Below are 143,281 nucleotides of genomic sequence, written 5' to 3' on the forward strand. Positions count from 1 at the left end.
TCACTATATACTGTTTTTATCATTGTTGTAAGCCACCCCGAGTCTACGGAGAGGGGCGGCATACAAATCTAATTAATAATAATAATAATAATAATAATAATAATAATAATAATAATAATAATAATGGTATTTATTTATTAAGCATACTTATTAACAGAGGTGGGCTGCTAAGGTGGAATGGTGACGTGTGCTCGCCCCCGTGGCTCTGAGTGCTAGCGGAGTCCAGCACAATTAAGCTATTGCACCTGGGCAGGTAGCGAAATCGTGCATGGGCACGCAGGGGCACCACGATTTCGCCCTGCATGCCCGCATGTGATTTGTCTGGAGGCTACCAGACACTTAGTTTTGGAGATGTTTCAATTGCACTGAATGCTGTGCTCCGTTTGCTAGTGTTTATGCCCATTTCCCTTCTCCGTTCTCTTCAACCCAACCATTCAAACACTTCTCCATCCACAGGTTTGTCAGTTGTACATCATGCAAATGGACCTCAGCTGTGGGTGTAGGTTGCTTCCAAATGATTACAAAGGAACTGTGTTCTCTTCCAGGAAGTAAGGATTAGCTCGGGCCTAACGTAAATATTCTCCCTTAAAAAATTTCCCAGGATACGACCCAGAAACCAGCTTATCCTACTTTAGAGGCAGGATGCCAAGACCCAGCTCTCTGGAGAAGGCCCAAAAGCTGGGATGGATGGAACGAAAGGGAGGACCACAGACAATCGCAGCAGAATGGTAGAGGGGCTAAGTCAAGAGTGGCAATGAGATAGACCAGGATTAGGCCAAGGTGGCTCTTCTATGACATGTGGACTTCAACTCCCTGAATTCCTGAGCTAGCATGATTGGCTCAGGGATTCTGGGAGTTGTAGTCCACATGTCATAGAAGAGCCACCTTGGCCTAACCCTGGGATAGACAATTGTAGAGAAAATGCAAGAAGCTGTGGTGGGGGGGCGCAGTGGTTAGAAGGCAGTATTGCAGGCAAACTCTGACCGCTAGCAGTTCGAATCTCAGCAGGCTCAAGGCTGACTCAGCCTTCCATCCTTCCGAGGTGGGTCAAATGAAGACCCACTGATTCTGTAAACTGCTTAGAGAGGGCTGCAAAGCATATGAAGTGGTATATAAGTCTAAGGGCTAAAGGCTATTGCTATCTATGCAGTTGCTAAGGAGTCTTTGATTAGAATAGAATAGGATGAATGAGCTGGAAGGGACCTTGGAGGTCTTCTAGTCTAGCCCACTGCTCAAGCAGGAGATCCTGTACCCATGATGGCAAACCTATAGCACACATGTTACAGATTGCATCTGCTTTTTGCACTCCGGAGGGTTCAGGGAAGCTTCCTAAAGCCCGGGAGTGCAAAAAAACAGCACAATGGGCAAACCGGAAGTCCATTTTCCCACCTTCTGGTTTGCTGTTGTGAGCAAAACGATCTTTCTCAAGGCCAAAAATCAGCTTGCGCTGGAGCTGAAACATGGCAAAGTCTCACATGCACTCTGATATGGCTCAAGTTCAGGCAGGTCCACCAAACGTGGTGGTATGTTCCCAATCCTTTTTCACACTTCCAACACCTTGGTGAGAGTTTCAGAAACATTTTTTGCCAATTGCACCAGGGCGAGATGCCATCGATTAATAATAATAATAATAATAATAATAATAATAATAATAATAATAATAATAATAATACAGTAGTACCTCTAGATACGAGCTGCTCCACATGCGAGTATTCCAAGTTACGAGCTGAGACGCGAGCAAAATTTCTGTTCGACACCCGAGCTCAAATTCGGGATACGAGCCGAGCTTCCACTAGGTGGCGCAAGAATTCCATTTTTTCCAGTTATCTCGGCGCAAAAAGCCAAATCTAAATGCATTCGTTCGAGATACGAATTGATCAACATACGAGCTCGGCTCTGGCACGAATTAAACTCGTATGTCGAGGTACCACTGTAATAATAATTTATTAGATTTGTATGCTGCCCCTCTGAAGACAGTTTATATATGTTTTCTTTATATGAATGTTAATTTACAATTTATGTTCTTTTTCTTTGAGTCCTTGTTTTGGCTTCAGATGATCCTGTTCATCTAGGTTGCTAAGTTACCATCCTGTTTACATCTATCAAGGTCGGGTATATGACTGCTTCTGTTGCTGAGATCCATTTTGGAAACCCACAATAGTGTTTAATAGTTTAATCTCTTCTACATTCCTTTTCTATCCATGCATAAAATTTCACCCCTATTTTGGAGTTCTGCTTTCATTCGGTGCGTTCCTCAGAACGCTGACACCAACAGTCAGGAGTCCAGTTCTCCATAGAAGGGACGACACCGGCGTTTCTAGTTTTTAAAAAAGTGCTTTATTCCAATTTTTTTTTCACAGTATGAAGATAGCGACTGCAGTAACAACCGTGGACTACATGAAAGGATCTGGTAAGAGAAGTCGGACCAGGCACAACGATCCTCCAAGATCTCCGCCAGCCCAAGAAAGGGAGGAATTGGGACCATGGAGGTAAAGGATCCCAGGTGACTTCATTCTGTGTTAATCAATGACCGAAGGGAAAGAATCCTCCCCGCCCCTCACCTAACTAGAGCAGTGCAAGGTGGGATATATTGTCCCAAAGATGACAGTTGCTGCAGGGTGCAACAATCCAAGTAGGTCAGCACTGATTGGGCCAGATATATTTTTCACATTGAAAGGTGACCTCATTGTCCACTGCCTGGCCAAAAGGAGACAAGATGAGCAATGAAGGGAGAGAATAAGGCACTAGAATTCCACAGGGTGTGTCTTTTAGAGTTGTTAACCACCAGGGTGTGCAACCTTTTTAGACTTGTGGACCTCAATTCCCAGAATCCCCGGGAATTCTGGGAGTCGAAGTCCACAAGTCTCAAAGTTGAGACTTTGAGCAAGAGGCTTTGCTCCTCACCCACTTTTCCCCTTCTGCTCCACTGCAAAGAACCACCAGAACCCTATTCCAGCACAGCAAACTCCAAAGTCGGGATGAAAGACCGAGCCGTCCTAAATGAAAAGGCAGCACCGCATTTGGAAATCGCGAGGAGAGGGAGATGCTGTGTCTTGGGTCCTCGGTCCTACCAAAGTGCTCCAGCCTTCAGGTACGGCAGCTGACGCCGGAACACGCTTGGAATTTTATCAGCTTCTGGTTCATCTGCACCAAAAGCGAAGGGTCCACGCTCTTGGCTACGTTGGAAAGCTGGTGGGGGTCTGCAGTCAGGTTGTAGACTTCCACAAAATTCTGCAAGAGAAAAGTGGTGTGTCAGGGTTTCCAAACGGCATCCGAAATTAAATCGGAGTCCCAGGCAATATTGTTCCTCTAAGTTCCAATCAGCTGACACGGGGCAAAGTCTCACGGGCCCTCCGATATGGCCCTGCGTCCGTGCCATAGGTTCGCCATCACGGCCTTAGAGCAAGGGGGGTCAAATTCAAAGTCCAGGGGCCGAATTCATTCATTCATTCATTCATTCATTCATTCATTCTATTATTTATTTATTTACTTACTTACTTACTTACTTACTTACTTACTTACTTACTTACTTAACTTAACTTAACTTAACTTTACTTTACTTTACTTTACTTTACTTACTTACTTACGTATTTATTGGGTTTATATGCCGCCCCTCTCCGAAGACTCGGGGCGGCTAACAGCAATCAAAAAACAGTGTACAATAGTAATCCAATACTAAAAACGAATTAAAAACCCCTTAATATAAAAAACCAAACATACATACAAACATACCATGCATAGAATTGTAAAGGCCTAGGGGGAAAAGGAATCTTAATTCCCCCATGCCTGGCGGCAGAGGTGGGTTTTAAGCAGCTTACGAAAGGCAAGGAGGGTGGGGGCAATTCTAATCTCTGGGGGGAGTTGGTTCCAGAGGGCCGGGGCCGCCATAGAGAAGGCTCTTCCCCTGGGTCCCGCCAAGCGGCATTGTTTAATTGACGGGACCCGGAGAAGGCCCACTCTGTGGGACCTGACTGGTTACTGGGATTCATGCAGCAGAAGGCGGTCCCTGAGATAATCTGGTCCGGTGCCATGGAGGGCTTTATAGGTCATAACCAACACTTTGAATTGTGACCGGAAACCAATCGGCAAGCAATGCAGACTGCGGAGTGTTGGTTCGTTCATTCATTCATTCATTCATTCAATTTTTATGCCGCCCTTCTCCTTAGACTCAGGGCGGCTTACAACATGTTAGTAATAGCACTTTTTAACAGAGCCAGCCTCTTGCCCCCACAATCCGGGTTCTCATTTGACCCACCTGGGAAGGATGGAAGGCTGAGTCAACCTTGAGCCGGTGATGAGATTTGAACCGCTGACCTACAGATCTACAGTCAGCTTCAGTGGCCTGCAATACAGCACTCTACTTGCTGCGCCATCCCGGCTCTTCCGGGGTGGCTCACGGGGTACTTAGATCTGGCCTGCAGGGCTGTCTTGGAAACAGTGAAGGACCGCCTAGTGGAGCCAGCGAAAAGCAGCTTCATGGCCGCTGAAAATGGCGCCAAACTCCATTTCCAGCTGCCACAAAGCTTGTTTTCACTGGCAGAGGTTCGCAGGAGGCCCTGGGCAGCTTCCCTCTTCTGTGGAAGGTTTTCGCTGGCAGAGCACTCGGGCAGCCACCGGCGCCCCCGACATCAGTGACATTGAGTTGGCCATGCCCAATACAGCCCCCCGAAGTTCAAACACGACCCTGATGCCGCCCCCCGTGAAATCGTGTTGATACCCCTGCCTTGGGCCTCCTCGAAGTCTGAGCCCTCCCATAAAAACTTCCTGAGAGCGGGAGACAGGAAAACCACGGCCGCTTACCTCTTTATCGGCAAATTCACAATATTGCAGGTTAGCAGCACTCAGAGTGCGAACACAGGCGTAGGTGTTGTTGTAGGCATCTTCACACACACAGTCGGGGAAACATTGCTGTGGAAAACAGGAGGGGAGCCGTTCATGAACTGAAAACCCATCAAGCAACTTGCGTTCTTAGAAACATAGAAACACAGAAGATTGACGGCAGAAAAAGACCTCATGGTCCATCTAGTCTTCCCTTATACTATTTCCTGTATTTTATCTTAGGATGGATCTATGTTTATCCCAGGCATGATTAAATTCAGTTACTGTGGATTTACCAACCACGTCTGCTGGAAGTTTGTTCCAAGGATCTACTACTCTTCCAGTGAAATAATATTTTCTCACGTTGCTTTTGATCTTTCCCCCAACTAAGTTCAGATTGTGTCCCCTTGTTCTTGTGTTCACTTTCCTATTAAAAACGCTTCCCTCCTGGACCTTATTTAATCCTTTAACATATTTAAATGTTTCGATCATGTCCCCCCTTTTCCTTCTGTCCTCCAGACTATACAGATGGAGTCCATGAAGTCTTTCCTGATACGTTTTATGCTTAAGACCTTCCACCATTCTTGTAGCCCGTCTTTGGACCCGTTCAATTTTGTCAATATCTTTTTGTAGGTGAGGTCTCCAGAACTCTTCTTCTGCTAAGTACAAACACAGCTAGTGAAGGCCGAATAATTTGCACCCAATTCAATTCAATTCAATTTATTAGATTTGTATGCCACCCCTCTCCGAAGACTCGGGACGGCTCACAACAATAATAAAAACAATATAACATCAGGGCGGCTCACAACAATAATAAAAACAATATACAGTGGTACCTCAAGATACGAACCCCTTGTCTTACGAACAACTCGTGATACGAACCCGGGGTTCAGAAAAATTTTGCCTCTTCTTACGAACTTTTTTTGAGTTACGAACCGGCGTTCGGAGACTGCTGGGAAGCCGTGCGGCTGTTTTAAAAGGTGACAGCCGGGCGGCGGGGCTTCCCAGAAGCCTCCCGAACGCCGATTCGTAACTCGAACAAAGTTCGTAAGAAGAGGCAAAATTTTTCTGAACCCCTGGTTCGGTTCGGGAGGTTGCTGGGAAGCCCCCCAGGCCGGCTGCGACCTTTTAAAACAGCCGCGCCGCTTCCCAGCTGTCTCCCAAAGCCGAACGCGGAAGTTCCGCTTTGGCGTTCGGCTTCAGGAGACAGCTGGGAAGCGGCGCGGCTGTTTTAAAAGGTCGCAGCCGGCCTGGGGGGCTTCCCAGCACCCCAGGCCGGCTGTCACCTTTTAAAACAGCCGCGCGGCTTCCCAGCAGTCGCCGAAAGCCGTTTTTTTGCGGGGGTTTTTTGGTTGCACGGATTAATTGACTTTACATTGTTTCCTATGGGAAACAATGTTTCGTCTTACAAACCTTTCGTCTTACGAACCTCCTCCTTGCACCAATTAAGTTTGTATCATAAGGTATTACTGTAACAGTAAACAAATCTAATATTAAAAGAAAAGATATATAAAACCCCAACAATTAAAACCATACAGCACATACATACCAAACATAAAATATAAAAGCCTGGGGGAGGTGTCTCAGTTCCCCCATGCCTGGCGATATAGGTGGGTCTCGAGTAATTTGCGAAAGACAAGGAGGGTGGGGGCTGTTCTAATCTCCGGGGGCAGAGCAGGGCTGAAATCCAGAAGGTTCTGAGAGATTCTGGAGAACTGGTAGCTGAAATTTTGAATAGTTTGGAGACCTGCAAATACCACCCCTGACTGGCCCGCGAGTGGGGAGGAAATGGGGATTTTGCAGTATCCTTCCCCTGCGATGTCCACCAAGCTACGCTCACCAAGCTGTGCCCAAAAACAATTTGGATTTCACCACTGAACTAGCGCCACCAGAATCTAGGGCAGTGACGGCTAACCATTTCTGGACCAAATGCCCAAAGTGCACATGTGTGTGAGAATGAATGCACACGTGTGTGCCTGAACCCCCCAAAATGCAATGCATGTGTGCATTTTATAGGACAGTGATGGCAAACCTTTTTTTCCTTGGGTGCCAAAAGAGCGTCGATGCAGGCTATTGCGGATGTGCGAGCACCCACATCCATAATCCAATGCCTGGAGAGTGCGAAAACAGCTTCCCCAGCCCAGTGGAGGCCTTTGGAGGCCGGAAACAACCTGTTTCCCAACTTCTGGTAGGGCCAGTAGGCTCGTGTTTCACCCTCCCAAAGGCTCCAAAGGCTTCCCTCAAGCCGGGGGAGGGTAAAAACAACCTCCCCCATCCCCCCCCCGGAAGCTCTCTGGAAGCCAAAAACGCCCTCCCAGAGCCTCTGTGCAAGCCAAAAGTCAGCTGGCCGGCACACACCTGCACACTGGAGTTGAGCTAGGCAATGGCTCGCGTGCCAGTAGATATGGCTCCCTGTGCCACTCAGGCCATAGGTGCGTCACCCCTGTTATAGAACATCCATTTCATTGTCCTGTATCACAGCAACTGCCTTACTCCTGCTCTTACGTGGTGAACTAGGTGCCCAGGGATGGGAGACCATGCCAACATGAGCATGTGAGAATGCAAGAAAGCCTCTGTGTCTCAAGACTGTTTTAGGATGCTAGTTAAGGCCAGTTATATGCTCACTGTATGCTTTATGTGGTGATGGTCTATCGTGAATTATCGGGAGGGGCAATGAAGGTAGGGGGATGCTTGGGGAAAAAGTAGAACTCACGGGCAATGCCACTTCAAGGTCACCCAGCTGGAAAAAGGAGGGAAGATGGAATTATCTTGCAGGACAGACCAAGGGGTATGTGTATAGAGAACTTAGTGATTTGGGCACGCCAATCTCAGTTCCAGCTTTGCATTACTGCAATATAGTGATCCCCCGATTATCGCGAGGGTTCCGTTCCAAGACCCCTCGCAATAATCGATTTTTCGGGATGTAGTGGTGCGGAAGTAAAAACACCATCTGCGCATGCGCGCCCCTTTTTCCATGGCCGCACATGCGCAGATGGTGGAGTTTGCGTGTGGGCGGCGGGGAAGACCGAGGGAAGGTTCCTTCGGCCGCCCAACAGCTGATCTGCTCCGCAGCGCGGCAGCAGCGAGGAGCTGAAGATGGGGTTTCCCCGTTGCCCAGGCAACGGGGAAACCCCATCTTCGGCTCCTCGCTGCTGCCGCGCTGTGGAGCAGATCAGATGTTGGGCGGCCGAAGGAACCTTCCCTCGGTCTTCCCGCCGCCCAGGCAAAGGGGAAACCCCAAGATCGCTTGCCGCTTGCCCGTTCGGCCGGCCGCCCGGCCACTTCGCTTGCCGCTCGAGAGCAAGAGGGGGAGAGATAGAGAAAGAGAGAGAAGGAAAGAAAGCAGCAGCGAGCAGACGAAGATCAGGGTTTCCCTGCCGCCCACGCAAAGGGGAAACCCCGGCTCCTCGCTGATGCCCCCGCCTGCCCGCCCACCCGCCCGCCGCCCGCCAGCAAGAGGGGGAGAGATAGAGAAAGAGAGAGAAGGAAAGAAAGAGATGAGAGAGGGAGGAAGAGAGGAAGAGAGAGAGGAAGAAGCAAGATAGAGAAAGAGAGAGAGAGAGAAAGATGAGAAAGGGAATGACGTCATCGGGTGGAAAAATCGCGATATAGCCTTTCGCAAAGATCGAGATCGCGAAACTCGGGGGATCACTGTACACTTTCTATTAAACTATACTGCTCAAAAAAAATAAAGGGAACCCTTAAACAACACAATAGAACTCCAAATAAACGAAACTTCTGTGAAATAAAACTGTCCACTCAGGAAGCAACACTGATTGACAAATCAATTCCACCTGCTGTTGTGCACAATCAACTTTGTACAGAACAAAGGATTCCATGGGAATATTTCATCCATTCAGATCTAGGGTGGGTTCTTTGAGGGCTCCCTTTATTTTTTTGAGCAGTGTGTATCTTTTTCCACCAACGGAGCCAAGGATCGTTCTTATGTAGACTTCCAAGCTGTAGTAGCAGGTGGGGCAGCCTGAGTGGGAAAATGAGGGGGAGGGCCAAGCGAAGAACTGCTTTGCACAGGCAAATATACCAGCCTCTGGAACAGAAATGCCATTGCTGATTGGACCTGCTTTAGGGAGTGTGAAAGAGCCTGTTTCTCGGAAGCCAATGTTCATTTATTATGAGGACCCAAATTGTTGGGGGCAATATGCTGACTCTTAGAAAGGGCTGCTATTTATTTTATTTATTTATTTATTATTTAGATTTGTATGCCACCCCTCTCCGCGGACTCGGGGCGGCTCACAGCAAAATATAACAATCGTAACAAATCCAAATAAATTTAAAATATTTTAAAAAGTTTTTTAAAAAACCCCATTTACTAACAAGCACACACACAAACATACCATGCATAAATTGTACATGCCCGGGGGAGGTGTTTCAGTTCCCCCATGCCTGACGGCAAAGGTGGGTTTTAAGGAGTTTACGGAAGGCAGGGAGAGTAGGGGCAGTTCTAATCTCTGGGGGGAGTTGGTTCCAGAGAGTCAGGGCCGCCACAGAGAAGGCTCTTCCCCTGGGGCCCACCAACCAACATTGTTTAGTTGATGGGACCCGGAGAAGGCCCACTCTGTGGGACCTAATCGGTCGCTGGGATTCGTGCGGCAGAAGGCGGTCTCGGAGATATTCTGGTCCAATGCCATGAAGGGCTTTAAAGGTCATAACCAACACTTTGAATTGTGACCGGAAACTGATCGGCAACCAATGCAGACTGCGGAGTGATGGCGAAACATGGGCATACCTTGGGAAGCCCATGATTGCTCTCGCAGCTGCATTCTGCACGATCTGAAGTTTTCAAACACTTTTCAAAGGTAGCCCCATGTAGAGAGCATTACAGTAGTCGAACCTCGAGGTGATGAGGGCATGTCCTTCCTTCCTTCCTTCCTTCCTTCCTTCCTTCCTTCCTTCCTTCCTGCCTTCCCTCCCTCTCTCCCTCCCTATTCCCCTTCTTCTTCTCCTTACTGGTGGCTGCAGTGGTTATACAGAAGCACTGTAGGCTAACTCTGCCCACTGCCAGGGCAGGTCGCTAAAATGAGAACCCAGATTGTTGGGGGCAAGAGGCTGACTCTGTAAACCGCTTAGAGAGGGCTGTCAAACACTGTGAAGAGGTATATAAGTCTACATGCTATTCCTTCCTTCCCTCCCTCCCTCCCTTCCTATTCTCCTTCTCCTTCCTGGTGCTGCAGGGGTTAGACTGGAGCAGTGCAGGCTAACTTTGCCAACTGCCAGCAGTTCAATGCTGGCAGGCTGAAGGTTGACTCACCTTCCACTCTTCCGAGGTGGGTAAAATGAGGACCCAAATTGTTGGAGGCAATATGCTGGCTCTGTAAACCACTTAGAGGCTCCAAAGAGGCATTTAAATCTAAGCGCTCTTGCTATTAGAAGTTTATCCCATCCTTCCTCTGCGAGTTTGCTCTACTAAGCACTTAAGTTATGGTTGGCCATTCTGGGAATACCAATGCAGACAGGAATGCAATCAAACACAACAGGGTCTTTCACAGACAGGAGATGGTTTTTATTTTAAGGACTACATTCCACTACCCAGAGGCTTTACGTCACAACTCCCATAATCCCTTGCCATTGGCCATGCTGGCTAGATGGGTAGGAGAACTTTTAGATTCCTACAGGACTGCCTGCCACTTTTGCTGGTCTCTCCTGCAGCTACCTATTAAACCACTGCTCCACCCTGGACTCCTCTGTCCCTAGAAATGGTTTCTTCCCATGCAAAACGAATGGAAATTTAGCCAGATGGAAGCAAGCAGCTTTCAGAACTAAAATAAATATTGGCAAAGGAGGCAGCTGCCCTGGATGCAAATGGCAGAATCGACATTTTGTAGTGAAATACGGCGTCGTGTGTGGAAAATTAAGCCAGTATAGGCACTTACGGACACTCCCGGTCCTAATTTCGGACACTCGGGGTCGCTGGTCGTGTAGCCTTCTCCAGTATATTGCACCAGGAAATCTGACCGCCAGGCAGCTTTCTGTGGCTTGTTCACCTGCATGAAAGGAGACTGGTTTCAAGAAGCAGACATAAATAGAAAACTCCCTCTCTCACACACACACAACATTTCTAAATATGTTTTAGACACTTCCCTTGTGCCCTGTCATCCTTCACTGCCCACCTAAGAAAGAGAGAAAGATTCAAAGATTCTTTCATAAACTAATTCTCATTCTCTCCCTCCCTCGCAACCACTCCTCCCCTTTCTCTTCTTCCCTATTTCTTTATCACTCCTTTCCATCTCCTTTCCTCTCCCCTCCCTCTCCTCCTGCCCTCCCTCCCCCTTTCACTCCTCCCCCCTCCCCTCTCATCACTCCTTCTCTCCCTCCTTATCTCTCCCTTTCTCCCTCTCCCCCTCCTTCTCCCCCTCCCTCCCATGCCTTCTCTCTTATCCTGCTTTCTATCTGCTTCCCTTTTTCTTCTCTCCCTCTCACCACTTTCTCTCTGCCCACCTTCCCTCCTCCCTCTGTCTCCCCCTCCCACTTCTCTCTCTCTCTTCCCCTCCCTCTCTCAGACAGTGGTCTCTATCCCTCAGGACCCTCAAGATTTCTTTGTTTGAATTTATGAGAGATCTGCTTAAACCCCCCCACGAATCTTAAGTTCCCATTCTGCGGTGTGATTCTGCACCGCGTAAGAGTCTTGCATGCAGCTTCTGAGCAAAACCCTCTTTTGTAAAAACACCACCAGTACTTGAAAGTGACCACCCTCGTCTGGCTTTCTCACCGGCCTCTATTGCAAAATCCAAGGCCAGGTCTTACCAAGAGGGGCAGGAAGGAGACCCCGTCCATGTTGGTCTGAGAAGCATTGACCCCTGCAATGTCCAAGAAGGTGGGCGCCAGGTCGATATTCAGGATGGGTTCCTGAGAGGGGGAGGAGAGAGGAGACGGTCTGAAAGTCACTCGGGACTAGGGTGCCCCCACCAGCAAGCCCCATTCTCGCGGCATCACAGTGTCAGCGTTCCAAATAGTTGACTGCTTTTTATGGCTTGGGTTTTTTAGATTTTAGATTTAATTAATTGGATCTAAAATGTTATACATTGTTATGTGCTGTAAGCCACATAATAAAAGTCCAATGAATGAATGAATCAATGAATCAATGAATGAATGAATAGCATCCGAGGAATAAATCAGAGTCCAAGGCTTGGCCTTCTTTAAAGTTTCTTTCTTTCTTTCTTTCTTTCTCTTTCTTTCTTTCTTTCTCTCTCTCTCTCTCTCTCTCTCTCAATCTAATCTAATCTAATATAATACAATCTATCTATCTGATTTTTATGCCGCCCTTCTCCTTAGACTCAGGGCGGCTTACAACATGTTATCAATAGCACTTTTTAACAGAGCCAGCCTATTGCCCCCACAAACCGGGTCCTCATTTGACCCACCTCGGAAGGATGGAAGGTTGAGTCAACTTTGAGCCGGTGATGAGATTTGAACCGCTGACCTACAGATCTACAGTCAGCTTCAGTGGCCTGCAGTACTGCACTCTACCTGCTGCGCCACCCCAGCTCTATTAACAGGGCCACATTAGCACAACTGGGAGAAACCCGAATCTAAAGTCACGAGGGTAAAATCTCCACCCGGGTTAGAGTTCATTTCCTTGCATCTACTCCCACAAGCCCATCACGTGAACCAGCGTGTCCTGCAACTCCAGCAGCTTCCGGACAGATGCTGAACAAAGGCTGACCTTGAGAGCCTAAAAGGAATGTGATCGAGGCATGCAGCCACCATCACCCAAGTCCCCACAGCAAGAAACATCCCAAAAGAACATAGCATAGAAAAAACACCTCCAAGCATTCTGGCTTCGGCCTGACACACAATCTGTAGGACAATGTTTCCCAACCTTGGCAACTTGAAGATATCTGGACTTCAACTCCCAGAATCCCCCAGCCAGCATTTGCTGGCTGGGGGATTCTGGGAGTTGAAGTCCAGATATCTTCAAGTTGTCAAGGTTGGGAAACACTGCTGTAGGAAGCTAACACAAATAGTCCCCAACTTATTTCTTCATGGTGCAAAGTTGTAGCTTTGAGGAATTCTATGCCTTGGGTCCTGATTTAATTTCGGATACTACAGTAGTACCTCTAGATACCAGCTGCTCCACGTGCGAGTATTCCAAGATACGAGCCACGAGGGGAGAGAAATTTCTTTTCGAGACCCGAGCTCAAATTCGGGATACGAGCCGAGTGTCCACTAGGTGGCGCAAGAATCCTTGCTTCTGGTTATCTCGGAGGGGAAAAACAAAGTCTAAAGCCATTTGTTCCAGATACGAGTTGTTCGACATACAAGCTCCTTTCTGGAACAAATTAAACTCGTATCTAGAGGTACTACTGTATTTGGAACCCTGACACCACAACGCAACATGCCCCTATTTTAACCGAAGATCCCCTCCACAAAGCTTCTGCTAGAACTTCAGCTCATAGACTTTTTTTTCCTGGAACAAATAAACCTACCAGGTACGTTTTATTTCCTTTAACACCTGGGCCTCGCACCAGCAATGGCACCCGGATATCAAACTCGTACAGTTGCCGTTTGTCAATGGGCAGCGAGAATTGTCCTGGAAAGGGAGGAAGAATCTTGTATAGTTGGCTTACCGGTATATAGTTTTATGTATGGTATGCTTGCGTTGAATAGTTTTAAATTAATGGGGTTTTAGATACTTTTTAAGTGTTATATTTGTTTATTATATACTGTTTTATTATTGTTGTGAGCCGCCCCGAGTCTATGGAGAGAGATGGCATATAAATCTACTAATAAATAAAAGACAGCAGAACAGACAGAAAGGGAGAGAAAATCAATAGGGAAACACGAAACACGAAAAAGGAATTGTTCTTCGGCAAGGGCCAATATTCAGTGGGGATGGTATAAAGGCTCATGCCTCGGGCAATGGGTGGACTAGATGACCTCCAGAGTCCCTTCTATGGACGGAAAGATATATTTTTAGCAAATTGATTTAGAAGCTGGAATGCCTTGAGTAGAATAGAGCTGGGAGGGACTTTGGAGGTCTACTAGTCTTTCCCCCTGCTCAAGCAAGAGAATCTATCTATCTATCTATCTATCTATCTATCTATCTATCTATCTATCTATCATCTATCTATCTATCTATCTATCTAATCTATCTAATCTATCTATCTAATCTCTCTCTCTCTATCTATCTATCAGGTTTTTTATGCCGCTCCTCTCCAATGACTCGGGGCGTCTTACGACATATAAGAGGAATCAATAAAACACAGAGGCTAAATCCAATTAATTAAAACTAGATAAATTAATCTAACCCCCCCCCCCCCAATTATGCTAAAAAACAATTGTACCCATTCAGACATCACCCATACGTAACATTGGTTGGCCAGGGGGCCAAGATCTAATTGCCCCAAGCCTGGCAACATAAATGAGTCTTAAGACTCTTGAGAAAGGCAAGGAGGGCTGGGGCAGTGCAAATCTCCAGGGGAGCTGATTCCAGAGGGCCGGGGCCACCACAGAGGAGGCTCTTCCCCGAGGCCCCACCAAGCGACATTGTTTGATTGACAGGACCTGGAGAAGGCCAACTCTGTGGGACCTAACCGGTGGCTGGAATTCCTATGACAGAAGGCGGTCCCGCAAGTAATCTGGACCGATGCCATGTAGGGCTTTGTAGGTCATTACCAACACTTTGAATTGTGCCCAGGAACCAATCGGCAACCAAGGCAGTCCGCAGAATCTATACCAGTGATGGCAAACCTTTTTTGGTTCAAAAGAGGTATGTGTGGTTGTGCTAGCATGCGTGCACATGCCCACGCCTTCCCTCCCCACCAGGCATGTGGACTACCCCCCATGCTGCCCCCATGCATGCACACAACCCCCCCTGCCCCCACGCATGCGCATAGGCCTCACTGAAGCCTGGGACGTGAAAAAACAGCCAAAACGGAAGTTTGGAAAAATGCACTTCCTGTTTGCCAACATGCTGTTTTCCAAACTTCCGGTTTGTCTTTTTTTTAAAAAATAGAAAACTTTATTAATTTTTAAATGATTTTTTTAAAAAACAAAATTACAATCATGCTTTTAGTATTTCTGCATTGTTACATTAAAAAAAAAGAAAGCTTCATATTTATTTATCATCACGGCACACTTACGTAAATCTTGTTCCTTTAAGTATAACTCTACATATAACATACATTTTTCCAAAATTGGGCAACCAGTTGGTCTTTACTCTCCTCCCTCTTACTCCATCTCTCCCCTCTACCTTCTTCCTCCTTCTCTCCCCTTCCTCCTCCCCTCCCCTCCCCTCCCTCTCTCCTCCTCCTACATTTCTACTTCTTTTTCCCCTCCTTCATCCCTTCCTGATTGATTCGTATCCTAATTCCTCTCTTATTTAACAGACTGAAACCTTACCCCCCCCCATACACTACCAGTATCTCTTCTAAGTTTGTTTAATGGAAGAGCGATTCAAAATACCGTGAATGTTTAGCGAGGCATTTTATTTGATGGGGGGGCTTCTTGTAGAATCATGTTTTCTGTTGCTTTCCTCTTCCAATTAATTAACGGTTGTGAATTAGCAGCTTCTTATTAAATCTAGTTTTGAATGTTGCTGCCCATAGTTCCCTCTAAGCTGAGCAGTGAGCAATCGCTCACTTAAAAATCATCATCAACTCAGAGTTTTCCAAACCTGCCCAGAAGCCGAGAGGGAAAGAGTGAGAGGGAAGGAGAGAGAGAGGAAGAGAGGAAGAGAGAGAACAGATAGAAAAAAGAGAGGAAGGAAAAGAGAAAGAAAAAGAATGGGAGTAAGGAAGAGAGAAAGAAAATCAAAATCTAGTTTGAAACTAGCTCAACTATTGAAGTGGCATTTTGATATTGATAGAGTTGCCCTATTATGAGCTCACTGTTATAGACACACAGTACAGTATTTTATTTTGAAATTCTCTGAGGCAAAACAGGGTGGGTTTTTTATTTGTTTGTTTGTTTATTTATTTATTTATTATTTTTGTGCCGCCCAGTCCCAAAGGGACTGCCGCTCAGACACTATACTTTTCCGCCCCCCCCCCCCCAAAAAAAAATTAGAGGGAACACTGTTGCTGCCTATATTCAGAGCACTGTTTTCTGGTGGAAGGGTTATCCATTCCCAATATTCTCGGAGGACGTCTTTAAATTATTCCCTATCTCCGCTTGTCCCTTCAGAAAGTTTATTATTTATTTATTTATTTATTTATTATTTAGATTTGTATGCCGCCCCTCTCCGCGAACGCGGGGCGGCTCACAACAAAAAATATAAACAATCGTACAAATCCAAATAAATTCAATAAATTTAAGTATTTAAAATAGTTTTAAAAAGAACCCCACTATATTAACAAGCACACACACAAACATACCATACATAAATTGTACGTGTTTCAGTTCCCCCATGCCTGACGACAAAGGTGGGTTTTGAGAGCTTTACGGAAGGCAGGGAGAGTAGGGGCAGTTCTAATCTCCGGGGGGAGTTGGTTCCAGAGGGCCGGGGCCGCCACAGAGAAAGCTCTTCCCCTGGGGCCCGCCAACCGACATTGTTTAGTTGACGGGACCCGGAGAAGGCCCACTCTGTGGGACCTAATCGGTCGCTAGGATTTGTGCGGCAGAAGGCGGTCTCGGAGATATTCTGGTCCGATGCTATGAAGGGCTTTAAAGGTCATAACCAACACTTTGAATTGCGACCGGAAATTGATCGGCAGCCAATGCAGACTGCGGAGTGATGGTGAAACATGGGCATACCTAGGGAAGCCCATGACTGCTCTCGCAGCTGCATTCTGCACGATCTGAAGTTTCCGAACACTTTTCAAAGGTAGCCCCATGTAGAGAGCATTACAGTAGTCGAATCTCGAGGTGATGAGGGCATGAATATGAGGGCATAAATATTGACTTCCACTGACCTGTGTGGTAACCATGATCTGAGGTATAGAACACGTATGTATCATCCAGCAATTTCAGAGACTTCAGCTGACCCAGGACTTTCTCTACCATATCATCTACGGACAACAGAGTTTGCCACCTGAAGATCGAAGAGAAACCACGGGGTTAATGCTGATTTTTTTTACCCCCCTGAAAGTCTAACCATGTGGAATGCTTGGTTGGATAAACAGAGGCACAGAATCCAAATAACATCTGAAAGCACCCTCCCCCGGTGGGTCGCCCTCTAGGGAAGGCACAGCATGCCATAATTATCACATCAGAATGAAACGACAGAGAGAATGTTTTCTCGATGGGAGGATGACCTCGAATGGATCCAGGTCTCTCCTATTTATTGTGTTTTCACAGTTCTGACATGTGGTTCAGAATAACCAATTCACGAACGCCACATACATTAAGCCAGCACCATATAAAGCAAACTTCTCTTGTGGCTTCCCTATAGATAATTAACGGAAGCTACATTCCTTGCCTTTTCCCCAGATTGTGTGTTTACTGGTGATTAGCAAAGGAATGTGTAAGGCATATATTTCCTTATCATGATTCTGCAGGATGCTTGCTCAGCCTGGACTTTGCTGCCTGCCTTTCCATAGAGGAAGAATTAAGGTGTTATTCAGCACATAATTTAGGCTTAAAACATCACTCTCCAGCAATATTTTATCCCCAAATTTCAGTGCTTATAAACCTATGATTACAACAAACATCAAGTATTAATGCAACTGCTTAATAAAGCCTTAGTGAAGGCCACACCTGGAATTCTGCAGGCAGTTTTGGTCGCCACGTTACGAAAAAGATGTCGAGACTTTGGGAAAAGTGCAAAGAAGAGCAACTAAGATGAGCAATTAAAACATAGGAACACGTAGTTATGCTAAAACATAGCATAGCTGGCTGGAGAATTTTGGCACTTGAAGTTCATAAGTCTCAAAGTTGCCAAGTTTGGAGATCCCTGTACCAGAGATGGGTTCCTCCCATTTTGGACCTGCTAGTGATGTCATCATGATGTCATGATGACATCAACGAACCAGATCGGTTGGTGCTGGTCTATAGATGCCACCATTTTTTTTAAAAAAAATTCATTTTATTTTTCTTTCTGTGCATGCACAGAAGTCAAGTTTTTGCGTCACCATCCCCCCCCCCCCCCCGGCGTTTTTTGTTTTTTTGAAAATTTTCAGCATTTTTTTGCACTGCGCATGCCTACATGGTGTGCCCACAGAGCATGGGAGGAAGCGAACCGGCAACGCGATTAAGTTGGAACCTACCCCTGAGCCTGCACTACATCAATGATAGCACGAGGGTCGCCCAGAAGGTAATGCACCAACATTTTTTTCTCAGCCTACAGTAATGGTACGAATGCAAAACTTTAGATATACATTATTTGAGTTGTCAGGAGTGCGTGTGTAAATTGTGGGTTTCTTCAGACAGATAGTGTAGCTGCAGCAGTGTTTCGAAATGGAGTCCTGTAAGTGATGTATGTTATAAGCAGCGTGTCTTCATTGAATTTTTCACTGCGAAGAAAGAAACTGTTGGGAACATTGACAAATGTTTGTGTCCAGTTTATGGAGAAGCCGCAGTCGACAGAAGTACGGTTAGTCGCTGGGCACAGAGAATGAGGCCATTAGAGGTGATTCGCACAGTGCAGAAATGGCTTTGTGACCAGAACAAGGAGGGGTACCAACAGGGCATAGACGCCCTTGTGTCTCGCTGGAGGAAGGCCATAGAACGGGACAGAGATGACGTGGAAAAATAGGGAAGTGTAGAAGAAACATCCTTCTTTCTTGTGTGTAAGTTTCATTGTGTTCGATAAATAATTGTTGAAGAAAAAAAAATGTGGTGCATTACTTTCTGGGCGACCCTTGTATACCAATCAATTATAGTCACTTCATGCAACTTTCAAGCCCTCAAGAGAATTAGCTTCCGATGATGGTTTCGTTTTGGTGAGGGTTTTTTCTCTTTAACCACTCTTGGCAATAGCAAGGTCCCATTTTCTTACCGGGCTCTATAAACATGGTCCAAGTACTGAATGGAGATGTTGGACATCGGGGACTTTGCTTGTTTTATCAGCCAGTGCTTGTCCTGCAAAAGGAAGAAGATCCAGAGATATCCCATGGTTCAAGGCAGGTTGGGGTTGCTGCTCCCGCCACTCCCAGATCCTGAAAGCCGGGAAGATCGTTAGTATCTTGTTCTTTGCTCCCCTGGTTAGGGCTGGGGGGAAAAAACTGATGAAAAAAAGCCTGCAAAGACTTAGGGCTGCAAAAACAACCCTCCTTCTTTGGAGTAGCAATGAAAAAAATCTTGCAATCCAGAAAGATCGTTAACACCTCATTAGGGCTGGGAAAAAAAGTTTGGGAGGAGGAAAGCTACAGTTGGAGTAGAAACCTTATTTGGAGTGAGTAGCAATGTAAAAAAAGCCTGCATAGACTTAGGGCTGGAAAAAACATTATTTGGAGTAGCAATGAAAAAGACTGCAAGCCTGCAAGAGCCGGGAAGATCGTTAGCACCTGGTTAGGGCTTGAAAAATAAAAAAGCTTCGAAAAAGCCACATTCAAACTATAAGACGCACCCAAATTTTCAGCCTCTTTTACGGGTGGGAAAGGCCTGCTTGAAGCCTGCCACTGACCGCCTGGCATGCGTTGGCCACTCACCTTCCCGTGCACATTGAAACTGCCATTGCGAGGGGCTTGGAGGGTGCTGTAGCTGGACTTGTAGTGAGGCGCCGACGTCCAGGGCGAGTGGGCGGCGGGCGGGGCTAACACCATGAGGAAGGGAGGGCGCAAAAGCTTCCGTAGGAACTCCAGGCTACGATTGGTCTGCAAACACAGCGTTTAAACTTTATTTAAACACACAAAATACAAACAATAAAACTCACACAGAAAAAGAAAGAAAACATTGAAATAAAAGTTGGACAATTTGTGATGTGCTTGTAGTACAAGTCTAATAGTGTTTATTTACTATTACATGGATTGCATTTACATATATACAGGGTGCGTTCCAAAAGTAATACAATTTTTTAAAAAAGTAATTTATTGAACAGATTCGTACAAACAATTAAAATTCTTCAAAGTAATGTCCTTGGGCCTCTACACATTTTTTCCAGTGACTCTGCCATGACCAGTATGCGCCCTGGAAGGCATCTTCGGGGACCTCTCGCAAGGTCTCTGTCACGGCTGATTGGATCTCTTCTATGGATGAAAAACGGGTTCCTTTCAGGGCTGGGAACAAAAAGAAGTCTGCTGGGGCGACGTCAGGACTATGGGGGGGGGCAGCGTTGGCATCTGGTGTTTGGCCAGGAACTCGCGGACTAATAGCGCGTTGTGGCAAGGCGTGTTTTTCGTCCATAGAAAGAGATCCAATCAGCCGTGACAAAGACCTTGCGAGAGGTTCCTGAAGACGCCTTCCAGGGCGCGTACCAGTCATGGCAGAGTCGCTGGAAAAAATGTGTAGAGGCCCAAGGACGGTACTTTGAAGAATTTTAAGTGTTTGTGCAAATCTGTTCAATAAATTGCTTAAAAAACATAATTGCATTACTTTTGAAACGCACCCTGTATAGCGAGTATCGGCAAAGATCTTATTCTGGTATATCTTTTGGTTTTTCCTTTGTGACTGATTCTCTGATATTTACTTCCCATATTATCTAGCATTTATTAACTCTCTGATTTTACTATTTTTTCATCCAGTCAAAAAACCTACTCCAACAGTTCGTATACTCTTGCTCATCCATATTTTTTAATTTCTTTAAACTATCCATTTCTGCACCCATTGTGATTTGGTCTGAGACTTGCATGGACGCAAGACAGGGGCTGTTCCAGGCACCTACTTGCCTTCCACGCGAGGGTTCCACTTACCCGCCACTACCAGTACCTCCTCTGGGATTATTGCAGGCGTGGGCGCACCCCATGGACGCCCATGCGCCTGTTGGTGTGAGATTTTGCTTTGGCGCATGCACCGAAGCAAAAAACCCCACCAGAGCTCAGCAAAATCTTGCACACTTAGAGCATCCTCGCTCGAGATTTCGCTTGCTGCGCATGTGCAGAAACAAAACCTCACATGTGTGCGCATTGGGGGCATAGAGATACGTCCTCTGGGATTGTCGCAGGCACGGGCGCACCCAGTGGGCGTCATGCGCCCGTTGCTGCGAGATTTCACTTCTGCGCATGCGCCAAAGCAAAAAATTGGTGAAATCTCGCACGTGAGAGCATCCTTGCTCGATATGACTCCACGTGCCACCTTTGACATGTGTGCCAGAGGTTCGCCATGCCAAATTAGGCTAATATTATTAGAAGGGCAGCTGAAGACAATGGCACCAGCGCCATCTTCATGGACTGGTGAAGGAAAAGTCAAGATGGCCGCCGCTCGCTCTGCTCAAATGTCCACTTGATCTGTTGCGTTCTGGCTGCGGCCGCCATCTGGACTTTTTTCAGCCTGCCTTGCGGCTACTCCTTCATGGCCCCACAGTGGAGGTGAAGCCCGGGAGGAAACCGAGTAACTTACGAGCAGATCCGTGAGGTAGTCCTCTTGATACTGGTCCCCGTGTTTCTCTTCATGCCCGTTCAATGAGAGGGTGTAGTTGTAGTACTTGGAATTGCCCACCTGTGGGAGGATGGACACGGCCTGTTAGACGCAGGGGTGTTCGTTTATTTGTTTAAAATATTTTGCTTTAAAATGCACCGCTTGGTCTTTAAAAAAAAACAAACCTCACAGCAGTTAACACTCAAAAATGGCAGTTAAAACAAATTGATATAAAGCCTACTTTAAAACATTAATAATAATAATAATAATAATAATAATAATAATAATAATAATAATAATAATTTATTGGATTTGTATGCCGCCCCTCTCCGCAGACTCGGAGCGGCTAACAAAAATAATAAACACAACGTGTACAATCCAATAATAAAAAACAACTAAAAACCCCTATTATAAAACCAAACATACCCACAAACATACCATGCATAACTTGTAATGGCCTAGGGGGAAGAGCTATCTCAACTCCCCCATGCCTGGCGGTATAAATGAGTCTTGGGTAGTTTACGAAAGACAGGGAGGGTGGGGGCAGTTCTAATCTCTACTATTCTAATAGTAGAATAGAAAAGAATGGAACCGAATAATGTAAATTAGAATACAATAATAGAGTGGAAATAGAATAGAAAAATAGGGATAAGAATAGAACAGGATAGAATGGAATGGAATAGAATAGGATAGAAAAATAGAATAGAACAGAACGGAATGGAATAGAATAGAAAAATAGAATAGAATAGAATAATATAGTGTGAAATAGAAGAATGGAAACAGAAGAATGGGAATAAGACTGGAATGGAACGGAATACGATACAATACAATACAATGGAAGAATAGAATGGAAATAGAATAGAACAGAACAGCTGGAAGGGAGCTTGGAGGTCTTCTAGTCCAGCCCCTTGCTCAAGTAGGAGAACCAAACCATTTCACATAAGTGGCATCTTCTTAAAAACCTCCAGCAGTGAAGGGCCCAGAGTTTGTGAAGGCCAGCTGTTTCACTGATTACTTCCCCTGCTGAGGCTGATGGGAGCCGGACAACAGGGGAAATAATAAAGAGCCGGGCTGGCACAATGGTTAGACTGCAGCACTGCAGGCTCCTTCAGCTAGCTGTAGTTCAGCAGTTCAAATCTCACCACTGGCTCAAGGTCGACTCAGCCTTCCATCCTTCTGAGGTGGGTCAAATGAAGACCCAGATTGCTGGGGGCTAGAGGCTGATTCTGTAAACCGCTTAGAGAGGGTTGGAAAAGCACTATGAAGCGGTGTTGCTACTGGAATCCAACACCACTTGTAGGATGTAGCTGTGTCCCCCCCCCCTCGCCCAGTGGATCTATGCTGGAGAATTCTGGGAACGGAAGTCCACAAAGTCTTTAAACCTTGCCAAGGTTGGATACCTCTGACCTGAAGAAAACCTAGCACAGTTCTACTCACCAAACCTAGCCAATACGTCCATCCCATGGGAACATGCTGAACGCCGCCGGCTTCGGGGTGCCCGTACTGTAAGAAAAGGAGGTGTGTCGGTAAAAGCGCAGCCTGCACATTTGCGCAATCAATAAAAAGGAAGCATTCAGAAGGGAAACTCCATCACTCCATGAGCTGCACTGGCTTCCGATCGGTCTCTGAACGCAATTTAAGGTGTTGGTTATCACCTCTAAAGGTCTACATGGCTCAGCAACAGATTATTTACGGGACTGTATTCTGTCTCACATGTCCTAGCGATCGATCAGATCCCACAGAGTCAGCCTCCTCCAGGTCCCATCAGCCAAACAATGCCGGCTGGTGGGACCGCAAGGAAGGGCCTTCTCTGTGGCGGCCCCAGTCCTCTGGAATCAACTCTGCATAGAGATTTGTACTGCCCCCACCCTCCTGGCCTTACGAAAGGCTTTAAAAACAATGCTCTGCCGGTAGGCCTGAAGCTGCTGAGCGACAACGCCCTGCTCCAACCAGTAGTTACAAATGAGAGATGGATGAATGTTTGTTTTAACACCGGGGTTTTAAATTTTGTATTTTTGTTTGACTCTTGTACATCGCCCTGAGTCTGTCAGTAGATGGTTGGCCTAGGAATCGAAGTAAATACAGTGGTACCTCTACTTACGAACTTAATTCGTTCCATGACCAAGTTCTTGAGTATAAAAGTTTGTAAGAAGAAGCCATTTTTCCCATAGGAATCAATGTAAAAGCAAATAATGTTCGCGTTTGGGGAAACCACAGAGAAGGTGGAGGCCCTGTTTCCTCCCAGGAGATTCCTAGAGAGGCCCCACGGAGGCTTCTCCCCACCTTTTCCGGCCCTGTTTCCTCCCAGGAGATTCCTAGAGAGGCCCCACGGAGGCTTCTCCCTGCCTTTCTGGCCCTGTTTCCTCCCAGGAGATTCCTAGAGAGGCCCCACGGAGGCTTCTCCCCACCTTTTCCGGCCCTGTTTCCTCCCAGGAGATTCCTAGAGAGGCCCCACGGAGGCTTCTCCCTGCCTTTCTGGCCCTGTTTCCTCTCAGGAGATTCCTAGAGAGGCCCCACGGAGGCTTCTCCCTGCCTTTCTGGCCCTGTTTCCTCCCGGGAGATTCCTAGAGAGGCCCCACGGAGGCTTCTCCCTGCCTTTCTGGCCCTGTTTCCTCCCAGGAGATTCCTAGAGAGGCCCCACGGAGGCTTCTCCCCGCCTTTTCCAGTTACAGTTTCGGAGGCTCGGGTTTGTAAGTGGAAAATGGTTCTTGAGAAGAGGCAAAAAAATCTTGAACACCCGGTTCTTATCTAGAAAAGTTCGCAAGTAGAGGCGTTCTTAGGTAAGAGGCACCACTGTAACATAAATAAATAAGAAACATGTAGCTCTTACCTGGTTGAGGTATTTGCCAGCGTAGAACGTTTGGTAGCCTTGCTTCTGCAGGTAAACCGGGTAGGTGAAGGGCTCCTGGAATTTTTGCCAGGCGGAGTTGCTGCAATTGCCATCCAGGGAGTTGTTCCTCACCAAATGGTTGTGGGGGTACAAGCCTGTCAGGATGCTGCTGCGGCTGGGACAACACAGGGGGGTCGCTGCAAACTGAAGACAGACAAATCGGTTGGGAGAAGGATGAACGGATCCGCTCAGCGTTTACTACAAAGCGGCACAACTCCAGAGGTTTTCCTAGTTTCTCTTCCTAGATCAGAGGCAGTATGGGGCTGCTACCCGGGACACGCCACAGGTCGACCTATACAAAGCAAATTCTAAAAACCCCATTTTGGGGATACTTACTGCATTAGCAAAGGTAGCCCCAAACTGACCAATCAGATCTTGGGTCTTCTTCATTGGGCTCTGAAAACGAAAAATCAAGAATCAGAAGGAGACCCACTCAACAGCCCCTCTGTGGGAGAAATCCCATGCCCCCCCCCCCTCCTGCACATGAACTCACCCCCCTCGGTGCCCCATTTTGGGCCTACTTAGGCCTCTCTGAAGCTTCCCGGGACCAAAAACAGTCCGGTCCGGTTTTGGTCCCAGGAGGCTTCCGGGAGGCCCGCTAGGCCCACAACGGAGCATGGGAGAGTGCATCGCAACCCACCCCCGTGTGCGTGACCTCCCATCCCCCCACATGCACATGTGACACCCCCCATGCATCTCTGCCGAGGCCCGAGAATCAGCTGGGCGGCAGGAAGTGTGCATGGATACATGATGGAGCTGAGTAGGGCAACAGCTCGCGTGCCTGCAGGGATGGCTCCATGTACCACCTGTGGCACACATACCATAGGTTTGCCATCTTGGGTCTAGGGCCGTGATGGTGAAACTATTGCATGCGTGCCCAAAGTGGCAGGTGAAGCCATATCACCCAGCATTACACACAACCTTGCCCGTTTGTCTTCCGGATTTCTGGCATGTATGCGCACTCAGCTGTTCTTCATGTATGGGGCAGTGCCAAAACCCGGTGTGCGCATGCAGGCCAGACAGCTGATTGTTGGATGCACATGTGCACTGGAACTCAGAAGCCCAGCTTTTTCAAACCACAATCCTTTTGCTCTCTACATGGGGCTACCTCTGAAAAGTGTTTGGAAACTTCAGATCGTGCAGAACGCAGCCGCGAGAGCCATCGTGGGGCTTCCAAGATTCGCCCACGTTTCTTCAACACTCCGTGGCTTGCATTGGCTGCCGTTCAGTTTCCGGTCACAATTCAAAGTGTTGGTCATGACCTTTAAAGCCCTACATGGCATTGGACCAGATTACCTCCGGAACCGCCTGCTACCGCACGAATCCCAGCGACCGATAAGGTCCCACAGAGTTGGCCTTCTCCGGGTCCTGTCGACTAAACAATGTCGTTTGGCGGGCTCCAGGGGAAGAGCCTTCTCTGTGGCGGCCTCGGCCCTCTGGAACCAACTCCCCCCGGAGATTAGAATTGCCCCCACCCTCCCTTCGTAAACTACTCAAGACTCACTTATACCGCCAGGCATGGGGGAGTTGAGATAGCTCTTCCCCCTAGGCCATTACAAGCTATGCATGGTATGTTTGTGTGTATGTTTGGTGTTATAAATAGGGGTTTTTAGTTGTGTTTATTATTGTTGTTAGCCGCCCCGAGTCTGCGGAGATGGGCGGCATACAAATCCAATAAATAATAATAATAATAATAATAATAATAATAATAATAAATATTAAATAATAATAATAAATATTAAATAATAATAATAAATATTAAATAATAATAATAACAATAAATATTAAATAATAATAATAATAATAATAATAATAATAATAATAATGTGCAGCAATTCTGTAAACCAGTATGTGCATGTGTTCCGTCCAGCTGCTTGTCATGTGTGCTAGAACCCAGAAGTTCAGCTTTTCTGGAGTGCGACCTTGAGGAGTGTGTGCGACGTTGCCACGTGACCTTTCCGGCACTCGGTGCCAAGAAGGTCCACCATCCCTGGTCTACGGGTCTCCTGCGTGAGCAAGGGGGTTGGATTAGAAGGCCTCCTTCCTTTATTCAGGTTGGGTCATGTGAACCAAACTGAGCTGCACTCTCCTCACATGGAGATGAAACATCCCTCATGACTGGAGAAAAAGCAGAACGGAAACTTCATGCACCGCAACTTGTCTGTGGTTCCTTCTAAGCCACATGATCCACGCTAAGCATTTATTTCCTGGAACCCTCACAGCATCACCAAAACAATGAGCCTCAGCTATCAGAGAAAACTTGAGGGTTAGAAACCCTTTTCCTTTCTCTTGGAGTGGTGGGGCGGGTTAAGCACCCAGAGTTTTATTGTTTTATTTATTTATTTATTTATTTTGTCCAATACACAATGAGGGTTTTAGTGGGTATATATCAATATACACATAGTAAAATACATGATGAAGGTTATAGAGGAGATACTCATAGTAAAATATATCTAAGAAATAATAGAAAAGAAGATATAGTAATAGAACATATCAATGAAAGAACAGAAGAAGAGATATAGGAATAGAAGAAAGGGATAGGAGATATAGGAGAGCAATAGGACAGGGGACGGAAGGCACTCTAGTGCACTTGTACTCGCCCCTTACTGACCTCTTAGGAATCTGGAGAGGTCAACGGTAGATAATCTAAGGGTAAAGTGTTGGGGGTTTGGGGATGACACTACAGAGTCCGGTAATGAGTTCCACGCTTCGACAACTCGGTTACTGAAGTCGTATTTTTTACAGTCAAGTTTGGAGCGGTTAATATTAAGTTTAAATCTGTTGTGTGCTCTTGTGTTGTTGTGGTTGAAGCTGAAGTAGTCGCCGACAGGCAGGACGTTGCAGCATATGATCTTGTGGGCAATACTTAGATCTTGTTTAAGGCGTCTTAGTTCTAAACTTTCTAGGCCCAGGATTGAAAGTCTAGTCTCGTAGGGTATTCTATTTCGAGTGGAGGAGTGAAGGGCTCTTCTGGTGAAGTATCTTTGGACATTACTGTGGAAAAGAGGCGGTGTAATTTCCTCCTCTCCTGGAGCAGGACACAAATGCACAAAAACGGGCTTGGGCACAAACTGAGTTAAAAGAATAGACCGGCCTTCAAAGCTGGTAGCCAACTAAGTTTGTTTGAGCTTTACAAAGCCAAGCAAGAAGTCAAAACTGCTAAATATGGGGACACTACCAGAACTTTGGACGAGGAGGAAGTGCTTTTTAAAAATAATCATAATTCTGGAAGAAATTAATACAAACGAAGAGCTTGCTTGTTTTCTTGGGGACGTTTCATTGCCCAAACTAGGTTACACCAGTGCACTGGGGGTGTCACGTACTTGTCAGCGTTCTGAGCAATGCACCCATTAAAAGCAGAACTCCAAGGCAGGTGGAGGATGGGAGGAACAATACTTTGGATAATGAAACATCGCAGCCGCACGAATCCCAGCGACCGGTTAGGTCCCACAGAGTGGGCCTTCTCCGGGTCCCGTCGACTAAACAATGTCATTTGGTGGGACCCAGGAGAAGAGCCTTCTCTGTGGCGGCCCCGACCTCTGGAACCAGCTCCCCCCAGATATCAGAGTTGCCCCCACCCTCCTTGCCTTTCGCAAGCTCCTTAAAACCCACCTCTGTCGTCAGGCATGGGGGAATTGAATTTTTTCCCTTCCCCCTAGGCTTATAGAATTTATACATGGTATGCTTGTTGGTATGATTGGTCTCTTAAGTTGGTTTTTTTTAGATTGTTTTAAATATTAGATTTGTTACATTAGATTTTAACATTTAAATGTGTTAAAGGGTAAAATAAGGTCCAGGAGGGAAGTGTTTTTAATAGGAAAGTGAACACAAGAACAAGGGGACACAATCTGAAGTTAGTTGGGGGAAAGATCAAAGGCAACGTGAGAAAATATTATTTCACTGAAAGAGTAGTAGATCCTTGGAACAAACTTCCAGCAGACGTGGTTGGTCAATCCACAGTAACTGAATTTAAACATGCCTGGGATAAACATAGATCCATCCTAAGATAAAATACAGAAAATAGTATAAGGGCAGACTAGATGGACCATGAGGTCTTTTTCTGCCGTCAGTCTTCTATGTTTCTATGTTTCTACATTGTCTTCTTTATTGTTGTGAGCCACCCCGAGTCTTTGGAGAGGGGCGGCATACAAATCTAATAAATAAATAAATAAATCTGCAAGAAATTAGCCAAAGCCGGAAGGCACCATGCCCAAACTATGGCCCGCATGCCCAAAGTGGCAAATGAAACCATCTTGCCCAGTACATGCAGCCTTGCCTGTTTGTCTTCCGGATTTCTGGTGTGTGTGTGCCCCGCGAGATCATCAGCTTTCTTTCGCATGTGTGCTGCAGGGCCCAAAACCAGCCTGCACAACAGCCAACTGATTGTCGGGTGTGCACGCAGGCCAGAACCTGAAAGTTCGAATTTTCCAGAGTGTGATTCCCTTCCTGCGCATGGCAGTGCCCAAAAACATCTTGTGCATGCGCGCCAGCCAACTGATAGTCAAGCACGCATACTTGCTAGAGTTTGGCTTTTCCAAAACGTGGCCCCAACTAGTGCACATGCGCACATGACGTTTCCGCACGACTTTGTCGGCACTCGGGGCTGGAAAGGTTCACCATCACTGGTTTAGGGTCTCCTGTTTGGGCCGGGGGGGTTGGACTAGGTGCATAGTTCCCTCTAAGCTGAGCAGTGAGCAATCGCTCACTTAAAAATCATCATCAACTCAGAGTTTTCCAAACCTGCCCAGAAGCCGAGAGGGAAAGAGTGAGAGGGAAGGAGAGAGAGAGGAAGAGAGAGAAACAGATAGAAAAAAGAGAGGAAGGAAAAGAGAAAGAAAAAGAATGGGAGTAAGGAAGAGAGAAAGAACATCAAAATCTAGTTTGAAACTAGCTCAACTATTTAAGTGACATTTTGATATTGATAGAGTTGCCCTATTATGAGCTCACTGTTATAGACACACAGTACAGTGTTTTATTTTGAAATTCTCTCAGGCAAAACAGGGTGGGTTTTTTGTTTGTTTGTTTGTTTGTTTGTTTATCTATTTATTTATGTAATATTTCTGTGCCGCCCAGTCCCAAAGGGACTGCTGCTCAGACACTATACTTTTCCACACACCCCCCAAAAAAAAAATTAGAGGGAACACTGACTAGGTGACCTATGAAGTCCCTTCAAACAACACAAGGGTTGTGTTTGATCTTGGAGTGGGGTAGGTATGGCCTGCTCAAGGTTACTCGTGTCAGGGGCACCTATAGAGGCCCAAGGGCTCGGCCAGCAAAAACAGGCTCCCAAGCTCTGTTTCCCCCAGTGACCTGCCGTCCTCTTCCCTCGAAAACGGAGCTTGCGAGGGCCACACGGAGGGCTAAACTGAGCTCCATTTTGATCAGCAGAGGCACTGCGGGCTGGTCCTTCGCTGTTTCTAAGGTGGCCCGCAGGCCGGATCCAATGAAGGGCTACCAAAATTTTTACTACCACACTGTGGGCATGGCTTATGTAGGGCGCCCTGCATTTTCTTTCAACATCTTTCGGTGCAAATTGGGTACTCTGGGGTATTATGGAGAACCAATGAAAGTCAACAACTGATTACTTTTAAATAACATTGACAAGCAAGCTGCGAGAGCAGTCATGGGCTTACCTAGGTATGCCCATGTTTCACCAACATTCCGCAGTCTGCACTGGTTGCCGATCAATTTCCGGTCACAATTCAAAGTGTTGGTTATGACCTTTAAAGCCCTTCATGGCATCGGACCAGAATATCTCCGAGACCGCCTTCTGCCGCACGAATCCCAGCAACTGATTAGGTCCCACAGAGTGGGCCTTCTCCAGGTCCCGTCAACTAAACAATGTCGGTTGGCGGGCCCCAGGGGAAGAGCCTTCTCTGTGGCGGCCCCGACTCTCTGGAATCAACTCCCCCCAGAGATTAGAACTGCCCCTACTCTCCTTGCCTTTCGTAAGCTCCTTAAAACCTACCTTTGTCGTCAGGCATGGGGGAACTGAGACATCTCCCCCGGGCATATACAATTTATGCATGGTATGTTTGTATGTATGTTTGCTTAGTAAATGGGTTTTTTAAAATATTTTAAACTATAATTTAGATTTGTCATGAATTGTTATATTTTGTTGTGAACCGCCCCGAGTCTGCGGAGAGGGGCGGCATACAAATCTAAATAATAATGGAGGGAGGAGGGGTGAGCAGGGCAGGTTCTTAAGGTCTGTTCTGTTGCCAACTCTTCACAATGTTCCTTGCAAAGTAGGAGGCAGCCCAGCTCAGTAAACACTCTGGAAGGGTGCTATTGTTGCGTGTTGCAACACCAACATTGCCAAAGTCCAGATAGATTGCGTCTCTGCCACCCATAATATCCAAGAGAAGGAATCTGCAACCTTGCGAGATTTCTTCCCTATTTTGCCTTGATTACTGCAATGCGCTCTACATGGGGCTACGTTGAAGAGTGTTTGGAGGCTTCAGCTGATGCAAAATGCAGCGACGTGCGAAATTGCAGGCACACCAAGATACACCCGTATCACACCAACTCTACGCGAGCTGCATTGGTTACCAGTTAGTCTCCGGGCTCAATTCAAGGTGTTGGTTATTACCTTTAAAGCCCTAAATGGCTTGGGGCCAGGCTACTTATGGGACCGCCTCCTGCCTCATACCTCGCTGCAGCCAGTAAGGGCCCCCAGAGTTGGTCTTCTCCAGGTGCCATCCGCCAAACAATACCGGCTGGTGGGACCTCGGGGAAGAGCCTTCTCTGTGGTGGCTCCAACCCTTTGGAACCAACTGCCCCCAGAGATCTGCACTATCACCACCCTACCGGTTTTCTGGAAAGCCATTAAGACCTGGCTTTTCCGGCGGGCCTAGAATTAAGAATGTGTGTATGTATGGTTTTCAAGTTTACTCCTTTCCTTACAGTATTTTTATAATATTGGCTATTGTATCATTGTTATATTTTTATTGTTTTTTCGTAATTATTGTTAGCCACCCTTAGTCCTATTGGAGTGGGTGGCATACAAATATATATATATATGTGTGTGTGTGTGTGTGTGTGTGTGTGTGTAGATTGTTCTGAGTTTGGGTTTTGCTCCATGTAATATACATATACATACATGTTTTTGCGGAATTTGAAAATTAAGGGAGACTAGGATAGATATTATATATTATATTATATATATAAGTGAGACTAGGAGATATACATACATACATACATACATACATACATACATACATACATATGTAGATTGTTCTGAGTTCGGGTTTTGCCCCGTGTAATATTTTGAGTGTCTATGCGACGTTTCGGTGAAATCACATTCACCATCATCAGGCTGAAGTTTTAAGCTTCGTGTTGCTGTAAATATGAATATGCATATATGTATATACATATGTAAATAAATATGTATGTATATAAAATGTAAATAAATATAATTATAAGAAAGGAAGGAAAGGAAGGAAGGAAAGAAGAAGGAAAGGAAAGGAAGGGAGGGAAGGAAGAAATCTGCGCGCGGTCCCCCGGCCCTTCCCAAGACAACGCCCAGCGTAGGCAGCAGGTAGAGGTTTGGGGCTGGGCGTGACGCTTCCGCGGGGGCGCAACTCCGCCACGGAGGTTCGAGGCTTACCATTCCCCCCAGCACCAGATCCTGGTCGTCGGTGAGGATGAGGAGGATGTTGGCCCTCTTTCCTCCGCCGCCTTCTCCGCGTCCCGCACTCAGGAGCAGCAGGGCCAGCAGCAGGGGCCCCGGCAGCCCCTCCCGTCCCCCCAAAGCTCTCCCGGCCCGCGTGGGCAGCATCCCCGCTCCGTGGAAGGGGCCCTTCGGCTCCGCGTCTTAAGACCGGCGAACGCCGCTCCCAACTTCCCACGCAGCCAGGAGAGGCACAAACACGCGCACAAACACACACACCCAAGCGCTCACCGACACACACAGACACCCAGCGCTAACAAACCCACAAGCGAAGGAATTCACTCAGCGCTGCGCTGCGCTTCGCTTGGCTGCGGCGGGAGAAAGTGACGCGCTTTCACTTTCGCTTCGCGCGGCTTGGGAATCCAGGCGGGCAGGCGCGGCGGCCTTTTTAAGCCAGGCGTGGCTGATTTGCATGAGGGGGCGGGTCTTCTGTGCAGCTGGAACAGATTCTGGCACCTGGAAGGGGGGGCTCCTCCCTTCCCCCCTCCCTCCGCCCTGCTTTCTTTCTTTCTTTTTTGGTTCCTTGCGCTGCTTTGGGCTCTCGGCGGCTTGCGGGAGAAAAAGACGCGCGGAAGGTTTGCGGGGATCACTTTCTCTCTCCGAGGCTGGGAGGGGGGAGGGGGAGGCTGTCCACCCGCCCGCCCTTCCCCCATCCTTCTCCCCCCCCAACTGACCGAGATACACTACTTGACTGTGGTTTGTTTGTTTGTTTATTCGTTTGTTATCTTAATGTATGCGCAGAGTATTCCTTGTTTTATCAAGGTTGTGCACGCAGAAACGTTTGCTTGAGAGTGGTTGCGAGTGTCACGCGCGGATGCACTAACGAAAGTTAAAGTTTACTTTGAGAAATAGGTATAAACATAAAAACATGAGCAAAGTTAGTAGTACAGATAAATGAGGGCGATAGGACAATAAGACAGGGACGGTAGGCCCAATGGTGCACTTTCCCTCCCTTTCCTCTCCGTCTCCCTCTCCTCCTTTCCTCTTTTTCTTTCTTTCTCTCTCTCTTTCTCTTCTCTCTTCTCTCTTTGACTCTTTCTCCTTCCTTCCTCCCTTCCTTCCTTCTTTCTTCTCAGTGCATTATTATCCATTTCTACTACATAAAGATACACACGCATACATGCCTCTTCTAAAATTATACACATTCAACCTCCTTTACTGCGGTAGGAAAAACATACCCAGAGCCCAGAAGGGAAAAAAAGAAAAAAAATTCTACCGGTTCTGTGTACCTAACCAAAATCTTTCTGCCGCTTCTGCATAACTGACCCTACTCGTAGGAGCCCATCCCTGGGCGTATGTTAGTAATGATAATAAATAGTTTGTTTCTCCCAGTAGGCTTCTCTGGAGAAGGAAGACTCCGTCCCATTATGGCCCAACTGCCAGTGAAGAAACGGTGCCCACCTCGGGCTAAGCCGGGTCAGCCAGCTAACTCCGAGTACCCAGTGCGTTTCCCCGAAGTGGTGGTTGGCCTGGTTGAGAAGAGGATGGGCAGCAGCCGGAAAACGTTCCTCACCTCCTTGGCTCGCAGCCGAGGCTTCTGTGTAGATGATCCCTGCAGGTAAGTGTGGGTGGGATGAAGGGCCAGGAAGATGTAAGCCAGGGGTATCAAACTCAAGGCCTGGGGGCCGGATCTGGCCGGATCTGGGTATTTAAATCTGGCCTGCAGAGCGGCCCTGGAAATAGCAAAGGGACGGCCCATTGGTGCTTCTGCCAGTGAAAAATGGCCTCTGAGCTCCATTTTCGGCTGCCACAGCCTCCTGCAGGCCTCTGCCAGTAAAAATTGAGCTTGGGAGGGCCGCATGTGGCTGCATTTTACTCCCATCCTCCCCCAGGCTTTTATATTTTATGTTTGGTATGTATGTGCTGTATGGCTTTAATTGATGGGGTTTTATATATGTTTTTTAATAATTTGTTTTACTGCTATATTGTTTTATTATTGTTGTGAGCCACCCCGAGTCTTCGGAGAGGGGCGGCATACAAGTCCAATAAATTATTATTATTATTAATTATTTTTTTTATTTTTTATTGTATAAAATACACACACACAAAAGAAAAGAAAATAGGAAATTAAGGGCGGGAAAAGGAATAAGTACAGGGGGTGTGGAATACAAGGGGAAAGAGAAAAAGAAAGAAAGGGGGCGTTAGCGCTATGCACAAAACAGTTGGGTTTGCAACATATAAATAAGCTAACAATGAATGTTTGTTTGTATTAAAAGTACTATAGCTTCAAAAGGTCGTGTTGCAAATTGCTATAAGAGGGAGCCAGACAGCATGATTCTCTCTCTCTCTGCTCTCTGTTCTTTTCTGCTGATTCATTGTGACTGATGTAGTAAGCAGTAGTAAGATAGTTTAATGTGTTTGTAAGCTGTAATGTATGTCTGATATGTAAGACAAAGACAGGCTTGTAATAATATTATTGTATTGAGAGATATTGACTGGTTTGAATGTGAATGACCGGACTGTTTAACCTGACTGTGCTATTTCTAAAGTAAACACTATTTTATATATTTTAATGTGTACTAATAATATTTATTTATTAATAATAATTACTCCTATCTCTTGGATATTTGCTAGAATCCCACATTTTCCTCCGTGCCTGTCCTTGATAACTCAAGGGTTCCCCACATTCCTTAACAGGGGCATTAACTTGAAATTCTTCCTAACTCAATACAAGATAAACACACTCCAGTCTCAACTTTTTGCTTTCAAACATTAATATACATAACTAGTGATTTCTGTAACACCAAATCTTTCTAATCAACAGAACCAAGAGTGAAATTTCTGTTGTTGTTTTTCTTAACAAGCACAAATTCCAAAAGTGGTCTATAAATAAGAACATATTTTCTTCTTTAAATAAAGTAATCAAGTTTGCCTCCCTTGCTATGAAAATAATATGTTTTTCTATTTGCACCTAATAATTTGAAACCAAAACAGTTTCCAGAGCTGACCTCAAACCTGCGATTCACCCCTAGATCAGTTTATCTTTGTTTTTTCATCCTAGTGAGACAGTGACTCACATTGTGTCTGAAGGCAATTCGGGAGACGAGGTGGTTGAGTGGCTGAAGAAGAATGGGAAGCCACTTGCCAAAAGTGTAGGAGATCGTGGGCCAGCTCTGCTGGACCTCAGCTGGTTCACTGAGAGCATGGGTGCTGGGCGGCCCCTTGAGATTGAACCCAGGCACCGTCTGAAGGTAGGACAGTCTCCTTACAGGTGGCCTTTGTTAGTACTCTGTACATAACAGTTGGGTTTGGCAATATATAAACAAGCTAACAATGAATGCTTCTATGTATTGAAACACTCTGGCTTTCAGAGTTAGTGTTGGAGATTGCCACTAGAGGGAGCCAGAAATGTGATTCTTATACGTTGTGTGTGTGTTCATATTTTATAAAATCAATAAAAAAATTTACCGGCAATAAAAAAGAAAAAGAAATGTGATTCTCTCTGTGTGTGTTTTTAGGCTCATTTTGTGCTGATTCATTGTGACTGCTGTAGTAAGAATTGTGTGTTCGATGATTGTTTATGTATTTGTAAGCTGTACAAGTATTGTTAATGTATTGAGAGTTATTGACTGATTTGACTGTATATGACTAGACCAGTGATGGAGAACCTATGGCACGGGTGCCACAGGTGGCATGCCGAGCCATATCTGCTGGCACACGAGCCATTGCCCTAGCTCCGCTCCAATGTGCATGTATGTGCCAGCCAGCTGATTTTTGGCTCGCACAGAGGCTCTGGGAGGGCGTTTTTGGCTTCCAGAGAGCCCTCGGGGGGGATGCGGAGGGCGTTTTTATCTTCCTTTGGCTCCAGGGAAGCCTTTGGAGCCTGGGGAGGGCAAAACATGAGTCTACTGGGCCCACCAGAAGTTGGGAAACAGGCTATTTCTGGCCTCCAGGGAGCCCCCAGTGGGCTGGGGAAGCTGTTTTCGCCCTCCCCAGGCATTGAATTATGGGTGTGGGCACTTGCACAAGTGCAATAGCGGGCACACATGCTCTTTTGGCATCCGCGGAAACAAAGGTTCGCCATCACTGGACTAGACTGTTTACCTTGACTATGATACGTGCTAAATACTATTGTATACATTTAAATGTATCTGGTTTGTATGACTGAGCCTACTGACTTGCCCACTGGATATCTGCTAGAATTCCAGGTTTCCTTTGCGTATGTGCATCCTTGATAACTCAGGGTCAGACTCCTTAAGAGCCTTTTGGGATGGTCTTCAAGAGCAAAGCTGTAGCTTTTCACCTGCATGTCTTTCATCTGGCTCTGCTCAGGGATGGGCCAGCCACCTTTTGTATGTGGTACCCGAAAGGAAACCATCCTCTGAATTCAAGGCAAAATCCCTCGATTAAAAGGAAAGGTAGTGATAAAAACTTATTTTGTCATCCTTGCTGAAGGTTTATTTCATTTGACTCAGTATTCTCTGTGAACCAGCCATTGTGGTTAGTAAAGTATGAATTAGTGTAGTGTGTGTACTAATACCGTGGCTGGGGAATTCTGGGAGTTGAAGTCCAAATATCTTCAAGTTGCCAAGGTTGGGAAACACTGGCTTAAGCAACACAACTTGTGGTGTTTAAACCAGCCATTATTGGTTGGCCTTAAGTCTTGCTCCCTCTTTCCTACCTTCCATCTTCCTTTCCCCTTTCCTCCTTTTCTTCCCTTCCCTTTCTCCTTCCCTTCTTCCTTTCCTTTTTCCCTCCCTTCCCCACCTTCCTTCCTTCCTTCCTTCCTTCCTTCCCCATGGTTTCTGAGATTTGCTGGAATGTGAATCAGGAAATAAGCAACATATTGCAGTTTTATTGTGGCTTCCATTGAAGGAGGACTTAAACCTTCTCAAGCACCTTGCCTGATCCCTCTTGTCCAGGTGGCCACTCCCGCAGAGCCGCTAGAAGAAAAGGGCCAGGTGGCTCCCTACATCTGCCAGAGACGGACTCCCTTGCTCCACCACAACTCTGCACTCACGGTAACCTGTCTTAATCAAGACCAGTCAACCTCACCAACTTAAGAGAGGGGTGGACATCAATCCCCAGAAATTCCCAACTCAGCAATTTGACTATTTTGTGATTTCGATTTCCAGCCACAATATTGGCCACAAGATATAAACCATGTTGGGGGTCGAGTCTGAGCCAGGTTCAAAATAGTTCAAGATAGTTTGATGCCTGAACCCTGGTGCTATCCACCTTCGATGGAATTTACCTGTAAAAATCTAACTCAGCTTCTCCAGGTTTACAGTCCTCATTGCTGTGCACCTAAAGAGGCTGAGCTAGATTTTTGCAGGTGAAGTACATTCAAATAGGAGGGACATACACTCGTTTTGGGCCAGACTAAGCTCAAAGCTTCTGACTTCCTATGCCTCCTTCTGTGAATTTTCCAAAAGAATCCATAATTAATTCATGAGCCACGAGCCAAACCTCAAAAGAAATACAGCCATTTATTAGGAGCGACATTTCAGCAATTCTATGCTGGCTGGAGAATTCTGGGAGTTGAAGTCCACAAGTCTTAAAGTTGACAAGTTTGGGGACCCCGAATTGGAAGGTGGAGAGGTCTAAGGGTTCGGACCCTCTTTGGAGGGCTTGGACTTGGTCTGGAGAAAGGCTTCTCCGGGTTTCTAATGTTACTGCCTGCCTATTGCTAGGATGCCCTGGAAACCATGGCGGAAGAGGCGAAGTTCAGTGGCAGTGAGGTCCGCAGCCTGGCCTTTTCCAGGGCGGCTTCGGTGCTGAAGGCCCTGCCCTGGAAGGTGGGCAGGATTCAGCAACTCCACACCGTGCCCTGCATTGGAGACCATTCACGGAGAATCGTCCAGGTAGAGGAACGCTCGTGTCATCTGGTCCCATGCGGGCATTCTGACCTCCCTGTTCATTCTGCATTGTGGTGCCCCTAGTTTGTAAACTATCCTTCGTCCCTCCCTTCTTCCCTCCCTCCTGCTCCTCTTCTCCTTGTCCTCCTTCTTTTCCTTATCTTCTTTCTCTTTCTCCTTCTCCTTCTTTTCTCCTTCTCCTTCTCTTTGTCTTTTTCTTTGTCTTTCCTTTTCTCTTTCTCTTTCTCCTCCTTCTCCTCCTTCTTCTCTTTGTCCTCTGTCCCTTTCTTCCTCTCTTTCTCCTTTCTCCTCCTCTTCCTCCTCTCCTCCCCCTCCTCTTCTCCTCTCTTTCTCCTTCTCCTTCTTGTCCTCCTCCTCCTTTTCTCCTTCTCCTTGTACTCTTCTTTCTCTTTCTCCTTCTCTTTCTCCTCCTCCTCCTCCTTCTTCTCTTTGTCCTCTGTCTCTTTCTTCCTCTCTTTCTCCTTCTTTCTCCTCCTCTTTCTCCTCTCCTCCCCCTCCTCTTCTCCTTCTCCTCTCTTTCTCCTTCTCCTTCTTGTCCTCCTCCTCCTTTTCTCCTCCTTCTCTTTGTCTTTTTCTTTGTCTTTCCTTTTCTCTTTCTCTTTCTCCTCCTTCTCCTCCTTCTTCTCTTTGTCCTCTGTCTCTTTCTTCCTCTCTTTCTCCTTCTTTCTCCTCCTCTTTCTCCTCTCCTCCCCCTCCTCTTCTCCTTCTCCTCTCTTTCTCCTTCTCCTTCTTGTCCTCCTCCTTTTCTCCTTCTCCTTGTACTCTTCTTTCTCTTTCTCCTTCTCTTTCTCCTCCTCCTCCACCATGGAGAAGCCAGATTCAACTTAACAACCATATTACTTACTTAACAACTGCAGTGATTTCAGGGAAGTCGTAAAACTCATTTAACAACTGTTCCGCTTAGGGACAGAAATGTTGGACTCAGTCGTGGTTATAAGTCAAAAACCGCCTGTGGATGTTTGTGTCTTCCCAACAGGAAATGCTGGAAGATGGGACCTCTGCAGAGGTGGAGGAAGTCAGACAGTCGGAGAGATACCAGACGATGAAGGTGTGGACGGAGGCCCTGTGTGGCCAGTGGCTGCTGCTGGAGTTGGGGGAGCCCATGGCATGGAATTTGGGGGATGGCTTTTCATGCATCACTATTGCCAGAGACTCGCTCCCTGAATCCTGGATGCATTGTTGGTTTGGGGAGATTTTAACTTCCTAAAGTTTTGGAGTGCCAATGCAAGTTTCTAATCCTCAGTGTACTCCAAGATCAAGATATTTGCTGACATTTCAATCCCCGAGTTTAAAAAAAAATACGTTTTTAGATCGATAGTTCAGGAAAGTACTTTTTTTACATGCAAAAAGGATGTTGAGACTCTACAGAAAGTGCAGAGAAGAGCCACAAAGATGATTAGGTGACTGGAGGCTAAAACATATGAAGAACGGTTGCAGGAACTGGGCAGGGCTAGTTGAATGAAAAGAAGGACCAGGGGGGATATTATAGCCGTGTTCCAGTATCTCAGGGCTTGCCACAAGAAGAGGGAGTCAAGCTATTCTCCAAAGCACCTGAGGGTAGAACAAGAAGCAATGGGTGGAAACTAAACAAGGAGAGAAGCAACTTAGAACTAAGGAGAAATTTCCTGACAGTCAGAATGGTTGATCTGTGGAACAGCTTGCCTCCAGAAGTTGTGGGTGCTCCAACACTGGAAGTTTTAAAGAAGAGGTTGGATAACCATTTATCTGAAGTGGTGTAGGGTTTTCTGTCTAAGCAGAGGGTTGGACTAGAAGACCTCCAAAGTCCCTTCCAACTCTGTTATTCTATTCTATATTCTATTCTATATTCTGTTTTTGGTGGTTTTCTTGTAGACCTTTCCTTACCAGCGCACTGATGATATTATCCAGTTTGGTAGCGAAATGTCTGCAGGAAAAACAACCAATCTCAGAGTGGCACCAAGGACCCCACATTTCCTCCTATGTTCTTGGCCAGTTACATGGACCTTTTGCTTACCCAGACAGGGAAGGTGTTTGAAGAAATTTCTTTTTCTCCCTAGCTTTTCACGAAGATCTTTGGAATCGGGGTAAAGATAGCCAGCCATTGGTATCAGGAAGGGCTCAGGACGCTTGCCGACGTGCAGCTGCACCAGGTCAAACTCAACAAAGAACAACAAGCAGGTGAGCGATTCATGCAAAAGGGAAGTCATTTTTATTTACCGTATTTTTCGGAATATAAGACGCAGCTTAGTTTTTGGGGAGGAAAATAGGGAAAAGAATCTGCTTACCAGGAATCTGGCTAGTGTCCTTAGTCTGGTCAGCTTATTTTATCCCCTGGTTAAGGGCTTAAAAATATTATTCTGAGAGAGTAACAATGAAAGAGCTTGCAAGCCAGTAAGAGCTGGGAATATCATTAGCACTTGGAAAAAAACAGTCTGAGCAATTAGAGCAATGGAAAAAAAACCTGCAAAGATTTAAGGCTTGGAAAACATTCTTCCTTGCAGAGAGTAACAATGAAAGAGCTTGCAAGTCGGTAAAAGCTGGGAACATTGTTAGCACTTGGTTAGGTCTGGAAAGAAACTTACTCGGAGCAAGTTAGAGTAATGAAAAAAACCCTGCAAAGACTTAGGGCTTGGAAAACATTCTTCTTTGCAGAGAGTAACAATGAAAGAGCCTGCAAGATAAGAGCTGGGAAGATCGTTAGCAGTTAGTTAGGGCTGAAAAAAAGCTACATTCAGAGTATAAGACGCACCCTAATTATCAGCCTCTTTTAGGGCGGAAAAAGATGCATCTTATACACCGAAAAATGGCCCCTTTGGAAGCCCCCTATTACAGCAACAGCACAGGAGATTAGAAGATGGAGAGGATGATTGTGGTTTCGCCTCAGCATGGGGTGGACAATATCTCAATTGCAAAGGGTTTTTTTGGTGTGAGCAGTAAATTATTCGGTATGTCATTACATTATTAGCCTGTTCCACTTCTCTATCGCAATTGCCTTTAGAAATGATTCTACGCTTTTTAGACACGTTAAGAAGAGAAAAAGAAAACACCACATATAGCAAACAAGTGGGGAGTTTCCCTGTCAACCAAAGGTCATTATCAAATATAATCATAGTAAACATCATTTCCCAAAGTTTTTATGTCACTCTCTAATTGATCGTTCTGTTTCAAATAGTACTTCTATTTTCAATTGAACAATTATACGATATTCTATAAGGCTTTTTATGGAAGTGTTTTTGGAAATGTCGACATATGAACCCTGGTCCTTAAATTACATTTCTATCCATCTGACATAGAACAGCTTGTTCCAGAATCCAGATGGTCATTAGATGCCTCTTAATGACTTGGGTTCCTCTTCTTCTTCCTCTTCCCCTTCTTTTCCTTCCTCCCTTCCTTCCTTCCTTTTCTTCTTTTCCTTCTCCTCCTCCTTCTTCACTTTCTTCTCCTTCTCTTCCTCCTCTTTTTTCCCTCCTCCTCCTCCTCCTCCTCTTCTTCTTTCCTCCTCCTCCTCCTCTTCCTTCCTTTTCTTCTTCTCCTCCTTCTTCTTCTCTTTCTTCTCCTTCTTCTCTTCCTCCTCTTTTTTCCCTCCTCCTCCTCTTCCTTCCTTCCTTCCTTCCTTTCTTTTCTTCTCCTCCTCCTTCTTTTTCTCTTTCTTCTCCTTCTCTTCCTCCTCTTTTTTCCTCCTCCTCCTCCTCTCCTCCTCTTCTTCTTTCCTCCTCTTCCTCCTCTTCCTTCCTTCTTTTTCTTCTCTTCCTCCTCTTCTTTTCTCATCTCCTCCTCCTCTCCCCCTCCTTTCCTCCTCCTTTTCTTCTTCCCTCCTCTTCTCTGCAGGACTTCTTCATTATGAAGACCTCAATACCCCCGTGGAGCTCTGGGAAGCCGAGGCCATCAGCCAGGTGGTCCGCAAGGCGATTGAACAGATTTTACCTGGCGCGACAATCACACTGACTGGAGGATTTAGGAGGTGAGTAGATTTTTGTGGGACTTGTTGTCTAGTTTTGAAGTAAACAATCGCTCCCAGCCAAAACTCCCAGGGGAGAACAAACGTAATTTTATTTACTACTTTGCATCACACACATGTAGGTACAGTGGATGCACCTTAAGTCACCAATGTGTTTTCTTTAGATTCCCTGTTGCCCTTGCAAATTTACCTCCCACCTTTTCCTCCTTGGCTTATTTATTTAATTTATTTATTAGATTTGTATGCCACCCCTCTCCGAAGATAATAATTAGTAATAATAATGTGATTATAATATTTTTCTCTGCATCCAACCAAGGGGGATGTATGTTGTTGATGCAGCAATGTTTTGTACTGTTAAGAATGTTAAATGTCAATAAAAATGAACTTGACCAGGAAAAAAGCAACATGAAGAAAACAAACTTCCAGCAGACGTGGTAGATAAATCCACAGGAACTGAATGTAAACATGCCTGGGATAAACATAGATCCATTGTAAGATAAAATACAGAAAATAGTATAAGGGCAGACTAGATGGACCACGAGGTCTTTTTCTGCCGTCAGACTTCTATGTTTCTATGTTTCTAATTTGTTGTGACCATCTGTCTCTCTTTCCCCCCACCACAGAGGGAAGCCACGTGGCCACGACGTGGACCTGCTCATCACCCATCCTTCCGAAGGTGAAGAAATGGGGCTCTTGCCCAAAGTCATCGCTGTCTTGGAAAGGCAGGTCAGCCAAGTCTGGGATGCAAAGTGGCAAGGGAGGATCTGGCAAAACGGGCAGGTCTTTTGTTTTTTTTTTACAAAAAAAATATTTTATTATAAACATACATAAACAAATATAAACAAAACATTTTAAAAACATTGAACGAAGTGTGGCAGTCCTGTTTCTTATTTTCTATAGTGGTATTTCTATATAACCATCATTTCTATATTACCATCATCATCAAAAACTTCAGAAGAGAAGGATTGAGGGGTAGTGATTTCTGAGAGTCTCAAAATGGGTGAACAGTGTGGTCAGGCGGTAGGGAAAGTGAGTAGAATGCTTGGCTGCATAGCTAGAGGTATAACAAGCAGGAAGAGGGAGATTGTGATCCCGCTGTATAGAGCGCTGGTGAGACCCCATTTGGAATAAATACTGTGTTCACTTCTGTAGACCTCACGTACAAAAAGATATGTTTCAAATTGAACAGGTCCAAAGACGGGCTACAAAAATGGTGGAAGGTCTTAAGCATAAAACGTATCAGGAAAGACTTCATGGACTCAATCTGTAGAGTCTGGAGGACAAAAGGAAAAGGCGGGACATGATCGAAACATTTAAATATGTGAAAGGGTTAAATAAGGTTCAGGAGGGAAGTGTTTTCAATAGGAAAGTGAACACAAGAACAAGGGGCCACAATCTGAGGTTAGTTGGGGGAAAGATCAGAAGCAACGTGAGAAAATATGATTTTACTGAAAGAGTAGTAGATGCTTGGAACAAACTTCCAGCAGATGTGATTGGTAAATCCATAGTAACTGAATTTAAACCTGCCTGGGGTAAACATAGATCCACCCTAAGATAAAATACAGGGCAGACTAGATGGACCAGGAGGTCTTTTTCTGCCATCAATTGTCTATGTTTTCATGGATTCTCTCTCCTCAGGGCTTCTTGCTGTATCATAGTTTCCACCGGAGCAGCCTCCTCTCCCTCGAAGATGAAGAGCTGTGGGTTAGCGGCAGTTCGAGCACCATGGACCACTTCGAACGCTGCCTGTCCATCTTCCATCTTGGGCCCCCAGCTGGAAGCCATCCAGGGACTGGGGCCGCTGGTGTCCAGATGCTTGACACCTCGATGGCGTCCGGCACATCCTGTCCCTGGAAAGCCGTGCGGGTGGACTTGGTTGTGACCCCCTCCAGCCACTTTCCGTTTGCTTTGCTCGGCTGGACCGGCTCACGGGTGAGTTCCACGTGGGTTGGGCCCTGAGTTTGAGCTTGGGCTGGTTTCGTCTTTATTTGAGGGTGATCTTGGGGGAAAGGTTGGTGTCAGAAGGTTCCAAAGGAGCTTTTACGAAGAAATCTTAGCCATTGCCCTTCTGTAATGCTGCAGAAGACTGGAATCAAATGCAGAACGGATATGTTAAAGAACTGGGGTGATTTAAAAAAAAAAAGAAATTTAATTCAGATTTCTGTAAAACCAAACACCCCAAGGCCTGTTCTGATTTGTTCCAGAGTGCATGGAATAATAGATCCATTAGAGAAAGGTGGAAGGGTTCTTCTAACTCTTTGATTATCTGGTTATCTTCTTGTTTGTTTTCAAAACTGTCTTACTTTCCTAGAAGCAATGGGTGGTAATTAATCAAGGAGAGAAGCAACTTAGAAGTAAGGAGAAGTTTCCTGTCAGTCAGAACAATTAATCAGTGGAACAGAAGTTTATTTATTTATTTATTTATTTATTTATTTTTATTTATTTATTTTGTCCAATACACAATGAGGGTTTTAGTGGGTATATGTCTATATACACATAATAAAATACATGGTGAAGGTTATAGAGGAGATACTTATAGTAAAATATATCTAAGAAAGAATAGAAAAGAAGGTATAGGAATAGAACATATCAATGAAAGAATAGAAGAAGAGATATAGAAAGAGAACATTTAGTTGCCTCCAGAAGTTGTGAATGCTCCAACACTGGAAGTTTTAAAGCAGATGTTAGATAACCATCAGTCTGAAGTAGTGTAGGGTTTCGTGCCTAAGCAGGGGGGTTGGACTAGAAGACCTCCAAGGTCCCTTCCAAATCTGAATGTTCAGTAGCCTGGCGTTCCTAGAAATGCCAAATTCATTCTCCAGCCTTCTAAAACCGATTCAAAGATTGGGAAGGAGCAGGTAATATTTCAGAGACGGGTCAGACTCCTCCATTCCCACATATTTTACATTCAAAGGAGCCTTTATTAATACAGTGTTCCCTCGATTTTCGCGGAGGATGCGTTCCGAGACCGCCCGCAAAAGTTGAATTTCCACGAAGTAGAGATGCGGAAGTAAAAACACCATTTTTGGCTATGAACAGTATCACAAGCCTCCCCTTAACACTTTAAACCCCTAAATTACCATTTCCCATTCCCTTAACAACCATTTACTCACCATTATTACAGGTACTCACCATTGAATAAGACACTTAGTGATCCTGATATTTATAAACATAATTATTTATTAACAATAATTATTTGTTTTGTTATTTATTTGCAAAAATTATTAGTTTGGCGATGACGTATGATGTCATCGGGCAGGAAAAACCGTGGTATAGAGAAAAAACCACGAAGTATTTTTTAATTAATATTTTTTGAAAAACCGTGGTATAGGCCATTCGCGAAGTTCGAACCCGCAAAAATCGAGGGAACACTGTAATGGGAATACTCTCGGCACTTCGCTTGGGACTAAGTTCTTTGATTTCCTTCCCTCTCCCAGAATTTTGAACGAGACCTCCGCCGTTTCTCTAAGCGGGAAAAGAAAATGACCCTCAACAGCCACGGCCTCTATCACCTGGAGCAGGTAAAGGATCCCTGGAGCAAGAATCTCAGGAAGGAAGGATTTTACGTTTGGTGTCTTTGGTAGTCCTTTTTTTTTTTCCCCCTGCAAAGCTTCTGTTATGTTCTAACACTGAGCCCTTCAGGAATCAAATGCAAGCCAATAATCCTTAATAATTAAGACTTAATTCTTAACAAAATACAATTGCGATTGGCAGTTTCCCAAGCCACGAGCAGGATGCAAAAATAAAACCAAAGAAAGAGTTTTTCACTGATCGATTAACGTCTATGTGTTTATTTATTTTTCAGAAAACTTTCCTGCCCGCTGCCTGCGAGGAAGATATTTTCCAACATTTAGGACTGGAGTATATATTGCCCGAGGAGAGAAATGCTTGAGCCACTGTTGTGCAAAGTCCTTTTTTCACCTTCCAGAATTTACAAATGAATGAGAATCACCCAGGTTATATTTCATATAAATCTCATGTGTTTGTGTGTGTGTGATCTAATACATGACTTATTTCTGGGTTGTATCAATGAAACTTTAGGAAATACATCACTTTTTTTTCATACTCTGTTGGTTTCTGTTTTGACTTTTTCTTCCTTAACATGGTGTACATGGTCCTCGAAATACAACCAGAATTTGTGGTCGTTAAGAGAATCACGGCCAGTTTTATCACATGATTGTTAAGGTATTGCTGCAGTCGTTAGGTAAATTCAAGTTGCCCCTTGGACTTTGGGCCATGCAGGGAAATTTTGCAACCTAGGTGGGTAAGATTCACTTGCAAACCCACTCTTGGCATGAATTCACTTCCTGATGCTTTGTTCAACGAGGCAGGAGACACACTTAGGTGAACCTCAGCCACAAAAACACATCATTGAACACCTGGTTCTTCATTTTGAACAGATCAGAATAACAGAGGTGGAAAGTGACCATGGAGGTCTTCTAGCCCAAACCCCTGCCTAGGCAGGAAACCCTACACCACTTCAGACAAATGGTTATCCCGTGTCTTCTTAAAAACCTCCGGTGTTGGAGCATCCACAACTTCTGGAGGCAACTTCCCTTCCGTTGGCTGATTGTTCTCATTGTCAGAAAATCCCTCCTTATTTCTAGGTTCAATCTCTCCTTGGTCAGTTTCCATCCATTATTCTTTTGTCTGGCCTTCAGCGCTTTTTATTTATATATTTATTTTGTCCAATACACAATACATATTGAAGAGAACAGACATGTAGTAATATATATAAAGAAAAGGACAGAAGAAAAAAATATAAAAAAAAAGAAGGAGGAAAAGATATATGGGATAAAGGAGAGACAATTGGACAGGGGACGGAAAATAGCTTTGGAAAATAGCTATCATCTTTCTCTCTTTCTCCCTTTTTATCTATCTATCTATCTATCTATCTATCTATCTATCTATCTATCTATCTAATCATCTATCTATCTATCTAATCATCTATCTATCTATCTATCTATCTATCTATCTATTCGTAAATTACTCAAGACCCACCTTTACCGCCAGGCATGGGGGAGTTGAGACACCTTCCCCCAGGCTTTTTATATTTATATTTGGTATGTATTTGTTGTTTGGTTTTTTAAATATGATAGGGTTTTTATATGCTTCTTTTTAATATTAGATTTGTTCTGCCATAATATTGTTTTTTATTATTGTTGTGAGCCGCCCCAAGTCTCCGGAGAGGGGCGGCCTACAAATGTAATTATTAATAATAATAATCATCGTCATCATCATCTATCTATCTATCTATCTATCTATCTATCTATCTATCTATCTATCTCATCTATCTATCTATCTTCTAACATCTCTCTCTCTCCTATCATCTCTCTCTATCTACCTACCTATCTACCTATCATCTCTCTCCCTTTCTCCTCTTTGAGGCAGCCCCTGAGATATTGGGAAATGCTTTCATGTTTCCCCTGGCCCTTCTCTTTGCTAGACCAGCCATGCCCAGTTCCTCCAACTGTTCATCGTACGTTTTAGCCTCCTGGCTCCTAATCATTCTGGTTCTTCATTTGGCTCTGAAAGTTTTGCCCAGGGGAGCAGGTCACAACAGCATTTACAAATGCAGGTGCTTCTAAAAGCTTGTGACACCAAGCACTAGCAACCGATCTGCTTCCTGCTCCCACCATGTTAAGGAGTGTGCAGAGTACTCTCTTAGTAGTCAAAGATACACAGAGGAAACATGGAGGTTTTCAGATACCCAGCTGACAGCCCAGAGATACTAGTAATAATTCAGTAACACAATCCAGTTACATTAAGTGTATAAAATACTATTTATTTTGACAAATATCTTAGTCAAGAACAGTCCTAGACATACACAGTTAAATCTCTCAGTACATATACAAAACCACAAGCCTTACTTGTTCAGCTTACATATACATAAACCATCGTTTGAACACACAGTTCTTACTACAGCATAGTCACAAAGACAAAACAGAAATAATAATGAATAGTGGAGAGTGAATCACGCTTCTGGCTCCCTTTTGTGGTGATCCGTAACACTAGCTTTTAAAGCAATAGTGTTCTAATACATTTAAGCATACATTGTGGGTTTGTTTTATATATTGCCAAACCCAGCTAGTTATGTACATAGTACTAAGACTCGTTCTGATAATACAGCCATATCTACAATTTTTGAAATTACTTTACACTGAATGCTTGTATTCAGCTTGTGGTCAACCACAGTTTTGTTGCTTTTAAATTTTTGACAGGCCAAGGAGTCCTCCATCCTAGGCAGTCCTTTGTAAGTTTATTCAATGAGTCTAAATGCAAAACTTTATATTTTTCTTGGCTAAATAAAGACAAATTGCTGGTGTGTCCAATCACACTTGACCAGTGAAGAATTCTATTCTATTCTGTGCGCATACGCAGAGGGTTCTTTGCCAGCCGTGGTGACTGGAGGACCGATTCGAGGGGATGGACAGCCGGTCCGGTAAGCAGGTGCAAATTTCCACCGCCGTTTCAGGTAAAGCAGTCCGAATCAGCACCAACCATCACTGATATGGGTGGTTTCTCCTGATGGGTACAAGGTTGGCTCGGAAGCTCCATCGCTCTACTCCTGCCTTTCTTAGCTTCTGCTTTGCTGTTTCAAACCAGTTGGGTTTGTTGTTCACAATCGTTTTGTCCCCTGAAGACTGCAGTAATTTCTTCCCCCCAAGGAAGGGGAGAGCAGGATGGGATTAGTGCCAGGGGACCAGCTGGTGTTGTGGGCGGGCTGGAGGTTTAGTACAAAGAAGGCACACACCTGGACAGAAGCAAAGTGGGCCCTGTAGCTGTGCTTTAGTTGCAAAAAGGTAAGAATTTGGGGTAAATCTGGGAGTAAGGCAAGGAGTCAGGAAGTCTTTTGACCTATGGGAGGATTGGGGTCCCTGGAATTTTTCAGTGTTTTCTTGTTGCTTGCTGCTAGCAGATTAAGGGAAGATTAAGTGCCTGTCCTTTAACACAGTGATTTTCAACCTTTTTTGAGCCGTGGCACATTTTTTACATTTACGAAACCCTGGGGCACATTGAGCGGGGGGAAGGGTGGGGTCTAAAAAAAGTTTGGACAAAAAAATTCTCTCTCTCTCTTCCTTTCGCTCTATTTCTCTCTCCCCCCTTTCTCTCTCCATCCCTCTTTCTTTCTCTTCCTTCCTCTTTTTTGCTCTCTTTCTCTCTCCCTCCATACCTCCCTCTATGCCTTTCTCTCTCTCTCCTTCCCTCCCTCTTTCTCTCTCTCTCTTGCTTTCTTTCTCTTGTTCTCTTTTTCTCTCTCTTGCTTTCTCTCTCTCTCTTGTTCTCTTTCTCTCTCTCGCTCTTTCTCTCTGCTTTCTTTCCCTCTTGCTTTCTTTCTCTTTCTGTGCTTCGCGGCACACCTGACTATGTCTCACGGCACACTGGTTGAAAAACACTGCTTTAATACCCTATACAAATGTTAATATTTAGTATTGCTAATGCAAATTTTTCCGCTTCTCTCTCTCTTTTTGAACTGCTTTGCAAAAGACCTGTGAGTTCCAAGGCAGACTGGAAATGAGTCAGGGTAGATAAAACTCAAAAGGATGAAGAGTTTGAGGGATAAAGACAGTTTCCACTCCTTTTAAAAAAAACAAAAAACGGTGAGACTATTCATCTTGAGTTTTGATTTTGTTTGCGTTCTAAATAAATGCGGTGGATTGAAGTTGATAATATAGGCAGAATGCGTCTCCCCATAAATTAGGAAAAAGGAGTTTGGGACTACAGTTCCCATCACCCTGATATCACAGGGGGGGGAGTTTTAGTCCAACTGGGGGGAGAAATTTCAAACAGATTTTTATTTGGAGAGGCTTCTAATTGACTTATTGCAAAAATGTATAGTCTGCTCTTAGGGGTGTAGAATAGAATAGAATTCTTTATTGGCCAAGTGTGATTGGACACACAAGGAATTTGTCTTTGTTGCAGATGCTCTCAGCATACATAAAAGAAAAATATACATTTGTCAAGAATCATGAGGTACAAGACTGAATGATCGTCATACGGGTCAAATAAGCAATGAAGAAACAATATTAATAAAAATCTTGAGGGTACAAGCAACAAGTTACAGTCATACTAAGTGGGAGGAAAAGGATGATAGGAATGATGAGAAAAACTAGTAGTAATAGTAGTGCAGACTTAGTAAATGTTGAGGGAATTATTTGTTTAGCAGAGTGATGGGATTCGGGAAAAAACTGTTCTTGTGTCTACATATTCTGGTGTGCGGTGCTTTATGGAGACGTTTTGAGGGTAGGAGTTGAAACAGTTTGTGTCCGGGATTTGAGGGGTCAGTAAATATTTTCACCGCCCTCTTTTTGACTCCTGCAGTATACAGGTCGTCAATGGAAGGCAGGTTGGCAGCCATTGTTTTTTTCTGCAGTTCTGATTCTCCTCTGAAGTCTGTGTCTGTATGATTATTTATTTAGTATATGGTGTATCTTACAGCAGTGATATATTAACATTTCAACTGTTAGTAAGGCCCAATAAATGTGAAATGTTTAAAAATGTTCAAATATCAATGTCTGGGCCGTCTAACCGTTGAAGATGGCGTCGTTTATATAGGTAGTCCTCGACTTGCAAACAAAAATTTCCATCGTTATGTCAAACATTTGTTGAGTGAATTTTGTCCCATTTTACAACCTTCCCGTCCACACTTGTTAAGCGAATCACTGCAGTGGTTAAGTTAGCAACATAGTTAAGTGAACCATGGCTTCCCCGTAGACTTTGCTTGTCAGAAGGTCGCAAAAGCAGATCACATGTGAACCAATCATAAATATGGGTCAGTTGCCATCAGGTGGGGCGGGGGTTTCTGCAAAGGTTGGAAACGGTCGTAAGTCACTTTTTTCAGTGCTGTCGTAACTTTGAATGGTTGTTAAAGGAATCGTTGTAAGTCAAAGACCACCTGTATTTTAAAAGAGCAGAGACTGGACTTGTTTGTTTATTTATTTATTTATTTTATTTATTAATCAGATTTGTATGCCGCCCCTTTCCGCAGACTCGGGGCGGCTAACAGCAATAATAATACAATGTAAACAAATCTAATATTTAAGTTAATTTAAAACCCCAATTTAGAAACCAATCATACATACCAGCATACCATACATAAATTTTATAAGCCTAGGGGGAGGGAAAGTCTCAATTCCCCCATGCCTGACGACAGAGGTGGGTTTTAAGGAGCTTACGAAAGGCGAGGAGGGTGGGGGCAACTCTGATATATGGGGGGAGTTGGTTCCAAAGGGTCGGGGCCGCCACAGAGAAGGCTCTTCTCCTGTGCCCCGCCAAATGACATTGTTTAGTTGACGGGACCCGGAGAAGTCCAACTCTGTGGGACCTAATCGGTCACTGGGATTCGTGCGGCAGAAGGCGGTCTCGCAGATATTCTGGTCTGGTGCCATGAAGGGCTTTATAGGTCATAACCAACACTTTGAATTGTGCCCGGAAACTGATCGGCAACCAGTGCAGATTGCGGAGTGTTGGTGTGACATGGGCATATTTAGGAAAGCCCATGACTGCTCTCGCAGCTGCATTCTGCACGATCTGAAGTTTCCGAACACTCTTCAAAGGTCGCCCCATGTAGAGAGCGTTACAGTAGTCGAGCCTCGAGGTGATGAGGGCATGAGTGACTGTTTGTTAATTTGAATTTGAATGCTGCCCAACTCCAAAGGACTCTAAAGCCTTCAGCCTGCAAAAGATTTACACCTTTAGTTTACAGTCAATCAACAGTTTTAAGTATGAAAAAAATATATTCAGTGCCGTTATAACTTCAAACTTTTGCAAATTGTGGATTCTCCGTATTTGATTTAAGATCCATCTTTTCCCGTTAAATTCTCCCTATATTTTTTCTTTTGGGAGGAAGGCTGGAAACGGAAGCTCTTTTGTGAGAAGCTGCCTTAAAATAATTAAGGAATATTTAAAGTGTGTATTTATTTCTGCATGTACTATAAATCATAACTGATCTTCCGGGGCCATTTGCTCGCTTTCCTGTGCATATCTTGATGCTTTTACAAAGCACTTTTCACATTCTCTGTCTTCAAAAGCTTTTTCCCCTTAAATCCCAAATTGTCACCCCCAGCAGGAAAACTCCCAGTCCTCCTTTGCTGCTTTTTTATTCTGGCTTTCTGTCCTCCATCTCATCCTTTCTTTTGGCAGCTTTAAATTTACAGTCCGTGGGCGCCGTAATTTTTTTAAAATAATTTTTTTTGAATTTTTTTGACAATTTCCCCCCCTTCTGAGCATGTACAGAAGTCAAGCCCCAGCACTGTACATGCAGTCGCTATCTTGTTTTTGGCTTTGGGGTTTGTTTTTTTCTGGATTTTTTCATTACAGCGCATAAGTCGTTGTAGTAATTTATTTACTTATTGATTGATTGATTGATTGATTGATTGATTGGATTTGTATGCCACCCCTCTCCTTGGACTCGGGGCGGCTAACAACAGTGATAAAAACAGCATGTAGCAATCCAATACTAAAACAACTAAAAAACCCTTATTGTAAAACCAGACATACATACAGTCATACCATGCATAAATTGTAGAGGCCTAGGGGGAAAGAATATCTCAGTCCCCCCATGCCTGACAGCAGAGGTGGGTTTTAAGGAGCTTACGAAAGGTGAGGAGGGTGGGGGCAATTCTGATCTCTGGGGGGAGTTGGTTCCAGAGGGCCAGGGCCGCCACAGAGAAGGCTCTTCCCCTGGGTCCCGCCAAACAACATTGTTTAGTTGACGGGACCTAACCGGTCACTGGGATTCGTGCGGCAGAAGGCGGTCTCAGAGATAATCTGGTCCCTACAGCACGGGCAGTGATGGGCTACCAAAATTTTTACTACCACACTGTGGGCGTGGCTTTTGCATTTTGTTTCAACATCTTTCAGTGCAAATTGGGTGCTCTTGAAAAAATAAAGCACCTTTGGGACAGTTAACTGTAAATGAACATTTACAGTAATTCTGGGAGTTGAAGTCCACAGGGCTTTAAATGGGCCATAGGTGCCCAACCCTGTTTTAATGCCATCTATTGGTCATCTGATTTTTTTTCGCAGTCCAAATTTGAAAGCCCTGCTTAATCCATTTTCAAACGCTTCCACCCTTCAGGCCTTTTCCTGCTTCTGGTGTAACTCTGGTGCTGCCTTTGCAATATCTCTGCTGCGGTTACCCTGGTAACAATCTGCACACCTCCACGCTCTGCTCTTGGGACCCCAAAGTGTCACACCCTGTCATTAGCCCGTGTTAGGAAGTGGAAAACCTTTCCCACAGGAGGATCTTTCTCATTAGATCAGAGCCAGCTTGAAAACAACTTCTAAGGAGGCCTTTGCAACCTCTGAAACTGGACCAGGATAAGAGACTTGGAAGGGACCTTGGGGGTCTTCTAGTCCAAGCCCCTGCTTAGGCAGGAAACCCTACACCACTTCCGACAAATGTTGTCCAACATCTTCTTTAAAACTTTTGGTTCTTTGGTTTCAGAGTGTCCAATATTGGTAAGCAGCTTCGCAGCAATTTATATGGAGGAACTATTACAGAAGTTTAATAATAATAGTATCAGAGTTGGAAGGGACCTTGGAGGTCTTCTAGTCCAACCCCCTGCTTAGGCAGGAAACCCTACACTACTTCAGACAGATGGTTATCCAACATCTGCTTTAAAACTTCCAGTGTTGGGGCATTCACAACTTCTGGTGGCAAGCTGTTCCACTGATTAATTGTTCTGTCAGGAAGTTCTAATTTGCTTCTTTCCTTGATGAGTTTTTTCTTCTTGTCTTGACTTCAGTTGCTTTGGAGAATAGGTTGACCCCCTCTTCTTTGTAGCAACCCCTGAGATATTGGAACACTGCTATCATGTCCCCCTTGGTCCTTCTTTCCATTAAACCAGACATGCCCAGTTCTTGCAACCGTTCTTCATATGTTTCAGCCTCCAGTCCCCTAATCATCTTTGTCGTTCTTCTCTGAATAGAATTTGGAATGTAAAATGGAATAGAATATAGAATATAGAATAGAATAATAGGATAGACTAATAATAGGTGTTCTGTTGTGCTCTCTGGTAGAATCCTCCCAAAAATTCACAGGTACAAATTTCAGACACACACACGTTTGAAAATTCAAAACAATGTTCTTTATAATGAAAATTCACTTAAACCAAGCCCTCTTTTGGTATAGCAAAGAGCCCTCGTCTCCAAACAAACTGGTAATTGTTACAAATCCCTTATCAGTTCTGAGATACTTAGCTTGCAGCTGTGAGGCAATTCACAGTCCTTCTTCTTTCACAAAGTGAAACACACTTTGCCCTGGTTTAGTTTCAAAGCGGGGAAAAATCAGCACACAAAAGGTCGAAGTCAGCAAGGCAGGCACGAAACACAACGATCAGATAATCCTCCACAATGGCCAAACCCACAGGCTGCTATTTATAGCAGCCTCCCTAATGACCACAGCCCCACCCAACCACAGGTGGCCTCATTTTCTTTGATAATAATCTCTCAGTTGTTGTTGCCTATGCATCGCTCTCCTCATGCGTGGCTGTATCATTAACTCTTGTTCTGAATCCAAGGAGGAGCTAGAGAATTGATCTCCCTCTGAGCTGCCTGCCCCACTCTCCTCTTCCCTGTCACTCATGTCTTCTTGGTCAGAGGAGCCTTCATCAGCAGATTCCACCAGGGGCAAAACAGGCCTGCAGCATGTGGATGTCTCCCCCACATCCACAGTCCTTGGGGCAGGAGCTGGGCCAGAGCTAACCACAACAAATAGGATAGGATATAGAAATAAATACAATAGAAAGAGAAATAATAGGAACAGAAATAGAAATAATAGAAATGAAGGGAAGGGAATGGGATTTCTAGTCCAACGATTAGGTCCCACAGAGTGGGCCTTCTCCGGATCCCGTCAACTAAACAATGTCGGTTGGCGGGCTCCAGGGAAAGAGCCTTCTCTGTGGTGGCCCCAACTCTCTGGAACCAGCTCCCCCCAGAGATTAGAACTGCCCCTACCCTTTGTCGTCAGGCATGGGGGAACTGAGATATCTCCCCCGGGCCTATACAATTTATGTATGGTATGCTTGTGTGTATGTCTGTTTAATAATGGGTTTTTTTAATATTTTAAATTGTAAATTATTAGATTTGTTATAAACTGTTTTTATTGTGTTGTGAGCCGCCCCGAGTCTACGGAAAGGGGCGGCATACAAATCTAATAAAAATAAATAAAAAATAAACTACCCTACCCAAACAGGAGACCTTGCATTGGGCTCAATCCAAACCCCTCCCATAAGCTTTTTAGCAGTCATAAAATTGTGTAGAGCTCAGCAGAAGACGCAACTTTTGTGAAACTGGATGGGCCTTGAGGGTCTGCCAGGCAAGTTCCTCAGGCCGTTCGAGGCATCCAAAGGCCCGGAGTGACGCCAGGCTGAGCTCTGGGGAGGTATTTCAGCAAGCGGATTCACGCAAGTGAGAAGACTCGGCTGGTCCCGAAGGGTCTCATTTAACAGGAAAAGGAGGGGAGGCTTCCATGAATCCGGGGGAGAGAGAGAGAGAAGAGGGAGGGGATCAGCACCCATCGGAAAGCAACCGTATCATTCGTTCTTCTGCGGGAGAAATTCACAGAACTGGGCTAACCGTCCCAAAGCTTGAAGCAAAAATGGTGGTGCTACCAACAGAAAGGTAGGCATTTGTCTTGTAGCGAGAAATATCCATTGGGTTCAATTCCAACCTTGAAAAAAAGACACTGGAAACGTGGCAGTTGATTGGAAAGATGGTTGATATTGATGGACAGGACCACGTGGGTTTGAAGTTGTGGGCGGCTGACAAAATGGAGTTCAGAGTGGGTGGGATTCTACACACTCTTTAGGTTTTGTGCTTGAGCTTCCTATTACTCTGCAAGATCATATCCTTTAATGTCCCTTTGGCTGCGATCAGATTCCTATGGGGGTCATGTAGAGGTCATAGCTGGCTCTATAGGCAAAAGAGGAAATGCAAACCCTAGTGTTTGCCTGAGCTAATCTGGTCAACCTCTGGCTTATTGTTTATCTGAGCTCCCAATTTGGACAGCTTTGCCAGCTGAGGAATTCTGGGAGTGGACGTCCACAAGTCTTAAAGTTGCCAAGGTTGGAGAGTCCTGGGGGTAGTTTGTAGAGAGAAAACCGAGGAGGATCGCAGATTATTATTATTATTATTATTTCTTTCCGCTGTTTTTATTTTTGTATGTGCAGATGACCCTCAACTTACAACAGTTCATTTAGTGGCCATTCAAAGTTACAACGGCATTGATAAAAAGTGATTTAGGACCACGTTTCACAGTTACGACCTTTTGCAGCATCCGCACGGTCATGCGATCAAAATTCAGACCCTTGGCAACTAGTTCATATTTGTTTGTTTGTTTGTTTGTTTATAATTGATTAATCAGATTTATATGCCGCCCCTCTCTGAGGACTCTAGTCACAGTGTCCTAGGCAGTGAAGGACCACTCGCCTTTGGTGCTACCGGTGTGCCCTCCGAGGCCATCACGGATGAGCGCGTGTCTGGCGGGCACACACACACACGTTGGCGCAAAATTTGGCTTTTGTGCATGCACAGTAAGTAAAATCTTGTGTGAAGACACAACACGTGAGCGATATTTCAACAATTCAGGCACCGGACCAGGGTATCTACGAGACCGCCTTCTGCCGCATGAATCCCAGTGACTGGGTTAGGTCCCACAGAGTGGGCCTTCTCCGGGTCCCATCAACAAAACAATGTCACTTGGCGGGGCCCAGGGGAAAAGCCTTCTCTATGGCGGCCCCGGCCCTCTGGAATCAACTCCCCCTGGAGATTAAGATTGCCCCCACCCTCCTTGCCTTTCGTAAGCTCCTTAAAACCCACCTCTGCCGCCAGGCATGGGGGAACTGAGATATTCTTTATCCCTAGGCCTTTACAATTCATGCATGGTATGTTTATATGGATGTTTAGTTTTACAATAAGGGTTTTTTAGTTGTTTTTAGTATTGGATTTACATGATGTTTTTTATTACTGTTGTTAGCCGCCCCGAGTCTACGGAGAGGGGCGGCATACAAATCCAATAAATAAAATAAAATAAATTTTTGCTGATATTTTTGCTTCTGCGCATGCACAGAAGCTAAAAACTGCCGAAATTTCGTGTGCGCGAGGGTCCTCACAGAAGGCTTGGCTTGCTGCACACACCCAAAAGCCAAATGTGGTGTGGGGGTGTAGATGCGCATTTCAGGAACACACAGCTGTGTAAGCGTCCTGGATTTCCCTACCAGGACGGCACACCAGATAGCGTAACCTGGAAGGCAATACTGGTCCTGGGGATTACGTGACACGGCCCCTTTTGCAAAGCAAAATTAAGGGAGAAGCGAAATTCACTTCACCAGCATGTTACTAAATTACCGACTGCATTGATTCACTTAACGGCAGCAAGAAAGGTCACAGAAGGGGACAAAGTTTAACTTAACAAGTATCTCACACAGCCACAAATTTTAGGGCTGAATATAACAAGCAGGAAGAGGGAGATTGTGATCCTGCTGTATAGAGTGCTGGTGAGACCCCATTTGGAATAATACTGTGTTCAGTTCTGGAGACCTCACCTACAGAAAGATATGGATCAAATTGAATGGGTCCAAAGACGGGCTACAAAAATGGTGGAAGGTCTTAAGCATCAAAGTTATCAGGAAAGACTTCATGGACTCCATCTGTAGAGTCTGGAGGGCAGAAGGGAAAGGGGGGACATGATCAAAACATTTAAATATGTTAAAGGGTTATATAAGGTTCAGGAGGGAAGTGTTTTTAATAGGAAAGTGAACACAAGAACAAGGGGGCACAATCTGAAGTTAGTTGGGGAAAAGACCAGAAGCAACGTGAGGAAATATTATTTGACTGAAAGAGTAGTAGATGCTTGGAACAAACTCCCAACAGACGTGATTGGTAAATCCCCAGGAACTGAATTTAAACATGCCTGGGATGAACATATATCCATCCTAAGATAAAATACAGGGAATAGTATAAGGGCAGACTAGATGGACCCTGAGGTCTTTTTCAGCCGTCAATCTTCTAGGTTTCTAATTGTTGTATGTTGAGGACAGAAGCAGAAAGGTGAGTAGTTTTTAGTCGGGAAACTCAGCATTTTTCCTGCTGTTTTGTTTAGTTACCCAAGGCGGGGAGAAGTTGTGCAATTCGGCTCAATTCACGCGGACTGAAGAATTCTCCTTGGCGCCGAATCTGGCAAGCCGTGAGCCTCCGGGCGGAGGTCGGTTTGTCTTTGTTTGAAGGACAAAAAGTACAGCCAAGTCAGCTACGAGGCCTTGGAGCGTAGAAAAGAAAACATTACAACTTGAAAGCAGCACGAGAGGCATGGTTTACGGGACAGCGAGGAGGAAAGCGCCACCCGAGGAAGAAAACCACAGGTACGGCTGCTCTCATGGTATTTTCAGATTTCTCTTAACAAATGGAAAGTGCAGGTTTTGTTTTAAGTTGAGCTTCCTGGGAATCCATCTCTCTAGATATTAGAATCATAGGTCTGGAGGCTTTTAGCAGATTAACAGCGTTGGGAGGTACCTTGGAGGTCATCTAGTCTAACCCCCCGATCAAGAATGCAGCTGCGAGAGCAGTCATGGGCTTTCCCAAATATGCCCATGTTACACAAACACTCCGCAGTCTGCATTGGTTGCTGATCAGTTTCCGGTCACAATTCAAAGTGTTGGTTATGACCTATAAAGCCCTTCATGGCACCGGACCAGATTATCTCAGGGACTGCCTTCTGCCGCACGAATCCCAGCGACCAGTTAGGTCCCAGAGTGGGCCTTCTCCGGGTCCCTTCAACTAAAGAATGTTGTCTGGTGGGACCCAGGGGAAGAGCCTTCTCTGTGGCTGCCCCGACCCTCTGGAACCAGCTCCCCCCAGAGATTAGAATTGCCCCCACCCTCCTTGCCTTTCGTAAGCTCCATAAAACCCACCTCTGCCACCAGGCATGGGGGAACTGAGATGCTCTTTCCCCCTAGGCCTTTACAATTTTAGGCATGGTATGTCTGTCTGTATGTATGCTTGGTTTTTTATATTAATGGGTTTTTAATCGTTTTTAGTATTGGATTATTACTGTACGCTGTCTTATTATTGCTGTTAGCCGCCATGAGTCTCCGGAGAGGGGCGGCATACAAATCCAATAAATAGATAGATAGATAGATAGATAGATAGATAGATAGATAGATAGATAGATAGATAGATAGATAGACAGACAGACAGACAGACAGACAGACAGACAGACAGACAGACAGACAGACAGACAGACTACACCATTCCTGACAGTTGGCCTTCCCGTCTCTTGAAAGCCCCCAGTGCTAAAGCTCCCAAAACCTACGAAGAAAATTTCTGTTCCATTAGTTGATGGTTCTCACTGTCAGGAAATTTATCTTAATTCCTAGGTTGAATCTTTCCTTGATCAGTTTCCATCGATTATTCCTTGTCCGGCCTCCAGGTGCTTTGGAGAATAGCTGGACACCCTCCTCTCGGTGGCAGCCCCTCAAATATTGGAAGGTGCTCTCATGTCTCCCGTGTCCCAGCCCCCTGCCCAAAACAGGAGATCTTATCCAGGGGTGAAATTCGGCAGGTTCTGACAGGTCCTGTAGAAATGGTAGCGGAAATTTTGAGTAGTTTGGAGCAGTGTTTCCCAACCTTGGCAACTTGAAGATATTTGCACTTCAACTCCCAGAATTCCCCAGCCAGCTGGTACTGACCGGATGCCCTTCCTGTTGCCAATGCAGAATGTTGTTCCGCAGATATATTCTCACGGTGCCCAGGGAAATATCAGCCTCTACTTAGGATCAAACTCCCAGCCTCCTGAATGTGAGGCGAGAGCTCCCCCTCTAGGCTAATGCACCACTCACTAACACAATATGCTAAGCCAGATTATCTCCGGGACCGCCTTCTGCTGCACGAATCCCAGCGACCAGTTGGGTCCCACAGAGTGGGTCTTCTCCAGGTCCCGTCAACTAAACAATGTCGTTTGGCAGGACCCAGGGGAAGAGCCTTCTCTGTGGCGGCCCCAGCCCTCTGGAACCAACTCCCCCCAGAGATTAGAATTGCCCCCACCCTCCTTGCCTTTCGTAAACTACTTAAAACCCACCTCTGCCAGGCATGGGGGAACTGAGATATTCTTTCCACCTAGGCCTCTACAATTTATGCATGGTATGTCTGTATGTCTGTTTGGTTTTTATTATAATGGGTTTTTAATTGTTTTTAGTATTGGATTATGCTGTCTTATTATTGCTGTTAGCCGCCCCGAGTCTCTGGAGAGGGGCGGCATACAAATCCAGTAAGTAAGTAAGTAAGTAAGTAAGTAAGTAAGTAAGTAAGTAAGTAAGTAAGGAAGGAAGGAAGGAAGGAAGGAAGGAAGGAAGGAAGGAAGGAAGGAAGGAAGGAAGGAAGGAAGGAAGGAAAGAAAGAAAGAAAGCCAGGGATGGCAAACCTTTTTCAAAAGAGTGTGTGTGCACACTATCGTGCATAAGTGAGTGCCACACCCATAATTCAATGCTTGGGGAGGGCGAAAATGCCCTCCTCTCATGCCCCGGAGGCCCTCTGGAGGCTGGAAATGGCCCATTTCCCAATTTCTGGTGGGCCCGGTAGGCCCATTTTTCAGAGGCTTCACTTGTGCCTGGGGAGGGCAAAAACTCCCTTTCTATCCCCCCTGGAAGCCCTCTGGAAGTTGAAAATGCCCTCCCAGTGCCTTCATGCAAGCTGAAAATCAGCTGGCGCGCACATGCACATTAGAACTGAACTATGGCAACAGCTTGCGTGCCGGCAGATATGGCTCTGCGTGTCACCTGTGGCACGCGCACCATAGGTTCGCCTTCACTGTGCTAAGCCAAATATGTGATGGTTTAGCTTAGTGCTTCTCAAATAGTGGGGTGGCCCCCCCTGAGGAGGCGCAGAGCGATGCCAGGGGGGCATGTGTGATTGCGTGGAACATGCATTGTCCAGGTGGGGGCTGCTGCTCCTGCCGCTACCAGTGCGCAGCGCATGGAGCTTCACATCTCCGGCGTGCGCGCGTGTATGTCCGAGATTTTGCTTCTGCCCATGCGCAGGAAGCAAAATGTTGCAGAGGCACGAGAGTTCAGCGATTATTATTTTTTTTGCTTCCACACATGCACAGAAAAAAATCGCTGAAATCTCCCATAGGTGTGTGTCCACTCGGGAGATTTTCTGCACATGTGCAGAAGCAAAATCTCTCGGACGCGCACATGCACACACCGGGGAGGTGAAGCTGCACGCGAAGCTCAATTTCCGCTACCAGTGTGGCGTCCTCATCCATACCGTAGCAGCCCACTACTGCCGTGGTCCCTCTTGATTGATTCCCCCGCATGGGGAGTGCTTTCCCAGTTGCACACTGCTCCGAACCTGGAAGAGAAAGCGGCCAGGCGGGGTGAGGCGGCTGCGTGGGTTCTTGTTTGAGCCGAGGTGGCGCAGTGGGCAGAGTGCAGTACTGCGGGCCACTGAAGCTGACTGCTAGATCTGCAGGTCAACGGTTCAAATCTCACCACCGGCTCAAGGTTGACTCATCCTTCCGTCCTTCCGAGGTGGGTCAAATGAGGACCCGGATTATGGGGGCCATAGACTGGCTCTGTTGAAAAGTGCTATTGCTAACATGTTGTAAGCCGCCCTGAGTCTAAGGAGAAGGGCGGCATTAAAAAAAATCAAATAAATTAAATTGTTCTCAGTGGACACCGCAGTAGCCATGGTGTGGTGAACCTGCTGCTGGACAAGGAGCAACCTCTGCAGCTTCGAATAGCACCGTAAAAGCCTCCTTCCACATCATTCGCTGTGAGTGCCCGGTAGAGACCGCCTTCTGCTGCACGAATCCCAGTGACCGATTAGGTCCCACAGAGTGGGCCTTCTGTGGGTCCTGTCAACTAAACAATGTCGGTTGGCGGGCCCCAGGGGAAGAGCCTTCTCTGTGGCGGCCCCAACTCTCTGGAACCAGCTCCCCCCAGAGATTAGAACTGCCCCTACCCTCCTTGCCTTTCGTAAACTTCTCAAACCCCACCTTTGTCGTCAGGCATGGGGGAACTGAAACATCTCCCCCGAGCCTATATAATTTATGTATGGTATATTTGTAGGCATGTCTGCTTAAAAATGGGGTTTTTTAACTATTTTAAATTGTATATTATTAGATTTGTTATGAATTGTTTTATTGTGTTGGGAGCCGCCCCGAGTCCACGGAAAGGGGCGGCATACAAATCAAATCAAATCAAATCAAAAAATAAATATAAATAAATTAAATAAAGAAAGAAAGAAAGAAAGAAAGAAAGAAAGAAAGAAAGGCGGCACTTATGGGCCAGGCTGGCGACCCCAAAACATCAGCTTGATTAAGCCAGCTTGGCCCGTGTCAAGAGGGCCCTAACCCCGGTAGCCTCTGCCTGCCTAACCGAAAACAGGCTCCACTGAGTTCAGTGTGACTTACTCCCTGGTTAAGTGGGTAGAGCAGCCTTCCCCAGCCACTCGTTTGCTTGCAGCTTATAATAAATAAAATCATAAACATTAACACTGAAATTCCATTGGGGCCCAGATCGGAGAGTTGGAGCATGGCGCGAAAGGGGGGTGGGGTGTAACAGAAAATAATTGGGAAACACTGGTTTAGCCCAAGAGGTGAACCCAAACCCTGTTTACATCTGCCTTGCATCACTGGCCTTTATTTTATTTTATTTATTTGTCAATCAAGTATAGGATAGTAGTTTATATAAATATAAAAGACGATAGGACAGTAGGACAGGGACGGTAGGCACAATGGTGCGCTTATGCACACCCCTTACAGACCTCTTAGAAACAGGCAGAAGTCGAGTGTAGAGAAACTAAGGTTAAAGATTTTGGGGTTTAGGGAAGAAACAACAGTCAGGTAGTGAATCCCAGATGTCGATCACTCTGTTGCTGAAGTCGTATTTTCTGCAGTCGAGTTTGGAGTGGTTTACATCGAGTTGGAATCTATTACGTGAAAGTGAAGTCGTCATTAACAGGAAGGACGTTTTGGTCTATGATTTTGTGAACTATGGTTAGATCAATTCAGATGCGAAGTAGTTATAAATTGTCTTAATTTCAGTACAGTGTTCCCTCAGTTTTCGCGGAGGATGCGTTCCGAGACCGCCCGCGAAAGTCGAATTTCCGCGAAGTAGAGATGCGGAAGTAAATACATTATTTTTGACTATGAACAGTATCACAAGCCTTCCCTTAACACTTTAAGCCCCTAAACTGCAATTTCCCATTCCCTTAGCAACCATTCAGATTATTACTCACCATGTTTATTTAAGTTTATTAAAAAAAAAAATTATTAAAGGCGGATGAAAGTTTAGCGATGACATATGACATCATCGGGCGGGAAAAACTTTGTTATAGGGAAAAAAACCGCAAAGTATTTTTTAATTAATATTTTTGAAAAAACGGGGTATGGACTTTTCGCGAAGTTCGAACCCGCAAACATCGAGGGAACACTGTACTTGGATTTAAGCTTTGTGATGCTATTTCTGTCTTTTCTGTTTCAGGTGACAACAACTTCCTCATCTCTCTAGAGGATTTGCATTGCTGTTGAGCCCGAGCACTGGAGTGTGAAATCCCACCTGGTAGTAGACATTGTAAGGGGGTGGGAAATAAGAACAGTCAGCAAGCTCAGGTACAAAGGATTGAGAATTGCAGAGTTTATCTCTACTGTGTCCGTAATAAATATCTCTACTGCGTCCGTCATACCAGTCACTTCCCATCGCAGAAATGGCCACACTTTGCCTCCTGCTGCTGCTGTGTCTCAAGATGTGTGAAATTCACGCCCAAGAAGGACGCTGGGAGGCCAACTGGAAAAGGAACGACTCCATGAAAGACCTGCTGGCCCAGTGGAAAAGGAACGACTCCGATGCCCTCGATGAGGACTGGAAGCAGCGGCTGCCCAAAGGCATAATCATCGGCGTGAGGAAAGGGGGCACGCGGGCGTTGCTGGAGATGCTGAACCTCCACCCGCAGGTGGCCGCCGCACACTCCGAGATCCATTTCTTCAACGTGGACGAGAATTACCGAAAGGGACTGGATTGGTACAGCCAGCAGATGCCCAGTTCCCACAGCACTCAAATCACGGTGGAAAAAACGCCCGGCTACTTTGCTTCCCTGGAGGCACCGCAACGGATTTATACCATGGACCGATCCGTGAAGCTCCTTTTGATCGTGCGAGATCCCGTGGAACGGTTGGTGTCCGATTATACCCAGATCTTCTACAACCGCAGAGCCCGGCAGAAGCCGTACCAGTCCCTGGAGGAAATCCTGCAAAGGGGCCAAGAGCTGAACACCGACTACAAGGCCATGCAACGCAGCCTCTACGCGCTGCACTTGGCTCGCTGGCTGCAGTTCTTCCCTACCAGGCAGATCCACGTGGTGGACGGAGGCGGCCTGATACGGCAGCCGCTCTCGGAGATGCGTTACGTGGAAGAGTTTCTGGGGCTGGAGCCTTACTTAGGTCCGAACAACTTTTATTTCAACGAAACCAAAGGTTTCTTCTGCCTCCAGGCTGGCAGAGAACGGCACTGCCTGGACCCCTCCAAGGGCCGGCCTCACCCCACCGTGGATGAGTTGCTGCTGGAGAGGCTGTGCACCTACTTCAGCCAGCACAACGAGGACTTCTTTGCCATGGTGGGACGGACTTTCAACTGGTGCTGAGCCCTGCGTCAAGACCAAGCTGGGCGTTCTGTGAATATTCCACCAAAATATCTTCTCATTTTTCTTTCCAGATGGAAATTCAACTCTGCCACTGTATGGTAAATCGGTTTATGGTGAAACAGCCAAGCCTGAACTTGGAGGTTTTAAGATCCCTGGGGAATTACTTGAAACAAAAGCATTTTTAAAAAATAAATGTTTTTAAATTTTCCAGCAATTCCAGCATGTGAAGTTATCAGGGTGTCCAGGGGGAAAGCATTTTGAAATTCCCTGATATTTCCTTGTAACTTGCGATCTAGTTAAGGCACGGTCATAGATGGCGTCATACCAAACGGCTAAGCCGTGGAGAAATCTCATAGCCGAGGAAGCAAGTTGTTATCAGTTATGCTCATTTTTGCTTGACTCTGCCAGGCAACGTGATCCAGTTTTTTTAACATGATTTTTCCCTGACTTTTAAACATTTTAATAGTTTGTCCCACCCCGATTTATTCAGTTTTTTTCACAAATTTCGATATTTCCAAACCGCCCATTTCCCTAATAATTCCCCGATTTCCAGGTTTGCTGGACACCCTGGGTTATGCGCTTTATGGTTCCCTACCAAAAAACTTTAGGATATCGATCCAATGGTTCTACCTGAAAATCCTGTATCTAATGAGCCATGGGAAAGCTATGTTGTTGACCTGTGTCCTGATATAGAAGAATAGAAGTCAGCGTCTCTTTCCTAAACACTGGACTCCAAACTAAACTATTTGCATGCCTATTAAGGTTATTCGATTCTTACTGGCAGGCGCCTGAAAGTGCCAGGTAAGACTTTTGCCATGAGAAATAATTTAATTAGACTTTAAAATCAGGCCTTTCTTCTTAGTGGCCTTTCTGTCCGAGAGACACTGGCACTGTGATTGTGGGTCTTTAGTATTTCTTTCAATCGACACCTAAGAAAGAACGAGTAAATTAAATTCATCCTAGGAACCTACAGGTCTTCCATTACACTCGCGTCCATTTCATCTCTGCCTAAAATGTGGCTGAGTAACAATAACATGTGGATCTTATCAACACGTATATTCATTTTCTGCAGGGATTAATGCATTAAACGGTCTGGAAATGAGTTGTTGTCAACTCCTGACAGAAATAACCTTCCACTCCAATCAATCCTTTCTCTTTTATTTATCTGTTAGAAAACAGCCTGTTTCATTTAGCAAAGCATTGTTGACATTGTTAATCCATCATCAAAAATAAAAAGTTGCAGCATCTTCAGTATGGAAGGTCCAACTCCTGGAATGCTGAGCCTTTAGTAACAGAAGGCCTTGTGTGTTCTGTAGCTATCAGTCCAGATTATCAGTTACACAAGAGTGGTATTGATTAATGTTCCTAAGAAAAGAAACACTCCACTCCTACTATAACAGTGCTCATCTGCTACAATACTGTTACTGAAGGGACATCTGGGGGGACAGGGGGGGGGGCTATGCCAAATTGAAAGATCTGTTATATAAATATTGCCTTTGCTAGGACAGTATTTTATTAGATTATCAGTTACCATGGAATCAGCAAATGTAATGTAAAGTCCCCTTCCGTATCCAAATTGGCCCACTGCATCTAACTTCCCTAAATAATTTCACCTCATTCACTTTTACCATATGTAGCATTTTTGAAAGCTATTTTAATAAGGACAATGTTTAAAATTACTTACAATGCACAGGAATATAGTGAATAGTACTTAAAAATACAAATAGCCATCCACACGGGTAGGAATGGAGAAACCATCAAAACCCTATTTGACCTCCTTCAATCCAAAATTCTTAACAATAATCTCCTTTAAAGACTGCAACTCCTTATTGTTTTCGATAACTAATCTAAAGTTACTAATTATTAGCCAGGGTAATCCTGGAATTATAACTGAGATAAAATTTTATACAAATTACTTTGAGAACAATTATAGGTAAACCAAGAATTTAGAGATTTGAGACCATCCTGCCCTGATGTTTAATCAGCAACAGGCCTAGAATTCTATTGTGTAAAACAATTCTGGAAATTAGTGGTGGAAAGAAAGGCTGCTCTTGTGTAGTAGAGGTCTACCAAAGTGGTAACCTTTCCAGTTGTAATCAAGGCAGCATTGCTCCTTTAGCCTTTTGTTACAGGTGAAGTCTTTGTCAGAACAAAACAAAACAATACTGAAATTGCTGATTCAATAATACAGCAGCATTCACTGCAAAGCTCCCACCTTCAATGAGATTATCAGCCGTGAGCAGCAAAATTCAGGGTGGGGATCTTTGCTAATACGACACTGCGACACTTTCCATGTTTTGTGCAGTGTGAGGAATTTAGAGAAAAGATTTTAGGCAAAAAGAATTTTTTAAAAAGCTGTATTGTTAAAATTCATGAGTTATTTTAAGTGACATTAAAATCTGGACTTTGATTTCTATGTTAATAAGCAAGAGTAAACAAAGTTAACCATGATTGTGGTTATATATATATAAGTTATATAACTTATATCCAAGTTTAGAATGTGTGACTGTTCTAAACATTTAATTTTACTGGATTTATCCCTTGTATACCAGAATGACACACAAGAATAGTTTTGTAAAAAATGGTTTTATCAGTTCCATTTTTGTATAAAACACATGGGAGAAACCTAGCCAATCAACACACAAATTGCTGCCACATAACAGGGTACTTTTTTTGTCAAACTTTAAATCTAGAACATACAAATGTTTTTAAGTCTACAGTCAATTGTCTATGCTCTTCCGTTTAACTATTCTTTTTAAAAAATTCCACATATCCCCATATTTCTTCTGTCCCAATTACAGTACAATGACAGGGAGGAAGCGGGCGGCCGAAAGCGCCTCTTTACGCAGTCTTCTGCTGTCCCTTCTTTCCAATCAAAGACTTGTGGATGTGAGGAATTACACCTGCAGAGAGAGCAAAGGATGAGGAGGCATCGCCACCATCGCATCAACATTTAAGATACGGATCCATCCTTCTACAAACCCATCAATGCCTCGTCTTCCCTACATTCCAACTTCATATTTTCAAGCAACTACTGTTCTTTTAACTCCACGTCCCAACCAATATTTAAAAGGATTTTTATGGAAGCGAAAAACGTCCTTACACTACTTGGAGGACCTTGAATTGGTCGAGAGTTGGAATGCCTAAGTATAAAACCAATGTGTGTAAGTGGAGGCTATTTGCAAATAAGAGCAGTGTGTAAATGTGGAGAGGTGCAGAACCCGGCCCTCGTTCTGGCACTTTAAAGTTTGATCTAGACACGGAAGAAGAATGGAATGATGGAATATTCTTCAGGAAAGACTACACAATGTTTGTTCTGCACTTCTATTAACATTAACACTGGGAATATAATACTACTAAATAAATTATTTAATTAAAGATAAATTGTAAGGACAAAAGTACAGAACGGATGTATATATAAAGTAATACCCTATACAAAAATATGAGCTGGAACATTTTGTAATATTATTTTTCACTTCAGGAATGTTGGGCAACTTCAAACTTGTACAGTGTTTATCAACTGTCCTGAACCATTAAGTTAAAAGTTCCCTAAATTTCATTGATGCCAAAATTGTTTTCAACATGCAAATATTTCTCTCCATATAAAATAGGTTGAATTTCATTTTTCCCCCACCCCAAAGAATGTAGTCCAAACACCTGTATAGGTAGTCTTTGACTTATGACCACAATTGAGACAATATTTATGTTTCTGAGTGAGGAATGTGCTAAGTGAGTCTTGCCCCATTTTATGGCCTTTCTGGCCACACCTGTTTAGTGAATCATTATAGTTGTTAAACTAGTAACACATTTCAGTGAATCTGGCTCCTGTTGACCTTGCCTGTCAGATGTCAAAAGGAGATCATGTGACCCTGGGACACTGTAACCGTCATCCATATGGACCAATTGTTAAACATCTGAATGTAAATCTCATGACCACAGGGATGCGGCAATGGTTGTGTCCAGAGGTGGGCTGTTAAGGTGGACCGGTGAGGTGTGCTCTCCCCCACAGCTCTGAGTGCTGGCGGAATCCGGTGCAATACTGCCACTGCACCTGGGCAGGTAGCGAAATCACACATGGACAGGCAGGGGCACCCATGGTGCAATTTCGCTACCTGCCCAGGTGCAGTGGCAGAATTGTGCCGGATCCCGTCAGTACTCAGAGCCACGGGGAGAGCACACCTCACTGTTCCACCTTAGCAGCCCACCTCTGGTTGTATCATAAATCACCTTTTACAGTGCCGCTGTAACTTAGGTCCCTCAATGAATGTAAGGCGAGGACTACAATTGAATTGGGAACCTCTGACATAGGCATTACTGCATTGTCTTGGATATTAGAATTCAGAAGTTACGGGGGCAACATACCTCCACCAGCAATGGTCGCTTTAATAAGGGAGTCCAACTCCTCATCCCCACGAATGGCAAGCTGCAAGTGACGTGGAGTGATGCGTTTTACCTTCAGATCCTTCGAAGCATTGCCTGCCAACTCCAACACCTGCGGGAATAAAGATAGCGGCATATTTTAGTTTCATAGGGTTTTTTTTAAACTAATTTAACTTACAAAATTTTAATTTTGTCCTGTGCATAAAATCAGTTTAATTGCACCTTCTCGTGTGGAGCTGGCCTTTCGGGCCTGACACGTTCAGAGTAATGATGCAACGGACTAATATCTCTCTTACAGGAACATCAGTTTGTGTTACACATATGATTGTTGCAAACTTAACCCTTTCTTATGATCATTCTAATCTAAAATGTTGATAATACAGTGTTCCCTCGATTTCCGCGGGGGATGCTGTTCCGAGACCGCCCGCGAAAGTTGAATTTCCGCGAAGTAGAGATGCGGAAGTAAATACACTATTTTTGTCTATGAAAAGTATCCCAAGCCTTCCCTTAACACTTTAAACCCCTAAATTACAATTTCCCATTCCCCTAGCAACCATTTAGATTATTACTCACCATGTTTATTTATTAAAGTTTATTTTTAAAAATGTTTTTTAAAGGCAGACGAAAGTTTGCAATGACATATGACGTCATCGGGCCGGAAAAACCGTGGTATAGGGGGGGAAACCGCAAAGTATTTTTTAATTAATATTTTTGAAAAACCATGGTATAGACATTCCGCAAAGTTTGAACCCGCGAAAATCGAGGGAACACTGTATAACTATTACAATTATACTTATCAAGATCCACAATAGTACGAGATGCACAAAACTGGCACACAGAACATACTTCGGATTTAAAGGGGGAAATAGTTAAGCTAAGATCATTACAGGAAAGCTCAGTGTTTTGATTAGAGAGTGTTTTTCTAAAGTTTTCCATGTAGCAAAAAAGAATAAAGGCTACAAATGAATTAAACTGGAGATTAGAATTGTTTTGATAGCTTTTTGTAGAATTTGAAAGCAAATATAGTGGGGAAGAAGTATGTAATTGATACTTTTGGAGCAATTGTAGCAAACATGGATGCATATATATTTATAGCAGTATAAAGTCTAAATACATGTATCTGGCTCATCTTTTTAGCTAGGGAAAATATTAATTTTCTTTGATTGAAAATATGCCCTCTGGAGTTCACTTCAGAAGAATACTGATGAGCAATACCTTCATTATTACATATGTTCTTTACCCCAGTAATATTTGTAATAAATTAAATTTTAAGTGTTTTAAAAACATACGGGAGAACTAATGAGAACTTACTCAACCTCTTCTAATTGAAAAGAGTATACGACAGGGTTTGCTATTTCAATATTTTGTGTTCTAAATTTTCTGCTGTGTTTATAATGATGTTAATAAATATAAACAGAAAGCTGTACAATAAAATTGCTTTTGCAAAAACTTTGTAAACTTGCAAACAACTGTTAGAATAGATAAAATGAAATGTTTGGGGAAATGAAAGTAGGTAGGTATAAGGAATTGAAGCATTCAATGCATGTTAGAGGAATATCATATATTCCAGCAACTTACCTCAGCAGTGAGGTATTCAAGAATTGCAGCGCTGTATACGGCAGCTGTAGCGCCAACCCTTCCATGACTTGTGGTGCGAGTCTTCAAGTGTCTGTGGATACGGCCCACTGGGAACTAGAAGCAAAAGGAACTACTTTAGCATACACACCCTTTCAAGAGGCTTCAACTGAGTCCGTGGCCTCTTTCCAAAAAGGTAGGAGGCACTTGTTCCAGGAATACTCTATAGTAATGTATAGTCTGGATGTTAGTGGTTGGGGTTTTTTTTTACACCACGTAACAAAATGCCAAAGTACACACGTACACTATTACTGGAATTGCAACTAAGAAAATGACACAATTTATTTGGCAGAGTTCAAGGTGTAGGCATAAAAGTCTGTAGTTCTCTGGTATAAGATATATTGATAATGTTGGCAAACTAGCATTGACTTATATAACTTCATTCGGCACAAATGGATATAGTTTTTTAATGTTAAAATATTAATTTGTGTTCTATAGCAGATCTTGCAAGATACACAGGATTAAAATCCCACATCAAAATAATATGACATATAAACACTACTATATAATACAACCAGAATGCTTTTACTATAGGAAAGAAAATGATTCAGCAAACTTTTTTTTTTTACTAACATATTCTAATTTCTAAATTCCCATCAAGAATAAGATGTCAGCCCGTGTTTCTGGAAAGAAGAGCTCCCTCCTTAATGCTTTGTTATGAGTCAATTAAAAAACAGAAACCTGTACAAAGTTCACAAATTTGGGGCTTTAACTATAAACAGCAAATAGCTGTTAGAGAATGGAAACATTCTTTGGGCAGTAGCTACTGAAACATGACTAAAATATGGAATTAAGGAGCTTCTTCCTAGAAACTAATGTAACATTTTGGACAGGTAAACTTTAAGTTTAGGAACCCAGAGCTTCAGAAAGAGGCCAAGAGTAAAGAGAGGTCTTTTCTATTTCTTAAAAGATATACGTGGAAGCCAATGAAACAGCTACACTGTAGATGGCACCAAAACAGCCTTCTGAAGATCAAAGATCTTCAGAAGCAATGGCTCTGACAGATGGCTAAGAAATCAGCAAGGGTGATGTGCTTCTTCTTGGGCACGGTTGCAACTGCCAGAGAATGGGTACCCAGGTCAGTGAAGCGTATTTCTCCCTCGGGCACTGTTAGGCAGTACAAAGTACCGTCCTGCCTGCTTTTAAGTAGCCCATCCTTGTTGCAAGCATTCTGATCTGGACTTCCTCTTCCAGCATCTGATCTGGAGGGTCTGCTAGAGGAGACTTAGGAGATGGGGGGTTTTGCATTCTCCTGGGTCACTAGTGCATGGAGAATGGAAGGTGGAATCCCATCTCTAAAGACAACCACTTGTCTTGGATGACTTTGAGCCACTGTTTTAGGGGGTTTAGCATTCTGATATATAAAACAGCTAAGCCATATGTTCACCTGGTGGAAAGGAAAAGAACTGCTCACTTTATTCAGCATCTCTTAGTGACTAAAGGCAGATCAGGTTTACACAGTTGAAGATCAAACTGAGCCTTTGAACGGCACGAGGAAGAATCCAGTCGTGCATGCATTTCACTTCTGTTGCATTAAAAATTATAATGTTCTTGGGGGGTTGGGTTGCATTTATAGCTTCCTAAACCCCGTGGCCTGAGGTTGTCCACCACAATCACCACAAATATGGAAATTCCCTCTAATTAACAACCTACTGAAAAGCCACACAAAATCTAGCTTTAGGCCCTCAAAATTCTGGGCAACCATCAGATGCTGCCATCTAATGCCATTTGAATTTCTGCAGCCCAGGTTTGATAGCTTTAAAAAAGGCAACTTTCTGTTGACAGAATAGCATAAGCCAAGATAGCATAAGGAAAACCGATGAAAAAGAAAGGACAAGAACTGGTTAAAAAGACAGCCAAGTCACATTCCATTCACCTGAAAGAAAAAATCCACTAAGACTTGGTTTACTACAGACATAAAACCAAACAGAACGGTGTTTTGTTTTTGTTTTTTTAAAAAATGAGGCTAGGACAATATAAGCCAAACCACAATGGGTCTTAACTTTATATGTCAATCAGCTTGGAAATGGAGCTCTTCCCAAAACAGTCCCAGCCGTCTTTTATCCAGGTAAACAGACTTTTAAAGATTCTTGGAATTCTGTCTGACTGAAAAAGCAGTTAAAACAATCTGTTACAAAATTACATCAGTATGGCTGGCTGAAGAATTCTGGGAGCTGAGGTCCCAGGTCTTGAAGTCGCCATGGTTGGACACCCCTGAATTAAATACAATATGAATGCTTTTATGCCCCAAACAGAGAATGCCGTGCTTCCCAAATTTAATTAGGATCGTGAGAAAATACAAAAAAAAGGTGTCTGTGAAAGGCTGCCTTGAAACTTACCTGCAGCCCAGCTCTTTGCGAACGAGATACTGCCTTGGCCTTGGCCTTTCCACTGTCTTTGCCAGCTTTGCCTCCAGCCTACAAAAAGCACAACAGGAGATCAATCAATGCTAACATATCTTCCATAATGCCCATTGTGTTACTACTTTTGAAATGCATGTTACATGTTCAAATTTAGTCATGACCTTTCTCCTGCTACCAATTCCTATTTACAATCTTGATGGAATTTTTCAAAAGGAAGTACATTCTTCAGAACTTTTCCTGTCACAATGCAAACATGAAGACAAAAGTATTTTTTGGGGAGGGGGAAACCACAAGATCAAACATTGGTCATAAGTAAATCTAATTTAATATTGTAAACATATGTAAGCATGTATATTTTGGGACAATTAATTCAAGAAAAGAGTTTTAGGACAGCAACATCAGCTTATGGCTGATTCTCTCAATCAATCTTGCAGGTTGGTTTGGTTTTGTCCAAGAGCAAGTCATAGAATTTGAAAATATAGCACATGATTTGTACATGCACAACTAACTATATAGGCATATGCTATATATATATATATAACTTATATGTAAAAAAAGAAACTATAAAGTTAGCCCTGGTTTCTCTTCAAATCACATAAATCATAACCTGGCACAATTATTGTTATGGAGTAAAAATGGGAAGAAGGAGCGCTACATATTTAGGCTTGAGCTCTTACAAAATTCAAAACCATTTTGTTGTTGTATCATTCTGAGTGGGGAAGGTTTTTTTATCCTGGTCTAACCTACAGCCCAGGAATTCCCTAATGGTTTTATAAACTAAGCATTAACCAGATCTAACTCCATACTAACTTTCTGAAATAAGTCAAAATCTCAGGAAGTTAAGTTGCAGAACAACACCAACTATTTTTAAATAAAATCTTAATACATGTTAAAATATTGTATCTTTAAAATATTGCCCTAAAACTATGTTTTAGTTTTATTATTTTTACACACACACACCAAAAATTAATGTAAGTGGATTGTTTTACTAATTTTTTCCTCAATGTTTTCCTATTGCAATACTGGATATTAATCATAAATGTCTGCCACATAGAAATATAGAAGATTGACGGCAGAAAAAGACCTCCTGGTCCATCTAGTCTGCCCTTATACTATTTCCTGTATTTTATTTTAGGATGGATATATGCTTATCCCAGGCATGTTTAAATTACTGTGGATTTACCAACCACGTCTGCTGGAAATACATTTTAAGAATCTTCAGATCACAAAACTTTTACGTGCCCATGGTACAACAGTACGGACTCTGATACCCACCTACAATTTCTTTGATGCTAGGAATTGTTCCTCTCAATGGTCTTAATGCAGAAGAGATGTGATTGAAACTATAGTTCAGTACATAAAGATACTATTTGAACATTTAAAAAGGGTCAATATCCTAGAATCTTAAGACAAAAAAGGTCATTCAAAAACAACTAAGATATTCATCCTTCATAACCACTTGCTTCCAACTCTCAGATATAGATTGTTGTAACACGCACTCCAGAGACAAGGGCTTATCTCATTTTGACATTTGAGCATTCCTAAATTAGGTTTGCCTTTTTTTTAACAGATAATATTGGCATGTAAATGTCCACATTTCTCTTATTTGTCTAAACTAAATTAAGAGAGCTGTTCAGCCTGAATACGCTCCTATATATAATTTATTTATTTATGTTATAGAGCAGTGATGGTGAACCTTTTTTTCCTCAAGTGTTGAAAAAGCATGCGTGTGAACTATTGTGCATACACAAGTGCCCACACCCATAATTCAGTGCCTGGGGAGGGCGAAAACAACTTCCCCCACCCCCCAGAGGCCAGAAACAGCCTGTTTCCCAACTTCTGGTGGGCCCAATAAGCTCATGTTTTGCCCTCCCCAGGCTCCAAAGACTTCCTTGGAGCCGGGGAGGGTAAAAATGCCTTCTCCAACTCCTTGGAGGCTCTCTGGAAGCCAAAAAACGCCCTCCCAGAGCCTCCGTATGAGCCAAAAATCAGCTGGCCGGCACACCCATGCACATTGGAACTGAGCTAGGGCAACGGCTTGTGTGCCAGCAGATATGGCTCTGCGTGCCACCTGTGGCACCCATGCCATATGTTCGCCATCACTGTTATAAATACTAATTTATGATAATGCTGCCCACTTATGAACTTTGGAGGATAACTTTTGGTCAGCTTACAAAAATGGAATTTGAACCATGACTACTTTCCGAAGAGTCCTTACACTCTGGAGATTTGTTTAGAACCAAGTACATAAGAAATTAGTTTAGGAGATGTTGCATTTTTAATTACAATGTCTACCTGGCTGATTCTAACCCTATCAACCTTTTCCAGAAGTCTAGCAGCAGTTTATCAGTTAGCAACAGCTATGTAGAAAAAGGAGGTCCTATAGCACACAGGTCCCCAACCGCCGGTCCGCGGACCGGCACCGGGCCGTTGGGGGTTTTCAGCCGGTCCGCGGCGCCAGGGCCCCCTCGGCCTTTCCGTACCACCAGCGGCGCTCCCCCCGCCAGCCAGCCAAGCCCCGCGGCCGCCGGAACCGGCTCCTCGCTCTCCCCCCGCCGCCCGCCGCGTTTGCAGGAGGTGGGGAGGGTTGGGCGGCCCGCCAAAGCCAGGAGGGACGCCGCTGCCCCCCCTTCCCTCTCTCCGCCCGCCGCTGCGGCTCCTTGACGCCGAGAGGAAATGCCGGCAAAGGCTTTCCTCAGCGGAGGCCGGCGAAGGTGATATTGAATGTCGGGGGAGAACGGGCGGCACGCGCTCCCTATCTCCCTGCTAGCCCACTCGGAATATTCAAAATAAGAAAAACCTTTGCCAGCGAAGGCTTTTCTTATTTTGAATATTCCGAGTGGGCTAGCAGGGGGATAGGGAGCGCGTGCAGCCGCTCGTTCTCCCCCGACATTCAATATCACCTTCGCCGGCCCCGCCTCTCCTCCAAACCCCCTTGCTGAGAGCCCGGGGCGAAAGTGCTCTCGCAAAGGTGAGGCGGGCAGGGCGTGCGCGCGTCATCGCTGAGAAGAACGGAGAGAGAACGAGAGTGAGTGAGAGCAACAGACAGCAAGATAGAGAGAAAGTGAGAAAGAGAGAGTGAGAAAGGGGGGGAGAGAAAGAGATAGCAAGAGAGAGAACAAGAGAGAGAAAGAGCGTGAGAAAGAAAACAAGAAAGAGTGAGAGAGAGAGAAAGCAAAAGAGACAGAAAGAAAACAAGAGAGAGAAAGTGAGAAGAAGAGAGAGAAAGAGGGGGAGAGAGAGAGAAAGAGAGAGGGGGGAGAGAGAGAAAGAGAGGGAGAGGGAGAAAGAGAGGGGGAGAGGGGGGAGAGATAGCAAGAGAGGGAGAGAGGGAAAGGGGGAGAGAGGGGGGAGAGAAAGAGAGAGGGAGAGAGAGAAGAGATAAAGGAAGAGGAGAGAAAGAAAGAAAGAGAAAGAAAGAAAGAAGGATAGAAAGAGAGAGAGAGTGAGAGATGCTCAGTGAGCCTTTCTTTGAAGTTGCCTTTCTTTCTTTCTCTTTCTTGCTTTCTTTCTTGCTCTTTTTCTTTCTCTCTTTTACCTTCCCTTCCTCTATTTCTTCTTTTCTTTCTCCTTCCTACCTTCTTCCCTTACTCTCCCCTTTCATAAGTTTCCTTGCTTCCTTCCTCTGTTCCTGTCCCTTCCCCCCTTCTTTCTTTCTTTCTTTCTTTCCTTCCTTCCTTTCCTCCCTCCATTTCTTGCTTTCCTTTTCCTTCCTCCCTTCTTTCCTCCCTCATTCCCTTCTTTCACTCCTTCCTCTCTTACTCTCCCCTTTCACACCTTTCCTTGCTTCCTTTGCACCCTTCTTTTGTTCCTGTCCCTTCCCTCTTTCCTTCCTTCCTTCCCACCCTCCGTCCATTCATTCACCCATTCCTCTCTTGATCACCCCTTTTACGGCGCCGCTGACAGCTAGCTCCCCCCCCCCCCACCGGGCCATGGAAAACTGGTCTAGCTTAAAGCCGGTCCCTGGTGCAAAAAAGGTTGGGGACCTCTGCTATAGCAGACATCAGTTTTTCCCAGGCTACTCGACTCGCCTGAGCAGCACTCAGCATCAGAGGCTTCGGCAATATTGTCAAAATGACAAATTCGTGCATAAATTCCACTCTTTTTATTCATGCAACACCAAAATGCACCTACAAAAATGGGGGTGCTCATTTCCTACTTGGTACACTTGGAACTGCAACATTGTATAACTTTCTCTAAAATTATTCTTGTATCACCTAACTTGTTCATATCTTGACCCTTTGCACTTCCCACAGTTGTTACATGTGCAAATATTACTCACTTTTGCAAAATGCTACAAGAAAACCTTTTTTCTGGTTATGCAATTTTTTATCATGGATGTGTGTGTGTGTGTTTATTAATAAATACAAGTGAGAGTGAATTATAAAACATCAATCCTTTAAGCCCCAGGCTAGAACTTTCTTTACATCGAATAAGGACATGAATGTCAAAACTCCTGTTCAAAACTAAAGCAGGTGGTCAGCTTTAGTTTTCCCTATTCAGCCTTCTCTGCATTCAATATATCCATTAAAAATAAGCTTTGATGGTAAGATATTTAATTCAGGTGCTGATAAAAATGTGTCCCAAGTTAGATTTGGGGCTACAATATCCTTAATTGCTGTCAGCCATTAATATCAGTACAGCAGTTGCTATAATTACTTTATTAATAAGCGATAGTGGTCTAAAAATGAAATTGATTTTTGCTCCATTCTATCCTCTAAAATACAATCCCAGACCAGATTCCCTAAATATACTCCTAAACCTAATATCCAATGATAATTTTAAATATAAACAGGCAATTGCCAAGTTATTTATTTTTGTAATACTATTATTGAACATACTCTAATTTTAGTAATTTTAAGCATAGATACAAGACAGATGACAAGGCATAAGCTGGCTAAAACAAGATTTAAATATATTTATGTTCAAATAATACTGTGTGTGTGTATAAATTAAGGGGGGCGTATAAGGTCCCATTTCAGAACTATCTCACACTCACAGTTATGATTAAAGTTTGTTGTAAAAATACAATGAAAACAGCTTTCTAATGGGCATTCTACTATTAGGTACATTCTATTCTAAAATTATTCAATAAATTAGTTACAACCCAAACACATGCAGTAGGATGCAAGCAACAGTATACAGTATTGTCTTTGCAAGATAGGCTGTAGATTCAAGGTCCTAGCTTCCAAAAATAATAGTGTAAATATTCTTGGCCTAAAATAGGAATTTATTTCATGCATCATACTGGCTAAAATGCTCAACAAGTCAGCAGCACTATCCTTATCATTAACAGAGAATGCTCCATGCAGTGCAAATATAACTTAGGTGGGTAACTAAGTTTAATTATTTACATTCCTAAAACTATAAAATAAAAATCTTGATTAACCAATACCAAGTGTCAAAAGCAAATGGACTAAATGGTAAACAGCATGAATAAATGAATGAATAAATGAAAAGAATGAAAGCAAAATAGATATGTTGTATATGAATATAATTGCTAAAATATATCAAGTGGAATCTAAACTGTGGATGAATATACAATGGAATTCTTATTGGGGAAAAACACAGTTGTATGCAGCATTCTAATGAATAGTGATAATGAAAGGACAAAAGATGAATTTTGGAAAAACTGTCCAACTTTCTGAATAAATGCACTCATGGTGGGGGGAAAATCCCATTATTTCAATGACATAAAATGGATAATTGGGAGCAAGTTCAAGATAGTAGAAATTGTACTATCTGGTAATCCAAGAATGAATGAAAGTACTGTAATTCATATTTTGGTATTTAAAATTTAAAAAATATTTTTTAAAAAAATACATGGTTTAAGAACTGTATTTAAAAGTACACATAGAGAGAATGAATATAAACCTAGAAATATTTTTTATTCATAATGAAAGACAAAAAATAATGAAAGCTACAATGTTGATGAGAACTTCTGAATATGATACATTGTGTTAACAATGGATTTTGGGGGAAAATGGATATGAAAGAAAAAAAAGACCTGAAAGAAAGTAGAATGGCCACATGAAAAGAAAGCATGGGTCCTGAAGGAAAAAAATCGATTAATTTCCCAACTGAATGTAGAAAGTGAGTTTAAGGAAAGAGGATGTGGAAGCAGCTTGTGACAGAGAAGAAATATTATAAATTGCCACATAAGCATATAAACTTATAGTAATGACAAATATGAAAAATTCTTGGTGGAATTATGAAGCTTGTCAGACTATAGGCAAGAAAAAACGCAAAAAAGAGAATAATTGTGAAAAATTAAGATGAAAGATATTGTGTAAAGCATATAATACAATAACAAAACATATTTCTGCAAATAATACAGTTAGAGAAAGGAATTATTTTCTTGCATAGTAATAAAAAACTTAATATATATTTAATATATTTAATATATATTTAAAATAGCAATGAAGGAAGTGAAAGGAATGGCATATTAGTGTTATTGTTATGTCAGTGTAGAGTTGAACCAAAAGCTGAACTGTTACTGTCAAAGGGAAAAAAAGATGGTTGAGAAGAAATTCACAAATGCTGTGCGGGTGTTGAAAAATGGTAAGACTGCAGCTGTTGATGGCATAATTGAGAAAATCTTAAAAATGTGGCAGTGGCCTATTTATGGAATGGCCTTGCAACTTTTTTAAAGATGTGAAGACTATATCTATGCCTGATAACAGGAAGAATGTTGTTAATTATTCTTCTATTGTAGATAGGGAAAGGGGGAAAAAACTATTGGAGATTAGTTTATGAATGTCCTTGAAAATTTCTTGTTACAATTCTAATTATAAGATTGCAAGAGGTGATTATGGACAAAACATGGAAATGCAATGCAGCTTTATGCCAAGCATACGTGCAGACTAGCAGGTTTTCAAGAAATATTTAAATAGGAGAAATAATCTATATTCCATGTTCATTGGGGTGTTTTGGGGAGGAGAGGGGAAGTGGCATGGATAGATTTGAATTAAGGAATGTTTCATATGTGTATGGGATTGAAGACTGTTGAATGTGATAAGAACAATATATTACAGAAGTAAAGCATGTGTGAAAATAGATGGAATGCTTAATGAAAGATTAAGTATAAGATGAAAATGCGATATTTCCAAGGCAAACATATTTATGCATAAATGTATGATACACTTATGGTACTTGCAGAGATGCTTTAACTGCATACACAAAGATGCATGCACTTTTCTCTGGATGATGGCATGTTATTAGCCGAGAATCGAAATTCTTCTCAACCATTGACAGAAAGACTATGTGATGTAACAAGTAACATTATCCCAAAATTCCATATCAAAGACAAAATGAACTGAGTGTGCAAGAAGGGTGAACAAAAATAAATTAAAACGAGGCGGGATTAGAAAATGTATTGGGGCTGAATGAATCAGAACGATGAGCTGCCAGTATAAACATTAAGGTGGCATGGTCAAACAGACCAAATGTATGAAGATCAGATCCCAAAGCAAATGTATAAAAGTGACTGAATGGATAAAATGGAAAAAGTTGTGATTGGTTGGATGGAGTTGATGAAACTCACCTGAGGAAGTAGTGAGACAAGGGAAAGAACAAACATATGAAGTGGCAGAAACAAGGATGGTTTAGAAAGTTACAGAGAATGGCAGTATACATTTATTCTCACCTTCATTAATCCTCAAAACAATCTATTTCTCACTCCCCTCCTTCTGCACTTTGCAGGTAACAGAGAAGACCATTATTGTGCATACTGTATTACCTACATCTGAGCTGTCCAACTTTGGCAACTTATTCAACTCCCAAGCTGGGGAATTCGGAGAGATGAAATCTGCCAGTCTTAAAGTGGCCAAAGCCGGACACCCCGATCCAAGATGTTCCCCTTGCTGCAAGTTATTATTAAAGGGGGGAGGGGGCATATCTTGAGCCTTCTAGTCAAAAGCAACCTCTCCTTAAATAGCAGCATAAAAATAAAGCACTTTACACAAATCATACTCAGAAACCTTGAGCTGGATAAAAACAGTCAAAACTGCAGCTGTGGCTTTTCCTGACTCTATTGGGAACTTAAATAGAATAGAGTAGAGTAGAGTAGAATAGAATACTTTATTGGCCAAGTGTGATTGGACACACAATGTCTTTGGTGCATATGCTCTCTGTATACATAAAAGAAAAAGATACACTTGTGAAGAATCGTGAGGTACAACAATTAATGATTGTCATAGGGGTCAAATAAGCAATGAGGAAACAATCAAGATTAATATAAATCTTAAGGATACAAGCAACAAGTCAAAGTCATATAGTCATAAATGGGAGGAAATGGATGATAGGAACGAGAAAAAATAGTAGTAATAGTAGTGCAGACTTAGTAAACAGTTTGACAGTGTTGAGGGATTTGTTTAGCAGAGTGATGGTGTTCGGGGGGGACGGGACTATTCTTGTGTGTAGTTGTCTTGGGGCGCAATGCTCTGTAGTGACGTTTTGAGGATGGGAGTTGAAACAGTTTATGTCCAGATTGGGAAGAGAAGGCAGGACCTTGTGAGGACTGATCCCCCCCCAAAAAAACTTTCCCAGAAAACCCCACTATGACATCCTGGGGGAGGGGGACACACACAGGACTGATAGCTTCTCAGTTCAAGCCAAAGATAACTATGAATTTTACCCGGGATTATTTAAGAAGAAAACCCCACGGCCGCCCTCGTCTAAGGGGGCACAATCTGAGATTAGTTGGGGGACAGATCAGAAGCAACGTGAGAAAATATTATTTGACTGAAAGAGGAGTAAATGCTTGGCACAAACTTCCAGCAGACGTGGTTGGTAAATCCAGTCACTGAATTGAAACATGCCTGGGATAAACCTCTATTCATCCTAAGATAAAATACAGGACATAGTATAAAGGCAGACTAGATGGACCAGGTCTTTATCTGCCGTCAATCTTCTATATCTCCGGGCACCGTCCCGTTGAGCCAAAAATAAAAGGGGCGAGGGGGGGGGGAGGAGGGAACCGCCGCCGCGCCACTTCCCGCAGCGGCAGATAGGGGCTGCAGCGTGCCAGGCTGTCACCGCCGGAGCTGCCGCCGCCTTCGGCAGGGCCCGTCACCCGAGCTCAGCCCAGCGCGGCGGGGGGGGGGGGGGGAGCGACACTCGCCCGCCGCTTTGGACGTCCCGGCGAGGCGCGCGGGAAACCGAGAAGCGCCGCTCAGCGGCTTGGCTCGGACTCGGGGGTGGGCGAGCTCTTTCGACGGGGCGCAGATTGACACCCCTCGGCGGGGGAGGGTGGAAAGGGGGCTTCGACAGTCAAAGGAGAGCCGAAGAGTCCGTGTGTGTGTGTGTGTGTGTCCCACCCGCTTCTCTCTCTTCCTCGTTCACCGCTGAGGGGACCGGACGGGATGAGGCGCTCCCGGAGTCAAAGGCAGAAACCTTTCCCTGCGCGGCGCGGTAACCGTGAGGCGGGGCTTCCCGCTCGCCGAACGGAAGAGAGACCCGCCGGCGGCGCCGCTTCACCCTCCGTCAGAAAAGACGACTCGGCCCGCCGCTCCATACCGGAACGACTCCTACGGAGCGGCGGCGACACGACGACGACTCGAAGTTCCCCTCCTCCCCCCTCACACACGGTCCGGCGTGAGGAGAATCCCCTCACGAGCTTCCCGCCGAACGGGAGCGGGGCTTTTTTTTCTCCCTCACTCGCGCGCTTCGCTCCGGCCCCGCTGGCCGCGTGGGCTTTTTCGGCCTTCCTTACCATGTTTGCGTCGCTCCTGGGCGAAGTCCGGTCCCGATTCCGCGCGCGCGAGCCGCCTGCGAAAGTCGAGAGACAATAAACCCGCCTGGGCGCGAGGAGGGAGCCTGGCCTGCCGCGGCCACCCCGGGCCAATCAGGGCCGCCCGTGCTAGTTTGAACCTCCCGCCTTGACCAATCCGATGAAGGCTTCTTACTTTCTCGCGGAAGCCCCGCCCCGCGGCCCGTTTAACGGCTGTTTTTCCCCCCCACCAAACACCAACCTCCTCCACCACCACCCTTCTTCCTTTGCACACGGCACGTCGGAGCGAGAGCGAAAGGGAGAGGCGGAACGAGAAGGTTGCCCCGTCGCCGAAGGAAGAAAGTGGAGTGACAGGCTCGAGCTCCAGTCAGCGTGAGGAGCCGTCGTTTTTCGAGGGCGGCACAGATTGAAGGGCAGCGCCGAGAACCAATCGGCGGCGAGCCGCGTTTCCCGCCCATATTGTGACTTTTCCTAAATCCCTCCCCCCATTTGTTTGCGCTGAGAGGGTTAAAATGGATCCTGAGACGGTTGACAGTTATACAGTATTCTTCACTCGTGCAGGACGGGGGGCTCCAGCCGGAGTGACCCGCAAGCTGATCTCTGCGTGTGGGGACAAGAGACCCGACGCTGACAGGAATCTCTTCGGGAGGCGGAGCTTCCATTTCTTTTTCCCCGCCAAAAACCGGGCTCCTCCATCAACCTGAGGCGAAAACATCTGACGTCGTGAGGGAGGGAGGCCCCGCGGGATCCCTCCCCTTGCCGCCTTTTCGCGGAAAGGGAGCCCCGTCTATTCCGCCGGGGAATGAAGCGGGTCTTCGGAGGGAGACGCGCCTCAAAATTGAAAGGGGGTCGCGGGGAGTTCCCTATGCCCTCCGGTGAGGGGGTTGAACTTCAACTCCCATCATCCACAACGGCTTCCTAAACTCCATGCCTGGGTGGCATTTCTTCACTTGCTCCCAGCGGTCACTAATTGTTGTAAGTCAAGGACTATTTGTATTTGGTCAACTAATCCTCGCCCCAGACAATCCTGTGAGGTGAGTTTGGCTGAGTAACAGGGTTTGGCCCCAAGTCATCCAAGGAAGGCCTAAAATCACAGCCTCCTTGGTTCATGGGATGGATAGGGAAAATAGTTTAAATATTGAGTACCCGTATATTAGTTTTATTTCATAAATGAAATGAGAGATTTCAGTCCTGGAAGAAGTAAGCTTTGAACAACTGGAGCCAAATGGGGCTTTGGATAGAGAAAAGATATGCACTGGGCTATAAAGTGTGGCAGAGCTACCGATCAAGCACTGCTTGCTCCAAAGTATCAAAGATTTGCTGCAGAAAGTGTCAAAATCCCTCATAGTAGGAAAGGAGGAGGAATGTACTGTTTTTAAAATATATATAGTCATTGAAAAATTAAAAATCTGACTTCACGTATGAATACATTTTATTTCATTTGGCATATGGGTTGAATGAAATGTCCTTAATTTTCTTAAGTTAGTATGTGATTGGAACCCAGCCATTTTGGTCTTCCTACTTTAATTAAAAATGCAAAAATTTGCATCAGTGTGTGAATCTTTCATGTCTAATTTTATATGCCTATTTTAAAGAAACATCAACACATCTGGAAGTTACAATGTTATGACTCAACTACACTAAGCCATTGCTTTGTTAACTATGATTTATTGAATAAACACAATGTTGGATTCACAATGCTAAGCCACAAGTTCCAGCTTAGAGCTCAGTCAATGCAATATATTCATCAAAACCTTGTTTAATTTAACCATGCCTTAATGTGATATGTTAAGCAGTCGAGAGAGTCAACTTAAGCCAATTTAAACCCATCAGACCACACACAAAAAATCTTGGGACAGAAAAGTTATTTTGATTGTATAAGAAGATATATTAACATTAATTATAAGGTTAAAAATGTGTCACTAATGTCTTAAGTCCTTTACTACAGATTTAGTCCTTGTTGCAGTGAAAAATAAAATTTTGTGTCTTATTGGTATATAAAGTTGTTTATATTCTATTCTTTTGGTGCTTGACTTTTAAAAACATTTATTCTTTTATCATCAACAAGAGCCGCCCTGAGTCCTTTGGGATTGGGCAGCATAGAAGACAAACAAGCAAACAAATAAATAGGGAGGGAGGGAGGTCCGACGGTGGGACCCAGAATAAGGGCCTTCTCCGTGGTGGCTCCCTCTCTCTGGAATATCATTCCCCCAGAGATTGGAATGGCCCCTACTCTAGTATTCCTCTGGAAGGTGTTGACGACTTGGAACCCAGAGCAGGATGGAGCCCATTAAATGGCTCATGTGATCTGTGGAAGGGTGATTTTGTTATACTGTACTATATTAATTTATTTGATTCTTTTTGTTAGTTTTTATTGTTTTAAAGTGGTCTTATACTCTGTAAGCCACCGAGTTTCCAGGGTCAAATAGGCGACAATATGAATTCAATAAATAAACAACAAAACAAAGAAAATAGACTAAAAACATCCAACACTAACAACAAAGAAAAAAAGTATACAAAAAAGAAAAACTAAATAACCCAAAGATATTGGTGCTAACTTTTAAATTATTTCCAATTTGCTTATATTTAGAAGTGCAGCACTCCAAAATGGATAGTCCCTCAGTAAAATGATGACTTCTCATGAACCCTTGTCTTAATAATACAGCCATATCTACAATTTTTGAAACTACACTGAATTCTTGTGTTCAGTAAAGTGTGTGTGAGAGAGAATGAATGAAATAGATACCATCTGAAAAGATGTTGCAATGCTTGTAAATCTCACAGAGGTCAGTAAGGGGCGTGCATAAGTGCACCAGCGTGCCTTCCGTCCCCTGTCCTAATGTTTCTTTTATTTTTTTACTAGTACCTTGCATATGAATATTATTATATCCTTATATTCAATATGTACTTGACAAAACAAATAAAATAAATAAATAAAAATAAACATGAAAAATGAACTTGTAAGTCGGCAACCTGTATTTTGCGGGCTCTCTGGATGTGTATGGATAGAGGACTGGGACGTTTGCAATTAAATCTATTTTGGTGTAGCAGTCTATATGAATAGTATAGGCCATTATTTGACATGTCTATCATGCCATGGTTAAAATATGGTTTACTATAGTACAGTGATGGCGAACCTATGACACGCGTGTCAGCACTGACACGCGTAGCCATTTTTGGTGACACGCGGCCACCGGAGAAACGGAGCTTTAGGGAGTGCAATTGCCTCCCAGTTGGGTGCGCCTGCGCAGAGCGCAGGCTTGCCCACACGCTGCCTTTGGCAGCACAAGCATGCCTGTCCGGCCGGGGAAGAATCGCCCCGGCCCAACATCAGTTTCAGCTGGGGGGGACGGGGCGCCGCCTCCCAGCTGATTGGCGTGGCGCCAAGCGTCGGAGCCCACCACGAATGGTGGTTGGCTCGCAGGGGCCGCTGGGAGTGAGGGGAGGGGTTGCAGGCCTATTTCAGGCCTCCTCCCTCCCCCCTGCCCAGGAAAGAGTTGTAAGAAAGCAGTGCATTTGAAAAGCGCGCTGCTTTCTCGGAAAGCCAGCTATCCTGGCCGGCACAGAGCTTTCCTGGCCGGCACAGGGCTTTCCTGCTGCTCCCTCCCCCCGAAAACACAACGGAGGTCCACAGCAAAGCCGAGTGGAGCAACGGGAGGCTCAGGCTGGTGGCGGCAGACCTCCGGGTTTGTTTCGGTGGGGGGGGGGGGCAGGAGGACCTTCCTGGCTTTCCGGGGCAGCTGGCTTGAGACTTGTGCCGGTCAGCAAAGCCAGCTGCACGCCGGAGATGTGGAGAGAAAGAAGGGAAAGAGAGGGAGGGAAAGAGGAGAGGACAGAAGGAGGGAGGGAAGGAAGGGAGAGAAAAGTGAATGAGAGGGAGAGAGAAAGGCAGGAAGAGATAAATATAAAGAGGGAGAGGGAGGGAAATAGGGGAAGGAAGGAAAAGAGAAAAAAGTGGAAGGAAGAGAGAAGGAAAGAAAGGAAGGAAGAGAGAGTAAGAGAGAGCAAGAAAGAAAGAGGAAAAGAGTGAGAAAGGCAGGGAGAAATGCAGCGTGTGGGGTGTGTGTGCGTGCGTGTGTGTGCCGCTGATGGTCCGGGAGCTGCAGCGTGTGCGTGGAGAGATGAAGGGAAAGGGGGAGAAACGCAGGGAGAAACGCAGAGTGTGTGGGGTGTGTGCGCGTGTGCTGCCAGCGTGTGCGTGGAGAAATGAAGGAAAAGAGGGAGAAATGCAGCGTGTGGGGTGTGTGTGTGTGTGTGTGTGTGCCGCTGATGGTCCGGGAGCTGCAGCGTGTGCGTGGAGAGATGAAGGGAAAGAGGGAGAAACGCAGAGTATGGGGGGGGTTTTCGCGTGTGCTGCCAGCGTGTGCGTGGAGAAATGAAGGAAAAGAGGGAGAAACGCAGCATGTGGGGTGGGGGGTGGGTGTGCTGCTGATGGTCCAGCAGCTGCAGCGTGTGGGTGGGGCCCCCCGATGCTAAGGCAGTCCGTCCGTGGTAGGGCTGCAGGGCAGGCACAGCAGCCCAGGGAGAAAGAGGGAATTGAGATAAAGAGAGAGGGAGAGATGAAGGGAAAGAGGGAGAAAGGCAGGGACAGAAAGATAGAATGGAAAGAAGGAGAGAAAGATAGAAAGGAAGAGGGAGAGAATGGGGGAAAGGGAAGAGGGAGGATGAGATAGACAGGAGGGAGAGGGGGAAGTAGGATAGAGAGAGGGAAAAGGAAGGGCTTGGAGAAAGGCAGGGGGAGAGAAAGATAGAAAGGAAAGAGGGAGGGAGGAAAGGGAGGGAGGGAGAGATAGAAAGGAGAGTGAGGGGTAGTAGGAGAGGGAGAGGGAAAAGGAAGGGCTTGGAGAAAGGCAGGGGGAGAGAAAGATAGAAAGGAAAGAGGGAGGGAGAGGTAGAAAGGAAAGAGGGAGGGAGGAAAGGGAGGGAGAGATAGAAAGGAAAGAGGGAGGGAGACATAGAAAGGATAGAATTATGGATGCAAGAACTCACTCATGTGTGTTAGCGCACGCCCACACTTACTTTATTTCTTTATTTCTTTATTTCTTTATTTCTTTATACTTATATGCCCCCCAGTCCCAAAGGGACTGCCGCTCGGACACTGTACTTTTCCGCCCACCCCGAAAAAAAATTAGAGGAAACACTGCCCTCGCCCCTCTGCTCCCTGCTCGCCTACCAGAACAGTGTTACAGGAGACGGTGCTAAGGTAAACCCTTTCCGGGTTATTAATTTGTAACAAAAAAAAATCATGGCGGGCTCGCAAAAAAGAGAGTCTGGAAAAAAACCCTGCGTGGACGTCACGCCATTTGCTTCCTCCTTTGGTGGCTCATAACTAGATTTTTACAACCCCCCACCCCCCTTGATAAGCTTTTTCTTGAATCTGAACAGTTTGGGGGTTCACCAAAGAGAGAAAAGTGAACGAGAGGGAGAGAGAAAGGGAGGAAGAGAGAAAAGTGAACGAGAGGGAGAGAGAAAGGGAGGAAGAGAGGAAGGAAGGAAGAGATAAATATAAAGGGAGAGAGGGAGAAAGAGAGGGAGGGGAAGGAAGGAAAAGAGAGAGAGAAAGAGAAAAAAGTGGAAGGAAGAGAGAAGGAAAGAAAGGAAGGGAGAGAGAGAGTGTGTGTGTGAGAGAAGATAGGAAGAGAGAGGGAGAGAAATGATAGAATAAAGGGGAGAAAAAAAAGAGAAATGAGAAAATGATTGAGGCAGAGAATGACAGGAAAGAGAGAGAAAGATAATTATGCATATTTGTTATTTAAACTATAAATATCACAAAATTATGTTTTTTTCTCAAGGTGACACACCACCTGAGTTATGCTCAGTTTTTTGGCGAATTTTGACACACCAAACTCAAAAGGTTGCCCATCACTGCTATAGTATATGGATACTGATTGTACATTTACCACCATCTAGTGGTTATCCAAATATCTTCCACCCAGAGGTCTTCAAATTTGGTAACTTTGAGACTTGTGGACTTCAATTCCCAGAATTCTCCAGCTGGCATTCTGGAAGTTGAAGTCCAGAAGTCTTAAAGTTGCCACGTTTGGGGACCCCTGCTCCAGCCCATAGGTGTAATCCAAGCCTCAACCCTTTTATAGCGCAGCTGCAAATTTATTTACCTTGGCTGAGATTCCTCTTGCAGGAAGTTTGTATAGAACAAAACAAAATACAGTGGTACCTCTACCTACAAATGCCTCTACTTATGAACTTTTCTAGATAAGAACCGGGTGTTCAAGGTTTTTTTGCCCCTTCTCAAGAACCATTTTCCATTTACAAACCTGAGACTCCGAAACTATCAACGGAAAAGGCAGGGAGAAGCCTCCATGGGGCCTCTCTAGGAATCTCCCTGTGGTTTCCCCAGTCGCACACATTATTTGCTTTTACATTGATTCCTATGGGAAAACTTGCTTCTTCTTACAAACGTTTCTACTTAAGAACCTGGTCACGGAACGAATTAAGTTCGTAAGTAGAGGCACCACTGTATTGATTCATTGCCACAACAGCTCGCTTAGTAAGGCAGGGAACAGGTGGGTTCCCCCTCTACTTTGGTTTGTCCCAAAACTTCCCTTGCAGCTGGCATGGGCCCATTGGGTAAAACCCGCCTACATAAGCTGGTACGTGTTCCATATGTGCCCCCTGCCAGCCCTCACACCCGAGACTCTCACAATAGGCTGTGTTGGGTGGATCATTGTGCACCTGCCCTTCTGGGAGAAGAGCCAGCCTCCGCAACCACCCTGCCCCACATCGGAGATCACAGCCAGGATGGGCTCAGCCCTGGCAGGAATAGCCCCCCTAGCACCTGTTGCACATTATTCTCCGCTTTGGCAACTGAAGGCTGTAAAGGGCAGGGCGGTTGGAGGGGAAAGGTATATGGAGGGAGGGGGAGAAGAACCCCACATTGTGGAGAAGACAATTGGAAAGACAGCTGCCCTTTGTGAGATGTGCCGAGTCAGCTCCTTCTTGTCCAGGATCCAAAATCTTTGCACAATTGCTCACAATTTAATTCACGCTGTGCGCCTCGACCAAGTCTTGGAAGTGGATACAAATGGTGTTTCAAAATGTGACACTAATGTTGACATTTTATTAAGATTTTTATTAATATTGATTGTTTCTTCATTGTTTATTTGACCCCTATGACAATCGTTAAGTGTTGTACTTTGTGAAATCATGTTCACCATCATCAGGCTGAAGTTGTAAGCTTTGTGCTGCTGTAAATATAGTTGTAAACTATATTTACAGCAGCACGAAGCTTACAACTCCAGCCTGATGATGGTGAATGTGATTTCACCGAAACGTTGCACAGACATTCAAAATTACACAGGGCAAAACCCGAACTCAGAACAATCTACATATATATATAATATACACTGTATATATATATATATTTATGTACACTGAGAGCATCTGCACCAATGACAAATTCCTTGTGTGTCCAATCACACTTGGCCAATAAAGAATTCTATTCTATTTTATATTTTCTTTCTATTCTATTCTATATGAGGTACAACATTAAGTGTTGTACCTGATGATTCTTGACAAATGCATCTTTTCTTTTATGTACACTGAGAGCATCTGCACTAAAGACAAATTCCTTGTGTGTCTTCAACTCCCAGAATTCCTCAGCCAGCTGAGTGCCCAAGGTTGGAGATTTAGAACATTTTCTCTCCTCGGTTCCAAAATTTTGAGAGAAGTTTGAGAAGCCTCAAAGATGCTGATGCAACGAAAGAAAGAACATTTGCCTACGTTTCTCAATTGCCTTGTGATTTAAAACAAAAACACAATTTCCACCTCTTGGAGAAATGTTTTCCCCTCTTTGAAACAGCATTGTGGGAATGCTGGCTAGGGAATGCTGGGAATTGAAGTCCACAAGTCTTCAGCTTGCCAAGGTTGGACCCTTTCTCTGGACAACACCCATCAATCACTATCTCCCCACTCCTGTATTCTGTTTGTTTGTTTGATTCAACTTCTATGCCGCCCAATCCCAATGGGACCCAGGGCGGTTTGCAACAAGATAAAAATACGATGCAGTAATAAAAAGAAGTCAAATATTAAATGCTAAAACAATAAAAAACCTGGTTATAAAACCGACCCAGCAAAGCAGTGCTATTAAACCAATATGCATACCAATCAAACACAGTTCGGCCGTGACAGATGTAAATATTCACAGCCTCCAGGCCTGCCGGCAAAGCCAGCCCTTCACAGCCTTTTGGAAGGCCAATAGGGGAGTGGTGCAGACATTGGAGGGTGGGAGGGAGTTGGTTCCATAGAGCTGGGGCAGCCACAGAGAAGGCCCTCCCCTGCGGTCCCCCCAACTTGCATTGCTTAGGTATGCGGCAGGGGACGGTCCCATAAGTAGTCTGGTCCTAAGCCATGTAATGCTTTATAGGTAATAACCAACACCTTGAATTGTGACTGGAGACTAATCGGTAGCCAGGTGCAACATGCGGAGCGTTGGTGTTATATGGGTATACCAAGGTACAGCCATGACGGTTTGCATGGCTGCATTCTGGACTATCTGCAGTCTCCAAACACTCTTCAACAGTAGCCCCATGTAGAGTGCCTGTCCTCAAATGCAGGTTAACCCCTATTAATATACTGTATGTAATTATGTTGGGTGTTGCAATATAGAAGCTAACAATTTAAGTTTAAGGCTGTACCTTTAAGAGTCATTTACTGGTTTAGCCATAAGAAGGAGCCAACAATTATTATTATTATTATTATTATTATTATTATTATTATTATTATTATTTATTAGATTTGTATGCCGTCCCTCTCCATAGACTCGGGGTGGCTCACAACAATAACAAAGACAATGTAAGAACAAATCTAATAATTTAAAAAACACTAAAAACCCCATTATTAAAAGTAAGAAATGCAGGTTTAATTATCCTGTAAAAATAGCTTTTCATAGTCCACAACTCTTCTAATCACACGATGGGAAAGCATCAGGTTGAGGAAGGTAGCTCAGAATATTTGCCTAATCAGGATGAAATGTTAATGAGAAATATACTAAATATAACAATTTAAAAAACTAATAGAAAAAGTATTGGCTAATGAATTAATATTCTACACAGCCCTCCTACTTAGTGTAATAAACTAGGAATTCTTGCCAATGTTCCTCTTGGGGGAGTTTATATTAGAGAGATTTATATTTGCTCTGTGTATATTTTGCTGTGTGGGTTAACTTGGTTTGTAAACCATTATGGTAAACCACTTTGTACAGAACAAAGTATTCAATGAGAATATTTCGTTCATTCAGATCTAGGATGTGTTCTTTGTAAACCATTATTAGGATTATATGTGTATGATATTTGGACTAACTACTATTGTTTATTTGCCTATTTGTATATAATATTGTTCTGTTTTGTACTAAGTCTGATTCATTGACTGACTAACCCACATCTCTACATTTACTCTGCTTAAAATTTGTTGAAGGTTTATTATATTATCTAAACTTACTAACAACCCCAGTGCTTAAAATACTTTCGCAACAGCCCTTCGGATTCACCACCAGGTGGCAGACTTCATCCACAAACAAACCAGGACAAGCAAGAAGCCAGCTGAATAAGTTCCCAGGAAATATTTCAAACCAAGGACAGAAATTTCCCTGGATAGAGTATAACTCAGAGTCCAGCGTATGTAGGAGACGGAGAAATCGGCTTCCAAAGTACCAGAGATTTCATAGGGGTTGAATTGGCATATTTAGAAAATTTAGAAAGAGTAGACAAGACTCAAGCACAGAGAATCACGATCCAGGAAGTTCAAATGAATATATACTGCTCAAAAAATAATAAAGGGAACACATCCTAGATCTGAATGAATGACATATTCTCATTGAATACTTTATTCTGTACACAGTTGAATGTGCACAACAGCCTGTGAAATTGATTGTCAGTCAGTGTTGCTTCCGAAGTGGAGTTTGATTTCACAGAAGTTTGATTGACTTGGAGTTCTATTGGGTTCTTTAAGTGTTCCCTTTATTTTTTTGAGCAGGGTATATAGTATATCTTCTCTACAAGAATCTGATCAGTACTTGGTTATTCAACGAGACGGTTGAATAACCAAGTAGAAACAGAATTTTATAAAACCTGGCAGAAGGTTTACAACTGGTGGAATACAAAAAAAAACTTTTAAAGATATTAAAATAAAGTGTTAAATAGTTAAATTTACTAGCCCTAGCTCAGCTCAAACGTGCATGTGTGTGCCGGCCAGCTGATTTTTGGTTCGCACAGAGGCTCTGGGAGGGCATTTTTGGCTTCCAGAGAGCCTCCGGGGGGATAGGGGAGGGTGTTTTTACCCTCGTCCAGGTCCAGGGAAGCCTTTGGAGCCTGGGGAGGGTGAAATATGAGCCTACTGGGCCCACCAGAAGTTGGGAAACAGGTCATTTCTGGCCTCCAGAGGGCCTATGGGGGGGAGCATTGAATTATAGGTGTGGGCACTCGCGCATACACGATAGCTTACGCCCATGCTTTTTCAGCACCTGAGGCAAAAAAGGTTTGCCATCATTGTCCTAGGACTTTACCCTTTCAAGTTGCAAGGGAGGTAGAGGCCTGAAAAAGCTACTTGAAGGTCGGGGGGGGGGGAGAAAATGAGACCTCTTTTTCCTGTCTTGCTAGTTTTTTGGGCTGGAAGGTGTGACGCTTGTGGCCTCCGCACACACCCTCTCCAGCTGTTAATTACAGTACCACCCAACCTCTCAAGTTGCGCAAGAACAGCCATTTTGAGGGCTTCCTCTGTCGAGGCAACACAGCCTGTTTGATTAGTTTTAAGTCTAATACAACTCGTTTTTCTCCCACAAGGCACTTTGAAGGATGTTTGGGGACATTGTTGTCTTTTGGCCAAGCCACTTGGACTAGAAGACCTCCAAGGTCCCTTCCAACTCTGTTGTTGTTGTTGTTGTTGTTCTTCTTCTTCTTCTTCTTCTTATTATTATTATTATTATTATTATTATAATTTATTATTTTTATTTTATTTAACAACAACAACAACAACAACAAAACAACAACAACAACAGCAACAATAATATCCAAAGGCGGGGTACAAAAATGTTGGAAGGTTTCAAGCATAAAGTTTATCACGAAAGACTTCATGGACTCAGTCTGTCTAGTCTGGAGGACAGGAGGGAAAGGGGGGGGGGACACGATCGAAACATTTAAATTTGTTAAAGGGTTAAATAAGGTTCAGGAGGGAAATGTATCTAATAGGAACGTGAACCCAAGACCAAAGGGGCACAATCTGAGGTCAGTTGAGGGGAAAGATCAGAAGCAGCGTGAGAAAATATTATTTGACTGAAAGAGGAGTAGATGCTTGGAACAAACTTCCAGCAGACGTGGTTGGTCAATCCACAGTCACTGAATTTAAACATAGATCCATCTTAAGATAAAATACAGGAAATAGTATAAAGGGCAGATTAGATGGACCATGAGGTCTTTTTCTGCCGTCAATCTTCTATGTTTCTATGTTTCTATGATTTATTATTATTATTATTATTATTATTATTATTATTATTATTATTATTATTATTATTCCTTACCGGTTTGGAAGCTGCAGGATTTGCCCACGTGCGCGCTTTGTCATCGCAGAAGGCTTTGTGTATGCGCAGAAGGTTCAAAAACAAAATGGCGGCGTCTCTGGGTGGGTGGGCGGAGCCTCACGCTACCTCCACTACCAGTTCTGCAAACCACTGGCGGCTGGCGCTCCCAGTACGCCCAAACCGGTCCGAACCAGTAGCATTTAACCCCTGTCCCACGGCTGCCATCCATTTCTGAGCCAGCCGGCCTCCATGCCACGGGAGACAATGTTCAAGTTCTTCCTCGGATGTGCACAGAGATTTCATGCACGTTCGACTGCTGTGTCCTTTGTGGTTCTGCAGATTTGCTCCACCGAGCAGCTTCCTAAGTGCTTGTTTTCTGTTTCTCTACTTAGATCTCGGATCGTGTTTTGCTTCCACTGCTGTGTTCTCTGATATACGAGGGTCGCCCAGAAAGCAATGCACCGCGTTTTTTTTCTCAGCCTACAGTAACGGTACGAATGCGAAACTTTAGATATACATTATTTGACTTATCAGGAGTGTGTGTAATAAATTTTGCATTTCTTCCAATAGATAGCGTAGCTGCAGCAGTGTTTTGAAATTTATTTGTTTGTTTGTTTGTTTGTTTGTATGCCGGCCCTCTCCGTAGACTCGGGGCGGCTAACAACAATGATAAAAAACAACATGTAACAATCCAATTAATAAAACAACTAAAACCCTTATTATAAAACCAGACATACACACAAACATACCATGCATAACTTGTAATGGCCTAGGGGGAAGGAATATCTTAACTCCCCCATGCCTGGTGGCATAAGTGAGTCTTGAGCAATTTACGAAAGACAAGGAGGGTGGGGACAGTTCTAATCTCCGGGGGGAGTTGGTTCCAGAGGGCCGGGGCCGCCACAGAGAAGGCTCTTCCCCTGGGCCCCCCCAAACAACATGGTTTAGTCGACAGGACCCGGAGAAGGCCAACTCTGTGAGACCTTATCGGTCGCTGGGATTCGTGCGGTAGCAGGCGGTTCCGGAGGTAATCTGGTCCAATGCCATGTAGGGCTTTAAAGGTCATGACCAACACTTTGAATTGTGACCGGAAACTGATCGGCAGCCAATGAAAGCCACGAAGTGTTGAAGAAACGTGGGCGAATCTTGGAAGCCCCATGACGGCTCTCACGGCTGCGTTCTGCACGTTCTGAAGTTTCCAAACACTTTTCAGAGGTAGCCCCATGTAGAGAGCGTTGCAGTTGTCGAGCCTCGAGGTGATGAGGGCACGAGTGACTGAGCAATGACTCCCTGTCCAAATAGGGCCGCAATTGGTGCACCAGGCGGACCTGGGCAAACGCCCCCCTTCTCGCCACAGTCGAAAGATGATGTCCCAATGTCAGCTGTGGATCGAGGAGGACGCCCAAGTTGCGAACCCTCTCTGAGGGGGTCAGTAGTCCCCCCCCCCAGGCATCTGTAAGTGATGTACGTTACGAGGGTCGCCCAGAATGTAATGCACCACATTTTTTTTCTTCAACAATTATTTATTGAACACAATGAAACTTACACACAAGAAAGAATGAGGTTTCTTCTACACTCTCTATTAGTTTTCCATGTAATCTCTGTCCTGTTCTATGGCCTTCCTCCAGCAAGACACAAGGGTGTCTATGCCCTGTCAGTACCACTCCTCGTTCTGGTCATGAAACCATTTCTGCATTGTAACTTGTTGCTTTTATTGTAAGATTTTTTAATTAATATTGATTGTTTCTTCATTGCTTTATTGACCCCTGTGACAATCATTAAGTGTTGTACCTCCACAGGTGCAGAAGGAAGATCACGCTGGCCCTGCAAGTAGTCACGAGCCGCGGCAGCAAGCCCAGGTTAGCGTTCCGGCTAGCAGCCCACCCCTGGCTAGCTGTTTATAAGAGCACAATTTTTAATATTTTATTTGTAAGGATGTAAATATATATACCGTAACTTAAAGAAAAAAAGAGAGATCACTAGGTAAAACCAACAGATGTGTTTCTTTTTTCAATCTCATTTAAGAGAGTCCATCTATCATCTATCTATCTATCTGTACATCCATCAATCCATCCATCATCTTTCTTCTGTCTGTCTGTCTGTCTCTATCTATCTATCTATCTATCTATCTATCTATCATCTATCAATCAATCAATCAATCAATCTATAAAGAGGGAGATTATGATCCCGCTATATAGAGTGCTGGTGAGACCACATTTGGAATACTGGGTTCAGTTCTGGAGACCTCACCTACAAAAAGATATTGAGAAAATTGAACGGGTCCAAAGACGGGCTACAAGAATGGTGGAAGGTCTTAAGCATAAAACGTATCAGGAAAGACTTCATGGACTCAATCTGTATAGTCTGGAGGACAGAAGGGAAAGGGGGGACATGATCGAAACATTTAAATATATTAAAGGGTTAAATAAGGTCCAGGAGGGAAGTGTTTTTAATAGGAAAGTGAAGACAAGAACAAGGGGACACAATCTGAAGTTAACTGGGGGAAAGATCAGAAGCAACATGAGAAAATATTATTCTACTGAAATAGTAGTAGATCCTTGGAACAAACTTCTAGCAGACGTGGTAGATAAATCCACAGTAACTGAATTTGAACATGCCTTGGATAAACATATATCCATCCTAAGATAAAATACAGAAAATAGTATAAGGGCAGACTAGATGGACCATGAGGTCTTTTTCTGCCGTCAGACTTCTATGTTTCTATGTTTCTATCTATCTATCTATCTATCTATCTATCTATCTATCTATCTATCATCTATCTATATCCATCTATGTATCTATCCATCATCTATGTATCATCTATGTATCATCTCTCTCTTCTCTTTATTTATCTTCAGCTATTTATCTATTTATGCTGGCTCTGTTAAAAAGTGCTATTGCTAACATGTTGTAAGCTGCCCTGAGTCTAGGGAGAAGGGCGGCATAAAAATTGAATAAATAAATAAAATTGAATAAATAAAATCTATTTATCCATCCATTCCTCTGCCTGCCTGCCTGCCTATCTTTGTACCCTGCCAAGGGTACAAATGGAGCCTCAATACTGTTTCTTGATCTCATCGTTTTTCTATAGAACGGAATTACCTATCTGTCTGTCTGTCTGTCCGTCCGTCCATCCGTCCATCCATCATCTTTCTATCTATCTTTCTATCTATCATCTTTCTCTCTTCTATTGAGATAAAGATAAATAAATAGAAGAGAGATAAATACATAAATACATAGATAATCTGTCTGTCTGTCTATCTACCTATCTATATCTACCTACCTATCTACCTATCTATAAAATTTAAGTTAATGAACAGTTGGTTGTAGGTCGAGGATTACTCGTAAGGGATCCTGGAAGGAAATGTTCCGAAATTCAGAAGGAGGAGATGTCCCCTCCGGTGGGAGGCACGTAACAGGGCTTCTTGGTCGGTGGCGGCGGTTGTGTTCGCAGCCCGGCCACCCTTCCTGGCCGCCTGCAGGTGTCTCTCGCACGATGTGTTGACCCAGCGTTCATTCCCTGCATCGATTGCGTCCATTAATCTTTATCTTTTTGGCGCACTCATTCATGGGAAGAGCCGAGAACAGATGGAAGCGCAGGCAAGGGCATCTGAGGACAAGCGGCTGGGAGGGGCTCTCTCCCTCGGAGAAGCACAGCCCCCCCCCACACCCCACAGCCTCGACTGAGCATGCTCCCTGCTTGCAGCTGAAGGACAAGGCGATGCACAAGCAGCTCTTCTATTCCCCCAGCTAGCAAAACAGATTCTGCCAATGAGCCCAGCAGAAGTGGGGAGTAGTTTGCAAGAGGGGTTCGTGCACAAGCCAGCCACCATTGCCACGGACAATGCCCTTCCCCACGGACAATGCGCAAAACAATGCCCTTCCCTAAATATACAGTGCAGTACATCTGATGTGTAAGACAAAGACAACACAGAAACATAGAAGATTGACGGCAGAAAAAGACCCCATGGTCCATCTATTCTGTAGCATCAACATATCAATTTCAGAGCATTATTATCCAACTGCCTTATCAATAATCTTCTCCCATTGGTATTTATCTTTAAATAATATTTACAAAAACTCTTACAGCTCCTAATTACTAATTGCTAGTTATTTATATATTTATATATTATTGTTGATGTCTTGTTATTGTTAATAATAATAACAATAACAAAACAACAACAATAATATATAAATATATACGGTAAATAACTAGCAATTAGTAATTAGGAGCTGTAAGAGTTTTTGTAAACATTTTTATTATTATTATTATTATTATTATTATTATTATTATTATTATTATTATTTTCAAGCCACCTATACAATTTTCACCCCATGGTATAAAAGTGTTTAGAATTCTTAATTCCCGTCCTGGCTTAAAATAATATCGCTTGCATGCTCCCTTTCCTAAAAGAATGTCTTTCCTTTTGTTTTATTCTATCTTGCACAGGACTCCTGCAGCAAAGTGACCCTTTAAAGATTAATGAATGTTCGTATTAAGTCACATGATTCCACGGATTAGATTCCACGATTAAATTCCACGATTAAATTCCAGGAGAAGTGAGTAACTGTGCAGTAAACGAGAGTTCAAAGGAACAAGGGACCCAGGCTACGTTTTGAGCCCTCGACTCGCTCTGTTCTGCTTCTCTCCTTCTGTTTCTGCTTTCTAAAGGTTGCTCTCTGATGCTTTCAATGACGTTTCATGCTAAGGAACCAATTTTAGCCTCCCGGGGCTGCAGGAAGCCAAACACATTGTTCGATGGGCTTCTATTGACACAACACACTGACCCAACGGTTAAAGCAAACATGGTTTTGCTCGCAAAATCTGGTTTTCTGAATCTGCACGAGCAGGAATTGTGAGATACTGGAATTATACACTCTGGATCTGTAGGACATGCTGGGCGAGGGTTTCCTCAAATTCAGCAACTTTTAAGAGGTTAGGGCTTCAGTTCTCCGAAATCCCCATACAAGTCTTCGGAGAGGGGCGGTATACAAATCTAATAAATAATAATAATAATAATAATAATAATAATAATAATAATAATAAAGGCTGATTCTGTGTAAACTGCTTAGAGAGGGCTGTGAAAGCACTATGAAGCAGTATATTTATTTATTTATTTATTTAATTTGTTTTGTCCAATACACAATAATACACAATGAAGGTTAAAGAGGATACACTCGAGTAGAATGTACAGTATTAAAGAAAGAAGAGAAGAGAAAATATAGGAATAAAATATAACTATGAGAGAATAGCAGAAAAGATATAGGGATAGAAGAGAAGATATAGGAGAGACTATAGGTCAGGGGATGGAAGGCACCTTGGTGCACTTATGCACGCCCCTTACTGATATTGTAGGAACCTGGTGAGGTCAACTGTGGATAGTCTAAGGGTAAAGTGTTGGGGGTTAGGGGATGGTACTACGGAGTCCGGTAGTGAGTTCCACGCTTTGACAAATGGATTACTTAAGTCGTATTGGAGTGGTTAATATTAAGCTTGAATCTGTTGTGTGCTCTTGTGTTGTTGTGGTTGAAGCTGAAGTAGTCTTTGACAGGCAGGACGTTGCAGCATATGATCTTGTGGGCAATACAGTACTTAGATCGTGTTTTAGGCGACATAGTTCTAAGCTTTCTAGACCCAGGATTGTAAGTCTAGTTTCATAGTTTCATATGTCCAAAGGCTATTGCTCTTCCTTCCTCCCTCCCTCTCTCCCTCCCTCCTTCCTAAGCACTAAGGTGGCTTCTCCCTTATCTCTTGCTTGACCCAGCTTCGGAGGTAGAGTGCCTCCAACACGAGAAGCTCCATTTCGCGATTCAAGGCGCTTGGCGGGGCGTCGCTCTTGCAGGCCGGCGGGCGAGGGGGGAGGGTCGCGAGGGCAGCTGCCCGTTCCCGGCTCTTCTGTGCGCGCCCGCGTGTCTCGGCGGCGGCTCCCTTGCGCGCTCGTCTCCTCGGGCCGCTTCCTCCGTCCCCGCGCCGCGATTCTGCACGTCCGCAGCCGCCGCCTGACACCGGGGGAGGGGAAGGATCCGGCGGGGGGGGGGCAGGGCGAGAGGCAGAGGGGGGAGGAGGGAGGGGGAGAAGGAAGGAGGGAGGGAGAGGCAGAGAAGGAGTGGTAGGAAGGAAGAGAAGAAGAGGGAGAGGAGGGGAAGAGGGAGGAAGAGAAGGGAGGGAGGAGGGGGAGAAGGGGGGAGAGAGGCGGCAGAGGGGATGAGAGAAAGGGGCAGATAAAGTGAGGGAGGGAGAGAAGAGTGGGAGAGGGAGGGAGGGATATAAAGAAAGAAGGAGGAAGGAAGGAAGAGGGAAGGAGACAGTGGGAAAGGAGAGGGAGAGAGTAGAAAGAAGGAGAGGGGGTAAGAAGGAGGGAGGGAGAGAAAGAAGGAGAGGGAGAGAAGGAAGAGAAGAAGAGGGGCAGAGGGAGGGAGGGAGAGGGAAAGGTAGAGAGGAGGAGGGGAAGAGGGAGGGAGATAGAAAGAAGGAAGGAGAGGGAGTGGGAGGAAGAGTAGGAGGAGAGAGGAGGGAGAGGGAGGGATAGAAAGAAGGAAAGAAAAGGAGAGAGAGCGGGAGCCCCCTTCCTCGCCCCCCTCTCCCCCCTCCAGCCCTGATCCTGGAAATCCCTCCGAAGCCTCCGCCCAGTTGCCCCCCCCTTAAGTGCCCTGGGTGTGTGTGGGGGGGCTGTCTGCGGCCTCTAACCAAGGGTGCGGGACCCCCCCTTCCTTGCTGCGGGGCTCCGGTTCCTTCACCCCGTTGCGCGACCCCCAAAGCCTCGAGCCCCCCCCCCCCAGCCACCTTCACTTAGAGCCACGCAAGGGCTGCAAAGACCCGCATTGCAAAGACGAAAAACTAAACGGGGGGGGGGAGTAGAGCGAAGGGGGGGTCGTGGGAACCGCAACACACACACACAGACCCCAACCCTCCCCCCCTCGTCCAGGCGTGCCACAGGGCGCAAGTGCGCATGCCCGGCTTCTCCATCCGTGGCCGAGCCCCCGCCCGGGTTCATCCGAGGTAAGGCGGTGCGGGGGGGGGGAGAGAAGCAGCCCACCGCGTTCCCGCGCTAGCGCCGCCCCGCCCGGGAGCTTCGCGGGCCGCCCAGGGAAGCGCCGCCCGCAGTGCGCCGAGCCCGAGGCGCGCCCCCGACGGGCTGGGAAAGGGGAGCCCTGCCCGCCCCCCCCCCCGACGGTGCCCCCCCCGCCCAGATTTTGCAACGCCCCGGATATTTTGCAAGCCTGTCCCGGGGTTGCAGGCGCCCCCCCTTTCCTGGGAACCGTGACCCCCCCGCCCCAGGTTTTGCAGCGCCTCGGATATTTTGCAAGCCTGTCTAGGGGTTGCAATTGCCCCCCCTCCCCTTCCTTTACTCGCCCCCCGTCCTGGGAACCGTGACCCCCATGTTTTGCAGCGCCCCCCTTCCTCCGTTTCCCCGTTCTGCTATGAACCGTCGCCCCCTCCCCCAGATTTTGCAGCACCCCGTATTGCCAGCCGGCCCCGGGTTGTAAGCGACCCCCCCCTCTTTCGCCCTCCCCCGTCCTGTGAACCGTGCCCACCGTCCTATGTTTTGCAGCGCCTCCTCCTCTTCCTCCGTCGCCCCCCATCCCCGTCCTGCTATGAACTGTCACCCCCCTCCCCATATTTTGCAGCCTGAGGACCCTCACCCCCCCCCCATTTCCAGCCTGCTGGGAGCAAGCGCCCCCTCCTCCTCTTTCTCCATCCCCCCTCCTTGTGATCCATGGCCCCTCTCCCCAGATTTTGCAGCACCCCCTCCTCTTGTCCTCCTGTGAACCGTCATCCCCCCCACCCCATTTTTTGCAGCACCCCCTCCTCTTCCTCTGTGCCCCCCATCCTGCTATGAACCATTGCCCCCTCCCCATCTTTTGCAGCACCCAGTTTTGCCAGCCTGCCCCTGGGTTGCAAGTGCTCCCCCCTCTTTTGCCTCCCCATCCTGTGAACTCTCCCCCCCCCCCGCCATGTTTTGCAGCGCCCCCTCCTCTTCCTCTGCCCTCCTGGGAATCCTCCCCGCCCCAGACTGCTTGCAAGCGCCCCTCCTCTTCCTCTGCCATCCCCCCACCTCCTCTGAACTCTCGCTCCCCCCCACTATTGCCAGCCTGCCCCGGGTTTCCAAGCACCCCCTTTTTCACCCACCCCCATCCTGGGAACCGTGCCCTCCCCCCATATTTTGCAGCGCCCCCTCCTCTTCCTCTCTCTTCCCGGTCCTCCTGGGAACCCTCCCCCCCATATTGCTTCCTCCTCTTCCTCCATTTCCCCCATCCTGTGAACTGTGCCCCCCCCCCCCCGCCTCATGTTTTGCAGCATCCCTTCCTCTGCCCTCCTGGAAACCCTCGCTCACCCCCCAGACTTCCAATCTGCCCAGCTAGCTAGCTCCAAACTTACAAACCTTTCTAGATAAGAACCAGGTGTTCAAGATTGTTTTGCCTCTTCTCAAGAACCATTTTCCACTTACAAACCCAAGCCTCCAAAACTGTAACAGGAAAAGGCGGAGCAAAGCCTCTGTGGGGCCTCTCTAGGAATCTCCTGGGAGGAAACAGGGCCGGAAAAGGCAGGGAGAAGCCTCCGTGGGGCCTCTCTAGGAATCTCCTGGGAGGAAACAGGGCCGGAAAAGGCAGGGAGAAGCCTCCGTGGGGCCTCTCTAGGAATCTCCTGGGAGGAAACAGGGCCGGAAAAGGCAGGGAGAAGCCTCCGTGGGGCCTCCCTAGGAATCTCCTGGGAGGAAACAGGGCCGGAAAAGGCAGGGAGAAGCCTCCGTGGGGCCTCCCTAGGAATCTCCTGGGAGGAAACAGGGCCGGAAAAGGCAGGGAGAAGCCTCCGTGGGGCCTCCCTAGGAATCTCCTGGGAGGAAACAGGGCCGGAAAAGGCAGGGAGAAGCCTCCGTGGGGCCTCTCTGGGAATCTCCTGGGAGGAAACAGGGCCGGAAAAGGCAGGGAGAAGCCTCTGTGGGGCCTCTCTAGGAATCTCCTGGGAGGAAACACAGCCTCCACCCTCCCTGTGATTTCCCCAATCGCACCCATTGTATTTGTTTTTACATTGATTCCTATGGGAAAAACTCCTTCTTATAAACTTTTCTACTTAAGAACCTGGTCACGGAACGAATTAAGTTCATAAGTAGAGGTTCCACTGTATTCCATCAGTTCTTGTAATCCTCCCCATCCCATTTCCTTTCCAAATAAAATTGCTTAATCTGGGTTGATATCAGAAAGTGGAATATCAGGAACAGGCTGGAAATGCCAAAAAACTATTGGAACATATTATCACGTGTGGTGGAAGTGCCATAAAGCAAGAAACTATTGGGAGAAAATTAAGCAGTGGCTAGAGGAGATTTTAGAGATGGGTCTTAATCCGAAACCGGAATTATTTATATTAGGGATAACTATTGATAAATACCAGAAAAAGAAGATATATTTCATGCGTATGGCCAGAAATGGAAAAATGTTCCTGCAGAAGAAAATGTATTTAAAATACTAACATGTAGAGAAATGGACAGACTGGAGTTAAAAGACAAATCGGACACGAATTATTACGAAACCTGGAATGAATGATATAATTGAATAGAGAGGAGAACCAAGATTAAAGATTAGAAAGTGTGAAGAAGAAATTACAAATAAACATTAGCATAAATATTGGAAAAAATTACTAAAAGGAGGAAAAGGAAATAACTAATGTAAATACTGAATCATGTACCCTCTCTTGTTTTTCTTTCTATCTGTCTGTATATTTATTTATTTATTGTATTTATATGCCCCCCTCTCCGAAGACCCGTTAACCGTCTGTATTGTTATGTATGTGTTATGTTTTTAAATGTTTTATAAACTTAAAATAAATAAATAAAGTGAAATACTTCTACACAAAGCAGCGAAAAAATAATTTCAGAGATTGAAAAAAAATATGGCTTAAATCAATAGAGATTGCGCTCTATTAATAGAGAACCTCCACGTGCTACTCCAGCTTTACTCGTGCTTTGTAGCCTCTTTTGGAGTGACAAAGGATTCGATCCACTTCTTTTCCTTTGTCATATGTACCCCAAATTCCCCTACTCACAAAGTTTGGCCTTGACACTTACCAGCAGTCTGCCAGCTAGGTATTTAGCAGGTGAATCAACAGGTATCAGGTGCTGTAACTTGAGCCGAATAAGCTGCAACCTTAGTACATGGAAACCTTTTTGCAGAGTATTTCTTTGGGTCCAAATTTAACGTTTTATCAAGGATTGGGGCAGTGGTACACCGAGGAACAAAAAACGGGGTTGAATCAACCCATAGTAAGACCGATGTATCTATAGGGAGAATCCCCGTGATACGCAAGCGGTTTGCACATTAGCGGTTCTGTGCCCTTTGTTCTGCAAAGTTATCGCTTATTTTTATTGTTAGATTTATGTCACACATTTCTTCCGGGAGCTCAAGGTTGTACCTCCGTAAAACAGGTTGGGTTCGGGTGAGTGAGCGAGAGAGACTGGGTTAAAGTCACTCAGATTTCTCCCATTTGCTAAAATTGTAAAAGTAGGGTCCCCTGACTTCTAAAAACAATCCTGCCTTCTGTAACTATATATATACAGTATATATATTTTTTAAAAACTGCCTTAAAGAAAAAGCCTCTGGTTGCAAGGCACTGCCTGTTAAACTCACTCTATTTTAAGGCCAGAGAGGGGAAAAGGAATATTAGCTGGGCTGTGTTGATCTCCTTGAATAAAAGGTGGGTTATGGACTTCATAAATAAATATTTGCAATCGCACGGACTTAAAAACTTGCCTTTTAAAAGCAAAAAGGAGTCGCCAGGTGAATTCTGTGCCCAGTATATTTATTTTTGTACCCCTGCATTGTAAATATTTCTTGCGCATATTTTCTTTTTATTCGGCACGTTTTTCAAATAAAGGATAAGTCAATGGTTAATCATGCTCTTAATTTGCCAAGTTCAATTTGCCAAGTTCAATTCTGTTTACCTGCTCCCACTGTTTTTGATTTTAATATTTTCTGGAAGCTTTCAAGAGATTGGGACTGCCATTTGTCATAAATAGCGTAGGGCAGTAATGGCAAACCTTTATTTCCTTGTGTGCTGAAAGAGCGTGCGTGCTATTGCACAAGCATGAGTGCCCACACACCCATAATTCAATGCCTGGGGAGGGCGAAAACAACTTCTCCTGTCCCCTGGAGGCCCTCTGGAGGCTGGAAATGGCCTGTTTCCCAACTTCTGGTGGGCCCAGTTGTCTCGTGTTTTGCCCTCCCGAGCCTCCAAAGGATTCCCTGGAACCGGGGAAGGTAAAAACGCCCTCCCCATCCCCAAATGATGACTTAGTACTTATTCCTAAAACTGGAGTCAGGTGCAGAATTCTGGGATTTGAAGTCCACACATCAAGCTACTAGAATAGAATTATTTATTGGCCAAGTGTGATCGGACACACAAGGAATTTGTCTTGGTGCATATGCTATGGTTGAAAAAAACATTGCTCTATTGCAATGGTTCTCAACCTTTCTAATGCCACGACCCCTCAATACAGTTCCTCCTGTTGTGGTGACCTCCAACCATAAGTCTAGCCCCAATTCTCTCAACAGAGCTTTAAGCTGATTGGCAGAAAGATTGGAGGGACACCCCCACTGTCAATGCCTGATTGGTCGGATTGTAAAAATATGCTTCAAGGTGCCAGAATAGAAGTTTTAATTCCTAACACCATGGGAAATTTGTCTCATGGTCCTTCGACCTGCTAAGGGGGTCTTGATCCCCAGGTTGTGAACCACTGCTCTATGCCTTAATGAAGTTGGATTTGGGCTTAGGACAGGGGTCCCCAAACTTGGCAACTTTTAAGACTTGTGGAGTTCAACTCCCAGAAATTCCCTGGGAGTTAGAGGTCCACAAGTCTTAAAAGTTGCCAAGTTTGAAGACCTCTGGCTTAGGACGTTGTATACACCCAATCACTATAGTTTACAGGCCTGGCTTATGGCAAAGGATTTTGTGCAACTAGATTTTGGCTCGAGTCAATGGATCATCGCTTAGCACATGCAAAGCCCATCTGTTGTGCAACTCTTACTCACTGGTCAAAAAAATCCCGAGTAAAACGGCGTTACTGGCCTTCCCTGGGCCTGCTGGGGCAGCAACTCTTAAAACAACTCAAATCGGTGTGGAATTAATCCAAGCTATTTACGGGGGGAAACAGCATCACTTACCCATCCAGAAACACAAGTGCCTCTGTTCCTCAAAGGGCATTTTTCAATAGAACTCGCCCCCACCCCACAAAGTTGTAATTCAGGAGTTACTGGCAGTAAACTCCCCGCGCTGGGCTCCTCCTTTTTTACTATCACTTTGCACAAGCTTTCCGAAGAGCCCTCATGAATTTGATTGGCTCGTCCACTTCAGAAGTCCCCAAATTTGCAACTTTAAGACTTGTGGACTTTAACTCTCAGAATTCTCCTTAAAGTTGCCAAGTTTGGGGACCTGTGGCTTGGGCTATCCCCATTCCCCAAATAGTCATATTTCACCTTGCAATAATTCAATTCGCAAAAGTATCGACGCACAAATCCCTGTATGTTCACATCCCTCCAGCCCGAAAACTCTTAACTGCATTAAGAAATAAAACAAAAAAACCACACCAGACTTATCAAGGATGGTTCATTCACTTTTCCGCATACTTTTTATTTGTTACAAACATACAATTTTTAAATATAGACTGTAAAACTCCATTTGCAAAAACCTGCTATTTTTAAGGAGTGCTCAACTAGCATTGAGGAATTATTCAGGTCATGTGGACATTCTCTTTTCCTTCTCTTTTTTTTTTTGCTAGTTAGCTAGTGGTAAATCCAGGGCCTGTCTATTTTTGTTTTTTTTTTGACAACAGCCTCTTTAAAAAGCAGTCCTGCTAGCCCCCTCCCCTGCGCCCCCACCCCACCCCCAGGGAAATCAGAATCTAAGCTTCGGCCAATGGGCAGCAAGACAACAGGCAGCTCTTGACCCTGCGGAGGATTCGAACTCATTTCCAGCGCCTCTGCTTGGCAGGTGAGAAAGGAATTGTCGGTCTTTTTTCAATGGGTGCTGCACTTTTACCACATTTCTTAAGTCTGAAACTGCACCATGCAGCTAGATCTGCGCATGTAGGTTGCCAGTTAAAGTGCATTTAAATTTTAATAAAAAAATAAACAAGAGGAATAAACTTTATTTTATTTTTTTAATTAAGGTACTTCAAAGTGAACTTTTTGGTCTCTCAGCAGATATTCCTGAAATCAGTCCTATATTACTACAAATTTCTAGCATTTATATATTTATAGAGGGGAGCCTTTTTTGTGTATATGTATATGTATATATATATATATATATAATAATATAATATAAAATTAGAGCTACTTTTGCAATCTAGCAGAGAAACAATTTTATAAATACATACACATGTACATGGACGTCTGTTTCTATGTATACAATGTACAAATATGTGTATATTTACAAATGGGTTGGTTGATTACATCTGTATATGATCAATTATCACTTGCACAAGTTTGGATGAATGCCACATCAAACTCAAATTATTTGTTCGCTTTCTGACATTACACATTAAGCCCAGCAAACTTCCACTCCCTGGCTGTACTGGTTACTCACAACTTGGTCATTTATTTATTTATTTATTTATTCATTCTTTCTCTTTCTTTCTTCATCCTGACCTTTAGCTTTTGAGAAACCCCCTGGCAGAACACTGAGTGACCGATTTAACTACTACAGGGGACGAGTTGATTATTAGCCCCTTCCTTGGGGAAAAAAAGTTTTGGGTTGTTCCACTACAGAAGATGTGCTTGCAAATCCCACCCGTTGTGCAAATGTTTGTTCAACCGAGTTGCAAAAAATAAAATTAAAAAAAGAGCAGGGTTTCCAAAATCGGAACGAAAGCGTTTTGTTCCAGTGGTTTGGGGAGAACATGGAAGACCGCCAGCATTTCAAGGCCTGGCAACATAACATTAGCAAGAATAAACTCCATACCACAAGAACAGCAGCTGCTCAAAGCTCATTGGTTTTTTGTAATGTCCCAATCTTGGAGAGAACCTATTCTAGTGGGTTTCTTTTGGCTTGTTCATCATTTGGGAGAACCAAGTGCCCTGCAAAAGCCTGTGATGAGTTCTTAGCTTTGTCTAGGACACTTGTTAAATTTTGAGGAACCATAGATGATCCGTTAGAACAGAGGTCCCCAAACTTTGCAAATTTTAAGACTTGTGGATTTCAACTTCTAGAATTCTCCAGCCAGCTATGTTGGCTTGGGGACCCCTGAGTTAGGAAAAGGAAACAACCCTTCTTATTGCAGGAGTGTTAAGGATCACCCTTCTGCTAACCTTTCTATAAACTAGAAGCAATGAGCCTCCACTTTAGGCAACAACACACTAACCAGGTACAGGAAGAGGGGTTATTCAATTCAGCCCAAGACCAACGGGCCGAAGGAAAAAAAAGTTCGCAGAAAGTTCTGCCATCCCTTCACCTACAAAAATTGGCCGGGGTTCAACTATTCAGGGATTCTGCACAAGCCATATCACTAAGGAACCCACCTAGCATAGCATCTTCAATTGACACACCATGGGCCGATGTTTCCAATTTTCACCAGAGGGAAGCAAATATGAAAAATCTTAAACTGTATTCTGCTTGCAAATCCCACTTAAATTCAAACGTGGGAATTTGCTAACCAGAAGGCCTTTCAGCTCAGGGGAAGGGAAACAGGGGAAGGAATTAAAAAATTTGGCCTTGGACATTTGCCTAGGTGAAAATGATGAGCAGTGACTGCTGTTTTCAAATTATTTTCTTCCTGCAGGTTTTAAATACAATCTACCTTGGCTACACAAAGCCAGCTTCAACAAACCACACAACCTTTCGCTTTTGGCTGTGGATTACTTATTTTGCATTTAAGTGTATATGTACATATATATACACACACACACAATACATTACAATATTAAGGCTACATAGCAGCATATTACAAATGGCTTTGACAAAGCACAATTCCTTACACCGAATTTCAGAGATAAAATTTTGTTGGCGTTTTGTTAGCAGCCATTGGAACTGAGAACACTATTATCTCCTGGTCAAATGTTAAAATGGAGGGGCTGGAGCAAAGGAGAGTAGCAAAAAAGAACACTCCTATGTAAATTCGCCAATATTCCTTATTTAAGCAAACATGTTGGCAGACTAATGGGTCTCAATAGAAAACCTCCAATTGTGAAAGATAAGCAAGGGCGAAACTGCCATTGGCAACAATTCTATTGGACAGAATTCCACTCCGATGGAGTGTCTATTATTTTATTCACATTAGTATCAAATTAGGCATGAATTAATAAACGTAGCTGGGTTTAAATTCCACAGAATTTATGCTGAAAATCAGAGGCCAGAAATCTTTCATTGTATTCCGTGGAATTGTAGACGTGGAGTGCAATTTTAGGCTCTTTCTCTTGACAAACTACAACTTCCCTGTGCTACAAACTTCATTTTGAAAACCCACTCGCTTGAAAAGTGGCTTGTCAGGTAATAGTGGACATGTTGCTCAGTCTAGCTCAAGGTAATAAAAAATTGCTGTTCTCCTGTGTATCTCCATTTGCTAACTGTTCTATCTGTTTTACAACCGTACATGATAGTTGTTTTAATGTCTAGACCAGATAGGGAATTTCACAATGAAAAAAATATACACTATACTAGTGTTTCCCAACCTTGGCAACTTGAAGATATCTGGACTTCAACTCCCAGAATTCCCCAGCCAGCATCTTCAAGTTGCCACGGTTGGGAAACCCTGCACTATACGTTACGACAGAGGCAATGTAAGCATATGTAAGGTGAAATTAGTCTAGCACCATTACAGATAACCGTGATTTTTACAGGTACAAGAGGTAGTAATCCATCAACGATTACATCCCAGTATTTTAAGGTTTGCTTCAGATATTAAAATTTCTTTTAATCCTGCAGAGACAACTATTGGATTTTGCTACGTTCCTCTCCTGAATGTCACATTATCTCCAAAACAAAACATAGTCTTGGTGTGTTTGTGTGTTAGTTTGTTTGTGTGTGTTTGTTTAATCGCTAATGGCCATAAAAGCTACAAAGTGCAAAAGCTGAGGTTTCTTGGAACCTGCAAACGGGGAGGAACTGTGGATTAACTTCAACCAGACTTTTCTCTCGCCTGTAGTCATAATCTATTATAATCATTGCAATCTATATAAAATTTAAGGGGGGGGGATCTCTCAATCAAAACAATTCAGTGAATGTTTAAACACAACTTCTGCTGACACTAAACTATCCAAAGCAGCAATACCGACAAGGCGGCAAGATTTCAGGAAACCTCTCACATACCTAGAACCTAAGACTACAACAGGTTGGTATTTCAGGCCTAGGTAAAGAAGCGACCATAAAGATTATGCTTTTACACCATGGGCTGTTCTACCTGTGGCTGCTTGGCGTTTGTACTGACTTGGGAGCATCCATGCGCAGAATTATCACTCCACAGCAAACCGGAATGCTGCCTTCTTTCTACCATTTTATTTTTATTTTGAGAAGGGCACTAGATATCTGGAAGCATTCCTATCAAGCGATCCCCCCAGACACGCTACAAAAATTATAAGGCATCTGACATAAGCCTATCGGGTCTGCATTGTAGCTGCGGGACTGTGCTCGGTGAAAGTAAAATGATCTACACTGCATTTCTTCAGAAATAATTGCAATTACTGTACTGCTATTTTAAAAAGAGCATAATGGTCCTTTAGGTTTTAAGATACTTAGCCCCTTAGCATTCCTCTTCCTTTATAAAACTAAATTCATATTTCCGTACATTGACCATTTCATTTGCTTGTAAAAGGAAGCATATAAATGTCATATATCTAACGAAGAACTTGCAGAATTGGAATAATTTTGAAGCCAAAAAGAAAGTGCCACTTACAAGTTTCTCTTTCCTTCTTTGAAGAGTCAAGGCCACATTTTGTTTTTTTTGTTTTTTTTTAAAGAAACCAAAAAAAAAAAAAAAGCGAATATCTGCTGAGAGATTAAATTGTGCATCAGATCAAGTACCATCATCTTTCTATTAAAACTTTGAGAGGTCCAAAAGCATTGTTTATGCAATGAACAAATTTTCTACCAAAATCACAAAACTGCCATCCTCACACAAGAAAAGTAGTCACTTTTCAGATGTCTTGTATAGTCAAATATATTACACCTTTTTTTTTTCTTTTTAAAATGACGGGAGTAAATCAAAAAACCATCTTCAGCTATTCCAATACCTGAAGTGTGCAGTCAACGAAGGGACCACTCAATATGAGGGGTTTATTTGAAACCTGCCTCTTGCGCCCATTATCCTGAAAAGTACAAGCAAGGACAGGATCGTTTTCAAAGTTGCATTTTAGAGACACTTAAAGCAGAAGCTAAAATCTTGCTAAAAAAAATAATCTGTGATTTTTGTGCAAAGAGGATTCCCAGGGTAAGCAACGGGAATTGCTTTCTCTTTTGAGGGGTGGGGGGGGAACAAACCACGACAGAAGACTCAGCCTCCTCGGTTAGGGCCTGCAATCACTCTGAAGCAGATAGCTATGGAAATAGGAGCATGGCCCCATAACTAGATGTGAGCTAAAGCTATGGGCGTTTTATACCTGTATGTCTCGCGTATTTACAATTTTTGGTGCTGTACAGGATTTACACTTCGTTTGTACAGCAGTTTGCACCATTCTAAGGGCAACGCCTAGAAATGCCGGATACAGAGGTCACCCATTCCGCCACCCTCCCCCCACCTTACAAAAATCTACACGCAAAGGTGACAATGCGCTCCACAAGCCGCCTCCATCGACACACCTCGCGTCCCACAGCTCAACTCCCAAAACGTCACTTGGGAGATCAAGCTCCGTTTCCCATCGTTTAGGTGTGCGCGGGATGTGGCGGCCGGTGGAAAGCACCGGCACACGGTCCACAAACATGGCTGCAGAAAAAAAGAGATTAAGGATATGAGTTAAAACTGCAGCACTGAGAATAGAGAAGCTTTTCGTTACTCAAATGGACATCGAAGCACGGGAGTGTAACAGGGATATACTAAAGCTCACTGGCGTTGGGTTGGAAAATCTCCAGGGGGAAGGGGTTTCCATAACGCGGTTGAATACAACCCCGCCTGGACGGCGCCCCGTCCAAACGGGGATGCCAAAGTGCCCGCTTGCAATCTGCAGAAACTGGTCTACCAGACGTAGAGAGCGGGGATGCAAATACGTTCAGATATGGTCTGTGCAAGATGGTGGTAGCAGCCGGGGAAGGCAGCGGTTTCTAAAAGCTTAGCCGTAAGCAATGGAGGCTCCCTCTCCAGCAGAGGCCAAATTAATGTGAAAAGCATCCGCAGCCTCCACTGTGGTTTAAGCCCAGGCATTTTAAGCTCTACAAGGGGGAAAGGTAATATAGTATATATATATTACCTATATATATGTATAGATTTCAGGCAACGCTTTCCCCGTTCTCCATCAAGCAGAAGGGATGGTTCCCTCGCTGGAGTACGCAGCATCTAAGCAAAGCTTGTGGCACCAGAATTAATTCCTCCCTTGAATGAATCTTGGGCATTAATCTAAGGTAGCACGGTAGCCTCAACATTTTAACTCATACGTGAGCACAAGCAGGCCCAACGCCTTAGTATCGTCGCTGACATCTTGGACCGTCAGCCTAATGACACACCTTGAAGGGTCATGTATCACTTGGTATACACGGTATCAATTCAGTTGGTCTGCAATGGCCCTTCCTGGTTGCCAGAGGCAACACCATATATGGCAAACGCTCCTTGCTAAACAACTGATATGCTTCTGTCTGCTTCCACATACTTTTTTGGGCAGCTAATTATAGCTTCTTATAGCCACTGGCCAAGGGACAGTCAAAATCCTGCCACTACCGTTGTAATACAAAGGTAAGGCTAGTTACTACAACAATTCAGCCCAAAACAACCCCCACCTCCCCACAAAAAGGGTTCTCCTGAAAAGGAGGTACTGCATCTTTGCAAGAACTGGCTCATGGCAGCTGAGCAACAAAACAAAAAAAAACAGTAAAAAAAAAAAAGAGGGGGGGGGAAGGAGGGAATCGATTACCACTAACGCAACAAAAATGTTGGTCTATACAAGTATTATACACTGTTTAAAATTGAACGAAGGGTTTTACAGCACTAGAGATTAAGCATTTGCAGCCTCCATTTTCATTGCTGCCTTTTAAAGGCTCATTAGTTTAAAAGCAGAGTTTTCTGCAGTCCTAGCCAGGCTGCGATCCTTATACGCTGATTTTTTTTTTTTTTTTGTGGGTGAATATTGTTCTCCGTAGCAAAGAACTAAATACAATAGAACAAAAAATAAAAAATAAAAAAATACATAGGTAAATACAGCAGGACATTATTGAAAACAGCTGCCTCGGAGAGTACAAAATACAGTACAAGTATATGGATGTAATTAAAACATCAAAAAATACTATTGCTCCCACAACGATTCAGGAAATAAGTTCTTTGCAACGGAGAAAAATGGAAAGGTTGGGGGGGGGGTTCCCCCCCCCAAGGATATAAGATCTACCATGAACGCATGGAATAAAGAAACAGCTTTTAAAATAAACAATCAATGTTGGTGATAAACTAATCTGACATTTGCTGAGCTTTATAATAACTGTAGCAAAACCCAATTTTTTTAAAAAAGAAAAATCCCAGCCAATTTCCCTACTGCAGCAAGAACCGAGTGAGGGAAGTGGGTTTTATATGCCTCTTTGCTTTCTAATAAATATAAAACAAAGACAGAATAGAGAAGAGCAATACCAAAATAAGGTAAATAAGGGTATGCAATAAATTAAAAAAAGGCAGCTCAAATAAAGGACAGGCATGCACAATTTAAAAAGATTGTAGAGGAAGTTTTACCTGCCTCTTTTTAAGATGTCAACACAAACAATACCCGAAACTTTGCAATGAACAGTATATGCAATTCCCATTCAATTCAAAGTTGCCAGTATATACTGTTGTAGCTAAAAACACTTCTTTAGAGGGAATAGGACTGACTTCATTTGTTTAAAAAAATATCATTTTAGGTAAGAATCCATTTAAAATATAGATGAGGCAATTCTTTGGGTGGGGAGACCCAACTCTGCTCGGGAAAGACAACTGGACGAATAGGCAGTAGCCAGTCTGTAGTAAAATTTGAAGGTGGTAAAATGCTGCTCGTGTTCACAGTCACAGAACTTGGTTTTTTTCTGCTCCTTATTTTGTGACGATGACGATGAACCTCCCATAGGGCAGACGGTGCTCTGAACAATCCACTGCTGTTAACATTAACGTGAGGTACTGAGGAAATGGATTGCGTTCTCTTGTTGTTGTTTAAAAAGATCTTGTTAAAATAACGACAGATGCTGGACTTCGGGACCTGAGGTTCTCGGTGTCTATTTTTATAGAACATGTCCACTTATTTGCACGGTGAAAGCAGGTTTCCCTCTCGTTTTTGTTTCATTTTTAAAATCGAAGCCTCACATTTTCTTCTCTCTTTTACCAGATTACGATTTTAATGCTGTGTGTGTGTGTTTTCAAACAGATTTGCAGAACAGATTCCACCTTACTGGAGTAGATCATCTTTTTTAAAAAAATAAAACAAATAAAACAAAAGCCCAGAGAAAGGCAGCTCCAATTTTTTACTTCCTACTAAAGCCTAAAGCCATTTTGCTCTTTCGCCTTATTTAGAGAGAAGGGGAAGAACTTCCGTGAGCAGCAACTAGTCCACTCTGCATTCCTTGTGCTTTATGCCTTTTTTTTTCTCTTTTGAACCTGCCTGGTTGCAAACCCCCCACCCCCCACCTCTGAGGAGGAAGGGGGGGAAACTCATCATGACCTGCCAACTTTAGAATAATAATAATAATTTCATCTCGATTCCAGTTCAGGCACCTGTAGCTTTACGGTTAAAAATTTAGGCGGAGGAGAACGGTGGACGTTGGTCCAGAGATAACCTCCATCCCCTCCCCAACCCACCTTTCGGGACATTCTCAGGGGTGCTTCGGCCGTCTTTCCTTGTCTCTCTCCCCCCCCCCCTCCCTCCAGTCCATTTCAACTTTCCCATCTGCCTTGGGCTCCAACCTGCCTGCTATCCTTGGTGGCTTTCGTTTGCCCGGTTAGTTAGGCTGCTGGATTTGTGGATAGCTGCGCCAGCCTTCTCTTCTTCCTTTTTCCAACTGTGCTCTAGTGGCCATGCAAGTCTCCAGAATGCTGGTTTTCGAGAGGAGGAAGAGGAGGAGATCTCAAAATGCAGGAGAGGGGAGGGCACCGAGAGAAAGGGAAAGAGGAGATCCCAAGAAACCCTTTCTCCCCATTTCACCCCCTCCAATAAATTAAAAAGAAAGGGAGAAGGAGGTGGGTGGGTAAAAGGAGGGGGAAGACATATTTCAGATGGAGGGTGGGGGGCAGACGGAGAAGCCTTTGGGAAGCCAGAGCAGATCAAATGGTGGGAAGGATCTGGTTTTCCCACGGTGGAAAGGATCCCCTTTTTTCTCCACTCTGCGGGGCCAGGACGGGGGTTAACTGAGGTTGCTGGGATTCCTCTCTCGCTTTCTCTCTATGGGGTGAGGAGGATGGCAAGCCTGGTTTTTTTTGGGGGGGGGGGCTTAAAGCTGGGCCAACTCATGGGCAAATGCTGTATCCTGGAGGGAGGGGGGGGGCAAAGGAGGCAATTGGGGAGGGGGCTGCTCCAGAAGCGGTGGGTGGAGGCATTGGCAGGCAGGGCTTCTCTCTCTCCTGGGGGGAGGGGGGGAAGGAAGCTTAGGATCGGGTCGCGCCCCATTTCCATCCACTCCTTCTCCCGGGGTCGGTTGGAGACCCCCCCCTCGCCCCCGTTAGCGGCTGCGGGAGGGCAGGAGGGAGAGGAGGCGAGGAAGCGGCGGCTCAGTCGTCGTCCACATCGTCCCCGTCGGAGTCGTCCCCTGCACCGCTGCCACTGCCCGGCCCGGCCGGTCCGGCGCGCCGGTCGTAGAGCTTATCCCGCTGGCGTTCCTGGATGTCGCGCATCTCGTCGGCGTAGCGGCAGAAAGCGCCGCCGAACTTGGCCCAGGCTTTGTAGGGCACGGTGATGGCGTTGCGGTAGGAAGGCTTGACCTCGCTCACGCGGAGGAAGACGCCGTACTTGTTGCAGCCCACGTCGAAGAAGAAGCGCTTCGAGTCCACCGTGATGGAGGTGCCCTCGGGGAGCTCGCCGTACAGGCCGCCGCCGCCCCCGGGACCCCCACCGCCGGGCCCGCCGCCGCCTCCCAGCTCGTCCTCGTCGGCGCCGTAGTCGTCGATCAGCTTCGCCAGCGCGTCGCGGAACTCGATCAGGCCCTGGGCCGGCAAGGCGATGGTCTGGCCGCTCTGGAGGCCCGGGGGCCCGCCGGGGAAGCCCGCCCCGCCGCCGCCGCCCCCGCCGGGCCCGCGGTTGATGGTCTGGCGGATGCGGAGGAAGCGGCCGCGCTGGTTCTCCTTCAGGTCCAGGTAGTACTTGCGGTTCTCGCGCACCAGGAACTCGCTCTTGAGGGCCCGCCGAGGCCCCCCGGCCCCGCCGCTGCCGTCCTCGCCGCCCGGGGAGCTCTGGGCCAGCTGCTCGGGACTGCTGGGTCCCAGCTGGGCGTAGTGCTCGATGAAGTCGCCCAGGTAGTCTCGGAACTCGGCGGCCACGGCCATGGAGAGGGTGAGGCGGCTCTTGGAGCCCCCCGCGCCCACCTCGGCGATCTTGAGGAAGCGGCCCTTGGCGTTCTGCTTGACGTCCAGGTAGAAGCGCTTGTTCTGGATGTCCAGGCGCTTCGAGGCCAGCTCTTGGGTCTCCTGCTCCGGGCCGGGCCCTCCGCCGCCGCCGCCCCCGCCGCCTCCTCCTCGGTGGCCCTGCTGGAAGCCCCCGCCGCCGCTTCCACTTCCACCACCGCCGCCTCCTCCGCCGCCGCTGCCGCCTCGCTCGCTCCCGCTGTCCCCGTCCGCCATCTTCTCCTCCTCCGCCGCCGCCCGCCCGAGTCCTTCTCCTCCTTCAGCCGCCGTCAGGCCCAGCCCGCTCTGCCTTCCGCCGCCGCCCGTCGGTCCGTCTGTCCGCCTCAGCCGCTCTCGCTCGCTCTCTCTTTCTCTCTCCTCAGAGGCGCTCGGGCGTCCGCGCGCTCGCGCCCAAGGCACGCACGAACGCACGCGCACTCCCGACGAAAGAGCGAGGGGGGAAGCGAGAGAGCGCGCGCGCCGCCCCTGGCCTCGCGCTCTGCCCCGCCTCAGCCGCCTCCTCAAGCCGCGTTCCGCCCGATTTCCGGCGGTCACCTGGCTGCGCGCGCGCGCGCGAAAGAGAGAGCGAGCGACATCCGCGCCGGAAGTTCATCCCTCCTCCCCTGACAGGACTTTTAAAAACTCCGCCCTCTTTTTCTTCCGAGTGTTCCTGTGCTCACCCTCCCGACAGGACGTAAAAGCTCCGCCCTCAGAGTCTCCCTGTATTCACTCTCCCCGACAGAAAACTTAAAACTCCGTCCTTTTCTTCCCTCAGTTTCCCTGTGCTCAGCCTCCCGTGATAGAAAACTTAAAGCTCCGTCTTTTTTTAATTTCCCTCAGTCTGCCTGTGCTCACCCTCCCGTGACAGGACTTAAAAGCTCCGCCCTCTTTTTTTTGCCCTGAGTCTCCCTGTGCTCACTCCTCCCCTGACAGAAAACTTAAAGCTCCGCCCTCTTTCTCATCTTTCCCTCAGTCTCCGCCCCAGGGAGAGCGCGCGAACCTCCCTTTCCCCCCTCCCCCGTCTCTCCCTATCCCCCTCCTCGCCGTAGCGGTGACGTCTTCCCGCCCGCTCCCTCCTTCCGCTTTGCTGCGACAAGGGCGAGGCCGCGCTGACTCTCCCTCCCTCCTTCCCCTTCTCCAGCTCGCGCCTCCACTCCTTCCCTCTTTCCCTCCCTCTCTCTCATTCTCGCTCCTTCGCTCGCGCGCTCTCCCTCCCTCCCTCCTGCTTGCTCGCCCTCGGATGCGCGCGCACCGGCTCGCCCCCACCCTCGGATGCGCGCGCAGCAGCCTCCTCTCCCACTTCCCCCGCGGGGGGAAACTTCAGAAGCGGAAGCGCGCGCCGCGTTCTCTCCCGCGCTCGGTTTGCACGACGACATGTCCCATGGTTCCCAGCCCCTGGGAGTGGGAGCGTGAGGGGAGTCGCCGTCCAGGCTTTTGGGGAAGAGAGGCTCCCCCATTGTAAGCCGGGAGTGGAGAAGCCAACACGGGGGCATTGCTTGCATGCACGGGCCAGACACGCGTGCAAGCCCTTCCCGACGTGATGCACGGGCTGTTAAGACTGGGGAAGCGGTGCAATCTGTTCTGCATCCTCCGTTGATGAAAAAAAAAAAAGAAGGGGGGGGCGCGTGGAAAAGCCAAAGGACCAGGCGGGTCATGCGAGGTTCCGGGCTGCAAAGCGGGCAGCGTGCGTGCATAAACCCCGTCTTGCAACTCCTCCCAGCCGTGGCGGGACGTGGCTGCTGCTGCTGCGCCGAGGCACGAACGGTTGCGAGCCGAGTTCGCAGCCTGCGTGCCGAGCGCCCCGGCCTTAAAAAGGCATCGCCTCCCACGTGCCAATAGAGCCGTGTTTTGTCTCTGCAGCCTTTTTCCTTCCTCGACGTGCCGCCCTAACCTGCCTTTGCCAAAAGAATTGGAAAGGTGTGGGGAGAGCCAAGTTGAACCCAAAACAGCTGTGGGGGAATTGCTAAAGGTCTGCAGAGATTCTCCCTCATCCAGGGCCTGGTTTATCCCAAAGGATGCAGCTGGACTTTCCTTCTGAAGACATTTCCCTTCTCACCCCACGGAGCTTCTTCAACTCTGACTGGATGGTGGGGAATGGAAGGGTTTATATTCCTTGCAGGCAGGACGGGTCATTGGAGGAGGGATATAACTAGAGGTCATTTATAAGGAATAAAAATCCTTCCATTTTCCCACCATCCCATCCGACCTGAAGAAGCTGCTTGGATGAGAAGCGAAATGTCTTCAAAGAAACAAAAAAAGTCCAGTTGTCTCCTGAAAAAAAGCACCTATCGGACAACCAGGGCCTGGATGAACTGAAAATCTCTACAGTCCTTTAGCTATTGAATTTGGGATGAACATCCTTTGAATGGTGTGGGAGTAGGAGTGGATTTCCAGAAGAAAAGTTGCAGACTACAGGAATCGTGCACCACTCGGGTGACCTTGAGAACCCAGATAAACCTCCAACTGCTTCAAGACCCTCTACAAGGATGCAGATCACCAGCTGTCTGCAAAGAATATAAATCAATCCATTCCCCACCATCCAGTCAGAGCTGATGAAGCTTCTTGGATGAGAAGGGAAACATCTTCAAAGGGAAAAAACCCCAGAAAATTCCAATTGCCTCCTGAAAAAAGCACCTTTGGAACAGTGGTGGCCAATGTTCTTTCCAAGCTGTCTACATGGGGCTACCTCTGAAGAGTGTTCGGAAATTTCAGAACGTGGCCGCGAGAGCAATCATGGGCTTTCTCAGATACGCCCACGTCTCGTCAACACTCCACGGCCTGCACTGACTGCCGATTAGTTTCCGGTCACAATTCAAAGTGTTAGTTATGACCTATAAAGCCCTACATTGCATCGGAGCAGAATATCTACTGTCTTCTGCCACACGAATCTCAGCAGCTGATTAGATCCCACAGAGTCGGCCTTCTCTGGGTCCCGTCAACTAAACAATATCTGGTGGGACCCAGGGGAAGAGCCTTCTCTGTGGCGGCCCCGGCCCTCTGGAATCAACTCCCCCCCGGAGATTCGAACTGCCACCACCCTCCTCGCCTTCCGCAAGACTTTGAAAACTCATCTATGTCGCCAGGCATGGGGTAACTGATGTATCCCTAGGCTAGTAAGATTTATGTATGGTTTAGTAAGATTTATGTATGATTATGATTGGGTGGTATGGTTGTTTTTTTAATGATAAGGGTTTTTAGTCATACATTGTTTACTGTTGCTGTGAGCTGCCCGGAGTCTTCAGAGAGGGGCAGCATACAAATCCAATAAATTATTATTATTATTATTATTATTATTATTATTATTATTATTATTATTATTATTATGTCAAGTCAAGGCCTTTATTTTCACTGTTACATCGTGTATACAGCAAAATATTCTCCCTTCGACTGAATTATTGTGGTAGAAATTATATTTCCTTTCTGGTTTTCACTTTCCAAGTAGAATTAAGACTCTGGCCTTTGGCCGATAGCAGAAGCAGGCTGCGTTGTCTCTTCCGTTTTTAAACTTTCTAGCACTCATTGAGCAGAGCTGATGTCATGCAGCATCCACAGCCATTTTAACTGGCTGTAAAATGAGAGGAAGAAGGGGGAAAAAACCATGGAATTTAACTGTGCAGGTTGTGCTTCCAGAGAGAGAGAAGGATTGACAGCTCAGGTTAATGATCAGCCTGAAAGAACCACAACGTAGGGGATAAAACAGAGAAGGACAATAAGAACAGTGCTGAGCCAAGAGAAAACGAAATGCCCAAAGAAGGAAACCAAGGATTTATTTTTATTTATTTATTTTGTCCAATACACAATGAGTGGGTTTTAGTGGGTATACAGTATATCTATATACACATAATAAAATACATGATGAAGGTTATAGAGGAGATACTCATAGTAAAATATAGCTAAGAATGAATAGAAAAGAAGATATAGGAATAGAACATATCAATGAAAGAATAGAAGAAGAGATATAGGAATAGAAGAAAGGGATAAGACGTATAGGAGAGCAATAGGACAGGGGATGGAAGGCACTCGAGTGCACTTGTACTCGCCCCTTACTGACCTCTTAGGAATCTGGATAGGTCAACTGTGGATAATCTAAGGGTAAAGTGTTGGGGGTTTGGGGATGGCACTATGGAGTCCGGTAATGAGTTCCACGCTTCGACAACTCAGTTACTGAAGTCATATTTTTTACAGTCAAGTTTGGATAGGAAAAGCTCAAGAAAATTTCTGAGCACTCTTGGGTGAATTGGAAGGTTGTTTGGCTAAGGAACCAGGGCCGTTAGATTGAAAGGTCAGTTAAAAGAGGTGCCCAGAAGACCTAGAAATAAAGGTGGCCACAAAGGGAAGTTGGGGAGCTAGAGATATGAAGGGAAGAAAATTGCGAGCACCAAAACAGAATGTTTAGACTGTCTCCCGGGCAAATTTTAAGAATCCATGGCAAAAGAGGATTAAGTTCCTGGCAGCAGGCTAGATTGGGAAGTCAAAAATGCCCTTGTGAATTTGGACGGCTACAGTCCGATCTCAAATCCAGAATTTTTCGATAATGGAGAACATAGTTTGCCCACGTTTCTTCAACACTCCGTGGCTTGCATTGGCTGCCGATCAGTTTCTGGTCACAATTCAAAGTGTTGGTCATGACCTTTAAAGCCCTACATGGCGATGGACCAGATAACCTCCAGAACCGCCTGCTACCGCACGAATCCCAGCGACCGATAAGGTCCCACAGAGTGGGCCTTCTCCGGGTCCCGTCGACTAAACAATGTCGTTTGGCGGGCCCAGCGGAAGAGCCTTCTTTGTGGCGGCCCCGGCCCTCTGGAACCAACTCCCCCCAGAGATTAGAACTGCCCCCACCCTCCCTGTCTTTTGTAAACTACTCAAGACTCATTTATACCGCCAGGCATGGGGGAGTTGAGATAGCTCTTCCCCCTAGGCCATTACAAGTTATGCATGGTATGTTTGTGTGTATGTTTGGTTTTATAATAGGGGTTTTAGTTGTTTTTTATTATTGGATTGTACGTGTTGTGTTTATTATTGTTGTTAGCCGCCCCGATTCTGCGGAGAGGGGCGGCATACAAATCCAATAAATTATTATTATTATTAACTCCAGATCTATCTGGAGAATACAGGTTTGCCCTCAACTTACAATCATTTGTTTATGTCTCAAAGGTGCTTTTGATTAATCCTTCCCACCACCCAGTAAAACTAATCCGTCCATGACCCCCACCATTCAGTCAGAACTGATGAAGCCTTTTGGGTGAGAGGTGAAATGTCCTCTAAAAAAAAAGTCCAGTTGCCTTTTGAAAAAAAGGAAAAAACAGCTTTCGAGACCACTGTGACACAGATGACTTAGGAATCTCCATGAACAATTCATTCAGGAATTTAACGGCGCTGAAAAAAAGTGACTTAAGACAACTTGTCACACTTGATGCTGTTAAGCTGACTTGACTGAAGTCATCTTGGAGTTTCTATGTTGTCACATTGGAGCTGAAAGATAGGGAAGAGGGATTTGCGGTAGCTGGGACACTGTAGACAAAACAAAATACTTTCTCTTGAGAACCAAGGACATTTTCACACCTGGTCAGAGGAAGGAGGAATGTCTCCAGGCAACCAGACAGAGCCGTGATTGGACTATGTGACTGTTTTGAGCAAATGAAAAACTTCAGGTGAAAACCAGATGGACCAATAGTGTCGACAGAACGAGGCTCCGCCCACTCACTCAGATGTCATCGTCTTCGCATTTTTAACCCTCTGCGTGTGTGCAAAGCCTTCTGCGCATGCGCAGAGGATAAAAATGTCTGTGAAGGGGTGTATGTGTGAGTGAAGTGAGCTTCCGAACTGGTAGGGAACGTAGGTAAATTTAACCCCTCATTGAGGTGCTTCTAATACGAGGGCTCCCCAGAAAGTAATGCACCACATTTTCTTTCTTCAACAATTATTTATTCAACGCAATGAAACTTACACACAAGAAAGAATGATGTTCCTTCTACACTCCCTATTTTTCCACCTAATCTCCGTCCTGTTCTGTGGCCTTTCTCCAACGAGACACAAGGTTGTGTATGCCCTGTTGGTACCACTCCTTGTTCTGGTTACAAAGCAATTTCTGCACTGTGCACCATCTTCTAATGGCCTCACCCCCTGTGCCCAGCGTACTTCTGTCGACTGCAGATTCTCCATAAGCTGGACATAAACGTTTGTGAATGTTCCCAACAGTTTCTTTCTCCGCAGTGAAAAATTCAATGAAGATACGCTGCTTGTAACATACATCACTTGCAGACGCCATTTCGAAACACTGCTGCAGCTACGCTATCTGTCTGAAGAAACGCACAATTTACACATGCACTCCAGACAATTCAAACAATCTTACACTTAACACCAAAAAACCTAAAGAACTGATCATTGACTTTAGGAGGAAGAAAGATGTATATTCACCATTGCACATAAATGGCGAGGAGGTGGAGAGGGTTGGTAGTTTCAAATTTCTGGGCACTTATATCTCAGAAGACCTCTCATGGACTATGAATGTTACTATGCTCGTGAAGAAGGCACAAAAGAGGCTGTACTTCCTGAGAATGCTCAGGAAGATAAATTTATCTCAGCATCTATTGTTGTCCTACTATCGCAGCACCATTGAGAGTGTCTTGACATACGGCGTTCTAGCTTGGCATGGGAGCAGCTCTGTAGCGAACAAAAAAGCTCTACAGAGAATTATTAAAACTGCCCAGAACATCATTGGGCTCCAGCTACCCACCCTGGGTGACATCTTCACATCTCACTGTTTTAGGAAGGTGCATCCCATTCTCAAAGACTCTTCTCATCCTGCCTACAATCTCTTTGAACTGTTGCCTTCTGGCAGAAGATACAGAACAAGTAGAACTCGGACCACACGTTTCCTGAATAGTTTTTATCCCAGAGCTATACTCGCACTTAACAATGAGCTAAAGGGTCACCAGCAGTGAACTGTTGGACAATATTACTCGGTTTGTCATGTAGATGGTTGAGTGGTTCAGGGTGGGGAATTTGTAGTGGGTGGGACATTTATTCTATTTTTATTATTTTTTTAATTCTATTTTTAAATTTTACCTATTCTGATATTATGTATGGTGGGACTGGTCTCTGGGTGTCACACGACTTTCGTTGCCAATGACAATTCATTGTTTTTGACAATGACAATAAATTTATTATTATTATTATTATAAATAATGAACTGTATATCTAAAGTTTTGCATCCGTACCATTACTGTAGGCTGAGCGGAAAAAAGTGATGCGTTACTTTCTGGGCGACCCTTGTATATTAAGGACATCTAGCCCTTTGTGGTTTTAACTCCAAGGAATCACTTGATATCCTTGGACTGTCACCTCAAGTTCAGTCAATGAGCCGGGTGAAAGAAGGCTCAAATTAAATTAGCAGATGTGCCGTTGACTGGTAGGAAACCAGACTCGGGAATTGACCAGGAATTCCTGGTCTGCCAGTATCTGCTTATCCTCAGCTGTCTCTGGAGGACAGCTGTGCCTAGGAATGAGTTGCACAAATACCTCTGGTGCGCCAGCTGCAACCATTGTGGAGCTCTTCAGATTTAACAATAGTCACCCATGAACTGGCTACATTGCTGTACTGTGAAAAGGACATCCCAAAATGCCCCTGGGTGCAAGCTGCATCACAAAATGATCTGTTACAACGTCCTTCCTGTCAACGACTACTTCAGCTTCAACCCACAACAACCCACGAGCACACAACAGATACAAACTTAAAGTAAAACGCTCTAAACTCGAATGCGGGAAATACGACTTTAGTAAACAAGAAGGTGATGCATGGAATTCACTATCTGTCATCACCTAACCTCCAAAACTTTACCCTTAGACCAGAGTTCTCCAAACTCGTCCACTTTAAGACTTGGGGACTTCAACTCCCAGAATTCCTCAGCCAGCTTTGCTGCCTGGGGAATTCTGGGAGTTGAAGTCCCCAAGTCTTAAAGTGGACGAGTTTGGAGACCACTGCCTTAGACTGTCGACTGTTGACCTCTCCTAAGAGGTCAGTAAGGGGTTTGCACCAGAGTGCCTTCCGTCTCCTGTCCTAATGTTTCTCTTTTATTAATATAATGTATATAAATATTATATCTTTGTATACCACCAATACGTACGTGACAAAACAAACATGGCCGCTTTAAGACTTGTGTACTTCAACTCCCAGAATTCTCCTGGCTGAGGAATTCTGGGAGTTGAAGTCCACAAAACTTAAAGCGGCCATGTTTGTTTTGTCATGTACGTATTGGTGGTATACAAAGATATAATATTTATATACATGATAATAGTAAAAGAGAAACATTAGGACAGGGGATGGAAGGCACTCTGGTGCACATATACAAAAATGTATCATACAGTCCTAGACGCTTGGGAAGTGTTCGACTTGTGATATTGTGATACGAAATCCAGCATATAAATCTTTGCTGTGTATTACTGTTTTTTGTGAAAATAATAATAATAATAACAATAACCACAATAGAGCTGGAAGGGACCTTGGAGGTCTTCTAGTCCAACCTCCTGCTTAGGCAGGAAACCCTACACCACTTCAGACAGATGGTTATCCAACATCTTCTTTAAAACGTCCAGTGTTGGAGCATTCATAACTTCTGGAGACAAGCTGTTCCACAGATTAATTGTTCTAACTGTCAGGAGTGTTCCCCTTACTTCTAAATTGCTTCTCTCCTTATTTAGTTTCCATCCATTGCTTCTTGTCCTACCCTCAGGTGCTTTGGAAAACAGCTTGACTCCCTCTTCTTTGTGGCAACCCCTGAGAAATTGGAAGACTGCTATCATGTCTCCCCTGGTCCTTCTTGTCATTAAACTAGCCACGTCCAGTTCCTGCAGCTGTTCTTCATATGTTTTAGCCTCCAGTCCCGTAATCCTCTTTGTTGCTCTTCTCTGCACTCTTTCTAGAGTCTCAACATCCCTTTTTGCATCATGGCAACCAAAACTGAATGCAGTATTCCAAATGTGGCCTAATAAAGTGGTATTAACCCTTCACGTGATCTTGATCCTATGGGAAAGGATTCTTGATGTTCTGTTTTAGCTAATTTTCTCCACATCTGCTTTAAGTCCAGCCTTGGACACTATGAGGACTTGGTACTGTCGGAGTCCTATAAGTGGCTTAGTTGGGCAATTCTGGGAGTTGGCATGACTGTATTATTGATGGATTGATTGATTTTATTTAATTTGATTTGTATTCCGCCCCTATCCGAGGACTTGGGGAGGCTTATAGCATGTGAAAAACTACAGTTATGAAATCCAATAATAACTAAAAACAAACAGTCTAAAACCCCAATTTAATTTAAAAACAGTCATTTCCAATCTGCCAGCATACTTTCCATTTTTTGCCTGGTTTGGTGTTTCTCAGTACCAGGTCTGTGAATAATTGCTAATCTTTTGGACAGAGATTAAACATGTAGCCACAGCTGCCTACATATGTATTACACGACATGCTTGTCATTGAAATTTTCATGATTTATTATAACACATGACATAATAATTACACTAAGTCATGGATTAGGCTAAACCATTAAAATAATCAGAGAAAGTCCCCTGGGATTCTAGGAGGTGGATAAATTGCATGAAATAGTAAATAGCTATGTTGTTTTGCAGTTTTATCCTGCCCTTAGTAATCTTTTTTTTAAATATAAGTTTTATTTGTATATTTTTCTTTGACATAAATGAGTGTTTAATAAATATTTTTTTTGTGCTGGTCTCTTTACTTATGCACAATATCAATAATAATATGAAATATTTGTATATAGTAGTATTCTTCTAATTTCTACCTTTATTGTCTAACCGTTTGTAAAACAAATCCCATGTTTAAAAATATTCTGTATCTTCTTTATCCTTTATGTTTAACATTAACCTATCCATTTCCACACAGTCTAATATTTTTTGAATTATATTTTCATCTGTAGGAATTCCCTCATTTTTCCACTATTGTACAAATACAATTCTTGCAATTGTCAACGTATGAAATGTTAAATATACCATCGCTTTGTCATGTTTTTCTGGTAATAAACCTATCAAAAATATTTCTGCCATTAGTAATCTTGATTGCCCTAATTAAAAGAGCTGGGGTGGCACAGTAGTTAGAGTGCAGCATTGCAGGATACTTCAGCTAACTGCTAGTTCAGCAGTTCAAATCCCACCACCGGCTTAAGGTCGATCAACCTTCCATCCTTCTGAGATGGGTAAAATGAGGACCCACATTGTTGGGGGCAATAGGCTGAGTCTGTAAACCGTTTAGAGAGAGCTATAAAGCACTGTAAAGCTGTATGTAAGTCTAAATGCCACTGTGCATAATTGTTGAATAAATAAACAAGTAAGAACAAACTGAAAATAGCAATGAAAGCACAGAAGTTTGCATTTGAAGACAACTGTCAATCATTGCAAATGATTGGCAGTTGTCTTCAAATGCAAACCAGCACTGAACATTTCCCCACCCCCCAGTGTACAAATCGGCACTTTGTGACAGAACTGCTGGCACGTCTATCCAGGTGGGGAGGGAAAATATATATATATATCAACTAGCCATATCCTCAATGGGATTTGAACTTGTATTGTAAGGCAGAAAATTAACCTCTAGGCTACAGCATCTAATCCCTTCAGCTTTGTACCAGGGAAGTGTTATATGTTTTTTTTCTGTCGAATCACCCTGGTATACCCAAATATGGGAGGAGGCTTCCTTTTTCAATGTACAGTAATCGCTCGCTACTTTGCGGTTCATCTTTCGTGGAGTCGCTACTTCACGGGTTTTCAAAGGGGGCTTAAATCCATTAAATACATTGAACATTTTAAATCCATTAAAAATTCATAAAATTCTTCTACAATACTACTGTACTCTATTAAAGAAACTGGTAGGATATCACATGTAGTTCCAGCTGAGAAACATTGTAGAATGACTGTTTAATGCAAAGGGTGGGTTTTAAAAGTATTATTATTATTATTATTATTATTATTATTATTATTATTATTATTATTATTAATTAGATTTGTATGCCACCCTCGGAGCGGCTCACAACAAATACTCGTTAAATACATTTTAAAAATTTCTTTCCTCTACTTCACGGAAATTCATTTTTCACAGGTGGTCTTGGAGTGTATCCCCCGCAGAAAATGAGGGATCGCTGGTATATTCGGGTTTCTTCCCGTGTAGGATTTGGAAATTTCTGGCGACGTTTCGACGAGGTCACACTTGTCATCTTCAGGCTGGTGTTTCTGTCCTTGTTCTCAGGCGAACACTGCGAGACCTGAGCTGCCTTCCTTCTATAAATACTGGTGGCTGGGTGTGGTTTGATGGCTCAGCAATTGCCTGTTGTGTAGAAACTTCCTAGTGAGTCAGTGGGGTAACACCTGGGGTCGTTGATGTAACTGAGGTATGCTGATTAGTTAATGGTTGTAGATTAGGCGTGATATCCTGAATAGTTGGAACTTGCAGGCTACTTGATTGTTTTACAATGTGTGTTCTGAGTCTGGTTTCTATGGCTGGGATACGTTTGAGGGCTGGTTTCCAGATGTCTGGTAAGCGGGAGGTATCATCCCGCTTGTTCATATTTTGGGGATGTTTTTCTATCTCGATGGCTTCCATGATTATTCTTTTGCTGTAGTGTTCTGTTTTGGAAATTAATTTGGTACTGTCAAAATCAATTTCATGTCCTGTAGTTTTGAAGTGTTGGAAAAGGGAGGAGGTTTTTTCTTTTTTCTTTAATGCATTCTTATGTTCTGCAACACGTGCATTTACTCTCCTGTTCATTTGTCCAATATATGTGGCTGCACGGGAAGAAACCCTACATGGGAAGAAACCCGAATATACCAAGACCGTCATACCTGTACCTGTGAAAATCTACGAAAACATATATATACATACATATATATATATATATATATATATATATATATATATAACACGAAGCTTGGAACTACAGCCTGAAGATGGTGAATGTGATTTCACCAAAACGTCGCATAGACATGCAAAACATTACACAGGGCAAAACCCGAACTCAGAACAATCTGCATATATATATATATATATATATATATATATATATATATATATATATATATATTTGTTTTCGTAAATTTTCACGGGTATATGTATGTAGATTGTTCTGAGTTCGGGTTTTGCCCTGTGTAATGTTTTGCATGTCTATGCGACGTTTCGGCGAAATCACATTCACCATCATCAGGCTGAAGTTCCAATCTTTGTGTTGTTGTATATCCATTTACAATAATAAGGCCGAAATAGATCTATCCTGGTCTCCCTTAATTTTAAAATTCCAGCTATAAACATTTAACATATATATATATATATATATATATATATATATATATATATATATATATATATATATTGCAAAATATATCTAAATATATGTATTTCTGTCTCTCTCTCTCTCTCTGCATGTGTGTGTGTGTGAGAGAGAGAGAATGAGAGAGAGAGAGACAGACAGACAGACAGACAGAGATGGAGAGGGGAGGGAGTGAATGAATGAATGAATGAATGAATGAATGAATGAATGAATGAATGAGCGAGCTAGAAAATGCTCCCAACAGTTGATCGAGACATTCCCAGCTCCCGTTCCCCGGCCTGTAAGGTCACGTCAGGCTGAAAACCATCTTCCTTTGAGCCAACCCAACTCCTGCACCGCCTTCCCAGCTTTGAAATGTCCGAGGAGTCCAGCTAGTACTAGAAAAAGACGGCGGCCCAAAGGAATCGCCAAACTCTTCGTCTGAGAATGTCAACTATGTTGCATCTCTTAAGCTACCTGACCTGTGCTGCCCTTGTGCTTTGGGGCCCATCGACCTGTCGGCCTGCAGCTTGCCCAAGGATGGAAATACATTTGTCTGCCTTCAACAGCTGGGCTTTTAATACCTCTAAAATGGGGGCGAATAAAAATTAATGCTGGCTTTTGCCAGCAAAGCTTCTCCAAGCTCCTAATGCAGGCTAATATTATCTTGGTGCCTGAAAGGACCAAACTGCCATTTCTGCTAACTACTCCCACACTCCAGCTACGACACAGCTGTAATTGACACGGCTTTGACACAAGCCGCCTTTTGTCCCCGTCCTCCTTTCTCTTACCTCTTAAGTGTTAAGGAGTGTGCAGAGTAACCCTTGAGTTACCAAGGATGCACAGAGGAAATATGGATTTGGTAGATATCCAGCTGATAGACCAGAGATATGAGCAATAATTCAGATAACCAACCAGATACGAGAGTCGCCCGGAAAGTAATGCACCACATTATTTTTCTCAGCCTACAATAATGGTACAAATACGAAACCTTAGCTATACTGTGATACCTCTACCTAAAAATGCCTCTACCTACAAATTTTTCTAGATAAGAACCGGGTGTTCAAGATTTTTTCCCCTCTTCTCAAGAACCATTTTCCACTTACAAACCTGAGCCTCCGAAACTGTAACCGGAAAAGGCAGGGAAAGCCTCCGTGGGGCCTCTCTAGGAATCTCCTGGGAGGAAACAGGGCCAGAAAAGGCGAGGAGAAGCCTCCGTGGGGCCTCTCTAGGAATCTCCTGGGAGGAAACAGGACCAGAAAAGGCAGGGAGAAGCCTCCGTGGGGCCTCTCTAGGAATCTTCTGGGAGGAAACCGGGCCAGAAAAGGTGGGGAGAAGCCTCCGTGGGGCCTCTCTAGGAATCTCCTGGGAGGAAACAGGACCAGAAAAGGCAAGGAGAAGCCTCAGTGGGGCCTCTCTAGGAATCTCCTGGGAGGAAACAGGACCAGAAAAGGCAGGGAGAAGACTCCGTGGGGCCTCTCTAGGAATCTTCTGGGAGGAAACCGGGCCAGAAAAGGTGGGGAGAAGCCTCCGTGGGGCCTCTCTAGGAATCTCCTGGGAGGAAACAGGACCAGAAAAGGCAAGGAGAAGCCTCAGTGGGGCCTCTCTAGGAATCTCCTGGGAGGAAACAGGACCAGAAAAGGCAGGGAGAAGCCTCAGTGGGGCCTCTCCAGGAATGTTGGGAACATTCACAAACGTTTCTTCCGCTTGTTTGGGCCATTCAAGGATGCCATTCGCGGAGGACGTTTTGAGTGTTGGGAGCGTTCCTTTGCCGTTTATCATGCCAGCTACAGACGTCTTTGAACAGAGATGGCTCTTCGGCTTTGGAACAGAGATGAGCATCGCCCCCTAGAGTTGGGAACGGCTAGCACGAATGTGCGAGGGGAGCCTTTATCTTTATCCTTATTTCTCTGCCTTTCGGAAAATGTTCATAGTGCCTGTGAGCCTCATTCTCTCTCTCTCTCTCTCTCCTCCTTAACCAGGGAACTTTATTGCCTCAACGTGGATTTTGAGTCGTTCCAGCTTTGTCCCTGCCGCTGCTTCTGCTCAGTTACGTGCGCACTTGCATGCAGTATATGTGCACATAAAGAACTATGGTATTGCAAGCTCCACAATGCTTCAGGGGACGGTCTTGAGCGGCCTCTGCTGGCCAAACATCTGCATGACAAGCTTTAGTTCTCAGACCTCTGAAAAAGCCTATGGGGTAGAGATGTAGAAGTCACAAGACACAGAACCATGGTTTCTGGAATGCTTCGTCCTTTATTGGTCTCTCTGAATGAGCAGCTTCTGGTGTGTGGAGCTCGGCTCTTTAGGACGAGCAGTTTATTTTTTATAACAAAATTCTTGCACATGTAAACACAATGCTTCACTTGATCCAAGTGACCAGTGACCATATTTTTCGGAATATAAGGCACAACTTTTTCCTGCCTAAAAGAGGCTGATAATTAGGGTGCATCTTATACTCTGAATGTAGCTTCCCCCCCCAGCCCTAACAATCAATCAATATATCTATTCTATCTCATGAGAAGATGTGCGGGCGTGTGAGATTTTGGCAAAAAACTGCCAAAAAAATCACTGAAAATCGGTGAAATCTTGCTCGCTTGCTTCTAAGCTGCTCCGAGTTCTCGGAGATGGGCAGCATACATAGAAACATAGAAACATAGAAACATAGAAACATAGAAACATAGAAACATAGAAACATAGAAACATAGAAACATAGAAACATAGAAACATAGAAACATAGAGGTCTGACGGCAGAAAAAGACCTCCTGGTCCATCTAGTCTGCCCTTCTACTATTTTCTGTATTTTATCTTAGGATGGATATATGTTTATCCCAGGCATGTTTAAATTCAGTTCCTGTGGATTTATCTACCACGTCTGCTGGAAGTTTGTCCCAAGGATCTACTACTCTTTCAGTAAAATAATATTTTCTCATGTTGCTTTTGATCTTTCCCCCAACTAACTTCAGATTGTGTCCCCTTGTTCTTGTGTTCACTTTCCTATTAAAAACACTTCCCTCCTGGACCTTATTTAACCCTTTAATATATTTAAATGTTTCGATCATGTCCCCCCTTTTCTTTCTGTCCTTCAGACTATATATATTGAGTTCATTAAGTCTTTCCTGATACGTTTTATGCTTAAGACCTTCCACCATTCTTGTAGCCCGTCTTTGGACCCATTCAATTTTGTCAATATCTTTTTGTAGGTGAGGTCTCCAGAACTGAACACAGTGTTATTCCAAATGGGGTCTCACCAGCGCTCTATATAGCGGGATCATAATTTCCCTCTTCCTGCTTGTGATACCTCTAGCTATGCAGCCAAGCCTCCTACTTGCTTTCCCTACCACCTGACTGCACTGTTCACCCATTTTGAGACTGTCAGAAATCACTACCCCTAAATCCTAATAAATTATTAGGATAAATACAAATCTAATAAATTATTATTATTATTATTGTTATTATTCATGGAAGCAAAAATTCACTGAAACCTTGCACGCGCGCATGTCCCCTCACAAGATCTTGCTTCTGCACATGCGCAGGAGCAAAATGTTGCTGGGATGCGCACGCACATCGGAGACATGGAGTTGCATGCACACCGCACTGATAGGGGCGGGAGCGGCAACACCCACCTGGCTGTATTCTGTAATTTTTCTAGAAATCCATTCATATTCCCTCCCCATTCAAAGGGTGTTCACCCCAAAGCGCAGAGCGAAATGTCTGTGGAAATGTCTCCGTCATCCAGGGTTGTCCCAAAGCTGCTTTTTCAAGAGGCAACTCGACTTTCTGCAAAAAATCAGCTTTTTTTTTTGGTCCCGATTTTGCAGACTAAGTGTTCTGTCGGGCTCTCTGGTGGACTCCTCCCAAAAATTCACAGGTACAAATTTCAGACACACACACATTTGAAATTTCAAAATAATGTTCTTTATAATGAAAATTCACTTAAACCAAGCCCTCTTTTTGTAGAGCAAAGAGCCCTCGTCTCCAAACAAACTGGTAATTTGTACAAGTCCCTTATCAGTTCTGAGATACGTAGCTTGCAGCTGGGAGGCAATTCACAGTCCTTCTTCTTTCACAAAGTGAAACACACTTTGCTCTGGTTTAGTTTCAAAGCGGGGAAAAATCAGCACACAAAGGTCAAAGTCAGTAAAGCAGTCACGAAACACAACGATCAGATAATCCTCCACAATGGCCAAACCCACAGGCTGCTATTTATAGCAGCCTCACTAATTACCACAGCCCCACCCAACCACAGGTGGCCTCATTTTCTTTTATTTATTTATTATTTATTTATTTTATTATTTAGATTTGTATGCCGCCCCTCTCCGCAGATAATAATCTCTCAGTTGTTGCTGCCTATGCATCGCTCTCTGCATGCGTGGCTGTATCATTAACTCTTGTTCTGAATCCAAGGGGGAGCTAGATAATTGATCTCCTTCTGAGCTGTCTGCCACACTCTCCTCCTCCCTGTCACTCATGTCTTCTTGGTCAGAGGAGCCTTCATCAGCAGATTCCACCGGGGGCAAAACAGGCCTGCATCATGTGGATGTCTCCCCCACATCCACAGTCCTTGGGGCAGGAGCTGGGCCAGAGCTAACCACAACACTAAGGAACAAAAAAGCTTGTAGAATGCCAACTCACGTGTGATTGTGTAACAGCATTCACATTGGGGGTGGGTTCCGGCTTACCTTGCTGCCAGTGTCCTTCCTGATGCACTGCGCATACGTGCTTTTTAAAATTATTATTATTATTTATTTATTTTTAAAGAAAATATAATCTTTATTGAAGATAAATAGGGGAGGGGATACATAAAGCAAAAGGACTAGCGCAGTGCTAAAAACCCAGCTTTTGCACGTGTGCAGATTGCAGAAGCAAAAAATAAAATGGCGCCACCTATGGTGCCGCTGAGAGAGCCAGTTCCGGGGCGTGGTAGGGGTGGGTTGCCGCAGGTTCCAGCGACCCAGGCCGTCAAGTTACTACCAGTTCCATAGAACCCGTCCGAACTGGTCTAAACCCACCTTAATTCACACGCTGGCACAAAACCCTAGTCAATCATATTTTAGCCCTGTTGGGGGGTGGTTCAAGCTCAAATTGGGGAGTTTATGGCTCAGAAACTGATCTGTTACAGCAACGAGCCCCCCCAGAAATCAGATGCAAATTACTCTGGGAAAAAAAAAGACTTTATAAGTAATACGGCAAAGCCATTAAAAGACTTTAGTTTCATTTCGAAAAAAACTTTAACGGTAAATATCTCTTGCACATAGTAAATCCTTTATTATTTATTTATTATTGGAGGGAAGGGAAGGGAGAGGAAAGGGAAGGAAAGGACAACTACAACTCTTGAATAGGGGACTGACTTTCCGAACAATATGAGCTAGTCGCCATTATATGAGCTTTGATTATTTTGTAATAATCATGCTACCTTTAATAATTTTGTTACAATTAAACAACCTTTAAAATTTTTGTTATGATTAAATAAGCATTTATGATTTTGTTATGTTAAATAGGTGCATTTCATATTAATAAAGTGGAAGTTTTAGGGTTTTTAGTTGCTTTATTAATTGGACTGTTACATGCTGTTTTTATCATTGTTGTTAGCCGCCCCGAGTCTACGGAGAGGGGCAGCATACAAATCCAATCGATAGATAGATAGATAGATAGATAGATAGATAGATAGATAGATAGATAGATAAATAAATAATAAAGTTCTCTGATCATTATTTTATAAATGTATTTATCTTTAGAAAAATCATATTAGCGGTCTGTGGGATTTAAAATTATTGATTTGGTAGTCCATGGGTTTAAAAACTATGACCTTGGTGGTCCCCAAGCATAGTTCCCTCTAAGCTGAGCAGTGAGCAATCGCACACTTAAAAATCATCATCAACTCAGAGTTTTTCAAACCTGCCCAGAAGCCGAGAGGGAAAGAGTGAGAGAGAAAGAGTGCCGCCCAGTCCCGAAGGGACTGCCGCTCAGACACTATACTTTTCTGCCCACCCCAAAAAAAAATTAGAGGGAACACTGTCCCCAAGGTCCAAAAGTTTGGGGACCCCTGCCCTAGAATATTTTAATAATCTGAAACTCAGATTAAATTTCAAAGATATGAGCCAAAGAATGGCTGGCAGAAGAAAAGACATTTCAAGCAAAGTCCAAATGGTAGGAATAAATTCCACTTTTAACTGTTCTGCACCTGTCAAAAAGTTATCTCAGGAAATTATCAGATTTGACAGAAGCGAATGGCTGGTGTATCTTTAATAAAAACACATGAACAGAAGGGAACATATTTTTTTAACCACAAGATGTCAGCATCAAAACGATTTTGGAAATTCTGCTAGGACTTAATTTTAAAGCAAGCGCTTCCCAAACATTTTCTTTCATTAGCGAAAATCACAGGAAAGTCCTTTTTACCCAATGCAGGTAAAATATTTTCAGCCAATTTAAATGTCCCTGTTTTGATTGGGTAATGGGTTCATAAGAAATACAGCTTTTACCCAATTTGGGGTAATTTAACCAGCCTTGGAAAACATTGATTTAATTAATTCATTCATATTAGAGCTGGAAGTAGATATTTAGAGTAACATAAAGTATCACCAGAATGATGTCCTGATAACATAAAACTTGCTTTCCTTAGAAATACCATATTTTTGGAGTATAAGAAGCACCTTTTTCCTCCCTAAAAGAGGTTGGAATTTTAGGTGCATCTTTGAATTTTGCTTTTTTTAAACGATCTTCCCAGCTCTTATCTTGCAAGTTCTTTCATTGTTACTTTTTGCGGAAAAAAGTTTTCCAAGCCCTAAGTCTTTGCAGGGTTTTTTTCATTGCTCCAACTTGCTCCAAATGTTTCTTTCCAGCCCTAACCAGGTTCTAACAATATTCCCAGCTCTTTCCGGCTTGCAAGCTCTTTCATTGTTACTCTTTGCAAAAATGTTTTCCAAGCCCTATCACTGCAGGTTTTTTAATTGCTCTGAATGTTTCTTTCCAGCCCTAACCAGGTGCTAATGATGTTTCCCCACTCTTACTGGCTTGCAAGCTCTTTCATTGTTACTCTCTCAGAATAAGGTTTTTTGTAAGCCCTAACCAGGGGATGAATACCAGGTAAGCAGATTCTTTTTCCTATTTTCCTCCCCCAAAACTAAGGTGCATCTTATACTCTTGTGCGACTTATACTCCGCAAAATACGGTATATTACAATAGTGATGCCGGGTTGAGGCTCAAAATCTGTAGTGTAGATATGGCTGTAGGAGGGTTCAACAGGGCCCTAATACAGTTTCCTGAATGATGAAAAATGACATTTTTGCCGCTCTTTGAATGAATCAAATTATTTAAATCAGGTTGAGATACACACACACACACACACACACACACACACACACACACACGTAAGCTTTGCCTAGTTTCAGTGCTGAACCTGGGGGAATCCACCTAAGTAAGTAAGGAAGTAAGGAAGGAAGGAAGGAAGGAAGGAAGGAAGGAATATGGGAAGGAAGGAAGGGAGAAGAAAGGAAGGGAGATGGGAAGGAAGGAAGACAAGAAGGAAGGAAGGAAGATGAGAAGGAAGGAAGACAAGAAGGAAGGAAGGGAGAAGGAAGGAAGGAAGGGAGAAGGAAGGAAGGGAGACAAGAAGGAAGGAAGCAAGGAAGAAAGGAAGGAAGGAATATGAGAAGGAAGGAAGGGAGAAGGAAGATGAGAAGGAAGGAAGACAAGAAGGAAGGAAGGAAGGAAGATGGGAAGGAAGGAAGATGAAAAGGAAGGAAGACAAGAAGGAAGGAAGGGAGAAGGAAGGAAGGGAGAAGGAAGGAAGGTGGGAAGGAAGGAAGGAAGATGAGAAGGAAGGAAGACAAGAAGGAAGGAAGGGGGAAGGAAGGAAGGGAGATGGGAAGGAAGGGAGACAAGAAGGAAGGAAGCAAGGAAGGAAGGAAGGAATATGAGAAGGAAGGAAGGGAGAAGGAAGATGAGAAGGAAGGAAGACAAGAAGGAAGGAAGGAAGGAAGATGGGAAGGAAGGAAGATGAAAAGGAAGGAAGACAAGAAGGAAGATGGGAAGGAAGGAAGGAATTAATTCACAAATCTCAATCAGGATGCAGCCGTTCCCCAATCGTCTGTCTTCCAGATCTATTGATCATACATTATTCATTATGCAAATATCGGTGCTGTCCCACTCCACGCCACTCTCCAACTTTCAGTGGCCATCTGGAAATTTTGAAATGTGACTGTTACTGAATGACATTTCCCAATGTCCCTCGCATCATGTTTGCTCATTTGAAATACTTTATGTAACTGTCCATCTTATACCAAACTCTGGGCAGCTCCCAATCAAGAATGCTAACAGTATCAGCATTGTAAAAAAAGACCTTTCATTGCCCAACTAGGTAACACCATCAGTGTAAGGGAGTGTGGGTTTTGCTCTCTGTTCATATATGCCCTAGCTTGCCTACCGGTGTTGGTGGTGGGTATGTGGTTTCCTCCTTAATTAGGATATTGTCTGATTTTTGATCTGTTGTTGACCTCTGCTGACTTCCCAAGCCAGCTTTCCTACCTGGGGAGGGGGGAAAACCCCACCTCTTTTCTGCTCTTTGATGAAAGCCACAAGAAAGCCCCCCCCAATCTCTGTTCATCTCCTAATGTGAACACAAGCTTTGCCAAAATTTTGGGATCTCCTCCCCCCCCCCCTGCCGCCGCCCCACTGTAGCTTCGATGGAGAGAAGAGAATGGCACGCCGGGTACCATTCAGATAATGCTGTTGCTATGACAACCCTTCCTTTGCAAGAAGATGCTCCTTTGGGTTCCATGACAACCAGGCTAGGTCAGCCCCTCCAGGTAAGCTGATATTTATGCCCCCATCCTTCACACAGGTAACACCCACGCCTGGTGAACAAGACCGAAGCATCGCCATGGATACCCAGAATTTGCAAACTTCAACAACTTCTCTCGCAGGCCGGGGTGGGATGATGGAGAGGTTGGCGGCTGTGACTAAGACGCGTTGATGCATTGGGGCAGGTTCTTCCACACCTCTGATTGCATTAAGCCCATTTATCTTTTTCCGACTCGCTCTTAACTCCTCGATTCATCTCCCTCCAATCTGACAGCTGAAATTTACTTCTCGCACGACTGCGCTGCTACTTATTCATGGATCTCTTTCTCTTAAATATTCATAGCCCACCTGGCCTTGATTGAAATAAAAAAAGGCAGTAGGCAGATTTTGGGGGTTTAAGAGCTGAGCCATCACTTTTGATGACGAAAATAAGGTGCTGAGTCCTTCGAGATTGCGAGGCATAGAAGTCAAACGAAATAAATAATAAATAAACAAAGTATTCTGCACGCAGTAGAATACCTTATTTCATTTATTTATTTGATTTATATGCCACCAGACTTTATATTTGTAAATTTATATTATTTACGGTATATTTATTTACAAATATTTATATGTTTGAATCACATGTTTTTGCTGAATTTTTTTTTTAAATTAAGGGGGACTAGGATAGCGCTATTTCGGCCTTGTTCTGGCCTCATCAGCTAGCCAGACCCTTACTGGGATTTGATCCTGGGGCCTCTGCCTTGTAAGGCAGAGAATTAACCTCTAGGCCACCAGATCTGATACCTTCAACTTTGTACCAGGGAGGGGCTATATGTTTTTTTCTGTTGGGTCACCCTGGTATATTGAAGGAACGTCACAGCTCCTTTTTACCTCCAGGCAAAATTTATATATGTTTATATATATTTATATTCCACCAGCTTTGAAAATTTTGGGCTTAGATAGCTTAGAGTTACGTTGCCTTCGACCCAATCTAAATGTCATTCATAAAACCGTCTACCACAATGTCCTACCTGTCGATGACTACTTCAGCTTCAACCGCAACAACACATGAGCACAACAACACATGAGCACAACTCAATGTAAAGTGCTCGAAACTTGACTGCAGAAAATTCCAACTGAGTGGTCATTGTCTGGAACTCACTACCTGACTCTGTAGTTTCTTTCCCAAACCCCAAAATCTTTAACCTTAAACTGTCCACCGTTTGACCTCACCCCATTCCTAAGAGGTCTGTAAGGGGCGTGCATAAGTGCACCATTGTGCCTACCACCCCTGTCCTATTGTCCAAATTTACCTGTACCTATTTTGCTTTTGTTTATGTTTATATCAATGCCTGCTATCATGTTTGACAAATAAATAAAATAAAAAATAAAATGAAAAAATGTCTCAGACCCAAGCGTGTTGCAGGGCGATATGAGGAAAATCCTAACAGTAATTTTAAAAATAATAATAATTTGAAATAGTTTAACTCATGAAGGATGAATTCCAGGTTGGTTCCCTTTGTCTGCTAACTGTGGTTTCATGCTCTGAGATGAACTGGGACATGAACTGGCAATCTCACACTACTTACCAGAGCTTACAAAACTTTTGCCAGACCCATCCTCGAATACAGCTCATCTGTTTGGAACCCATATCACATCTCAGACATTAACAGCCTTGAAAATGTCCAAAGATACTTCACCAAAAGAGCCCTTCACTCCTCCACTCAAAACAGAATTCCCTACGAGACTAGACTTTCAATCCTGGACCTAGAACTAAGACTAAGACCTTAAACAAGATCTAAGTGTTGCCCACAAGATCATATGCTGCAATGTCCTGCCTGTCGGTGACTACTTCAGCTTCAACCGCAACAACACAAGAGCACACAACAGATTTAAACTTAATATTAACCGCTGCAAACTTGACTGTAAAAAATATGACTTCAATAACCGAGTTGTCAAAGTGTGGAATTCATTACCGGACTCCATAGTGTCATCCCCAAACCCCCAACACTTTACTCTTAGATTATCTACGGTTGACCTATCCAGATTCCTAACAGGTCAGTAAGGGGCGAGTACAAGTGCACTAGAGTGCCTTCTGTCCCCTGTCCTATTGCTCTCCTATATCTCCTATACCTTTCTTCTATTCCTATATCTCTTCTTCTGTTCTTTCATTGATATGTTCTATTACTATACCTTCTTTTCTATTATTTCTTAGATATATTTTACTATGAGTATCTCCTCTATAACCTTTATCATGTATTTTATTATGTCTATATAGATATATACCCACTAAAACCCTCATTGTGATTTGGACAAAATAAATAAATAAATAAATTGTATGGCAGTTTTCCCAAAGGTTCTTCAGCGATGAATAATGAGTCCAGTAAATCGAGCTGGGCATCATCAGATTAGGGAAGGTTGGTTGTGCAGGAATTCATCATACGAGGATGTTTTCAAATGCAAAATCAATGAGTTTCTGAGGAAGGAAAAGCACCTGTTTCCTCTAACCCTTAGGGACGGGTTGCAGCGGAGAGCCTGGGGTGGGAATATATGAAAGACAGAGAAGCAATAATAGATGACTGGTTTAAAGGTAGCCACTGATGCTTAGAGGTTTTTAGGAGTCACTCCTGGAAATTGTGTTGATAAGTATCTGTGCGCATGGAATGGAGTGGAGTAGAATAGAATTATAGAATAGAATGGAATTATAGAATAGCATAGAATGGAATAGAATTTTAGAGTGGAGTGGAATGGAATAGAATAGAATAGAATTTTAGAATGGAGTGGAGTGGAATGGAATGGAATGGAATAGAATAGAATAGAATTTTAGAAAGGAGTAGAGTGGAGTAGAGTGGAGTAGAGTAGAGTAGAGTAGAGTAGAGTAGAATAGAATAACAGAGTTGGAAAGGACCTTGGAGGTCTTCTAGTCCAACCTCCTGCTTAGCCAGAAAACCCTACACCACTCCAAACAAATGGTCATCCAACATCTTCTTGAAAACTTCCAGTGTTGGAGCATTCACAACTTCTGGAGGCAAGTTGTTCCACGGATTAATTGTTCTAACTGTCAGGAAATTTCTCCTTAGTTCTAAGTTGCTTCTCTCCTTGATTAGTTCCCACCCATTGCTTCTTGTCCTACCCTCAGGTGCTTTGGAGAATAGGTTGACTCCTTCTTCTTTGTGGCAACCCCTGAGATATTGGAAGGCTGCTATCATGTCTCGCCTGGTCCTTCTTTTCATTAAACTCGCCATGCCCAGTTCCTGCAACTGTTCTTCATATGTTTTATCCTCCAGTCCTCTAATCCTCTTAGTTGCTCTTCTCTTCTCTTTCTATAGACTCAACATCCTTTTTACATCGTGGCGACCAAAACTGGATGGAATATTCCAAGTGTGGTCCTATCAAGGCATTAGAAGCATGTATTTATATGTCCTACTTCTTAACTGACCTTCTCTCTCTCTCTTCTGGGCAGTATACAGTTTAAGAGCCGGGAGGGCACAGTGCAGCATTGCAGGCTATTTCAGCTAACTGCTACCTACAGTTCAGAAGTTCAAATCTCACCACCGACTCAAGGTTGACTCAGCCTTCCATCCTTCCAAGGTCGGTCAAATGAGGACCCAGATTGTTGGGGGCAAATATGCTGATTCTGTAAACCGCTTAGAGAGGGCTGTAAATGCACTATGAAGCGGTATATAAGTCTAAATGCTATTAAACATCCACAGGGGAAGACATTATAGTCCCCATCTTTCTAAATTGTAAATCTGGGTTCACAAACTACGTTGCTGCAGCATTAAAACATAGGATGCTCATACGAAGGTCGCCCAGAAAGTAATGCACCAATTTTTTTTCCCCTCAGCCTGCAGTAATGATACAAATGCGAAAATTGAGATATACATTACTTGAATTGTCAGGAGTGCGCATGTAAATTTTGCATTTCTTCAGACAGATAGCGTAGCTGCAGCAGTGTTTCGAAATGGCGTCTGTAAGTGATGTATGTTACAAGCAGCTTTGTCGTCATTGAATCACTGTGGAGAAAGAAACTGTTGGGAACCTTCACAAACGTTTGTGTATAGTTGATGGAGAATCTGCAGTCGACAGAAATACGGTTAGTCGCTGGGCACAGAGGGTGAGACCATTACAGTACAGAAATGGCTTCGTGACCAGAACAAGGAGTGGTACCGACAGGGCATACACACCCTTGTGTCTCGCTGGAAGAAGTGTTTGGACCTGTTCAATTTTATCAATATCCTTTTGTAGGTGAAGTCTCCAGAACTGAACACAGTATTCCAAATGGAGTCTCACCAGCGCTCTATTCAGCGGGATCACAATCTCCCTCTTCCTGCTTGTTATACCTCTAGCTATGCAGCCAAGCATTCTACTCGCTTTTCCTACCGCCTGACCACACTGTTCACCCATTTGGAGACTGTCAGAAATCACGACCCCTAAATCCTTCTCTTCTGATTTTTTGCTAACCCAAAATTAGCTTTGGGAGCTACAACTCCCAACGGTTCCAGTCTAGGAATCCTCATTTTTTGGAAATTTGGAAGAAGCTGTGCCTCTAAATGGCTAATATAATTTGTAGACTAGAGTTTATTAGTATACAGTATCCTACAAATGACATATGAGGAAATTAAACAGTGAGTGGGCGTAGGCAGTTTTAATTGCAAGCGATATATTTTATGATGGTTGTAAATATATTGTGGCCTGGTTGATGCTATTGTGCTTGGGGTAATTTTACACGCTGTTTACTCCTTCATTCATGAAGTTTTTAGTGTTGCTGGACTGCATCCCAGCAGGAAGTGTGAGGCAAAGGGAAGGAACAGATTAGAAATATTTTTCTCTTTGTTATGCCGTGCTTTCATTTGATTATAGGAATGCTTGCAAATCGATGGTGAGACCCCATTCGGAGTCCTGTGTACAGTTCTGGTCACCGCACCTCAAGAAGGATAGAATGGAACTGGGAAAGGTGCAAAAAAGGGCAACAAGAATGATCAAGGAAATGGAGCCCCTCCCTTATGATACCAGGTTACAACGCCTTGGTCTCTCCAGCCTTGAAAGACGGCGTTGAAGGGGTGACTTGATCGAAGGGTATAAAATCATGCATGGGATAGAAAAGGCGGATAGAGAAAAATTATTTTCTCTATCACACAATACTAGGATGAGGGGGCCCTCCCTAAAGCTCACAGGGAAGAAAGCGAGGACAAATAAAGGGAAATATTTCTTCACCCAGGGGGTCATTGGTTTATGGAATTCACTTCCAGAAGAGGTTGTGACAGCTGTCAGCCTTGAAAGCTTCAAGGCAGGATTGGACAGATTCATGGATGCCAAGTGTATCGGTGGTTATTGAAACGGATGTCCAAGTGCCGCCTCTATGTTGGTTGAAGCAGGTAGGGTTCCCTTGGGTCCCATTTGTTGCGGTTCAAGGGAAAGGGAGGGTCTTGCCTTCTCTTTCTGCTCAAGATCCCCATGCACAATTGGTGGGCCACTGTGTGACACAGAATGCTGGACTCAATGGGCTTTGGACCGATTCAGTATGTCTCTTCTTATGTTCTTATGTTCTCTCTGTCTTTCTCCTTCCTTCCTTCCTTCCTTCCTTCCCTCCCCTCACTTTCCTTCCTTCCTTTCCCTCCCCTCATTTTCCTTCCTTCCTTCCTTCCTTCCCTCCCCTCACTTTCCTTCCTTCCTTTCCCTCCC

General features: G+C 44.5%; 5 protein-coding genes across 9 annotated transcripts; 2 read left to right on the forward strand and 3 right to left on the reverse strand.

Moving 5' to 3' along the window:
• Positions 1 to 2,314: 2,314 nt before the first annotated feature.
• LOC139174613 (N-acetylglucosamine-6-sulfatase-like) lies at positions 2,315 to 32,322 on the reverse strand. The gene is made up of 13 exons (XM_070765080.1): positions 31,728 to 32,322; positions 24,455 to 24,514; positions 24,059 to 24,262; positions 22,666 to 22,731; positions 21,211 to 21,309; positions 19,365 to 19,529; positions 18,713 to 18,795; positions 16,689 to 16,807; positions 13,263 to 13,366; positions 11,581 to 11,682; positions 10,710 to 10,820; positions 4,801 to 4,908; positions 2,315 to 3,231 (listed from the first exon to the last, which is right to left on the reverse strand). The coding sequence occupies exons 1-13, from the start codon at positions 31,896 to 31,898 to the stop codon at positions 3,088 to 3,090; spliced, it is 1,536 nt and encodes a 511-aa protein (XP_070621181.1). The 5' UTR covers positions 31,899 to 32,322; the 3' UTR covers positions 2,315 to 3,087.
• Positions 32,182 to 45,611, forward strand: POLM (DNA polymerase mu). Of its 5 annotated transcripts, none has more exons than XR_011560394.1 (12): positions 32,182 to 32,365; positions 33,123 to 33,348; positions 34,792 to 34,981; positions 36,653 to 36,751; positions 37,424 to 37,594; positions 38,586 to 38,657; positions 39,646 to 39,766; positions 41,417 to 41,549; positions 42,170 to 42,268; positions 43,185 to 43,478; positions 44,984 to 45,067; positions 45,352 to 45,611. XR_011560394.1 is itself a non-coding variant. In XM_070765076.1 (12 exons), exons 1-12 carry the CDS (start codon positions 32,203 to 32,205, stop codon positions 45,436 to 45,438), a joined length of 1,743 nt encoding a protein of 580 aa, XP_070621177.1. In that variant the 5' UTR covers positions 32,192 to 32,202; the 3' UTR covers positions 45,439 to 45,611. The 5 variants fall into 5 exon arrangements, 3 of the variants coding, with proteins under 3 accessions (XP_070621177.1, XP_070621178.1, XP_070621180.1); XR_011560395.1 differs by having other exon boundaries at positions 33,126 to 33,348; XM_070765076.1 differs by having other exon boundaries at positions 32,192 to 32,365; positions 42,170 to 42,272.
• Positions 45,612 to 48,001: 2,390 nt separating this feature from the next.
• On the forward strand, positions 48,002 to 64,401 carry LOC139174614 (heparan sulfate glucosamine 3-O-sulfotransferase 1-like). The gene is made up of 4 exons (XM_070765081.1): positions 48,002 to 48,021; positions 49,035 to 49,147; positions 57,652 to 57,910; positions 63,032 to 64,401. The coding sequence occupies exon 4, from the start codon at positions 63,255 to 63,257 to the stop codon at positions 64,185 to 64,187; it is 933 nt and encodes a 310-aa protein (XP_070621182.1). The 5' UTR covers positions 48,002 to 48,021; positions 49,035 to 49,147; positions 57,652 to 57,910; positions 63,032 to 63,254; the 3' UTR covers positions 64,188 to 64,401.
• A 928-nt stretch (positions 64,402 to 65,329) lies between these two features.
• LOC139174615 (histone H2A.V) lies at positions 65,330 to 82,562 on the reverse strand. The gene is made up of 5 exons (XM_070765082.1): positions 82,278 to 82,562; positions 72,542 to 72,619; positions 70,146 to 70,259; positions 68,550 to 68,679; positions 65,330 to 67,090 (listed from the first exon to the last, which is right to left on the reverse strand). The coding sequence occupies exons 1-5, from the start codon at positions 82,278 to 82,280 to the stop codon at positions 67,029 to 67,031; spliced, it is 387 nt and encodes a 128-aa protein (XP_070621183.1). The 5' UTR covers positions 82,281 to 82,562; the 3' UTR covers positions 65,330 to 67,028.
• Positions 82,563 to 107,411: 24,849 nt separating this feature from the next.
• Positions 107,412 to 117,019, reverse strand: PURB (purine rich element binding protein B). Its single transcript, XM_070765601.1, has one exon. It carries the CDS (start codon positions 116,733 to 116,735, stop codon positions 115,671 to 115,673), a length of 1,065 nt encoding a protein of 354 aa, XP_070621702.1. The 5' UTR covers positions 116,736 to 117,019; the 3' UTR covers positions 107,412 to 115,670.
• Between the last annotated feature and the right edge of the window lie 26,262 nt (positions 117,020 to 143,281).

The sequence above is a fragment of the Erythrolamprus reginae genome, chromosome 12 (assembly GCF_031021105.1).
Source record: "Erythrolamprus reginae isolate rEryReg1 chromosome 12, rEryReg1.hap1, whole genome shotgun sequence".
Lineage (NCBI taxonomy): Eukaryota > Metazoa > Chordata > Lepidosauria > Squamata > Dipsadidae > Erythrolamprus > Erythrolamprus reginae.

Bases quoted from the DNA above. Each gene is read 5' to 3' on its own strand.
- LOC139174613 (XM_070765080.1), bottom strand. From the start codon at position 31,898: ATGCTGCCCACGCGGGCCGGGAGAGCTTTGGGGGGACGGGAGGGGCTG. The intron at 10,821-11,580 runs GTAAGACCTGGC...CCTTTCATGCAG, and splicing joins TCTCCTTCCTGCCCCTCTTG to GTGAACAAGCCACAGAAAGC. The intron at 4,909-10,709 runs GTAAGTGCCTAT...TGTTTTCCACAG, and splicing joins AATTAGGACCGGGAGTGTCC to CAATGTTTCCCCGACTGTGT.
- POLM (XM_070765076.1), top strand. From the start codon at position 32,203: ATGAGGGGGCGGGTCTTCTGTGCAGCTGGAACAGATTCTGGCACCTGG. The intron at 41,550-42,169 runs GTGAGTAGATTT...CCCCCACCACAG, and splicing joins CTGACTGGAGGATTTAGGAG to AGGGAAGCCACGTGGCCACG. The intron at 45,068-45,351 runs GTAAAGGATCCC...TTTATTTTTCAG, and splicing joins GCCTCTATCACCTGGAGCAG to AAAACTTTCCTGCCCGCTGC.
- LOC139174614 (XM_070765081.1), top strand. From the start codon at position 63,255: ATGGCCACACTTTGCCTCCTGCTGCTGCTGTGTCTCAAGATGTGTGAA.
- LOC139174615 (XM_070765082.1), bottom strand. The intron at 68,680-70,145 runs GTAAGTTGCTGG...TTATTCCCGCAG, and splicing joins TTGAATACCTCACTGCTGAG to GTGTTGGAGTTGGCAGGCAA. The intron at 67,091-68,549 runs GTATGTTGCCCC...CTCTCTCTGCAG, and splicing joins AGCGACCATTGCTGGTGGAG to GTGTAATTCCTCACATCCAC.
- PURB (XM_070765601.1), bottom strand. From the start codon at position 116,735: ATGGCGGACGGGGACAGCGGGAGCGAGCGAGGCGGCAGCGGCGGCGGA.